Genomic DNA, 124,111 nt, shown 5'->3' with positions numbered 1-124,111 from the left:
AAATCAAATAGTATTAAATGCTTTGAACAGAAATCATGTAATCATCTGTTATCACACCCTCAATTACTTTAATTACTAGAAATAAAGTATCTCAAATGTTAGTGCTATCTCCAGCCTAAAAGCTTTGTAAGAATATACCCTCTGTTATTACCTCACTAGTTATTGCACTTAGCTTTAAGCAGGATTTGTTTTTATCTCCCAAAGGTTGCAGTAAAATAGCAGCACAATTAAGGATCTGTTGAAACTGGATCCCCATTCAGTGGCTCAGATAAGCTCTCTCTGTTGGGAGTATATACAAGTAGCCAACTTAGTGCAACTTACAAGCGCGTGGAGTTGACTGTCTCAAGGAACCAAGTGGAAGAAGGAAAGAGGTCTTTGGTTGCAATTTGCCAAAACAAAGCAGCTGACTGGCGAGTAGATTTGGTATTTCTAGTCTTTAAAGTAAAAATAAAATCTACAGTTTGTGTTTAGGCCTCTAATGCATATTTCTCGTCCATTTCTATTATGTCTCTTCTTAAAAAGAGCTTAAGTATAAAATTGACACTGCTGCAAAATAAATAATAACAACAAAGTATAAGGAGCAGGGATATTAGAATGAGGAATTTAAAAAAATTAAAAAGATGATTTGACATATCTGGTGGGGTGTGTTGCTGCTGCAATGAATGGGTGCTGCTAGACACCCAGGTGATCCAGAATGATCATGTCCGTAGCAAGTATCTGAAGTTCAAGTAACTTCAGATGCAATTTGAGGAGCTGGAGTTTGAACTGCAGACATTGCATCATATCAGGGAGAGGGAAAATTATTTTGATTATTTTCAAACAAAACTTACATCTGTTAGTTTGTTTCCTGCAATGATTCTACCAGGACACTTTACTACATGAAGAGGTCACACTCCTCAGATTAGATTATTCAAATCTGGACTGTGATCAGAGACAGGAGAAGTAGATATGGGAACCAAAGGAATGGAAGATCTTTCAAGCGGTTGGATGAGAGAAGGAACTGCAGCAAGGATGAGCAAACTGATCACAGCATCATGGCACAGGGAGGCATTCAAGCGTGGAGAGGAAATAGGAATACAGTGCTGATATGGGACTGCATGATCGAAGGGATGAATTCAGAATAGGACAGGAAAGGACAGAGTATATATTTTTTTAAAAATAGGGTCAATGCAGGAAAAACAGCAAAAAGATTACGGTATGCACAGTTATGAGATGATCAACGCTAGGAAGGATATTGAGGAATGTTTAACTGCTCAAGGAAGGAAAGGGTTACTTTTCAATTAATGTTAAATGGAAAAAGAACAAGAACAAAAAATGTTCTTGGATTGAAAGGTTTTTTTTAAACCTTTATCCATATGGATACTACAAAGGAAAGATGACAAAGAGAAGTTGACTATATCAACTCCCCTGCTCCCCACCTCCCCCACAAAATAGGTATACTGTTGGACAGAGAATAAATCAAGACCTAATGACGGCTAGCAGAAAAAAAGAACAGGACATTAATGATGGGGGCCTTTATCCTCATGCACATTGGGAAAATCACAATTGACAGAGGTAGTTATGAGGAAGAACTAAGAGTGCTTTCAAGACAATTTCCCAGAGCAGTATGTTCATGATCCAATCAGTGATCAGGCTATTTTGGATTTTGCTAATGTGTAAGGAAGCAGGCTTAATAAATGATCTGAGAGTAAGAAATCTTGTGGGAAACAGTGACCATAATATGGTAAAGTTTAGCATTTTGTTTGAGAGGGAGAAACTTGGGTCAGAAACAACTATGGTCAACTTAAATAAAGGAAAATATTTAAGAAAGTAGTTCATGGCTCATAAAAAAGACATATCCCAATGAGGAGGAAGGATTCTAGGAAGGAGATAAACCAATTATGGATAAACAAGAAAAGAAAGCATAGCATCAAACTGAATGAATAAAAAACAACAAAATGCAGCAAAAGATTTGAGGCAAACCAGAGAATTGGGATAATTTTAATAAAAATGTCTGCGTTTGGCATGTACTCATTGGCTTTTTGAGAGGACCTTGTTAAAACATACAAGATTCTTAGGAAACTTGGCAGGGTAAATGCTGAAGGGCTGTTTCCCCTGTGGGACATCCTAGGACCAAGAGCGTATAATCTCACTTGAAGGGTTGGCCATTTAAGTCACAATGGGGAGGAATTTCTGCTCTGAGACGGCAGTGAAGCTGTGGAATTCTTTACTGCAGAAGGCTGTCAATATTGTGTCATTAAGTATATTTGAAACTGAGGTATGATGTGGAGGTGCCAGTGTTGGACTGGGTTAGACAAAGTTAAAAATCATTCAATAACCGGTTATAGTCCAATAGGTTTATTTGGAAGCCTGATAAATAAGCCTGTTGGACTATAACCTGGTGCTGTGTGTGATTTTTAAGGAAGTTGACATAGACAGAATTTTAATCAGTAAGAGAATCAAATGTTATGGGGGAAACAGGTGTTAAAATAGAGTTGAGGGTCATCAGATCAGCCATGATCTCATTCAATGGCATAGCAGACTATCAGCCAATTAGCTTACTTCTGCTTCTACATCTTATGGTCTTGGGACATTCCATTGTAACAGTAATACAATTATAATACAAACAATACATTGATCTGTGTTTATGTCATAACATACAACAGTAAATTCATCTCTTTTTGATTAGCATTGAATGAGTTACCATTAACTACTCAACTGGAAAACTCAACTTATATGCGACAGAGAAGGCATCTCAAAACTGAGATACACTCTCTCTTCCCCCTGAGATAAACTGAAAACTGTGACTTCTTTCATGGTGAAAGACCTCACTGAGAGCCTAATTGCTCCCCTTATTTGGGCAGCAAGCCCACTTTCTGGCCATCAATTATCCAATTTGGGGGAAAGCCCTGCTGGGGTGACTGTTTTCACACATTATAGGTCTCTGATCAAAATTTCCACCCCAACATTGGGTTCCAATGGAAAAGACATAGCCCTGGCCCTGTTCTCAAGTCTGGAACTGTGATATTAAATAAAAGGCCTCTGGGTGGCACAGTGACCTTGCAAGACAGGTCCACTTTTCACCTTAACTCAGGAAATAAGATCTCATGTCCACTGACAACACTCTGATCAAGAACTTAGTGTGAGCAGCATATTAATACCTCAGAGAAAAAACAAAGTCCAATGGTAAAGGTAACATATCTTATCTGATTTAATAAAACTATATATATTAAATTAGTTTTCTTAACTAGTTACAATTGCTTTCTTTTGATCATGCGCATTTAATTTTCCACTAGTAATTTTTCATATTTATTTGAAAATTGTTAGAATAAAGTGGCCAATCATTGAAAAAAATACCATACCAGTGTTTGATGTTTCAAATATGTAGTTGGTTAATCTACTTTAAAAATGTGACATTGTTAAAATTTATTTCAGCTTCTCAACTTTTTTTCGAACTTTTCACATATCTATTTGCCTTAAGCAACTCTGAAGGAAATTTTATTTTCACCTTTTCCCTGTCAATTCTTTCTTTTCCCAGTTTTTCTCCTAAAAGAAATATCATATTGCTGGGGTATGGTATCATTTTTAAAGAGTTGCCCTCCAGTGGTTATACTACCACCATCCCATTCCACGCCATTTCCCACAGCCTGGATGTCTGTTTCTGACAAGCCTCTAAATACTTCCAGAATTAATGATAAGAACTTCCCTCTTTCCAATTTAGGGACTGCATCCAATGACAGAACCACATCTTATCAATAAACTCAGCAAGGAACAAATACTAGTTGGGAATTTAAAAAAAAAATTCATTCACAAGATGTGAACATCACCGGCAGGCTAATATTTATTGCCCATTTCTAACTGCCCTTGCAAATGTGGTGTTGAATTGCTTTCTTCAACTATTGTGGTCTCTGCAAAGTAGGTTTTCTCACAGTGCTGTAAAGAATGGAGTTGCAGGAATTTGACACAGTGACAAAGAAGGAACAGTGATATATTTCAAAGTTAGGATGGTCTGTGATTCGTGGGTGCTCCTGTGCCGAAAGTACTTATCTTTCTAGTTGTGGTGATGGATTTAGGTGGTGCAATTGAAGACTTATATCTTGTATATTGTACACACTGCAACCTGCATGCAATGGTGGTGGAGGAAATGAACAGTACATTGTTGGACAGAATAACCTTGTGCTGGATCTTGAGCTTTGTTGGAACTGCACACACCTAAGCAAAAGGGGAGAAATCCATCACACTTGTGACTTGAGTACTGAAAATAGAAGAGTTTTGAAGAATCTGCTGGCAAATTATTTGCTGCGGAATTTTCAGCCTTTAATATGCTCTTGCAGCTATATTTTTTGTGTAATAGCCCGGTTAAGTCTCTTCCTTTGAATGCTTCAACTCCTCAGCAGTTTACCCAACTGAATGATTGCAGAATCTGGAGAAATAATTTGAAATTAAGAGAGCCAATAAGGAAGAATAAGAGGCGCAATCATGAATGTTCTCACATATAGCAGAACATAACATTTATCACAGATGCAGAAAATTTGCTTAAGGAGATACCAACTTTAGATTCTAGTTCCCCCCCCAAAAGATCGGCTAAATGTTAAGTGATCCTATTCAGGAAAAACAGACTAATAGATTTTGAAGAAAGTCTGAGCAGCAAAAATATAGTAAACTTACAAAATCAATTTTAATAGATGACTAAAATGCAATTCATCGGGATTTACAAAACCAACTCTTTCAAATCCAATTTTGAATTTTACTTTTCACAGAGATTACAATATATGTTATTCAATATCATCTATACTTGAAAGCTTTCTTAATATTTTGCTTTATTTCTAATATCAGTTGAAAATATGAGCATAAATAAAATTCTACAATGGCATAGAAGTTTAGATAGAATTGTAATGTTTCAGTCAGTAAACAAATGACAAACATGATAGAATCAGAACAACAAAACACTGAATTCCAAATAAGGATAACTGTCAGATTTAATCTGCTGCTTTTCAGACTTACTGATATCCATCAACATCTAAATAAAGAGCTGTTTGCTCTATGTAGACTTGACAAGACACTTCAAAACATACATTGACAAATTAAAAGCACTTCAATACTCAATGAATGTTAATAAAATCATAGTTAATAGCATTTGGCAAAAAACGAAGTGTACTATGAATCAGAGAATGAGTGACAGAATATGTACTTGTTTAAATCAGTACAATATTGTGACAAAACTTTTAGCACATCTTCATGGTGCTTCTATGCTTCATTCACTTGAACTATGAAGACATCTAACAGTTTAAGTACATACTGTATGTTTTCAGATTTACATGTGGTTAGAGAAAATACTTTGAACTCGAGAGTCATTGCATGTCAGTGATGGTGATAGTAATGCAAGTAATTTGAAGTGATGAATCATGAATATCAGACAAGAAATGTGGCAAAATTTTCAACACCGTGATGTCAGTGACTTCAGTAGTACAAGTAACAGTTCACCAAATAAATCTGGTGTCAACATTGCATTAAGTTTGTATTTCAAATTAAATACCTCTAATAATATCTGATTACATTACCTTTTTTAAAAAAATGCAAATGAAACTGCATTTTAAGTGTACATACTGTTGATATTTCTGTTATATTCTAATTACAAAAACTATACTTTTTCAACAATTTCATTTTAACAAGATCTTCAAAATGTAAACTGTCCATCGATTGTGAAACAATAACCTTGTTAAAATTTCTGTTGACTTCAGTCACAATACAACCTATCTGCAAAAAAAACTAACTGAAACCAATCTCTTACCTCTTAATATAATTCTTTTCTTTATGTCTGCAACAAACAAAAATGCATTATGAAGAATTGCAGGATATGATTTCTCTTTTGATGTAAACCATGAGTCATTCTCAACTTCACTTGTGACTGAGCAGGCTACCTCAGCTCATTAAGAATTAATAGCACTGAGTTTCCATAACACATTACATGTATACACAAATGGATTGTCAAGTAAGAACTCAAATAAACCAGTGATTGGGTGGCACATTGCATTGGAAAACTGTAAGGATATGAATTTAATCCAGACCAATGGGGAATTCTCCTTGCTCTGTCATGTTACATGTCATATGCATGCAACATATTTCTGTTTGATTTTAATGTGTGGACAATCAATTCAGCAAGATATGAAATTAAGAAAAAAAGACATAAGGAAGAATTTTTTTTTAAAATTTAGGTATGGTCATTTGTCCACCATCAGCTAATGATTGTATTTTTACCTCCTTGTTTCAATCTGAAGACTCCACTAGTGCATCTAGGAATCAATTAAAAAAAGTATTGTGTGAATAAAGTTAATTCCATTCACTGAGTTTATGAAAGAAGCTCTTTTCAAACAACATTTTTGGAACTGTTTGAGGATGGAGCATAATGATTAGGGATAGATGGAGGCGTGATTTTGTTACTGGACTAGTAACCTAGCCTCAAAGCTAGTGGTCTGCGGTCACAGGTTGAAATCTCACCATGGCAACTAGTGGCATTTAAAATACTTGATAACATCTGAAACTGTAAACTAATCCCAGTAACAGTGACCATAAAATTATCATAGGTGGGGATAAAACTGCACCTGGTTCACTCATGCCCTCTCAGGAAAAAAATATGCTATCCTTACCTGCTACATGGGATTCAAAAACTGTCAAGGTGGTTGACTCTTAAATGCCTCTGAAATGGTCATTAAGGATGGGTAACAAATGCTGTCCTTCGCATCAGCAACCAGTCAGAATCATAGAATTTTACAGGACAGAAGGAAGTTATTCAATCCATTGTGTCTGTACCAGCACCTGAAAGAGCTCCCTAGCTTGTCCCATTCCCTCGTCCTAACTCAGTAGGCTCTATATTCAGCATGCCATGAGTTTTTTTTTAAATGGTGGGACTTTAAAAATATTTTAAAATGTAACTCATAAGAGACTCTTAGATAAAGAGGATACTTACAAATAAATTAGTTGAATAAAAGACAATATAAGTAGATCACCTGTAATAGTTATAATTAGGCAGACATGATCTAAGTCCTGAGGCACTTATATTAATTCTCAACCAGGTTACTGGAGATTAAGCTTCTAAATCCCCATTGATTTTGGATACAATATGGCACTCAATTAGCTCACCATTCTTTATTTTCAAGAATCAAAGCTTAAACTGACACAATTTTTTTTATTGTTATGTGAAATGAGTCTTGACTCCATTCTTCAAAAGTGGAAGCGGTGTATAAATTGCTTATGATTCAGCATCAAACTGGTGTCACATGGATGGCAGGTATGAGAAGCATTGATTTTCATATTGATGTAATTGAAGGTCATCTTCCAAATTTGATGTTGAGGCACACTACTCAGGCAGACTTGAGGAAGTATAAGGTTTTGGTGCTTTAAATAAAGCATGATTCCCCAAAATGAAACAAACTTGCATTCTCCACTGTTTATATTTAAACATGAAACTGTTAAATGCATATCTCATTTCGCTGCCACGGAAAGTTACGTTCACATATGAAAGAATATTTATATTTAATACCTTTATATTTCCCAAACTTCAGTCAGTGATTTACTATTATGTGGAACAAACATGACAACATTCTACACTCAGCAAACTCTACAGTGTGAAGAATGATTTGTCAACCTATTTTTAGTTGTACTGACAGAGATGGAACAATGCATACAATACCTGGAAAACACTTGGGCATTTACTGTATAAAATCAAAGCATCTTTAGCTTCTACTGTTTTAATCTGAAAACCAGCACTGGAGTGTCAATCTTTATTATATAGTGCAAGGCTTGAATCAAAAAGCAAATGCCTCACAGGTAGAAGTGCTACAAAGTTATACGTATCCTCTGAATGGAAGTTCACTCCATAAGTAAACTATGCATCAACTGATAATGACAAATGCATTTCAAAAATACATCACTGAATTTAACACTAGCCCTCTTAAATTTAAGCCCTAAAATCAGCTTGTTTTGTTAGTAAACTCCCAGTTGTCCTTTAAATATTTGAGATGTTGACAGTAAAATCAATGAAATCTTTATTACGTTTACAATGCCAAATTGTTACTTGAAGTTTCCTGAGAGTTGCAGTGCTGCTAATATTCAGATAAGATTTATGATTACTATATCACCAAGTAATGATACTGAGCACAATGCAGCATGAATAGTGCAATATTGCCATATTTAAGATTCACAAATCTTGGAGCTGTAATTTTCCTGCTCAAAAATAATTTTCTTGTATGCTTTTGTATGTTTTGTCTGTACTGGGAAATAACAGTCTTATCTGTAGAATATCCAATGATCAGTAGTTAATTTTGCAGTTTGCTATCTTTTATTAAAACAAAGAACAGTGAATGCTGAAAATCTGAAATAAAATTAGAAATAGAAATAGCTGGAAAAACTCAGCAGGTTTGGTAGCATGTAAGGAAAGAAAACAGAGTTAATGTTTACAAATTCTGAACAAAGGTCACTGGACATGAACCATTAACTCTGAAAATACCCAGCTTTGGCAGCATCTGGAGAGAGAAACAAAGGTAACAATTCAAGTAAATGACCTTTTATCAGAATTCTGTTTCTCTTTCTCTACAGATGCTACCTGGCATACTTATTACTTCCCACACCTTTCATTTTTAAATGAGCAAGGTCTTCAATTTGACTTAAAATTTATTAAGCAAATATACTTGTGTAAAAGTTAACATTTTTGAGATCAATTCTTTTTAATAAAGGGTAAGATGGGTAAAACACATCCACCTGCCAGAACTAATATGGCAAAAAGAATCCTTAAGCAAGTAGGGGAAATGGACTTCACATGAGCTGTTTATTATCTCTCTCAAGTGTAACCTTTTTAAATGAATAACAAGATGTTTTTTTTTTAAACTGATCATAGAGCTTGTATTTGGTTCTGAAAATCTTGGGCTTTGATTCTAAAATGTTAGTTGATTTTGACTGGTATGAGAAACCATAGTTTTTAAACAGTCGAATTTAACAAGGTCGACTTTCACATGAGCATGTTTGGTATGTTTTTAAAGCCAGTGAGTGCATTGTTTCAACGGAGAGCTATAGTGAAGCTAAAACAAACAATGGCTATAGTCAGAGTCGGAAAGTGTGGCACTAGAAAAGCACAGCAGACAGCATTCAAGGAACAGGAGAATCGGTGTTTTGGGCATAAGCTCTTCATCAGGAACGATGCCCGGAATGCTGATTCTCCTGCTCCTCGGATGCTGCCTGAGCTGCTGTGCTTTTCCAGTGCCATGCTTTTTGACTGTGATCTTCAGCATCTGCAGTCCTCACTTTCTCCCAATGGTTATAGTCAAAGTCACAGATGTTTGTACCGATTAAAGCAGGATAAGTATTAGTAAATGAAAAGGGAAAGTACCTTCTGAGGTGTGTACATTGCTGGTATTGAATGAATTATGTAGAGAAATTTGACAGTGTCTTGAAAAATATGATTTGTGCAGGGATTCTGAAACTGGGGATTGTTAGCCTTTTTTTTAAATAATATTTTTTGAAACTCTGTTCTCATCAAGATGAGATTATCAATGCTGGGAGTTTCAAGTATCAAACATCAGCACAAAGCAGTTCCAATTGTTGCAAGATTAGAATCAGGAACAGCTTCCCTGTTGTGTCCATACATTCCTAACCACCAGTCTTAGAAAAGCATCCCAAGTTATACCAGTGGAACATTTTAATTTCTGATGTCAGATAACTGTTGGTGCAAATTAGCAAGTATAGATTTGTGCTGGAGGCCAAAACCTAATTTGAACTGGATTCTGAGTGCCAGCACAGAAAACGTTACTCCACGGGTCTGGGCAAGATATCAACCAAGGCCCCAGGTGCAAAACACTTCTGTTTGATCTTCCTTTTCTGGATTTTAGTAGTCTTTTATATATCTTTTAAATAAAGCATATGTCAAACATGAAGTGTGTCTGGCTTATTACATACACACAAAAGAAAACATTGACCACCATTTTTCAATGGCCTCGAGTCACCATTTTCTGTCAAGTTATCTGTGGTTACTTGGTTAAATTTAAGAAAAGTTGGGAAAGAAACCAATTTTGAATCATCTATCCATGAAATCATAATTTTCATTTTACCCCCAACAATTTCAGTCAAGAATAAGCAATTGCTAGTAAAGAATCTAATGATTCACGTCATTGTAAAAATTCTTCTAGTGACCAAGTTGCTAAGGCTGTCAACTGACGCAGGCTGAAAAGATAAACACAAAAATATAACAGGAAAGACAACCACCTAGTGATAACGTAACTGACATCTGGTGCAATTTCAACTCAGTAAGTTTTAAATCTACATCTACGGCAACCTGACAACTATCATCACAAAAAACCCATTCGGCTCAGGAGTATCTTGTAGGGAATGAAATCCTACCTCGTCTAGCTTACGTGTGGCTCCAGTAACCCAGCATTTGATTCTTAACTGCTTTCTGAAATGATCTAACAAGACAATCATTCAGGAAACTGGGGATAGGCAACCACTGCTGGTCCTGCCAGCATCATCCACATCCCATGAAAGAATAAAGTTTGAAAAATGTTTTTTAAAAAATCCTTTAAATATACCAAAGTTACGTTCAAAATTCAAGCAGCAAGTTTCTCTCTTTCCTCTTCCGACAACCTGGCCTTGAGGCACCAGGATTTGGCTCCATAAATGGGGTTTGATTTCATCCGCTGGACTTTCACTCACTTTTTTGGCCAATATGCAAACATGACTTTAGCAAGCAACTGCATGTTACCATAGTTCATTGAGTCTACTTGATCAGATTTTAGATTAGATTAGATTACTTAGATTAGATTACTTACAGTGTGGAAACAGGCCCTTCAGCCCAACAAGTCCACATTGACCCGCTGAAGCGCAACCCACCCAGACCCATTCCCTTACATTTACCCCTTCACCTAACACTACGGGCAACTTAGCATGGCCAATTCACCTGCCCTGCACATTTTTGGACTGTGGGAGGAAACCGGAGCACCCGGAGGAAACCCACACAGACACGGGGAGAATTTACAAACTCCACACAGTCAGTCGCCTGAGGTGGGAATTGAACCTGGGTCAACAAGATCTAAAACCACATTTCCTGTGACATAATGCAAATACTGATGTGCACACAGACTTATTCATTTTTCCATGTGTTAGCAATTGATGCTTCTTTTGCTGCTGTTCCAGTGGTATAATAATTTCATTTTATCATTGTGCGTATTCATTGGAAGAGTAGAATGATATTGCTGGTAACAATACGCAAAACTGACATACTTCTCCACACCTCTGAGACTATTATTTAATTTGATGACCTAAGGATACAATTAGATCAAAATGTATTGTGCAATCTAGGTGTCAAGCCATATTATTCTGCGGTTTTATGTGGGGCTGCAATTAGATTCATCTTCTGCCAAAAGGAATAAAAAAATGTATATATTGGAATTTTAAAAAAATAATCATTACTCCTACACATGAGAATGTTTTAGAAAAGACTTTTAGTTTGCGAGGATAAAACTTCATTTCAAATCTAATAATATTGGCTTTATTTTTATTTTTTGCTCAAAGAAGTCTCTTCTAAATCTACATTATAACTTCAGAATCAATAAAAGTTATAGTAAGTGTCCAGACTTTGTCTAATAAAGGATTTTAAAAATTCTGAATGCTAAAAATATATCTAAAAATAAAATCAGATTTTCTTTAATTTCTAAATTAAAGTCAAAGCAAAAGGCAATTAGTTACATACTATCCAGCATTTTGTGTAAATGATGCAAATACAGCTACTGTTTCAAAACAGCTTATATCCACAGATTTGCTGTGAACAAAACTGTAATCTGGTAAAAAAAAGAATCTCTGTCGGGCAAAGAGTTAGAGGAAATTCACAACTCTCCTTTGATACAGAAAAACAGATTAATGAGTATAAATTGTATACATCAAGTCTCAGGAACATTTGGAACAATTCAGTGTGTGGAGAGTGCTGCATAAAAACCTCAACATCTTTGTATTCAAATCACTGACATTCTTTTATGCTTCCTAATGCACATGGGGAAAAAAGATCCCTGACAGGTGCAGGATAAGATAATCTGCTCCACTACAAAGACAATATTTATACTTGCAGCACATTAAGATATTACAAATATATTACCAGCACAAGAAACAAAGGGAAGAAAATTACTATATTGGTTCTTATAGCTGTAAAACATAAATATATTAAATTTGCACCACCATATACTTAATATGATTCTGTCCTAGGATAACCTTTTTCTTCAAGACAACTTTGAGCACAATTGAGCTGAATGTTACTTGTGCATATAACATATTACTGAGATGTATTCAAGAATGATCAGTATTTGTTTAATACAACGAAACAGCAGAATCTGTTTATCTTCACAGAACATTTTCATTGCAGCAAATTGTAATACTTTCTAATTTTAGTATGCAAAAGATCACATTTCCATAATTACAATAAACATCCAGTTGCTGCACAGTTTCAGATAGGAAGTTCATTGCCTTACGAAGGAAAACATTTAAAGACACACTCGTGTTATTTATTCCTGAGGCTTAATGAATGTCTTCTTGCATTTACCACCTCTGGTGCTAGCTTCTGTTTCTTCAGATTGAATAGCTGATCGATCTCTCTTTTTGGTAAACTTCCTTTTTATGGTTCCCACTAAGCTTTCATATCTGAAGAAGACAAGGTTTAATAATGCTTCACTGAATGCAGTTTGTCATGTTAACTGTTGCACATTATTCAATATGTAGAACTAATACTTCACAATATTACCAACTATTGATAAGAGGGTTTATGGAGGGAGATATTAAGAAAGACTAGAGCAATTATTAAAAGGAATACATGTTGAATCGAGGGAGTTTGAATAATCAACAATCAAAAGTGTCCCAGAAGATGGTCAAAGCAATGAAAGGTGAGAGGATCTCTCAGTGAAAAATGTAGGATAAGACAGAAGATGACGAGAGGAAAATCAATACTTTCAAGGAGGTTGGATCAAGGTGAAAATCTAAAGGAAACACAGTATGAGAGGCCAAAGTACAACTTGTGAATAAAGACTGCACAAATGACTGGACAGAATAGATGATTCAAACTTAGGTGGATGGTAAAGCTTCAGTAAAGGGCAAGGTGTTTCCACATCTAAACTATGTTTTCAAAGTCTAAATAACAACGTGATCATCCCCAAGAAAGTTGCAGCTTGTAGGTGGGTGGTGGGTTAGTGCCCAACAAGTGCACAAGACAAAATGATTGATAAGATTGGAGTACTGTGCTTGGCTTAAGAAACAAACAAAAGGTATTTTATATAACATTGACAGTGACAAGGAGGACCAAATCATGAGATGGTCAAGATCATGGAGGAAATAGATGTTTTCAGGAACAGTATAGGTAAAAAAGTGTAGATGGGAGAAAGAAAAGCTAATATGACTAAATTACAGTAAGGAAGAATGAGAGACAGCTAAAGAGAAAAAATAGAATGGAATCAAGTCTTAACTGGTAATCAACGTATGTAATAAATCAACAGGGAAGGTTCAAATTGCAGAGCTGTTGTGATTACAAACAGGTCAGAAAGGAAAGCTTTGACTAAGTTAAAGTTGAGAATCAGTGATGAATGGATTTTTAGATTAAGTAAAATCAATTTGAAAAGCCTTGCACTTGGGTGGCATTTTTCAGGAGCACAGGGCATTCAAAGTAATGGAGTACTTTTGAAGAGCAGTCACTGTTGTAATGTGGGGAATAGACTTAGGGCAGTGGCTTAAATGAAGACAAGGGAATCATAAGTACAACGTTAAATTTACATTTCAACCAAACTACTTACTGTAAATTGCGACATACAAGTTGACCTGATGAATATAACAGCCACATTTGTCCTCTCCAAAAATCATATTTTTGCATTTCGAAGTAAACTGCCAGGATTGGAGGATTTAAGCTATAAGGAGAGGCTGAATAGGTTGGGGTTGTATTCCCAGGAGCATCAGAGGGTGACCTTATAGAATTTATCAAATAATAAGGGAGATAGATAGGGTGAATAACCAAGGTCTTTATTCCAGGGTGAGGGTGGGGGGTTCCAAAACGAGCAGATGCGGGTTTAAGGTGACAGGGGAAAGATTTAAAAGGACCTAAGGGGCAACACTTTCATGCAGAGGGTGGTGAATGTATGAAAATGAGCTATCAGAGAAGGTGGGTACAATTACAACATTTAGAAGGCAAGTGGGTGGGTACACGAAGAGAAAGGGTTTAACAGAGATATGGGTCAAATGCTGACAACTGGGACTACATCAGTTTAGGATATCTGGTCGGCATGGATGAGTTGAACCCGAAGAGTCTGTTTCCATGCTTTATAACTCTATGCCTGTATATACTTGGTATGGAAATCAGCCCCCTTTACAATCACATTACACTTGAATTAGTTGTTAGCCTCAATTTCCCACCCTGCTTTATGCCTTATAATTGATCAAGGGATCAAGCAATATAAGCATATAAGTGAATATGCACAATTGTTAATAACACATACATTCTTCACAGGTGACATTTCAAAGTAGTGATCATCCAAAAATCATACCAGCAGTTTACTTTTATACTTTGTATAAGTCGACCCATGGTTTATCAAGGTTTCAAAGGTTAACTTGCATAATGCCATCTCCATAATTATAAACAATCACTGGACAATATTTCAAAACTTGAAACTTTTATTTATTTAGAGAAAATACAATAGAGAAGGCAGGGTAGGTGATGCATCGGAGGTGCAGCATGTGAAAACTGTACCAACCCAATTCAGGGGAGAATGGCAAAGTGCAGTCAGACACCACAGAAAGCAAGCAGAAAACTAAAATCACTTAGCAGAAAGTGCCAACTTCACAAAAAATGGAGTTTGGTCTGGGTAAAAGCAGATTTCTTTTCAACAACCAATACAGCAGCAATAGCTGAGAAGCCAGCATTATATGGTTTGCCTCAGCAAAACTGAAACAGCTGCAATATACTTGATTCATAAAATTATGAAAAAATTAGCATCATAGATAATGCAACTTTCACACTTGTGCAATAACCATTTGTTGCTGCGCATCATACTTTGTCAGACAAGCTTCTGAAACTCAGAGGAGTCTTCGAGTGAAAGGAGTGATCAAACAGCTGTCTTACAACAATAAAGATTATTGGACAGGTGGCTAATAACCTCTCAATATCTTACAGTGTTGTCGTACTCAGGGATTTCAAAAGCTCACAAGTACAACAAAAATATTCGAATGAAGGTTAAGGCATTTATTAACAACCATGTTGCATTTGTGACTCAATTATTATATGCAGTGTGATTAACATTCTAAGGTAGTTATTCTATAAATAAGTATTGTATAATGATATTTTGTGTCACTACAGAACATCTGATGATAGTGTTGCCATTGCAAGAGTTAAAACCATATAGTGCTCTATCACAATTATCTAAACTTTAAAAAACTCTTTCGTCTTTAATAGTTTTGATTGTAGCTGTTAAAGTAGTAAAGCTTTCAAGCATCATGAAGAAATGACTATACAGAAATAACCAATCTGTTCCTCATGATTTTTATTTAAAAAGAAGAAAGCATCTTAGGGATTGCTGATTCAATGTTTTGGGGCATTTGTTGGTTGGAATAGATAATGGTGGGCTGAAGGGCCTGTTCCTGAGCTATATTACTTATCTCACAGCATCCAATTATTTTCTATAGTGGTACTATTTAATATCAGAATGATTGCACCAAAAGATCTATTCATAGTAATCTTTTCTTTGAAGTTGAGATCACTTATTCTAGTTGTATTTGATGATTCACCAATCCTGTTTTGTTTAAACTCGAGCATTATTTTCATGGTTTATGATCATAGAAAAAGGCCACTTTTAAAATGATCTGTGCAACACCACAAAAGCTGCTGTGATCACAACGCTCACATTTTACCTTAAAATATGCACTGCGTTTTTAACTTCAATGTATTAAATATCTGTTATATTCTGAGTCAAACAGATAAATGCAGCTAATATGTAGAATCATACTCCTTTGAGATACAACAGCTTACCTCCTAGCCATTTCTACATCGGAAACATCTACCTCCATCTTAACATCTTCATCAGACTCTTCATTTTCATTCTGGGAATACATCTGTGCAACTAGTTTCTGGAATAAATGCAATTTTTATCTGTTAGCTCTACTAAGTTGATATTGTGTGAATGTGATGACATTAGATTGTTTGAAAAATATTTCATAAATTTGTGCTATGATTCACTTTCCAAATGTAAAACTAATAGTGAGACACTTAGCTGTTAAGATTTCTAATTTGCTGGCACATATAAGACATTAAAAATAATAGGACATTTAACGTTTGATCTTAGGAACATACAGCACTGTTAACAATTTGTAAATAATCAAAATTGCCCAAAGTGCCCTTCAGATGGCATTAACAATAATCTACAAAAACTGAAGTCACGTTGACCAGATAGGACATTCTGGAAGACAGGAGTGAACCAGCTGTGTTTTTAAAATGAACAGCAGCTGGATCTTGCATTACTAGGTTTATTGAATTCAATCTAAGCTTCAAAAGTGGCCAGGTTGGGACCTCAATACCTGACCTCTGGGTGTCCAGTTGATTATCTCTGCAGTATGGCTTCTGTTTATATTGGCTTCTACATTTTATCACAGCTACAAATCTTCCATTTTTGTCACTTAATATAAAAGTCCAGATTTATAAATAAATACAACATTAGTCAAAAAAGAGTTTGGCAAAAATTTGTATTTAAAACACTTCTTTTAATCGAAAAGATGCCGTTGGTTAATATCTCCCTTTTCCAGTATTTTATCCTCACTGCTTAAATCATAGATCCTTTTTTCAACAAGTGAGACATAGTGATTTCAACTTGCAGCAAAATCATCCGCCATAATTTCAGACTTTCACCTTAGAACATAAGAAAATAAGAAATAGGGACAGGAGTAGGCCATCTGGCCCATCGAGCCTGTTCCATCATTCAATAAGATTATGGCTGATATTTTTGTGGAGTCAGCTCCACTTACCCACCCACTCACCATAACCCTTAATTCCTTCAACTGTTCAAAAATCTGATATATATCTTTGCCTTAAAAGTATGAGGTAGTCTCAAACGACCAGGCAGGGAATTCCATTTGGATGAAAAAGTTTCTCCGCAAGTCAGTTCTAAATCTTTTCCCCCTTATTTTGAAGCTATGCCCCCTAGTTCTATATCTATTCCCTTCATAATTTTATGTTTTGATAAGAATCCCCCTCATTCTACTAAATTCCAATGAACATAGTCCCAGTCCACTCAATCTTTCTGTAGAAGCCAACCTTCTCAACTCTGGAATCAACCTAGTAAACCTCCTCCAGACCCCTCCTTTCTGAAATAAGGAGACCTTGGAGGTCAACTTCTTCAGACTGCCTTAAGCCTTGCCATTCTGCAGGACTCATCAGCTTCAAACCACTACTTACTGACAAGATTATAATACCCCTTCACAGAACATCTTCCCTTGTTAACCTACCAAATGTACCTGCTGTTACTTCTAACAAAAACATACTGCCCTTTGTTAAAAATAAAAATCTCCTTCCATTCCAAATTCTTAGCCGTACATGTGTTCACTCAAAAATGATCCAGGTCTCCTGATTAGAACAGGAGGCCATTCAGACCATCACGTGCGGCACGGTGGCTCAGTGGTTGGCACTGCTGCCTCAACGCTAGGGACCCGGGTTCGATTCCCACCTTGGGCAACTGTCTGTGTGCAGTTTGCACATTCTCCCTGTGTTTGCGTGGATTTCCTCCAGATGCTTCGGTTTCCTCCCACAATCCAAAGATGAACAGGTCAGGTGAATTGGCCATGCTAAATTGCCCATCATGTTAGGTGCATTAGTCAGGGGCAAATATACGGTAGGGGAATGAGTCTGAGTAGGTTACTCTTCAGAGGTTTGGGGTTGACTTTTTGGGCCGAAGGGCCTATTTCCATCCTGTAGGGAATCTAATCTAATATGCGTGCTGATTCTTTGAATGAGTTAATTAGTCCAAATGTCCTGTCCTCACCCAATTACCATCAAAACTTATCGTTATATGCATATCCTTGTTACTTTCAAATTATTATGGATTCAGCTTACAACATCATTGCTATTGTACATACTGCATCCTAATATTTTTGTTAAAAAAGGTCTCCTTTCATTCATTGCCGTGATCATCATATATTTATGCTCTAATGCTGTTTCATTCGCTCATGGAGAAATACTGTTTTACCAATTAACCTAATCAAATCTATCAGAATTTCAATCATCATTTTCAGATTCACAACCTATTTTGTCTCTTCACACAATTATAGCCTCTAACTTCATCTAAACGTATCTTTAGCAATACTCCCTGGTCCTGGATGGTTTTAAAAATACAATGCTCAAAACAATGTTATAACTGCATCCAAAGTTTCATACTTCATGTTCTAATTACATTCCAATCAATAATTTTTGTAGGTTTAGCAAGGCATAAACGTTAGTCTTTGGTGCCCTGCCCCCCCAAAAAATCTCGTCATCCTTGAAGTTCAATGTTCCCTGCATAACTCATCTTAGATACAGTTCGACCATTTCACGAATCATTTTCTGCATCCAACTTGTCTCTCCAATCCCAAATCATCCCAAAGTAATAGTGAATTATACAAAAATTCAACATAACACAAAATATTTGTGCATAGAGTTGCACTTGCTGATTTTAATTGCCTAATCTACTCTACACAAAGGGTATGAATGTTTCCAAATAAAATAGTTCCAACAAGATTGAGGAATCATCCTTCTCTAACAAGCCCTCCAGTTCTCTCTGAACAATTTGATGCAGCAGGACAAAATTTTAAATGTTGACTTTAAAAAATTCCAGCATATTGCATACAGTAATGTGTGTTTCATAACAATCCCCACAACTTTATAACATTAAAACATGTAATTTATAGAAGTTCATTGTGTTCAGTTGGCTGATAAAATTCCTTCACCAAAAAGCCAATGGCGAACAAGACATAAATGCAGATTTCCTATAAAGAACATACCTCTATCTCTGGATTAAAACCTTTAAAAGACATTCGGCCAAACAACATTTCTTCACAAGGCACAAAGCTCTTTTCTTCAATAATGTGACTCCTGAAACACATTAACAATTTAACAGAATTAGCTACTGATGAAAACATTTGAGAGTTTGGAAAATACTAGATTATTTAATGGACAGAAGTCAAAGGTAATTGTTCTGATTTGCACCATGGCAAGTTTGCTGAAAAATTACACTTTGGCTTTGCACAAAAAAAGTGCATAACACTTAACATTTAAATTCCAAATCTGAGGTTCTTACAGCTTGGTTGGATAACAGTGGGGTAGCAGGATGGATGAGCTAATGACAATGGCACCATATTGCAGGAAGCTATTCAATTGAGGGGATCAAAAAGTAGAATAATTATAGTAGAGGTCAATGTAGTGAGGGGATTGACACTGTAGTAAACAGCAAGAGCCTAGATGCTTGTGCTGCCAGCTCAGTATCAGGGTTCAGGACATTTGCTCAGGAATTAAAACTAATTTAGTGGGTGTCAAGGATACATCACGTGTGCTCCACATAGAGACATAGGCAAGTCAAGGAATGATGCTCTGAATAGTTTGAGTAACTAGGCACCATAATAAAAAGGACAATTTCAAAAGATAATAATCGTGGGACTATTACCAAATTGGTAAAGTGCAAATAAGACTGGTGTGGAGTGATTTGGCTCTGATTCATGGGGTATTGGCACTGGTACTGGGCTAAGTGACATCTTTACCATTGAGTCAATCGATAACTGAATCTTGCTGGTCCAGTGTTCTAGTGAACCAGATAACTAGGAAAACAGAGATGACTTAAAGCTAAAAAGTGTGATAATGATTAAATTTGTCAAGATATTGTGAATCAAAGAGTAGCCAGCATGATAAGAAGGAATAGACAGTACAATTCTAACAGTAAATCAACAGATAAGGTTACAGGTTACAAAAAGGCAATACTGATGGCTCTATATTTGAATATAGTATTTGAAACTAAACAGATGAATTGATAACAAATAAATACATACATACAATCTGATAGTCATTACAGAGAAATGCCTCAAACTGACAAGGATTATGACTTGAGTATTTAAGTGTAAAGACACATTCAGGAAGGAAGGAAAGCGAGGAAATAAAATGGGGCTGATAACTAATGATATGAGAACAATAGACAAGGAATACTCGAGGTAAGAAAGGCCATTGCCAGTTCTTGGCAATGATGCACAGTCTCCTTAACTGTTACCATACAGTAAGATGGGGAAAGTGAGGACTACAGATGCTGGAGATCAGAGCTGAAAAATGTGTTGCTGGAAAAGCACAGCAGGTCAGGCAGCATCAAAGGAGCAGGAGAATCGACGTTTCGGGCATAAGCCTGAAGAATCCTGAAGAAGGGCTTATGCCTGAAATGTCGATTCTCCTGCTCCTTTGATGCTGCCTGACCTGCTGCGCTTTTCCAGCAACACATTTTTCAGCCCATACAGTAAGATGGCATATAAAAGAAATAATAATTGAAACGCTCCAGAAAAACTATATGATAGGGGACTTTTATTCTACATATAAACTCGAAAAATCAGATTGGTACACATAACTTGAATGAGAGTTCATAGGATGATTTCAGGGTAGCTTCTTAAAACAGTGTATCTGGATTCAAACAGACAGCAGGTTACATTAGATCGGGAATTGTACAATGAGATGGGATGAATGAAAGATCACACAATGAAAGCACTTTTAGACAGCAGTGATCATAACATATTGAATTTAACACTCAGCTTGAGGGAGAAAAGAGTGGGTCCAAAACTAATATTGTAACCTTAAATAAGGACAATTATTAGGGCATGAAAGAAGAACAAGCTGAAGTAGATTAGGGTTGGTAGATATGTAGTTACAACGTAAATAGATATTCAAATAGATACATTCCTTAGACTTAAAAAAAAACCAAATTAAGTCTGTACCATCTAAATTTAAATATACCACCACTTATACTTTAAATCGCTGAGTTCCTACATTGTTAAATGAAATAACTGAAAGAAAATGAATTTTAAAATATAAAATGAAATTACATTCTATAAGACTGTTAAGAGTCACAAGGGCCCACCTAATGGCAGAAGTCAGTCGATGCAGCTAAATGTTCAGGGCTACCTACACTGACTGCCAACCGCAATTAAATAGCCCCCAGGGCCTCAGTTCATATTAATAAGAGAATCAAAAGCCCAGCAGTAGAAGTAGCAGTGTAGGGAAGACTGTTCCTACCTAGAGATTTCAGGTCAATGTCTAGAATGTGGTGGTGGTGGATAGCAAGACCCAGGTGAGAGCAAGAGAGCAGGAAGTGATGTCTGGATGTAGCCAATTGGGAGACAAGGCTGTAAAACAAGGCCAGGGTGATACAGAAAAAAAAAAGATGAGGCAAAAGTGCTTGTCCAAGCCCAGAACAAAGGGGAGAGGGTATTTGGAATGCAGGCAGTGCAATAGAGGCCTTTGATTTAGCGTATATACTGGTGTATAGGTCGAGTTTTGAAGACATTTTAGGCTGAAATTGGGGGTTGACACATGCAAGGTATATGCAAGGTATCGTTGAAGGGGATGAAATTCATGCTTGGCATAAGCCAAAAAATGGACAAACAAGAGCCAGATTTCTATATAAAATAATAAACAACAAAAGGAAAAAGAACTATAAATATTTATCTACAAAATAGCTGTCTCTATCCTGCTTGCAATGGTAAAGCGGTACTGTCATACCGTATTCCAATTACCAGTACCGTAAAGTGCATGTAAGTATACACACATGTACAAACACTAATAGGCATACTAGCAGGTGGTCAGGCCATCTATTGGGGGTATTTGTATAACACACAATTCATGAAGAAAAGCAGAGGAGTAAAAACAAAAAATGTTTCATAGTATTTTAAGAAAAGACCGCATGAAACTGTTAACAATATACAATAAACACTTCACATCAAAAACTGATATTCACAGCAAAAAACTCTTCTCACCGTCTATCACAAATATTATGGGATAGCTACTTAAAACAAAAGTTTTAAGAATACATGCAAAAGTCCGTAAGAATCCTTCAAATTCACTGCCCTCGTCAGTTGCACCACTGAATAATTTATTTCAGTCATCTGGGTAAAGTGTATCATTGCTGAAAATGTGTTGCTGGAAAAGCGCAGCAGGTCAGGCAGCATCCAGGGAACAGGAGAATCGACGTTTCGGGCATAAGCCCTCTGAAGAAGGGCTTATGCCCGAAACGTCGATTCTCCTGTTCCCTGGATGCTGCCTTACCTGCTGCGCTTTTCCAGCAACACATTTTCAGCTCTGATCTCCAGCATCTGCAGTCCTCACTTTCTCCTTAAAGTGTATCATTGTATGGATCAGCTTCATCTGCACTCTCAAATCCGTTGATTTGTCATTTCCATCTGACAATAAAAAGTCATCCTTCATACCAGCTAAAGCATTAGAAATTGCACATTTTTTTTGAAGGCTTTCACAATAATTTCAATTGTCATCTCTTTCCAGGACTCAACAATCCACTCACATACAGTTGCAAGTAATGGAACATGCATGTTGCCACCCTTTGAGAAGCCTTTTTATTTCCCCTTCTTGCATCCAAGTGTCCCATTTGTTCCGTACTAAGTCCTTAAAAGGTTTATTGATATTAAAACCGAGTGGCTACACCATGCTTGTAATGCCTCCAGGAATCATTGCAATGTTAGTATTGTTAGCACAAAGTTCACTGATAACACTTTTCACTCTGTGTGATCTGAACATATCCCAAACCAGTTCGGCTTTTTCCTTTCTAAGTCCTGCTCACAAATTCCAGACCTCCCTAATCCAAGTTTTGCTGCCAACTTCATCCATCCACCCTTTTTCATGGACGAGGATAACAGTGCCTTTTGTAAATTTCTATTTGGGCAGAGTTTTCCGCTTAAAAATCGCCATAGACTTTAACTTTGTTCCATCTGCCTTACAACCAAGTACCACAGTGTATCAACTCCTTTCATGGCCAGTAGTCTTAACCAAAACTGTTTTTGCTCCAATCTGGTTCACAGTTCTGTCCCTGGCATATCAAACTTCATGGGGGTTCCATCCATATTGTAGATGCATGTCAGACTGTACTAGTTTTTCTTCCAACTTCTGATCACAAAGCGATGGAAATCAATTAATGATTAAGTTCTGTTAGTAAATGTTGGACAATCTTGGTTTTCTGTCTAAGCATTAAATTTACCTTTTCATAAACCTACTGCACCATCCACAGCACTGGCTTTGAAATCACTGAATCATCTTTTATCGCTTCATTTGTGGCACGTATTCTAATACATTGTCAAGTCACTATGCTTCCGTTCTGACGATTCTGAATTACCCAGTCAGCAATCTTTTCTTCCAGTTGTAGCACTTGTTCAGCTTTCCTTGGTTGGCATACTTCGGTTTTGGCATAGCCTTTAATTGTGTGGCTTTTTCCCCACAGTCTCAGACAAGTTTTTTAGAAACACAGAACTCTCTTGCAGCTATGCTATTGTTGTTCTTCTCTGTGACTTCAATAACTTTTAGTTTAAACTGTACTGTATACTTGTTTCTTCATGATGCCATTTTGTCAGAAACATTTGGGGAGTTTTACAGCAAGTTCAAGGATAACTATACGCGAGACTAACTTCTAAGAAACTGACGCAACAGCAGGAAGATGGCTGGTTGTCGAGGGCTGCTATAAAAATCCGTAGATATTTGCATACACAAGTCAAATATAGTATGTAAATATTACATAATACACGGTGTGTGTGTGTATACTATCAACATTCAATTTAACAATTTGAAAATCACATGGCGCAAACATATACTGGTGCGCGTAACATGTGATGACAAAGGTATTGAAAATGTGTATTTGAATAAAAAATGTGCAAATCATGCCCTTTAAGGCTGCATACATGGTCAGGAAGAAATCCTTGGAAAACTAGGGTCAACTTATACACGAGGTATATAAAAAATACCAGATTTTTTGGCCAAAAACAAGGGATCAACTATAACACAAGGTCGACCTATACACAAATATATATGATATGTTGACAATGGTTGTCAACAAAGCATTCAAACAATGTTAAACCAAAAGATGTGAAACAAAAATGTCAGCAAATTACATTACAATGAAATAACATTAAACAATGGAATGTTAAATGAAGACAACACTTTGTTGAGACAATAATTAAACTCAATAAATAATTTCAAACACATTGAGAAGGAAGTTATGATGCTACTTTTAATAATTGAAATTCAGAATTTGGGTGTGGTGGCATTAACTTCTACATAATAATTTGACAGACATGTCAGCAGGTAATTGAAAAGAGAAAAAGTGGACCAATAATATGAAATACAGCCAATTTCACAAGATGAACTTACACAGGACATTTTACCCAACAGAGAGGTGAACTCAGGCAAAGATAAAGTTAGTTTTTTTAAAAAAAAAAAGAGGCTTTTGAACGAAATTAAACTGAAAAAGTGATCTCAACAGAGACCTTCAAACTACAAAACTAGAGTTTGGAAAGACTGGTCTTTGATTATGAAGCAGAAGATGATAAGTACAACTAGTAATGCTCAGTTGAACGTGTGAAGTTCAGTATCAGCAGGAGAGATCGGGACAGGGTTGGCATTTCCATGTATAAAACTTAATTCTCTCAAAGTGCTAATGTAGACAAATAAAATTTTCATAGAAAGGTCACCAGAAAATTGCATCCCTATTGATAAAAAAAAAGAGTACAACAGCAAAGTTCTTGTGGTACTGATAAATTTACACAAAACGTTGGTTCAACTATAGTTAGGATATTGTCCACAGCTTTGGGAGCTCTACAATAGAAAGGACATTAAATGTAGAGTCCACTTAGCATAAATTCTATATGGCAGTAGCAGCAATAAAAAAAATGAAATGGTACAATTATTCCCACAGGAGCATTGAGATTTTTAAATTATGACATTTCGAAAGTTTTGCATTCATATACGAATGTTCAGGAAAAACTAAAGCACATTAAAGACAAGGAAATAACCTTTTTGAAGTGCAGTTACTGTTGTGAGGAAGAAGATGCATTTCTAGATGCTGTTAAAGGGATAAACATTTGCCAAAATACAAAGACAGTTTCACATCTCTACTTTGAACTAGTGTTATTAGAACCTTTATTTGTACCTCAGAGACCAACCTCTGGGTATCCTAGCAGATGTCTCCTTCCCAGTTTGTATGCTTTGTATCTCCATTTTCAGAGCCATAATAGTGTACAAGATTATTCAGCTGATTGAGTCCATGGCGACTCCCGATACAGCAAACCAACTGGTCTCCTTTGTTTGTTCTATCTTTGCAGCACTGCAAGTTAATTTCTCTCAAATGCCCATACAATTTCCTTCTGAAATCATTAATCATTGCAGATTCCAGCAGTCTTGTAAACAATGAGTTCTTGTTTTTTGCTGTGTATAAAATTCCACCTCAGATCATCCCTGCATCTTTTGCCCAAAACCTTAAAGCTGTGTCCTGTCATCTTTGTATCATCAGCTAATGGAACAGATTTTTTTGTCTATCTTGTCCGATCTTGTGATGATCTGTGTAGCTCTATTAAATCCAATCTTGATCTTCTTTGCTACATCTTTTTCAAACTAATCCTTTAACTGAAACCTCTCAGTTGTGGAGCTTTTCTAGCAAATCTTCTATCCTATCAAGGACCGTCACTGCCTGCAGTGAAGTACTTTGATAAATCATGTCACAGAATGTGTTTTGGTTTTGACCAAAAATATTCCTGGCCATGTTTTGTAATTTATTAAAGTGTATTACTACTTACCAGTGCTTTAAGAACAAGATGCAAGTTTGAAATGAATAAAGGAATAGAGATGAAACATTGTGCAAAGCATACAACTGGGAAGGAGACATCTGCTAGGATGCCCAAAAAATAAAGAACATCAGTTGGAAGCAGATAACTGTGCATTTATTTTGTCTTTGCTCAACTTGCATATTGTTTTCCAATTCTGTTTTAGTTGAACTCATCACCCATCTATATGCTCATTAGTCGTGAACTTATGCACCAGTTTCAAGTCAATTATGGCCACTTTACAGATGAATAGTACATACAGAAAATATAACAGAAGATGACATTTAACCTTTGGGATTTTGCTCAAGGGAAATAATAAATCTATAATTAACTCGGTGTTATTAAATAACTTTCAAGCAGGGTTCTCCCTTCTAACGCTTCCACTTACATCCTCATTCTTATTCTTTGGTTCCAGTGCTCTGACTACATTTAAAGTCATTTAGCTTTATCCAGATAACCTTATCAAATGCAAATGTCACAGGTGAACTTGCATTCAGGCCTTTAGGCTATTGGAAGTAAAGCTCTTTCTGAGGCGCAGACAGAAAAAAATGCTACATTTATATTACAGGAAGCATGCTGCATGGCAATTTCCACGGCTGGTGGTTTTATCATCATTCTGTAATTTTGTCTTTAACCATGGCCCCAGATAGTTAAAGAAGGAGAAAGTAAAGTATATAAAAAGGAGGTTAGATGAACAATTTCTTCTTATTATTGGATATATTGGATTTTCTTGATCTATTTTAAGTTTTCTAATGTACTCCTTTTGAAAGGACAGTATATCTATGTGACTTTTAAAAGTTCTTAGAAGAATACCTTTTTCATCGCACACCATAGCTTATATCATTTAGCTTAATAAATCTGGGTAAACTTCTTACTCCTCTCCAAAGGTTCATATCGTTACACAGAATAGCCCTCAGGTCATTCGATGCATTCCACACAACATTAAGAAATGGGTGAGGACCATTGGTCACAGGCCCTCGCAACATTCTGGTTGCAATGCTGCCACACAGACCCCTCTATCCAAGCTGTTCAAGTACAGTTACAACACTGGCATCTACCCAATAATGTGGAAAATTACAGACATGTATGTTGCTCTCAGAAATGAGGACAATTTCAACCCCACTTTTTGTCTAAAGGGTGAGAATACAAAGAGTGACAAAACAAGTCCACATTTTGATTACTGAATTCATTTTGAAGCATTTAGGAAGGATATACTGGCCTTGGACGGAATATACAATGTACCTTTATCAGGATGATATCCAAATTCCAAGGGTTAATTTATGAGAAGGGATTTTAAAAACTAGGAATAAAAACAGTAAATGTTGAAAATACTCAGTAGGTCAGGTGATGTCTGCAGACAGTGCAACAAAGTTAACATGTTAGGCCAATGATCTTTTACTCCTGAGATGGAAGGATTGACATATGAGGAAAGACTAGAATGACTGGGCTTGTACTTGCTGGAATTTAGAAGAATAAGGGGTGAATCTCATAGAAACATATGAAATCCTGATGAGACTGGACAGAATAGATACAGGAAGAATACTCTCGATGTTGAAGAAGTCCAGAACTAGAGGTCACAATTTAAGAATAAGGGGTAAGCCATTCAGGACTGAGAGGAGGAAGAATTTCTTCACTCAGAGTTGTAAGTTTGTGCAATTCTCTCCTACAGAAAGCTGTTGGGGCCAATTCATTAAATATATTCAAGAGGGAGCTGAACATGGCTGTTGCAGCTAAAGGAATCAAGGGTATGGAGAGAAAGCGGGAATTGGATACTGAAATTTCATGATCAACCATGATCATTTTGAATTGTCATGCAGGCTCAAAGGTCCGAATGGCCTATTTTCTATCTTTTCACGTTAACAGAATTTATTTTTCAAATTTCCTGCACCTGTAGTTTCTTATTTCCACTCCCATTCCACCAGAAACATGCTAAAACACAAAGAAGCTAAGGTCATACTCTTTAGAATTTAAGAGGTTACTTGATCAATGTTTTCAACGGATTCAGTGGAACAGGTATTGTGGAGACAAAGGAGCTATTTTGATTGGTTATGGACGATGCCTCCTTTCCAAGCGTGCATCCAAAGCACAGTAGGAAATGTGCTGCATGTGGAACAAACAGAACATGTACAAGCATGAGCTCTTTCAGATGTGCAATCTTGAAGCAATCCCACTGTAAAAGAATGTCAGCTGTTCATTATAAACAGAAAATGCAGGGAATTTAGAATGAGCAGATACAGACAAAATTAAGAGGCATTTCTTTTAGAAGTGAGGTTAACAAACAATTCTACAAAGGATGGTCAACCTTTCGAACACTTTTCCACAAAACAACAAATAAACGGTTAATTAATTCTTAATTTTAAATCCAAGATTGCTAATCTCTTTGGAATGGAAACTAAGCAATGTAAACAAAGGTTCCTGGGTTAGATCAAAAATCAGTGATGTCTGTTAAATAAGGGTCTAAATGGCATCATGGTGTAGTTTTGGTTTGATTTGATTTATTGTTATCACATGGACCTAGGTACAATGAAAAATTTTGTTTTGCGAGCAATATAAACATCAGACCAAACAAGGTCATTCAAATCACAGGGTCCTTAAACAGAGTGGGGCATACAAGGTTACAACTGCAGAAGGGGTGCACAAAAGCAAGGTGCACAGTAGTCTAATAACAGAATGGAAGAAGCTGTTCTTGAACCTGTTAGTATGTGTGTGCAAGCTTCCATGTCTTCTGCCTGATGGAAGAGATTGGAAGACAGTATTATCGGGCTGAGAGGGGTCTTTAATGATGTCGGCAACAAGAAGCATAGTTGGAGTCCATGGAAGATTGGCTTCTGCAATGGTCTGTGCTGTGCAAACTACTTTCTGTAATTTCTTACAATCCTGGGCAGAGCAGTTGCCATAACAAGCCATTCTATGGTGCATCTGTTAAAGTCGGTGAGGGTTATTATGGACATGCCCAATTCCTTAAGCCTCCTGAGGAAGAGGCATTGTTGTGCATTTGTGGCTGTTGCATCTATGTGGGAGATTCAGGACAAATTGTTGGTTATTGCCACTCCTAGGCATTTGACACTGTTGACTCTCTCCATCTCAGCTCCATTGACGTCGATGGGAGTGTGCTCTCCTCCTTTCTTTCTGAAGTCAATTATCAGATCTTTTGTTTGGCTGACACTGAAAGAGAAACTGTTATCATTATGCTATGACACCAAGCACTCTATATCCTTCCTGTATTCTTTTTGATATCCGGCCTTCAATGGTGGTGTCATCAGCAAACGTACAGATGGGATTTGTATGAATTTCAGCTACACAGTCATGAGTATACAGGGAGTACAGTAGGGGGCTGAATACACATCCTTGCAGTGTTGAGGATTATCGTGGAGGAGGTGCTGTTGTCTAGCTTCACTGATCGCAGTTTGCAGAGAGCAGACTTGAGACTTAGGTCTTGGAGTTTGGTGATTAGTCTGGAAGGAATTATGGCACTGAAGGCAGAGCTGCAGTCCATGAGCAGGAGCCTGACATAGGGCGTCCTTGTTCCAAGGATGAGTGTAGGGCTAGGGAAATGGCATCCCCTGTAGACCTGTTTCAGGGGACCGAGGCAGGCTGGGAGGTTAGAATTGATGTGGGCCATGATTAATCTGTCAAAGCACTTCATGCTTATGGAAGTCCAAGCCATTGGACAGTAGTCATTGAGGCACATAGTGTGTGTTTTCTTTGCTACTGGGGTGATGGTGGTCTTCTTAAGCAGATGGGGACTTCAGATTGTAGCAAGGAGAGGTTAAAGATGTCAGCGAATTCTTCCGCTAGCTGGCCTGCACAGGATCTGAGTGCATGGCTGGAGGCTCTGTCTGGCCCAATCATTTTTCTCTGATTTACTCTCAAAGAGATCGATCTGACATCTGCAGCGGTGGCAGAGGGGACAGGTGCATCCTGCACCGTCAGTTCAGGCGACACTATGCATCAGGGAGGGATGTGTTTTAGTTACTAATCAACTTATGCTCTTTTAGTTTACTTCCAATCATCAATACAACAATGGTATGAATTTTAGCAAGCACATACATTCCTCCAAAAGGCTGCTTACCACCACCTTCTCAAGAACAGGCAATAAATGCTTATCAACAATGCTCACATCACATGAACAAAATAACAAAAATTTTATTATCGATGGGTTTCATCAGAACCAGTTTCAAACTTCATTACAATTTAAACATGGACACAGGAGCTAAATTCCAGACATGAAATGGATATAACTGCCCGCATCTAGGCATCATAACTACACTACTGTGACATCATAGAATAAGTAGGATCAAGAAACAAATAACTCCAACAGCTGGGAGTCATCTCGGGCAAGAAAGAAAATTCTTGTTGGTTATCCTAGATTTTCCTACTCAATAATATTGTGGCTCTACTTTTATCACAGGGACTAAAGTGCCTCTGGAAGGCACACCAGTTCAGAGTAACTGGGCAAACACAACTCATGCTAGCCTTGCCAACGATATCCCTGTCTACAATGGTAGACAGGGAAAAGCCCTGAAGAAGGGCTTATGCCCGAAACGTCGATTCTCCTGCTCCTCAGATGCTGTCTGGCCTGCTGTGTTTTTCCAGCACCACATTTTTCAACTCTGGTCTCCAGCATCTGCAGTCCTCACTTTCTCCTACAATGGTATTTACACTGGTCTCTGATTCATCAACAACAAACTGCATTTATATAGCAGCTTTAATGCAGCAAAATATTCAAGGAACCTCATAAGAATGGTGTGCAAAGCTCAACACAGTTTTGAAAACAAGGTTGAGAATTTTGAAATTGAGAAATTGCTGGACCAGGAAGCAATAAATCAACCAGCAGAGAGTTGATGGGTGAACAAATATGGGACAAGGTAGGACATAGGCAGCAGAAGTTTGGATGAAATGATTACAAAGCAATGCAAGCCAAAAAAGTGTGAGGCCAGCTAACAGCAAACTGGAAAACTCAGGTCTTGAGCTAACAAAGGCATGAATGATCATTTTAGTTGGAGATAAACCAAATCAGGTCAAGGTTCCAAGTTGAAAGTATCCCTGAAAGTAATGGACAGGTTTTTAGTGTTCATTTACCAATATTAGAAAGATCTGTATCATTTTCCATTGAAATGTGGAAGAAGGTCTGCATTCTAATAGATCCAGGACACATGCCTTATTTTAGAAATGCTGATATTTTCCAATTAATTATGACACGGGGTATCTCACATTAATCACAAATCATCAAGCAAACTTCAATCTGACACATTTTCATTAATTGTGTTAATTATTTGTAAACAGGATTACTTTAGCTGCTTTTAAATAGTAATAATTTGCACTGATATAGCTCTTTTAATTTCATCAAATCTTTCAAAGTGCTTCACAGGAGTATGACTAGACAAAAAATGTACACCAGACTAAAAATGGACATATTAGATGGCTGACAGGTATGTTTAAGGAGGGTCTAAAAATGAGAAGGAGAGAGCAAGAAAGGGAGAACAAGAGAAGAGACACAGAGCTTAATGATCAAAACTGCTGAGAGTTTAGTCAATAATGGCACACTATTGAAAATCAGGAATGTGCAAGTGGTCAGAAAATCAGAGGATTGTTGATCTGAAGAAGGTTTCAGAGATGGGCAATGCCAACTGCTTAATGACAATTATGGATGGCAGTAAATGTGGTCAAGCCAGCAATCATCACATCCAGCAAAAGAACACATGGAATACAGGGAGAACGAGCAATGTAGATACAGAATTGGGCTCCAAAGTAGGAGACAGGGGATGCTGGTAGAGGCTTGCTTCACAGACTGGAGGCCCGTGACTAGCAATGTGCCATAAAGATCAATGCTGGGTCCACTGTTTTTCATCATTTATATAAATGATTTGGATATGAAGATAGGAGGTATGGTTAGTAAGTTTGCTGAAGACATCAAAATTGATAGTGCAGTGGACAGCCAAGAACGTTACCTCAGAGTACAATAGGCAGATGGAGTTTCCTTTCAATAAATGTGGGGTGCTGCATTTTGGAAAGACAAATCAGGGCAGGACTTAATGGCAAGGTCCTGGAAAGTGTTGCTGGACAAAGAGACCTTGAACTCCAGCTTAATACTTTCTTGAAAGTAGAGTCCCAGTTACTCAGCACAGTCAAGGCAGCCTTTATTAGTAAGTGCATTGAATATCGGAGTTGGGAGGACATTGGTTAGGCCACTTTTAAAATTTACATGTAATCATGAGCATCATAGATAGGATAGGGTGAATAGCCAATGTCTTTTCCCCAGGCTAGCGGAGTCCAAAAACTAGAGGGCATAGATTTCATTGACTGAATGATTGATTTATTGTCACGTGCACCGAAGTATAATGAAAACCTCTGTTTACAAGTTTACAAGTTTACAAGCAGTACCGGCAGATCATAGTAAGCAAGGATACACAAAATAAAAGATTTAGACAGAGGCATACAGGTTACATTGCACAGGGCATACAAGAGAGATCAACGTTAGCAAGGTCAGCATTATTGGAGGTCAGAGAGCCCATTCAAAAAAGGTCATTCTCCTATAATGCGCGTTTCATCAGCCTGAATTGGTTGTTTAGCAATTGATGTATTGTGAACATTGTACTAAATAGGTATAATGATTCTGTATTAGCAATCTTCTACAGTGCAATTTTCTATAGTGCGAGGTTGCAGAGGAACACAGCTGTCATGTTATAGCAGAACGACTTGTCATCTAATAACGGCCGGGAAGAAGCTATTACTCAACCTGTTGGTATGCTCTACATATTCTGCCTGATGGAAAAGGTTGAAGAAGATCATTACCGGGTGTGAACGGTCTTTGACGATATTGGTAACTTTTCCATGGCAGTGATGGAAGGTTGACTCCCGTGATGGCCTGCGCTGTGCACACCACCTTCTGCAGTTTCTTATGATCCTGGGCAGAGCAGTAGCCATACCAGGCTGTTATGCATCCGGACAATATGCTCACAATGGTACATCTGTAGAAGTTGGTGATGGTCCTTATGGACATACAACATTTTGCTGAGCTGCCTGAGGAAGAAGAGGCGTTGTTGCGCTTTTTTGACCATCACGTCTATATGGCAAGTCCAGGACAGGTTGTCAGTTATCATCACACTGAGGAACTTGATATTGTCCATCCTCTCAACTCAGCTCCGTTGATGTTGATGGGGGTGTGTTTGCCTCCTTTCTTTGTGAAGTCAATGATCAATTCTTTAGTTTTGCCGACGTTGAGAGAAAGGTTGTTCTCACTGCACCATGTCACCAAGCCCTCTATCTCCATTCTGTATTTTGACTCGTCATTGTTAGATACCCGTCTTATTATGGTGATGTCATTGGCAAACTTGCAGATGGCATTCATTTGGAATTTTGCAACACAGTCTTGTGTGCACAGGGAGTACAGTATGGACTGAGGACGCATTCTTGGAGGGCTCCAGTGTTGAGTATTATTGTGGAGGAGGTGCAGATATTTATCTTCACTGATTGTGGTTTGTGGGTGAGAAAGCTGAGTAGCCAGTTGCAGAGGGCAGAGCCGAGATCAAGATCAAGATCACAGAGTAGACGAGTGGGGAAAGATTTAAAAGGGATTGATGGGAGTAACTTTTCATGCAGAGGGTGGTGCATGTATGAAATGAGCTGCCAGAGGAAATGATGGAGGCTGGTACAGTTACAATATTTAAAAGGCATAGAGTCATAGAGATGCACAGCATGGAAACAGACCCTTCAGTCCAACCCGTCTATGCCAACCAGATATCCCAACCCAAACTAGTCCCACCTGCCAGCACCCGGCTCATATCCCTCCAAACCCTTCCTATTCATATACCCATCCAAATGTCTCTTAAATGTTGCAATTGTACCAGCCTCCACCACATCCCCTGGCAGCTCATTCCATACACGTACTACCCTCTGCGTGAAAACGTTGCCCCTTAGGTCTCTTTTATACCTTGCCCCTCTCATCCTAAAATTATGCCCTCTAGTTCTGGACTCGCCCACTCCAGGGAAGAGACTTTGTCTATTTACCCTATCCATGCCCATCATAATTTTGTAAACCTCTGTAAGGTCACCCCTCAGCCTCCGACGCTCCAGGGAAAACAGCCCCAGCCTGTTCAGCCTCTCCCTATAGCTCAAATCCTCCAATCCTGGCAACATCCTTGTAAATCTTTTCTGAACCCTTTCAAGTTTCACAACATCTTTCCGATAGGAAGGAGACCAGAATTGCACGCAATATTCCAACAGTGGCCCAACCAATGTCGTGTACAGCCGCAACATGACCTCCCAACTCCTGTACTCAATATTCTGACCAATAAAGGAAACATACCAAACGCCTTCTTCAATATACTATCTACCTGCGACTCCACTTTCAAGGAGCTATGAACCTGCACTCCAAGGTCTCTTTGTTCAGCAACACTCTCTATGACCTTACCATTAAGAGTGTAAGTCCTGCTAAGATTTGCTTTCCCAAAATGCAGCACTTCACATTTAGCTGAATTAAACTCCATCTGCCACTTCTCAGCCCATTAGCCCATCTGGTTCAGATCGTGTTGTAATCTGAGATAACCCTCTTCGCTGTCCACTACACCTCCAATTTTGGTGTCATCTGCAAACTTACTAACTGTACCTCTTATGCGTGCATCCAAATCATTTATGTAAATGACAAAAAGTAGAGGACCCAGCACCGATCCTTGTGGCACTCCACTGGTCACAGGCCTCCAGTCTGAAAAACAACCCTCCACCACCACCCTCTGTCTTCTACCTTTGAGCCAGTTCTGTATCCAAATGGCTAGTTCTCCCTTTATTCCATGAGATCTAACCTTGCTAATTAGTCTCCCATGGGGAACCTTGTCGAACGTCTTACTGAAGTCCATATAGATCACATCTACTGCTCTGTCCTCATCAATCTTCTTTGTTACTTGCTTAAAAAGTTTGTGAGACGTGATTTTCCACGCACAAACCCATGTTGATTATCCCTAATCAGTCCTTGACTTTCCAAATACATGTACATCCTGTCCCTCAGGATTCCCTCCAACAACTTGCCAACCACCGAGGTCAGGCTCACCGGTCTATAGTTCCTTGGCTTGTCTTTACCGCCCTTCTCAAACAGTGGCACCACGTTTGCCAACCTCCAGTCTTCTGGCACCTCACCTGTGACTATCGATGATACAAATATCTCAGCAAGAGGCCCAGCAATCAATTCTCTAGCTTCCCAGAGTTCTTGGGTACACCTGATCAGGTCCTGGGGTTTCATCCAACTTTAACCGTTTCAAGACATCCAGCACTTCCTCCTCTGTAATCTGGACACTTTGCAAGATGTCACCATCTATTTCCCTACAGTCTATATCTTCCATATCCTTTTCCACAGTAAATACTGATGCAAAATATTCATTTAGTATCTCCCCCATTTTCTGTGGCTCCAAACAAAGGCCGCCTTGCTGATCGCTGAGGGGCCCTATTCTCTCCCTAGTTACCCTCTTGTCTTAATATATTTGTAAAAACCCTTTGGATTCTCCTTAATTCTATTTGCCAATGCTATCTCGTGTCTCCTTTTAGCCCTCCTGATTTCCCTCTTAAGTATAATCCTACTTCCTTTATACTCTAAGGATTCACTAGATCTATCCTGTCTATATCTAACATATGCTTCCTTCTTTTTCTTAGCCAAATCCTCAATTTCTTTAGTCAAGCAGCATTCCCTATAGCTACTAGCCTTCCCTTTCACTCTGACAGGAACATATTTTCTCTGGATTCTTGTTATCTCATTTCTGAAGGCTTCCCATTTGCCAGCTGTCCCTTTACCTGCAATCAGCTTTCGAAAGTTCTTGCCCAATACCGTCAAAATTGGCCTTTCTCCAATTTAGAACTTCAACTTTTAGATCTGGTCTATCCTTTTCCATCACTATTTTAAAACAAATAGAATTATGGTCACTGGCCCAAAAGTGCTCCCCACTGACACCTCAGTTACCTGCCCTGCCTTATTTCCCAAGAGTAGGCCAAGTTTTGCACCTTCTCTAGTAGGTACATCTACATACTGAACCAGAAAATTGTCTTGTACGCACTTAAGAAGTTCCTCTTCATCTAAACCTTTAACACTATGGCAGTCCCAGTCGATGTCTGGAAAGTTAAAATCCCCTATCATAACTATCCTATTATTCTTACAGATAGCTGAGATCTCCTTACAAGTTTGTTTCTCAATTTCCCTCTGACCATTGGGGTCTATAATACAATCCCAATAAGGTGATCATCCTTTTCTTATTTCTCAGTTCCACCCAAATAACTTCCCTGGATGTATTTCCGGGAATATCCTCCCTCAGCACAGCTATATTGCTATCCCTTATCAAAAATGCCATCCCCCCTCCTCTCTTGCCTCTCTTTCTATCCTTCCTGTAGCATTTGTATCCTGGAACATTAAGCTGCCAGTCTTGCCCATCCCTGAGCCATGTTTCTGTAATTGCTATGATATCCCAGTCCCATGTTCCTAACCATGCCCTGAGTTCATCTGCCTTCCCTGTTAGGCCCCTTGCATTCAAATAAATGCAGTTTAATTTATTAGTACTATCTTGTCCCTGCCTGCCCTGACTGTTTGACTCACTTCTGTTCTCAACTGTACCAGTCTCAGATTGATCTCTTTCCTCACCATCTCCCTGGATCCCACCCCCACACCTTACTAGTTTAAATCCTCCTCAAAAGGGTTTAGAGAGATGGTGGCAAATGGGACTAGATTAACTTAGAATATCTAGTTGGCATGGACGAGTTGGTGTGTATCCATGCTGTACAGCTCTATGAGAATGACTGGCGGCCTGAATTGTATTTATTTCAGTGCAAGGAGTCTAATAGGTAAGACAGATGAGTTTAGAGCTTGGATTAGTACCTGGAACTGCGATTTTTGTAGCCATTACAGAAACTTGGTTTAGAGAAGGGAAAGACTGGCAGCTCAATATTCCAGGGTTTAGACATTTAAAGCATGACAAAGAGGGAGTAGGAAAGTAGCACTACCAATTAAGGAGAATGTCACAGCTGCACTATGAAGGGACATCTTGGAGGGCTCATCCAGCAAGGCCATATGGAATAAGAAAGGTGCAAATCACTATGATAGGGTTATGCTGCATTCTTCCCAATAACTAGCAGGAGACAGAGGAACAGATACATAAGCAGATCGTGGTAAAACAACAGCATTGTTGTCATGGGTTAATTTAACTTCCTAAATATTGACTGGAACATCTTTAGCTCCAGAAGCTTTCTGTGGCAAAATTTGTTATGTACACCCAAGAGGGTTTCTTGAAACAATATATAGATAGTCCAACTAGGGAAGGGTACACTCTGGACATGGATCGAGGGAATAAGCCTAGCTAGGTGATCAAGGTTTCAGCAGGGAAGCCTTTTGGGAACAGTGATCATAATTCCATAAGGTTTAAGATAGTTATGGGTAAGGATAAGACTGGTCTTCAGGTGAAAGCACTAAATTAGAGGAAGGTCAATTATAATACCATTGGACAGGAACTGAAAAAATTAAAGATTGGGGATGGCTAGTTGGCTACATCTGTATGTGGGAGTCTTTTAGAGGCCAGTTGATCAGAGTTCAGGACCAGCATGTTCCTGTGAGAATAAAAGATAACTGACAAGATCCAGGAACCCGGGATGATGAGAAAGTTAGAAAGATTAGTCAAAAATAACAAGGAAGCATATGTAAGGTTTAGGGAACTGTCATCAGACAAAAACCTTGAGGAAGCAGGAAAGAACTTAAAGAAGGAATTAGGAGAGCAAAAGGGGACCGTGAAATGTCTCTGAATCCAAAGGTATATTAGGAGCAAGACGGTTAGTCCTCTCAAAGATAAAGGAAAAAAATTATGCATGGAGCCAGAAGGGTGCTTTGCATTCTTCATGAAGGAGAGGAACATGGATGTGGTCAGGTTTGGGAGAGGTACTTTGATATTCTAGGGCATGTCAATATTAAGGCGCTGGTGGTATTGGGTGTCTTGAAAAACATCAAGGTAGATAAGTTCCCAAGGGCCTGATGAGGTCTATCCCAAGATACTGAAGGAGGCAAGGGAAAAGATTGCTGGGGCCTTGGAAGAGATCTGTGTCCTCTTTAGTCACAGGCGAGGTTGTAGAAGACTGGAGAATACCCAATGTTGTTCACTTTTTTAAGAAGGGCAACAGGAATAATCCAAGAAATTACAGGCTGATAAACCTTACATCAGCGGTTGAGAAATTACTGGAGAAGATTCTTAGGGACAGAATCTACTTGCACTTGGAAAATAATGGACTTATGGATAGTCAGATGGCTATATGCAGGGGAGGCGCTGTCTCACAAATTTTAGTTTTTTGAGGAAATGTTAAAAACGATTGATGAGGAAAGGGCAGTGGATGTTGTCTATATGGATTTTACGAAAGCATTTGACAAGGTGACTGATGGGAGGCTTTTTCAGAAATCTCAGTCATATGGGATCTATGGTTAATTGCTAATTTGGATATAAAATTGGCTTGGTTATAGAAAACACAGGGTATTTGTGGAAGGGTGTTTTTCTGACTGCAGGTCTGTGACAAGCTGTGTTCCGCAAGGATCAGTGCTAGGACCTATGTTGCTTCTAATTTATATAAATAATTTGGATGAAAATGTAGCTGGTTTCATTAAATTTCCAGACAACACAAAAATTGGTGGAGTTGTGAGTAGTGAGGAAGTTGTCAAAGTATACAGCAAAATATTGACGACTTGGAAAGACTGGCAGAGAAATGGCAAATGCAGTTTAATCAAGTGAGAAGCATTTTAGAAGGTCAAATGCACAGGTAAAGTGTACAGTAAATGACAGTTAACTTAGCAACAATTATATACAGAGGGATATTGGGGTGCAAGTCCATAGCTCCTGAAACTGGCAACACAAGTGGATAAGGTGGTAGAGAAGGCATATATCACACTTGCCTTCATTGGTCAAGGCTTTGAGTTCGCAAGTCATGTTGCGGCAATATAACTCTTTAGTTAAGCCACATTTGGAGGATTGTATGAAGTTCTGGCAGCCACACTATAGGAAAGAGAGGGAGGCTTTGGAGAGGGTACAAAAGATGTTTACTAGAATCTTCGCTGGACTAGAATGTATTCCATGTCAGGAGAGGTTGGACTAATTTAAACTCTTTTCACAACAGCGTCAGAGACTGATGGGCAACCTAATAGAAGTATATAAAATTCTGAGAGGTATGGATAGGATAGATAGTCAGTATCTTTTTCCCAGAATGGAACTATCAAATACTGGTGGGCATAGGTTTAAAGTGAAAGGGGGAAAGTTTAAAGGAGATGTGCGAGATAGGTATCTTACAAAGAGGATAGTAGGTGTCTGGAACACTGTACCAGAGTACAAGTATGATAATAACATTGATGAGGCATTTAGACTCATGAACAAGCAGGGAATATACAGATGTGGATGACGTGCAGGCAAATGGGATTAGGGAAAAATGGCATTGCGGTTGACACAGAAACAGTGGGCTGTGCTCTTCTATGTTCATTATGACCAAGATAACAATGTGATGATCAGTGACAAAGGTATGGATATAACCACCTCCTTCCAATTGTGTCCAGTTTTGATCGTCTCTGCTTATTCTGCCAGACATACTCATGGCTCAGAGCAACTAATTTTATACCAACAGCTTGAAGCCAGAATGAAGTATTGCAGTTCCTGCTACTCCAGTTCGTATAGACCTTTGAAACGTCTAACAACTATAGAAAGCATAAAAAAAAGGTGGAACAGCAAAATAATAAATGAACCAGAAAGTAACTTGTAAGTTGATGTTGCACTTAAGTGGTGCAACTGGGCAGCAGTCTTTTATGCTGTTTAGTGCAGTGTTTAGAAATTGACACAGTGTTCATTCAAAGTAACAATGTTGGTCTTGAATCAGCAAAGCTTTTTAAACCATTATTCCAGAGCTCTTCTACCAGAAACAGGCATGACTGACACTAACTTCACATGCTGTCCCTGCCAGTTCACCATGCCTTTGGATGATGTTGTCAAGTAAGTTCAAGAATAGATCTTTGGAGGGCTAAAACAGAGATTACAAGAGATTCTCTGTATTTAGTTAGGAAAGAGTGGGACCAGTTTGATGCAGTGCCATTTGGTTGGACAATGGACTACATCATGGGCTGCAGAGAAGAAAGGTGAGGAAAGGCAGGTCTTTACATGACAGAGGATATAATTTCTCACTTTGATGAGGTCTATTTTGAGCTTTTACTAAGATCAGAAATATGTTTAAGAGAGGTTCAAATATGGAACTGCAGAGATAGCTTGCTTTAAGAGGATGAGCGAGTTATACAGAAGCAGCACTATAAGATCAAGATCAAAGATGGGTTGTCAAGTAAGTGGACAATATCTGAGGAAAGTGAATAATTTACATTATCAATCACCATGTAGATCAGAAAGGGAAATTATGTGGTCTGCAGTTAAGCTCAGAAAGGAAATGAAGAGAAAGAAGACAAATTAGTGAAAGATGCTGATTATAAAATAGATTTCTGACTGGTATAATAAAACATCTACCTGTCTGCTTCTGACTGAAAATAAATGAGAAAGAAAAAACTATTTTATCACAAGATTGACTAATAATGTTTCTTAACTGGCCTATTTATGTTGTACTTCCCTCTGTGATCAGTGATAACTGTTTTCTTTGGGAATGTTCCTGTACATGCTTAAAAACAACTCTCACCTTGTAAACAATTAGATCAACATGAAGGAAGAAACAAACTGGTTATCAGTATTTCTATACAGCAACTGATACAGTTGAATTCCAAGAAACTGTCAGCTCCTGCATCACAAGAAATTGCATCTATAAATCTGTCACTAGGGTAAGGGAGTCAGGTTTATCAATGCATACGCTAAGAACTAGCTTACAAATGATGCTTTCCTGATCGCTGTAACACTAGTGTATCTTCTAAGTGGTTTTACATTTTGTATTTTGTTTTCACTTTGTAATCACTTTCAAGCTTTTCTTTTGGTTTTGGATACCCAATTCAACTGACACAACTAAAGGCCAAGGTTAGTTTGAGGTAATATTTGATGGTGATTTTAAGGTATTACAACATGAATAAATTTGATAAAGCCTGGAAGAACTTAACTTGTTTTAATATATATAAATTACCCTAAAACAACAATCAATCATTTCTATAAATATTGAAGATGTCTCTCCTTTAGCTCGGAATATTACTCTTTGGGGTCCAAACTTCAGAAAACAGTGCTTACACCTTTATTTAAGATATGTAGATTGTGCTAAGAACTAAATGATCTTTAAAGAACCTTTTGCCATCAAAATTACTTACATAATATGTTCAGTATTGTAACTGTAAACTTAATTAGACTGGGTCGATATACAGCATGATTGTTTGAATTTTCAAACAAATTGCAAACTATTAGAATGTAAGCCATGGTAACATAATACAGTATTATTTTCATGCTAATCCTAATAAAATTGCATTCAAAGCTGTCACTGAAAGTGATAATTTTATACTAACTATTTCACAATGAATCAATGTAGGAAGTCAACTATTTTATGTGCAAAATGATCATCACAAATAAAAAACACAAAAATATTTTTAAATCTCAACTTCTTAGCACTTATTCAAATCTTAATTGGGCAAGCTCAAATTAACTATTCACTTGACAAAAATGGTTTGAAATAATCTTGAAAAACAAGTCTGTAATTATTTTGTAAAGCTATACAATGATCCAAAGGAAAATTGCAAACATTCTTAAAGGTGAATCCACAAGAAAGTAGAGAATACACCAACGAAGAGGCAATAAAATTGTTAGGAAATCTTGATGTTTCAATAATTATTGCTTGTGAACATTTCTTCTGCCTGAGAGTATTCGAGTATAGGAGTAGGGGTAGCTTGTGGGCTACTACGATGCTTAGGAGCCGCAGTAGTCTGGTCGTCACAAACCTACCACAACAGTGAAATAGGTCCTGGTGAATTTAACAGACCCCGTACCAACATCCAGCAAAATGAACATCATATACAAAATACCCTGCAAAGACTGCAATAGACATTACATTGGACAGACAGGCAGGAAACTAGTCAATAGGATACATGAGCACCAACTATCCACCAAAAGACATGACCAACTACCATTAGTATCCATATACACAGACAAAGAGGGACACCAGTCTGACTGGGACAATACATCCATCCTGGGACAGGCTAACAAACAGATGCACAGGAATTCCTAGAGGCCTGGCATTCAAACGGGAACTCCATTAACACATCGATTTGGACCCCATTTACCAACTTCTGAGAAAAAGAACTGGAAGTGAAATCACCAAATACAACAGACTAAGACACACAAACAGCAAGCTGGACCAAACGCCAGCACTTTATCGGAGGCTCACTGTTGATGTTACCTAGCATGGTGATGAAACATCTAAGAACAAATCTACTACCTTAGTGAGCGAACTTACAACCTGATTCACAACCCGAGCTACAAATCTTCTCCAAACAAAGTACTGTACTGAATGAACAGCTATGTTTAAATTGAACAGCATATTAAGCTTGAAGGATCAAATGATTTGGCCCTGTACTTACATTCCATATATCTGTGTCTCTGAATCAATCTAACTCAGCATGCTTGATCTTACATCCATGTTGATCTTACATCTTGGTTGATCTTACATCCATGTTGAGAACAATGCTTTTTGAATTCTAAAGGCTAGAATTGTTGGGCAAGAATGATGCAAATGTTTTCAAGTGGAGTCATTAACAAATCTTTGTAAAGAGTAGTTTACTTACTCTTTTTCTTTCAATTCTGGTAAATCCAAATACCAGTGCTCATCACTAATTATCTTCTTTTCTTCTTCTTCCAATTGCTTCTTAGTTTCTGTATCCAAACTCCTCTGCATAAACTAAATTTTTAAAAAAGGCATCAATTCCACTGAAAAATTAACAGTAAAATGTTTAACTGTTGGACAGATGGACAACCCTTTATCCGAAATCTGAAAAGCTCCAAAAGTTTCTTTGTGAAGTTTTTTTTTATCATTAACAAAGTTATTGGGCATGCAAACAGTTAACCCAAGTCGACACCCACTCAATGCATGTCACTCAGTTACAACGTGGTGGGCACGGGCGTGGCCCAGCACTGGCAGGCCTCAATTCTGTCTTAACGCCCGCTTTACTCAGTGAGTCTGCTCCTCCAGTAAGATTGTTAAAAATTTCACCATCAAACTGTCACATATTCTGAAATTTGAAAATTCTGAATTCCGAAAACCAGCTGGTCCCGAACATTTCAGATAAAGGATTGTGCAACTGTACTTCAAAGTACAGTGGACTTATTGCTTTCCAATAAATTTGTCTGAAAGTAAAAGATCCTTACGTATCAATTTTAATACAAAATACAGCTCATGTGTGAGTATAATACAAAAGTGTTGTCAAAATTATGCATTTCAAACTCTTTCTTTTGTACCCAAATTTAAAAAAATGGAAAATGTTTTATGAGTGGTATAGAATAAGATCACTTCTGAAAAATAATCACATACCTGAAACAAAGTCAAAAAAATATACTACAGTAACATTACATCACACTGATTTTTTTTTTCAATTGTATGCAAAATGTCTCACTTAAGACTCAAAGGGGAGGTTGTCTATCCATCTTCTGAATAAATTTTTATTGTTCAACCAAAATCATTAAAAACAGCTAGACTAACTGGACTTCATCTCATTCCCATTTGCGGAGAAGTATTGCTGCCTTTGCCTACAAGACAACAGTGACAATTCCAAAAATAATAACTTCGCCATCAATTGTCTTGGATGCTCATGTTTTCCTTCATGTTTCTAAACCATCACACTACAACAATGATTACTAAATTGTTTGATTTTTTAATTGATTTAACCAATCGATCAAATCTTGAAAAATAAATTATGTTCGCATGTACGGGAAGGAAAATTGAGATCATCTCATGTCTTATGAAGATGTGTGATGGTCAAGTAGATTTTGCATTCATCATCATTTGTGAACCCTGAAAAGTTTGTGGAGTAATATCCAACTAATAATGTGCAAATCACTGTGCATCAAAAATTTCAATTTGTAGTGCACTTGGACTTCTTAAAGTGCTTCATAAGGGCTTTGTAAAACAAAATATGATACTGAGCTATAAAAGAAAATACCAGTGCAGATGACCAATTAGAGAGACAGGTTTTAAGAAGAGTCTTACACAAGAGAATTGAGGTAGAAAGGTTAAAGAAGCAATTCCAGAGCTTGGGCCTCAGCAGCAGAAAACTTTGCTGCCAATGGTCAAGCAAATAAAATTGGAAATGTACAAGAAACCAGAATTAGAGGAACGCATAGATTCAAGATTGTAGTGTCCAGGTACGATGATACTGCAGCTTTAAGAGGTGTATTTTATCCTGGAATTTCTTTTATGAAGAAAGGTTGAGACAGAGGTGCCAAGTTGTCTGCTCAAAGCCAATAAAGTAAACCTTGAGGGTCCTCCCCTCAAGTTGCAACAATAGAGGCAGCCCGAATGGGCGGGGTCAAGCTCCCACAGAACCAGGATTTTTAATTTTAGCTTTCTGCAGTTGCCAAGGTCTTGAAGTTGAATGTGGAAGCTCTCATTCCTCTCTGTTACTGCAACAAGCTGGTGGTCTCCTCCTGCTGCTAGAATTGCATATGAGACAATGTGTTTTACTGAATTTGCCTTTGTCAAGGGATGTGTTTATGGAATGTTACTCTATTGGAACAGTTAATTAGTAGCAGTTAATATATATTATTTTGTTATGTACTTTGATAGTTACAGTTAAGCTGATTCTTTTAATTTTATTTTGCTTGTATTTTAACTGTACTGTAAAAACAAAGTGGGATTTGCTTAAAGTCGAGTAGTTTGACCAATCAAATTGTATCTGGAACGCAACACCTCACAGTTATCTTTGAGAATGTGTATAGGGTATAAGCAGGCAGGGAAAGAGTTAAGTTCTGAGTTTTGTGAAACAAAAGGCTCAGCTAAGCATGACTTAGATCAGATAAGAACTTACAGTTAACAATGGGATGCGAGAGGCAAGGGTAAAGGGTTAACAAGGTGGAAAAGCATTCATCATGTAGAGCCATTTAGCAATATTGGAAGCATTCATATGCAAGGTCAGCTAACAAGGAGAAAAATTTCCACTGTATGAATCCAGTTAACAAGGTTAAGAACATTCATTGTACAACAGTAAAGGGCTTGGTCTCTGCCATTGATACTCGTTGATTGTAACGGTCACCCAATTAATATGTATGCTGCTTTATCTGGAAACTTCTCATTTGTAAAATGACTATACAATTCATTAAGAAATTGCTCTTTCCAGAGAAGACCAAAAACGCATGTCTCTATGCACGTGGGTGATTGTTCTCCCTCCACGGTCCAGAATAAAAATGAAGGAGGTAAAACTATGCAGTGTCTCTGAGTGTTTTGATTCGACCTGGGGGTGAGGGTGAGGGAAGAGACGGAAATGGGATGACACCTTTAGAATAAGAAAAATGTACGTTCTAGGTTACTTTTTTTGTATGTTTTGAGGGGATTGTTCTGGTCCAGAACATGAGCTTAACCAAGAGCCAGCATAAGCAAGTGAGGAGGGACACTGAGTAAACAGGAATTGACGAATGTTAGAACACAGTTACAGTTTTTGATTATCTCAACTTTAGGTAGAATGTGGAAGGTCAGTAAAGCATATATTAAAAGAGCCAAGTCTAGAGATGACATAGACATGGATTATACAGATGAAATTGGTATATTCTTAAATTTGTAGCTAGGAAGGAAATCAGAAAGCACTCTTCTTTTATACAAAGTGTGGTGAAAATTTGCCGCCTGTCCCCAAGATTGGTCAATTGAAATTTTCAAGATGAGCACAATAAACGTTTTGTTAGGTACAATTTCCAAGGATGTAGAGCAAACATGATAATTAAATGTAATTAAAGCATGAATGAGCTTTTCTGCAACAAAAGAGCTGAAGAGGGACACAACTGAGTATCTCTGGGAGATAATAGAGATAAACGTGAAAGGGAAGAGAAGCAATTGTTTGTGATTCTCTAGCTATGTTTAGATAGTAAAAATGAGACCAGGCAAGTGCAATTTCCCCCATTATATATTAGTTGAATAGTGCTGGAACAGATTGGTGTGATTGACCATCTGAAAGGCTGCATGCATATCAAAAATAATACAAAAAAAAAGGGGCAGCTCATCTTTATCACAATCAGAATGCTATTTGCAATTTTATTAACAGCCATTTATGTATACCAGCAGGAGCAGAAACCTGACTAGAGGAATTAAAACTGCCTTTTGGGAAAGGACGATACAACTTTGGGAGTGAACAACAAACACAAAGACTTAGGAGAGGGAATGCAAGTTGAAGATGGAGTAATATGGGCAGCACGGTGGTTAGCACTGCTGCCTCACAGCGCCAGAAACCTGGGTTCAATTCCCGCCTCAGACAACTCGCTGTGTGGAGTTTGCACATTCTCCCCATGTCTGCGTGGGTTTCCTCTGACTGCTCCTGTTTCCTCCCACAATCCAAAAATGTGCAGGTTAGGTGAATTGGCCATGTTAAATTGCCCGTAGTGTTAGGTAAATGTAGAGGAATGGGTCTGGGTGGGTTGCGCTTCAGCGGGTTGGTGTGGACTTGTTGGGCCGAAGGGCCTGTTTCCACACTAAGTAATCTAATAGTTTGCAAGATCAGCAGGATCAAGGGTAGACTTTTAATGATGAAGGGGTTGTAATGATCAAACCAAACATTCTCAGGCTAACTGGTGAACGATGAATTTGTATAATTTGCTTAGCTATTTCATGCCTTCAAGAGTTTCAACTTATAAAAGAAAACGCGAGCGAAGATTTAGTTTTAGATAATCGTAAAACTACTGCTACAGCTACTCAAGTAAAGGGGACAATGACATAAGATATGTGTATCATTTTTAGCTAAAGATAAAGATTAAAGAGGCAAGTATAAAGATGATTATAGGCTGTTAGTAGCTGTACAATTCCCTTTCCAAAGGAAAAGAGTTGGACAACCTAAAGTCAGATTTGGAAACTCCAATGGCTTCTCTAGGTTATAAATTACTTTAATGGGGGATTCAATAGGTACAGCAGCTTCAGGTCATGAATAAAGGTCAAAACCTGAATGGTTGCTATCCCACACTTCCACTGGAGGTCAGACGTCTCTGTCTAGGATATTTCTGCAGGAGTTCCTCAGTGCAGTATCCTAGGCCTAATCATCTTCAACTGCTTCATTAATGGGGATGTTCACAAATGATTGCACAATTTATGAGTACTCAGATACTGACTAGCAATGCAACAAGATCTGGACAATATCTAGGCTTGGGCTGGCAAGTGACAAATTACGCTCACACTGCATAAATGCCAGGCTATGACTATCTCCAATCAGAGACAAACTAACCACTTATCGGTAACGTAAGTTGTTCAATGTTAACATGACTGAATTCCCCACCATTGATATCCTGGGGGTTACCATTGTGCAGAAACTCAACTGGGATCATCACGCAGACAGTGGCAACAAGAACTAGTCAGGGGCTAGGAATACTGCAGCAAAGAACGAATCTCCTGACTCCCCAAAGCTTGTCTTCCATCGACAAAGCACAAGTCATTTGATTGGATGAGTGCAACTCCAACACCATTCCAAAAAACTTGACACTATCCAGGACAAAGTAACCCTCTTGATTGGCATCACATACACAAGCAGCCATTCCCTCCAACACCAACATTCATAGCAGCATATTCAGGATTAGCTCTAGGAAACATAGGCTAGACAGGCAAGAGAGTGGCAAGATAAGCCCGCCAGCCTACAGGTTGCATGCAAAGGTTAGAGTCATAGAGGTGTACAGCAGCACCTCACCTGTGACTATCGATGATACAAATATCTCAGCAAGAGGCCCGGCAATTACTTCTCCAGCTTCCCACAGAGTTCTTGGGTACACCTGATCAGGCCCTGGGGATTTATCCACCTTTAACCATTTCAGGACATCCAGCACTTCCTCCTCTGTAACCTGGACATTTTGCAAGATGTCACCATCTATTTCCCTACATTCTATATCTTCCATATCCTTTTCCACAGTAAATAGATATGCAAAATATTCATTTAGTATCTCCCCCATTTTCTGTGGCTCCACACAAAGGTTGCCTTGCTGATCTTTGAGGGGCCCTATTCTCTCCCTAGTTACCCTTTTGTCCTTAATATATTTGTAAAAACCCTTTGGATTCTCCTTAATTCTATTTGCCAAAGCTATCTCATGTCCCCTTTTTGTCCTCCTGATTTCCCTCTTAAATACACTCCTACATCCTTTATACTCTTCTAAGGACTCAATTGATCTATCCTGTCTATACAAGAGTAGTTTGAGCTGGCTAAGATTGATGTTCACGATGGACAGTGACAAGCATGTGGATGGGATTTTTGAAAAAAAAATCAAGTGAGAACAGAGGAAAGCATCAGTTTTGTTAAAATGGATAGGGAGGGAAGCAGAGAAATGAAAGGAGGCGTTAATAATTGTAGAGAAGAGTTTCAAATAGGTAAAGAAGAAAAGAAATATAATCCGGTAGATTAAAGTAAAATGTAAATTGAAGAGATTTAGAGTGTTTCGACCTTAAGTGGCTTCTAAAACATGCCCATAATGGACAAATTTACATAGCTATGACGAGTTTCAATAACTTGTGTGCAAATATCCTTGTAAATGTAAAGTTGCCATAGTGCAATAAGACCATAGAGTTGCAGAATCTACTGTGCCTGCCTCTATTACCTCTGCTGGCAACGCGTTCCAGACACCTTCCGCCCCTGTGTAAAGTACTTGCTTTGTGTATGCCCCTTAAACATTTCACCTCTCACCTTGAATGCATGACCTCTCGTTGTTGAATCCTTAACCCTGGGAAAAAGGTTACCTCTATGTACCCTGTCTATACCCTTCATGATTTTGTAGACCTCCAATCAGGTCCCCCTCCTCAATCTCCTTTTTTCCTAATCAAAACAAACTTAACCTACTCAACCTCTCTTCATAGCTAGCACCTTTAATACCAGGCAACATCCTCATAAACCTTCTCTGCACCCTCTCCAAAGCGTCCACATCCTTTTGGTAATGTGGTGACCAGAATTGTACACAGTACTCTAAATGTGGCCAAACCAACGCCGTGTACAATTTTACAATGACTTGCCAGCTCTTATCCTCAATACCCTGTCCGATGAAAGCAAGCATACCATATGCCTTCTTGGCCACTCTATCCACCTGTGCAGCAACCTTCAGGGTACAATAGACCTGAACTCCCAGGTCTCTCTGCTCATCAACTTTTCTCAAGACTCTTCCGTTTACTGTATAATTTGCTCTAGAATTAGACTTCCCAAAATGTATCACCTCACATTTGCCTGGATTGAACTCCATCTGCCACTTCTCCGCCCAACTCTCCAGTCCATCTATATCCTCCTGTATTCTCTGACAGTCCCTTACGCTTTCTGCTATTCCACCAATCTTTGTGTCATCTGCAAACTTGCTGATCATACCAACAGTGCCCTCTTCCAGATCACTTATGTATATCGCAAACAACAGTGGCCTCAGCACTGATCACCCTTCTCCATTTATAGAAACTCCCTTCAACTACTAGTTTCTGTCTCCTATTGCTCAACCAGTTCTTTATCCACCTAGCTAAAACTCCCTGCACATAATGTGACTTCACTTTCTCCATTAGTTTACCATGGGGAACCCTATCAAATGCCTCACTAAAGTCCACGTATATGACATCAACAGCCCTTCCTTCATCTATCAACTTAGTCACTTGCTCAAAGCTGGTAAGGCACAATCTCCCCCGCACAAAACCATATGGCCTATCACAGATAAGTCCATTCTTTTCTAAATATGGATAGTTTTATCCCTCACTACCTTCTCCAGCAACTTTCCCACCACTGACATCAGGCTCACTGGTCAGTAATTAACCGCGATATCCCCACTACTCTTCTTGTACATGGGAAAACATGAGCAACCCTCCAGTCCTCCGGCACCTCACCTGTGTTTAAGGATGCTACAAGGTTGGGGAGATTTGGAAAGAAAGGGCCAAATGTGGCAACAATTGGCCAAGGACAGTAAGTATACATTCAAGAGCCCCTTAAACAGCTAACTGCATAACAGCTACTGTGGTGGGAAATAAAGTTAATGCAAAGTAACAGATGTCATCTACAGGACAGTAGGGGAATTCTCGTCTGGGGAAGTTGGCAGAGGGTGGAGAAGGGAAGAGTCAGAATATTTTTCCAGTGAATAAGGGAAAGAAGAAAAACTTACGAGTTGCATTTGGAAGAGAATCTGACTTTTTTCATCTTGCAAAGATTTGCAATCATACTTGCACAAAATAAATATCTAAGAACAGACAAGAGTGTAACATTGCAAATGCTAGAAAACTGAAACAACATTAAAAAAAGTCCTAGAGATAATTAGTTGGACATGCAGCTCTATGCAGAGAAACAGATATTTCACATCTGTGTCTTTGATAGAATGTCACAGACCTCAAATATTAACATCTGTTTCTCTCTGCAGATGCTGCCTGGTCTGCTGAATACTACTCACAACTTCTGTAAGAATTTAGATTACTTTCACAGTACAGTAGCTCTAAACCTATTCTTTTGTATACAGCAGGTCAAATAAAATTCTCGGGTCATCCTATGTTAATGTCTTAATTTTAAAAATCTTAATCTGTTTTTCCAGATTACATTTGCTTCCATTCTCTCATAAGTTAAACATTTTTTTTCCCAGAAGATTGATTTGAAAATTTATAGTAAATAATACTGCAAAAGTGCATAATCTGCAATTTATTTTCCTACAGAATACTGAAAATGAAAACTGAAAACGATATCAACATTTTAAAAAATAACTACTTACATTTCGTTAAACAGCCTCCACATGCAGCCAAACTCACGTAGATTAGGAAAAAAAGTGTGCAAAACTATAACTTATGCAGCTTTAATAAGGAAGATTACAGAACCTGTGAGATTAAGGTTTTTATCTTCAAGTTACAGGCTACACCTGCTATCCTTATGGGTAATAGGACAGCAGGTCTGAAAGTAGAACTGCAAGTGGCAGATACTATATCAGTGAAAGATTTTAACAAACTGCTTGAGTAATTGGTCTTTCACAAGAAAGCCTCTGAAGCATACATATGGCAGTTTTATAGCCAGGTTAAGTGATGTGTGAGCAGAAGTTTATATTCATGTACACTGTACTTGAAGGTAAAAATAACTATCCAAAAATGCAAAGGTTACAGTGATGTCATTATAAAAATATTACTGACACTCTCAGTATCATAGTATTAAGTAACTTCATTGCATAAAAATCCTACAAATATTCAAGTTCCTTAAAATTTGCAATTCAGCAATCAAACATGCCCCACCGATAGTAGCACTCATCTTGGTTTTTGGTAAATGGCATAGCTTTCTGATGCATTCCAAAGGCTGATGATACGGAAATGTTGAAATGCTGATGGCTGTACAATTTCTGTCAAGCAATGTTAGCTTTGAAAATGCCTCATACGTTGAGGACATAAACTTTAATAGAAGGCAATCACTGAGTGTTCCAGCATACATGTAAGATTTATTAGCCAAGTGCCACTTTTCAAAAATTTAGCTTGGTTAGCAGGCTAAAGAATAAATGAATTGTTTGAAATGGTCAAACAACAACTGGATCCTTCCGAATTTAAATGATCCAAGAATGGCATGTAGGACAAGTAATTTTTTTTTCAAACATGACACCCCACTTCCCAAAACTACATCATTCACAATGGCCTTCTGGCTTTCAACCTATTTAAGTTAACACTTGTAAATTGTATTATGAAACTGTTAAATCTGCTGTTTCTGTTGACAATATCATATAATCATAGAATAGTCCAGCACAGAAGAAGGTCTGCAGGACGTGGAGCAGGTCAGAACATCTTACATTCAGGACACGATAATCATCTGGTTACAGATGCCAGAAGGTATACCATGTACTCATGAAGACATCATAAAATTACTTAAAGATACACAGGTTGAATTAGAAGAAAAGTTAAAAGATTTGGATATGTTATCATTTTGTATGATCTCTGACATGGTTATGTTACGTACAGACCCCTGTCATGGAATCAATTATATGATTGAATGAAGCATACCTGAAGTGCAAAGAATCAGACCAAAGCCATTTGGCCCATCAAGTTTACAGACAAAAAACCTGCAGATGCTGGAATCCAAAGTAAACAAGCGAGAGGCTGGAAGAACACAGCAAGCCAGGCAGCATCAGGAGGTGGAAAAGTATACCAGAAACATCGACTTCTCTACCTCCTGATGCTGCCTTGCTTGCTGTGTTCTTCCAGCCTCCTGCTTGTCTACCATCAATTTTACAGTCAAAGAGTAATCCAGCTAAGAGAAGTTTACCTGCATTCAACCTATTCATCGAGAATGGTCAACTTCACATCAGTCACCTCAATTTCTTTATCCCCTCACCCATTCAAACCTATTTCCCGCTGAACTGACTGCATTCCATGCTCTCAGATACAACCCTGTTTTTGTAATCAAGCCTGCCAATAACTGGGGCTGGTGTTGTTTGGCATACTGACTTCTGCATGGAGGAGGCTGAGCAGCACGTTTCAGACACCTTCATTTGTCTCCCTTTGGACTATGATCCCACCAGTGAACACCAAGCATTTGTATTCTCGATGGTTACGAATATTTTTTGATCTGATGATTCCCCCACCACTCCAAGGGTACAGTGCTCCAAACCAGTACAGCCTGCTTCCACTTCCTCCAAGTCCACAAACAGGACTCCCCAGGCAGATCTATTGTTTCTACCTGCTCCTGCCTCACAGAACTCATTTCTGCCTATCTCAATTTGATTTTTTTCTCCACTTGTCCAATCCCTTCCCACTTACATGTGTGATTCTTCTAATGCTTTACATCAATTTCAGAATTTCCAGTTTGCAGGCTCCAGCCATTTCCTTTTCACCATGGATGAGGAACCATTACACATCCATCCTCCATCTGGGCTTCTCCGCTTCAGCCACGTCCAACCCATCTCCTGCACTTCTGCCTTCACACCCTTTCTTCCCTCCCACAACAATGGGGATTCCCTGATCCTCACTTACCACCCCACCATCATCCACATCCAAAAGTTCATAAGCTATCATTTCTGTTGCCTTCAGTGGGATGCCACCACCAGATACGTATTCACCTCCCCTCCCCTGTCAGTCTTCTACAGAGACTGTTCCCTCTGGGACACATTAGTCCACTCCTTCTCCACTCCAAAACCTCCCACACTTTCAAGATACTTTGATTTAACTGCAGAAGGTGTAACGCCTGCCCATTTACTTCCTCCCTCCTCACCACCCAAGGCTACAGATACACCTTCCAGATAAAATAGTGATTTACCTGCAATTCATGTAATATAGTTTACTGTATTTGTTGCTCATAATGTGGTCTCCTCTATATTTGCAGAACACCTGCATTCTGTACATAAAAATTACCCCGAGTTTCCAGTTGCCAAGTACTTCAACACACAACCATGTTCCCTCGCCAACATCTCTGTCTTGGGTTTGCTGCAGTGCTCCAGCAAAGCTCAGTGTAAACTGGAAGAATAAAACCTAATTTTCTGCTTGGGGACCCTGCAGCATTTAGAAGGGTGGTGGTGGAGGGTTGTTTTTCAGAATGGAGGCCTGTGACCAGTGGAGTGCCACAAGGATCGCTGCTGGGTCCTCTACATCTTGTCATTTAAATAAATGATTCAGATGCAAGCATAAGAGATATAATTAGTAAGTTTGCAGATGACACCAAAATTGGAGGTGCAGTGGACAGCGAAGAAGGTTTCCTCAGATTACAACAGGATCTTGATCAGAAAGGCCAATGGGCTGAGAAGTGGCAGATGGAGTTTAATTCAGATAAATGCGAGGTGCTGTATTTTGGGAAAGCAAATCTTAGAAGGACTTATACACTTAATGGTAAGGTCCTAGGGAGTGTTGCTGAACAAAGAGACCTTGGAGTGCAGGTTCATAGCTCCTTGAAAGTGGAGTCGCAGGTAGACAGGATAGTGAAGGCGGCATTTGGTATGCTTTCCTTTATTGGTCAGAATATTGAGTACAGGAGTTGGGAGGTCATGTTGCAGCTGTACAGGACATTGGTTAGGCCACTATTGGAATACTGCGTGCAGTTCTGGTCTCCTTCCTATAGAAAAGATGTTGTGAAACTTGAAAGGGTTCAGAAAAGATTTGCAAGGATGTTGCCAGGGTTGGAGGATTTGAGGTATAGGGAGGGGCTGAACAGGCTGGGGCTGTTTTCCCTGGAGCGTTGGAGGCTGAGGGGTGACCTTATAGGGGTTTACAAAATTATGTGGGGCATGGATAGGATAAATAGACAAAGTCTTTGCTCTGGGGTGAAGGAGTCCAGAACTAGAGGGCATAGGTTTAGGGTGAGAGGGGAAAGATATGACTGACCTACGGGGTACCATTTTCACATAGAGGGTGGTACGTGTAAGGAATGAGCTGCCAGAGGAAGTGATGGAGGCTCGTACAATTGCAACATTTAAAAGGCATTTGGATGGGTACATGAATAGAAAGGGCTTGAAGGGATATGGGCCTGGTGCTGGCAGGTGGGACTAGATTGGGTTGGGATATCTGGTCGGCATGGATGGCTTGGACCGAAGGGTCTGTTTCCATGCTGTACATCTCTATGACTCTAGAGATGAGTAGAAGGCAGCAGACAACAACACGAATGGCAAATGATGAGGAGAAATCTCAAAATAAAAATACACAGTACCACCACAGGCCAAGATTAGAGTGGAAAGCATCAGCTACAGCAAAGACAGGCCAGCAGTCTTCTCACGAAGACATGCAGGAGGAAGGCTACAAACAGAAGCAGCTAAGTACCAAAGTGGGGAGGGAGATGAGAGCACCCAGCTAGAAAATGCTGGATTTAAGGAAGGGCCAAATGAAATCCTCCTCCATGACGTCAGGTGCCGTGATGCACACATTGCATCCTTACCGATCTGTTCCAAGCCCTGCAATCTTTCCACAAATAATCATGACAGGAGAAGCCTCCAAATGCATCCACAGACTGAATGACGATGGGGCTCAAAATGTCAGAATAAAAGAACAAAGCAGAAGTGCATGCAATAATTTCAGGCAGAAATATCAAGTGGATGCTCCATCTTAACCTCTTGCTGTGTTCTTCACCACAGTTGAAGGAGGGCAAAGAAGATTTACCAGACTGATTACTGGGGACTGACATATGCCCTAATATGCATTGGTTGCAGAAGGGATCATGCATGTTAAAGTAGTCTTGCTCCCTCTCAAGGGATACTCAGGCATGGATGTAACCTTAAAAGATAGACAGACTAAACAATCCTCTTTACTGCCTGTTGCCTGGACTGGTTGCAAAACTGTTCCCAGTCCTCCTGATGCAGTCTGAATAAGGCTTTGAACAGCTAAAGCAGAAACTCTATCCCATTATAATTAAGTCCTCTAAGTATAAAAAGGCCAGCACGCCATTATGTATTTTTTAAAAAACTGTTTGCTGTATCTGTCCATGACACTTTGATGATCCACGTACCTGGAACTGCAGGTCTCCTTTGACCATCACTTTTTTTTGGTTTTCACAATTTAGAAATGACATATTCTTGGATAATACCTCAGCAATCTACATTGAAATCTACTTACTACAGTTTTCCTATTGGCGTAACCTAACAAAATGTCCACGTAATTTTATGCTTCTGGCATAATACCACGCTACTTATCTTTGTAATCAGTAAATTTAGATATACAGGTTTCTATTCTATCGTCTGAGATGTTATTTTAATTGCAGTAATTGAGGCCCCAATATGAATCCAAACAGGACACCAGTAGTCACATCTGCTAATTAGAGTACCTGCTTGTATTCACTACTCTTCATCTCCTTCCACTCAGCCAGTTTCCTAACCAGGTGAATAATTTGTCTTCAATTTCATGGGACTGCAACAGTCTCTTCGAAGAGACTTTTGACAAATGTCTTCTGGAAGTTTATATAAATAATACATATGCCCAATTCAAGCAATTTTGTCAAGTATAAACTATCTTTACAATTTCATGCTGACTCTTTCAGGTTCAGTTAATTATTTAAGTTTGTTTATTGACAACAGATGGTAGGCTAATAGTCTATTTTCTTGTAAGTCTTCCCACTCATTCTTCTTAAATATCAAAGTGACAATTTTCCAATGTAAAGAAACAGTTCTAAATCAAAATATCTGGAAAATTTATAGTTAGGGCACATGCAATGTTCTCACCAACACCTTTTATGTTTTGGGGATTGGTGCCTTTTTTTTCCCATTATCATTAATTTACTTCCAATAATGTACCATTTCAAACACTTTGCATAACCAACTAGCTACACTATTATCAAGTCCAAAAGAGATCACACAGCAATGTTTCAGTCAGCATCTTCGTGACTCACTATGTACACCTGGTTACTCAAGCCTGTTCTGCCATTCCATAAGATTATGGCCAATCTGATTACACTGCATTCTCACCCACCATAGATAACCTTTCACCTCAACCACCAACCCTCCCCATCCTTGCTTACCAAGTCCCTGCCCTACAACTATCTATGGACCTTATCCAATGCTTTTGGGGCAGAGAACACCAAAGAGTAGGGATCGAGCAGAGTCTGCCAAATTCAGGCCATCAGCCATTAGTCCCCAGGCTGCTTATCAGGATCAAAAACCAAGTATTTACATTTACAGAAGTCTACAGAGCGTAAAAAAGCCCTTCAAATCTCTGCCAGTCAAAAAGAACCTAACTATTCTAATTTCATTTTTCAGCACTTCACCTATAACCTTGTACACTGTGACACTGCAAGTGCACATATACTTAAATCCTATGAGGATTCCTAACTCTATCCCCTTACAGGTAGTGAATTCCAGATTCTCACTGCTTTCTGGATAAAAAGCTTTTTACTCACATCCCCTCTAAACCTCAAGCCCTTTGGTAATTGATCCTGCCATCAAGGAGAAAAGCTTCTTCCTGTTTACCCAGTCTAAGTCCTTCATAACTGTAGTCATCTCAATCACGTCCACCCCATCCCCACCTCAGTCTCATCTGCTCGAAAGGAAAATTACTCCAACCTCTTCTTCATAACTAAAACCCTCCAGTCAGTAAATCCAATCTGTACCCTCTACAGTGCAATTACATCCCTCCTATAACATGGATTCCAGAACATTTACACAAAACTTCTTGGCTTGAAGAATTGGCCATCCTAAATTGCCTATTGTGTTCAAGGAATTGTAGGCTAGGTGTGTTAGCCATGGGAAATGCAGGGTTACAGAGAAAAGGATAGGGGGATATGTCTGGCGAGGGTGCTCTTCAGAGGGTTGGTTTAGTCTTGTTGGAGAAATGGCCTGTTTGCACTCGGTGGGGATTCTATGATATCCTGAAATGATGTGGAGGAGCTAATGTTGGACTGGGGTGTACAACGTTAAAAATCACACAACAAGTGCACACCCACCCTCCGAAGAGAAACCCACCCCTCTATAGTTACCCCTGACTAATCCACCTAACACTCTGGGCTATTTAGCATAGCCAATTCACCTAACCTGCACATCTTTGGACTGTGGGAGGAAACCCACACAGACTGAGGCTGGATTCGAACCTGGTGCTGTGAGGCAGCAGTGCTCACCACTGAGCCACCGTGCCTCTCCACAACCCCCTGATGAAGGAGCGGCGCTCCGAAAGCTAGTGCTTCCAAATAAACCTGTTGGACTATAACCTGGTGTTGTGTGATTTTTTTTTAAAAAAAACATATGTTTATTCGGAAACGATAGGAGGGCATCGAGCAAGAAGTGCAGCGTGAGAGAAAAATACAATTTACTTTTTGAGAAAGTGACCTTTTCGGTCAAGCAGTTGCCGATGGCGAACCTTCCTGCCATGTGTGAGAGTGTAGAGGATGAGGACATTAATCTACTTCCACTCCTCCCGGGGCCTACAGTCTAACACCAAGTCGAGGAACCTACGCGAGTAGGCCTCGGCAGTTCAAACTTACCTTCATTTTCAGCAGGTTTTTCGATAATTTCATTGCGTTTTCTCTCGCCATTTTTTTTGTTGCCGTTTATCGTTCTTGTGATTGTTTGAAGGTGGGGGGAATCACACGCACAAAGTTTATGACACACTCCCGACTCGCCAGTGCTTCCTCCGGCCCCCGGCAACACGTTGGCAACGGACGCGACCAATCGATCGGACGAGCCATCCGCCGCAGGCTGGCGAATCAACCGCCGCAAACATGATACGGAGCTGTCCAACTGCTGCAATACTCTGCTCAGGGTGGGCTCACCATCCAGCTCAGGGAGAGAGAGAGAGAGAGGAGAGCACAGTGCAAAATAAAAGCTGACTATTTGTCAGCTTTTCCTTATTCACAAACACAAGGCATGCCCCTTAGAATCTGAAATAAAATAAAGAACTGCGGGTGTTGGAAATATGAAACAAGGGCAGAAATTGCTGAAGGGTCACTGGACTGGGAACATTCATTCTGTTTCTCTGCCATACGTGCTGCCACACCTGCTGAGTTTCTCCAATAATTTCTGTTTTTATCCCTTAGAGCAATTTCTGTTTTTACCCCTTTGTACCTAGTGCAAACTGGACACCTTTTAAATGTGTCCAATTAAATATCTGTTCACCTCCACCACCCTCCCAGGCAGCAGATTTGATATATCTATCCCCCACAGTGTGAAAAATATTCCTCAGATCTCCTCTAACCACCTGTTCCTCAGCTTAAACTGATGCCCTCTGGTCTTAGACATGTCTACATGGGCAAGAGATTCTCAGAATCTACTCTGTCTATGCCCCTCAGAATTTTGTATCCCTCAATCAGATCCTTCCTCAGTCTTCTCCACTCCAAGGAAAACAAACCCAGCCTATTCAGTCTCTTCACATAACTGAGACTTTTCATACCAGTCGACATCCTGCTGAATTTCCTCTGCACCCTGCCCAGTACAATCACATCCTTCCAATATAGTGACTAGAACAGCACATAGTATTCCATCTATGGCCTAACCAATGTTTTATAAAGTTGTAACAAGACTTCCTTGCTCATACTTTTATGACCCAACAAATGAGGGCAAGCATTCAGTATAACTTTTTCAGCATCCTGTCTGCCCATGCTCACATCTTCATGGATCTATGAACTTATACACCAAGGTCCCTTTGTTTCTCAGTATGCTGAAGGGACTTGCCATTCATTGTGTATATTCTTCCATTATTTGACCTCCCAAAATGCATCAACTTGCACTTATTGATAATAAATTCCATTTTTCCAGTGTCCCACCCAATTTGTCAGCTGATCAATATCAGACGAAAGCACAAGACCATCCTCCTCACTATCAACAACATCATCAAATTTTATGTCAACTGCAAACTCACTAATTATACCTACTATATTTGCATCCAAGTTAAGGTACATAACAAACAGCACCGATTCTTGTGGTATACTGCTGATCACAGGTTTCCAATTACAAAATAGCCTCCACAATCAGCCTTTGCCTTCTATTTGTCAGCCAGTTTGCCAACTTGCCTTGGATCCCATGAACTCTTAAATTTTAGACCACCCTCCTTGTGGGACCTTGTCAAAACCCTTACTGAAGTCCAGGGAAATCATGTCAATTGCACTACCTTCATCAATGTATTTAGCCACCTTTTCAAAAAGCTCAAATAATTTGTCAGGTAAGACTTCCATCGAATAAATCTGCACTGACTATCCCAGAACAATCCCTACCTTTCCAAATATTGAATAATCCTGTCCTTCAGAATTTGTTCCAATAATGTCCCCCCTACCAGTGATGTCAGATTAACTGATCTGTTATTACCTGGCCTATCTCTGTTGCCCTTCTTGAATAAAGGAACTGTATTAGCTATCTTCCAGTCATCTGGCAGCATCTGTGGCCAACAAAATAGTAAATATCTCTGCCAGGACTCAAACAATCTCCTCCAACTGCCTCCTGTATAATCCCGCATTTCAGCTCCTCAGGTTCTGGGGACTTATGCACCTTTATTCTCATAAAAGTAAAACCTCCTTCTTTATTAATGTTAATGTGTTCTAGAACCTCACTATCCAAACTGAAATCTCCAGCCACAGTATCTTTCTCCTTTGTGGATACAGATGAAAAGTATTCAGTCCAGATCTCACCTATGTCCACTGGTTCCATGCACAATTTGCCCCTTTGTCTCTAATAGTTCCCACTCTTTCCTTGGCCAACCTCTTAATATGCTTATAATAACCTTTGGTGTTTTCATTGATCTCACCTACCAAATATTTTTCATGGTCTCTATCTGCCATCCTAACTTCCCTTTTTAAGCAACCTACACACTCTATACTTTCAAAGATCCTCCCCTTGTTTAATGTGCTGTGCTTAACGTATAGTTCCTTCATTTCCTTTATCAAACTCTCAATATTCCTTGATATCCAGGATTCCTTGGACTTTCTGCTCTTGCCCTTCACTCTTTGAGGAACATGGTGGTCCTGAATTCTCATTATACTACTTTTGAAAGACTCCTACTTTCCAAATGTAAACTTAACTGCAAGTAACTGTTCCCAGTCTATATTCGCCAGATTCTGATTAATGATATTGCAATTGGCCTTCCCCTAATTTAGACACTTAACTTCTGCATTATCCTTATCCCTTTCTATAATTACTTTGAAACTGACTGAGTTATGATCATTATCCTCAAAATGGTCACCCACTGAAACTTCATCCACTCGACTGACTTCATTCCCTCGAATTAGCTTCAGTCCTGCCCGATTTCCAGTAGGACTATCTGCATATTGGCACAAAAAAGCTCTCCTGGACGCACTTTAAAAAATTTGACTCTGCCTAATCCTTTCACTCTAAGACAATCTCAGTTAATGTTAGCAAAGTGGAAATCCCTGACAACTATACCCTGTTTCTCTCACAACTTTCTGAGCTTTGCCTACATGTCTGTTCTTCAATCTCCCTCTGACTGCTGGGAGAACTGTAGTAAAGTTCCAGTAAGTTAATCACCCCATTTTATTTCTAAGCTCTACCCAGATGTTGAAGACCCTTCTAAGATGCCTTCCCTTCTTAATACAGTGATGGTTTCCTTTGTCAATATTCCGTTTGGACTGCTGAGATTCAAATGCGCACTGGGATCATCCGTCAAAAACTCTGGGGTCAAGAGGCTCCAATGTCAAGCAGGCCTCTCCGCCCCACCTACAGAACTAGGGTCTACACTAAGATGTAGTCAGAGAGAGAGAAAGATGAAATCTATTTTAAGGGCAATTTGGTTACATAGGTGACAATATTCTGTGCATTATTTGCACAAGTCTGTTTCCTGTGCTGTGCATGGATTTGTTTGAAATGTTGTTTCCCTTTAAATGTCTTCACATCAGTGGGTCCTGCAAAACCTCCCTAAAGGGTCAAGTCATTTACCCCACTCACTATGAGTATTTCATTTTCCATCTTACACCTTTGATTTCCAACATAATGGAAGGTGACAGTGTGTACTCTTTGTCCAGTAGATGGCAGCCTTGACCTCTATGTGTAGGTGGAACTACCAACACCTCCCTCATAGCCAACTCTAAGAACCCCATATGATTCACACCTCTCCAGATCCCCACCCAACATGAGCCTGAATCTGCTCATCTTTCCCCTCCAGTGCTGGTATTTGAGGTGAGCATGCCAACTGAGCTTATACACTGCCCTTGCCATTGAAGCCAGGGTGTTCCTGACCATGAATTAACTGTTCTCCCACATGACCTCCTTCTCATTCATGCTTTAACATATCATCCCTTGCAGGGTATGTCTCTTCGCAATTGTCATCCCCCTTCCCTCCAGCCTGCAGTCACCAATAGGTTCCTGAGTCTTCCCCCTATACTGCTACATCTCCCAGCCTCACTTGCTCTTAGGTTATGTCAATGGACCTGATAGGCAATCCCTGGTCCATCCCCTTGATTGACTTAACTAGTTAACTCAGGACGAGAAGTGTTCAGACTCCTATCTGACATTTATACATCTCCAACCATGGCAGGCCCACCCTCACCACCACCCTCAACCACACCCCCAACCGACTGACTGTTATTGAGCCATATGATTGTCCATGACCTACTCCATAGACTGCAGGGCTGTGGAAATCCTAACTGAGAACATCTTGACTGGACACATGATTGTAACCAATTCTCTGGCCTGGTATGATGTGATGGGACAAGAAAGTTGACAGGAGCCTCCTTGGACTTCAGTGAGGAAAACTTTGGCATATGGCTGCTTGCTTGCTGCTCATATAGTATCTTTTCTGCATAAATTTGCTGGCACATGGTGCAAGGGTGAGATTGAAGTACCACACTGCCTTACAGCAAGATGTACACCCCTTGACTGAGCACTGTTAACCAGCAAGACAAGCTCCCTATTAGTGTGATTGCACTAATTGTTATGGTAAGACAAGTCAGAGCAAGGCAAGCTATAGGTGCTGCAAACATGTAGGTACACACTAAATGAGTGACTACTACAAGCAAAAGAGCAGCCCTGAGATACAATCTAGTCCATTCCATGAGCTGCCTGTGCACACAAAATGTTCTTGCAGCAATGTTTCAATGGTAGTTGCCAGTGCACCCTGTAGAATGTCTCTGCTTCCTAAGCAGCTGACAAGCAGATTGGACAGATGCCATGATGAACATAAAGATTTGGCAAATGTCCAATGCCAATTTCTATGGATATAAGGGATGCATGTGACTGCAACCCATGTACCGTGCTCTGGGATGCTATTTTGTACTGAGCAACATGGAGACTGGTGACACCCAGGAGTAAGCTGAAAACACCATATAACTGTTCTGACTTCCATGTTAAGATTTCTCAAGGCCTAGCTTGTTCATCACATTTGCTAAGCTAGGAAACTTATTGAGGTGATTTGGGTCATTGACAAGAGAGTTAAAAAGCAAGAATCCCCCTTTTTGGCAAGTTGCCATTGTCCAGTGTGAGACTCACCTTGTTGCTCAGTAAAAGCATTAAAGAAATAGCAAGCTGCTCCTGATGTTGAGATAGGCCCCTGAGTCACCATAGCCATGTCACTCAGACCACTTTAATATTTCACTCTATATTTTCCTTTCCCATTACTAAACACACAACTCCTCTGTAATATCACTCATCTAATTCAACTCGGCAAAATTATCTGTTGCTCAAACCCTGACCTATGCCTTTACTAACTTTAAACTTGACTATTCCAATATTCTCCTGAATTACCTCAATTTTAATATTTATTCAATTGAATAAAATAGCCATAAATTGGAGCTCATTCAAAATTGAGCTGATGATCTCTTTAGCTGTGCTGTCAGACTGTAACTCTTCCCCCACCCACGACCAGGGGAAAAAGCTCAGGAGGAAGTCAGGATTCAGGTGAGTGGCAGACTTTCTTCAAGTGGAAACTGGTTAATGCAGGGAGAGGGCCAAAGGATTGTCCCCAAATCTGGCCTCAATGTGAGAACACGGTTATTGTCTTAAACAGTGACTCAGATCAGAAGAGAGATCAATGACACCCCATGATTTTTACGGTGAAATAAAACATTTTTATACATTTTGTGTTATAATAATCACACACAGCATGGTCACAATATCCTTTCCCCTTTTTCCATGCTCCCTATCCTGTGAAATATCTAATCGATGAAGGGCATTCCTTTGGACAACCCCAGGTTCTCAGGCTCTCATGGTGTTAAACAGACAGTATAATCTCCAGGCCTCAGAATCTTTCTATGCATCCTATTAATTCACATTCCAAAATTACTGGTTATACTCCTTTGGGTCTGTCCCAGACTTCCTTATCTCTAAGGACTGCTTGAATTCTGTTTTTCATTGTATTCCATATGCTATCTCTATTAAATTCTATTATTCTCTTATATTTTTCACTGTCCCAATTGTGTATATAAAATATTCAGTTGATTTTAACTCACTGCAATAAGATTCATAATATTTTCTGTTATAAAGTTAGTTATATAGTGTAAAGTTATACAAGTACTTCTACTGTTAGCACTTTATGATTAATAAGTTGTGACCAATCTATTTCATTCAGGTTTACCAGGCATCTTTTTAGAGATAGGAGAAAGTGTTTCCTGAGACTAATTAACTTCTCCATGTTTAATTTTTTTTAACCCGTAATGCTTCTATTATACTTTAGTTATATGTGTATCTATACTTAGTTACAATTTATCTCTATGATTATCTGAAGAATCCTTAACTAGAACCTATTTCTTAATATTGTGAATAACTTCAAAGAAACAACCAATTACTACAAAGTAACTTTAGTGTTCACCGCTGCTTAATGAGTCAGGTTGGCCTGTTCATGGGCTGAGGTTTACACCCCTTGTTCTAATTGGTGCTGTTCACTTAATGGGACAACATCCTTTCATTAATGAGGCTGGAATCAATCACTTGTCTATCCCTAGACATCATCTTATTAAACTGTCTCGGATGGTTGATTGCAAGGCCCCTCATTGACCTTGGAATAGCCCTGTTCAAAGATAATATGATGCTTCACTTCAATGTTAGAGCAGGTTGTCTCATTCTATTTAATCCTTTTCTGTCATTTTGTGTCTTTCAAACATGGGCTGCCCTTACATGCGCTAAATCCTATTACCTCTGTGCTCTCTGCCCTACATTGACTCAAGTCCAATAATGACTTAGTTTTAATTTTTCCACTCATATTTCCAAATCCCACATACCCTTGCACATTCATATCTCTTAACCTCTATCTTCAGGCCACTTTTGCATTTCTTATTTCCTTCATTCCACCACTGTCCACCATTCCTTCTGCTGTCTCAGCTCTGAGTTCAAAGTGCACACAGCCGAAACATCTTCACAATTCTACTCTTCTTTTTCCTCCTTTAAGATGTTTCTATTACTTTGATCACTGTCTGAATAACTTCTAATGTGTCTTGATGTCAAAATCTTGTTGAAACATCATGGAATACTCTGAGAAGTTTATGACATGATATAAACACAAACTATGATTATATTGCTATGATTTCCTTGCTTATGATGTTTTGCAGTTAGATTCCTATCCATTTTATTGTTACTTGGTGAATGAAGAACATCTTTATCTTTCTTTTCCAGATAGACGTATGCCCATTACAATACATTAACATTTCCTATGTAATTGATTTAAACTATTTGTTTAAATTCTTTTATCTTCTACTATAGGTAATAATTTTCTTGAACATATTTTTATCTGTCTGGCTGCTAATTTTACACCCAGAGCTTTACCATAGTTTGGCTTGTCTTTTCAATCAGTTATGTTTCTGCTTTCTTCCGAGTCAGCATTTTATATGTAAACCACATTTTCCTCTTAAACTATAATTTCCAGTCTCCTTTTTAGCTTTCTATTTTGTTGATAGTGGTTTCATCTTCTATACATCACATTTTATAGATTAAGTGTATCAGTTGTTGATCTAAATGCAATATTATATTCGAACCCAAGGGCAAAAGTGTTGAATGACCATTTCACTGCTTTTATTTCATAATGCACAGTGGAACCAGAGAACATTGTATTCTGTGATGTGCATTATTTGTTATGTCATTTCAGTAAATACTTGGTGAAGGTCAGTGAATAGCTAACCCTGAGCAAACAATATTAGGCTCCAGGGATCCTAAGGTCTCTCCAGATTATGCAATTGCTTATAAATCCAGAAAAAAAATCAATCCCTGTAGGCTGATGTCTAATACACATGGTCAGCTATTCCTACAGATATTTGGACTGCAGTTTTGATCTTTTTTGCATCCTAATTCTATAATGATTTTAAAGAGGGGGCAGCTATGTAAAAATGTGCTTGATTAAAACTATTATCTTTGTTCACAAATCCAGAATCAGAAATACACCATATTATCCATATATAGTATCATTGTCATAGAGCATAGAACATTACAGCGCAGTACAGGCCCTTCGGCCCTCGATGTTGCGCCGACCTGTCATACCAATCTGAAGGCCATCCCACCTACACTATTCCATGTACGTCCATATGCTTGTCCAATGACGACTTAAATGTTGTAAATATATTCCTTACTTTAAAAACAGAAGGCTGGCTGTGACTCTGGATGGATTCAGCACTCAAAACCCTGTGGTGACTCTGTAACCCAAGCAGAGGGCGTGGTCACGTGGCGTCCCCGTCTCGCACCCGCAAGAGCGCGGGGCGGTCACGTGATGTCCCGTTTCGCGCCCCGGAAGAGGGCGGGCGATCATGTGATGTTCCGTTTCGCACCTCGAAAGTGGGTCGAAGAGGTCACGTGATGCTCCATTTCGCGGGCAAAAGAAGGTCACATGGGGTCGGACAGCTAGGAATGCGAGGAGGCGGGGAATGGAGTCAGACTAACACCCAATCAGAAAATAATTCTACCTCAGTGTTTATATGACGTTTTTTATTGTATAAAAGACTGGGGCAGGGACAAAACGAGGTCTTACTTTTTGAACTGATACACTTTGTAGTTTGTCAGGGACAAAGAGGTTTAGACCCAGAGCTCTGAATGCTTTGTTCACTTACTGTGTAAAATAAATTAAGAGTGTGAGACCGAATATCTTCTCCTATTGCTTCATTTAAAAGAACACGCAGGACTTGGCTCACACATAGAAGAAAGTAAATTTAAATTGGTAGATTGAGCCAAAGTCCAACAATTTGGTGACCCCGACGTGATGAAGACGGAGATGTGACGGAAAGAGAGAAAAATAGAAACAACGGACAACTGACGTTTGATGACAACAACAAGCGGCGCCGCATAAAAAAAGGTGAGCAGATGCCTGTTTACATCAAAGTTCTGCAATTGGAGATACTAAATTGATTGTTGTCATTATACTGCAAGTGTCCTAGTAATAGTAAGTGGACAAAGCATTGATAAGGTACGTACGGGTTTAAAGTCCCTTGGGGTTAGAGTCCCCATAAAAGCAACAAGGTTTGGTATGTACGGGTTTAAAGTCCCTTGGGGTTAGAGTCCCCATAAAAGCAGCAAGGTACGTACGGGTTTAAAGTCCCTTGGGGTTAGAGTCCCCATAAAAGCAGCAAGGTACGTACGGGTTTAAAGTCCCTTGGGGTAAGAGTCCCCATAAAAGCAGCAAGGTAAGTACGGGTTTAAAGTCACTTGGGGTTAGAGTCCCCATAAAAGCAACAAAGTTTGGTACGTACGGGTTTAAAGTCCCTTGGGGTTAGAGTCCCCATAAAAGCAACAAGGTACGTAAATGTGAGGAGGTTTAAAGTCCATTGAGCAGGATCTCATAAATTCAACGCTTACAAATTTTGATGTATGATTGATGTTTTAGAAATTATATTGGGGAATGTACGGAGGGTGGAAGAAAAGCCAGTAGCGTTTTGAAGACCAAGACGGTGGTGTTTCAGTGAGAGAGAGTTGGTAGTGGAAACCTAACGGTGACAACGAAACTGCTGATAAATCTTGCTGAAAGGGTCAGTTGCTTGGGTGTATTTCATCCAAACTGACCAGCCACCGGCTTTGTCTTTGATTGGGTTGGTTGTTTGGTTATATTTATATCTAAACTAACTGACTACTAGACGGGAGGATTAAAATAAAAATACATAAAATGGAAGGGGAGTTTGATAAAGAGTGTGAAGAATATGGAGGATGTTCTTCCGATTTAATGTTGCCCATAAAACAGCAGTGGGGTAAAGCCAGAAGTCAGTTAGTCAGTGGGCTTGCAAAGAATAAACAAAAAGCAATGATGGAGAAATATGATAAGATTTGGGAGGAATTACAGAAACAAGGCAAAGTCCCTAAAGATGAGGAGAAGAAGAAATTGTCACTGTTTTTAGGAAAAGCAGAAGAGCAAGCTAAATTAGAAGTAGAAGAGCACATGAAGGGAAAGAAAGGGTCAATATTAGTTCGAAGAAAGTGGACAAAAGAAGGTGGGGAGAATGAAGAGAGGAGGATTCATCTCCACAACATGACGTTAGCCTGTATGGCGGTAGAAACATTACAAAAGGGAGTAGGTGGTACCTTTACAACAGATTTGACAAAGGAGAAAGAAAAGGCAGGACCATCTGCGCCATTATATCCTAAATTGCCTGTGGTACAATCACCGCCTCCATATCCTGTAATACAAATGCCACTTATGTATGTTCAAGAAGGGGTGTTAGACATGCGAGAAGTAGGAACAAGAGAGTACAATGTAGTAAAACAGAGACTGGCGGAGGCTGTAGAAGAAAGCATTAGAAAAGTAGAAAAATTAACATTAGAAGTTGATCAGAGGGTTAAGGAAGCGGAGGAAGCAAATAGGGTGACAATGATGCACAGTAGGAATAAAGAACAGCTAAAACAGGGGAGATGTTTTCCAGTGCAGGAGCCAGATGCTCATTCAACACCATATAATGCTGACAATGAAAAGAGGGGAAGATTACATGATTCAGGTCAGTTATTGGATGATGGGTTCTCAGACAGAAGGAGGAGAGATTTGAGGGAAGAACAGGATAGAGAGAAATTGGATGAGGAGGAGTCTAAAAGTAGTATAGATATTGAGGACGAAGAATCCCTGACAGACAATGATCCAAACACCTACCCGGTCACCTTGAAAGGCTCACTCACAATGCATACTGAACATGGCCCTCCACTGAAGCCCCTCCCTGAACTAAGTTACGACTTGCGTCAAAGAGACACATTACGACAACCTATAAAGTATCAGCACCACCAAATGCCATTAATTTACCGAGGCTCTTATCTGGGGAATGTCTATCAGCCTTTTACATTTACTGACATGAACTGTATTCTGGATAAAATGCCCCCACCCATGGAGGGTGGTGGGCCCTGGATGGTAAAGTTTTCTCAATATACACTAGGGTACAAGTTAGCCATGGGCGATTGGAGAGCATTGCTGGGTAAGCAATTGAATATGTGGGAAATACAGCAGATTGAAGCGTCTGCGGGGACCACCTTATTACCTGATTCGGAACCGTTTGTGCAGCATGCCACCTGTGTGGGAACGGCAATGAGGGATAGGTTTCCGATTCCACCGGGAGCGATGCACTCACTCACCTTCACAATGAAGGAGGGTGAGGATATGTCTGTCTTTTTGACTAGGTGTAAGGACACGTGGGCAGATACTGCGGGGAGCCAACAAGGGTCAGGTCAGCTACAGACCACGTTATTTAGGAATGCCGTCATGACAGAGATGCCAAAGGAAGTAAAAGAGGCAATGGAGAGTAATCCTGACATCCCAGGTTGCACTACAGAACAGTGGGAAAAACATTTGACGCATCACATGAAACGTTACAGGACAAAACAGGATGAGGATAAACAGAGTAATGAGTCAGCTCAAGTGCAGTTGCTGAAGTTACAGCTCGATGAGGCTAGGAGGAAGGCTAATGATACGAAGAAGGCCTCCCAAAAGACGACTAATCAGATGGTTCAGCGGCCGTTGCCACAAAACAATTCGCCAAGTTTAGATCCAACACCTGATTGGATGCCACCCTATCCCCAATATGGGGGCAGACCAATAGGTGTACCGGGAGGAATGCGTGGTAGAGGAAGGGGCCGCGGAGGATTTAGAGGTCAGCCACCCAACACCTGTTTTGAATGTGGCCAACCCGGGCATTAGAGAAGGGATTGTCCCATGTTCTGGGGAACCCAGGGAGACCAGGGATTGATCCGAGGACGGTATCTCCGTGCAAGTCAGCCTCCTTTTTAACAGGCTGTTCAGCCTTATCAAGTCCCAAATGCAGCTGCAGCCCCGGTGCAAGGACAGTACCCCCAAACTATGCTGGAAGGGCAGGGGTATGAATATTGACGGGGCCCGAGAACCCAGGGGCATGTGGGGTTGGCAGACCCCTATATGCAAATGAGGGTAATGGACAAGAATCTGTCTTTTTTGGTTGACACAGGTGCAAGATTTTCTACCATCACTTGTGATATACCTCGGTCAAGCATGTCATCCTCTAGCGTCCAGTTAGTAGGGTTCTCGGGTAAACCAGAAAATCTGCCTTTGACATCGCCACTGATCACATCAGTGGCCAGACAGACCTTTCGTCACCAGTATATTTCATCACCTGCATGCCCCGTGAATTTGATGGGACGTGACTTGCTGGTGAGATGCAGGGTTTCGGTTTTGTGCGGACCAGACGGACTGGTGGTGACATTTCCAAATGGCCATTCCGTCAACTGTTCTATGACAATGATTCACTCTGGATCCCAAATGATGTTATCACCAGACACATCACCAATGGCAGAAGGGCAGTGGGCAGATATATACTGGGGACTTCTCGAACCCGAAAACAGGCAAAACAACGGCATACAGTCTTTATACAGTCAATGGCGACCCTAGGTTCAGATGTTGCATCCCTATGCTCCTCCTGCAGATCCCCTTCTTGTTACTTTATATTATGATAGAGATGATAATGAAATTTATCAGCATGCATTCTATCAGCACTTAGAAGGGACTCAATGGGATATTTCTTCCAGTTGCATTCTGCTTGGAAACGAAGGTGTGGCGGGTGTTGTTGAATTAACTGCAGAACAGTTGGAATGGTATGAGATGTCTGAAGAAGCTATACCTCATGTCACATTGGCCGTGCATGCTGAATATCAGGCCAAGGATCTGGGACCTATGTCCAAACGCTTGATGGTGCTAACGGACTGGGTGTGGACTCAGTTACCCGGTTTACAATATTCACCATCGGAGGAAGCCTATAGAATTATGTGCAGGACAACTGACAAGGTACTGTTGGAACATAGGCAGATTGAACGGTTTCATGGTAGGGAGAAAACAGACCATCCACAGGCTGCGGCGATGCTTGACTCTCTACCAGATACCTTGTGGTCAGCAAGTTCAACGGACGTTGGGTACTGCAAACACGTCACACCAATCACATTTGATTTAATAGACCACACTCCGATTTGGCAGAGACAATATTCACACACACCAGAGGCTGAAGCCGGCATTGCCGACACAATCAAAGGATTGTTAGCAGCAGGGGTGCTAGAACCCTCCCAGTCAGCTTGGAACACCCCTATCTTACCTGTAGAGAAGCAGAATACAGGCAGATATAGGATGGCGCATGATCTTCGACGGATTAATAGTGTCGTTTCTACTCCAACAGTTCCAGTTCCAAACCCCTACACTGCGATGTCTGTGCTGACCCCTGACCATAAATGGTTCTCATGCATTGATCTCGCCAACGCGTTCTTTTGTTTGCCCTTAGCTGATCATTTGAGGGACATTTTTGCGTTTACCTGTAAAGGCCAACAATTACGTTATACAAGGGTCCCTCAAGGGTTTATTTTGTCACCTGGGGTGTTTAATCAGGTACTGAAACAGCAGCTGAAGGATCTGACGCTCCCAAAGGGGTGGTATTGATCCAGTATGTGGATGACATTCTTTTGGCAGCACCCGATCATGTTTCTTGTTTGGAAGCCACAAAGTCGTTGCTGTTTCACCTGTATAGTGTCGGTTTCAAAGTTTCACGGGTTAAATTGCAATGCTGCAGACAAATGGTGTTTTTTCTGGGTAGAATTATTTCTGCTAAGGGAACAGGTGTGTCTCCGTCCCATAGATCCTCCATTCTGCATCATACCAAACCAGTCACTGTAAAAGACATGCTCTCATTTCTTGCGTTGGCAGGATACAGTAGACAATTTATTGCATCATATGGGGAGCTCACTTTCCCTTTAAGTGCCATGGTAAATGAGCAAGGTATGAGAAATTTGTCAGCCCATTTGCAGTGGACTACGGAGGCAGACAAACGTTTCATATCTCTTAAACAGGCTTTAACGCGGGCTGCTGATTTAGCGGTCCCAGATTACAACGAGCCATTTTTCCTCGATATTTCTGAAAAATTACACACAATAAATGGTGTTCTTTTTCAGAAAAAAGGGGGAGGCAGGCAGGTGTTGATGTACGTAAGTGTTACTCTTGACCCAGCGGAGGACAGACACCCGCCATGTACAAGACATGCAGCAGGGGTAGCAAAAATTCTCCAAAAGTCATGGGCCATTCATTAACAGTACTGACGACACATAGTATAGTGACCTATGTGAACTCAACAGCTTTTACAATGACGTCATTGTGGCAAACTAGGTTAGAGAAAATCTTGAATGCACCACATGTAATTTTTACACATGAAGGAATTAACATGGCTGATAATATGGGAGAAGGAGAGCCACACATCTGTGAGGAAAGGGTACAGAGAGATACCAAAGTAAGGGCAGATTTACAGGCAATTCTATTAGTAGACCCAGAAGAAGTGCTGTTCACAGATGGTTGCTGTTACAGACATCCAACTGAAGGACTTAAAGCAGCCTATGCAGTGGTTTGACAGACAAGTGAGGGATTTGAGGAAGTGTTGACAGGAAAGTGACAGGTAAAGAATCAGCTCAGTTGGCTGAACTACAGGCAATGATAGCTGCGTTAGAATGGTCAGAGGGAAAAAGAGTAAATATCTATACCGACTCTGCATATGTGGCAGGGGCTATACAGGTAGAACTTAGTCAATGGATCAGGGCAGGATTTTTAACAGCAGCAAAAACCCCAATTAAACATGAAAAAGATATGAAAAGATTAGCGGAGGCCCTGATGAAACCTGCAGAAGTGGCAGTGGTCAAGTGTAGAGCACATGATAAAGCAGATACAGTAGTAGCGAAGGGTAATCAGGAAGCAGACTCAGCAGCAAAGAAAGCAGCAGGGTATACAGCACAGTATATAATGATGCAAACAGAGAGAACAATGTATGACCTGCTGCCCGCTTGCGATGCGAATGTGTTAATAAAAGAGCAGCAGAAAGCCTCTCCTCATGAACTGACAGTATGGAGAGAGAGAGGGGCCACAGAGTCAGAAGGGATTTGGAGGTCACCGGTTTGATAGGTTTGAGGTCACCCCCAGGTTTGATAGCTTCTATGCTTCAGGAGGCACATGGGCTCACACATTGTGGAAAAACACAGATGCAGGGGTATCTGACACATTGGTGGCACCCGTTCTTGCCAGCGATGATTGAAAATTATATCAGGGAATGTAGAATGTGTACAGAATACAACGTGAGAGCAACAGTGAAACCACACGAGGGAAAATTCCCTCTTCCAAGAATGCCAGGTCAGGAAATAGTGATTGACTACACTGATATGATAGAGAGAGTAAACGGATATCGGTACCTTCTGGTAGCAGTGGATGCATACACTGGTTGGCCAGAAGCAATACCTGCGAAAAAGGAAGATGCAAAGACAGTGATCAAATTCTTGATAAACCAATATATTCTAACGCCTGGGTTTCCAAAGAAAGTCAGGTCAGATAATGGCACACATTTTAAGAATAAAGACCTGCAAGAAGTTGAAGCAGCTTTAGGACTGAAACATGCGTTTGGAACAGTGTACCATCCTCAGTCACAGGGAAAAGTGGAAAGAATGAATCAGTCCATAAAAGGAAAAATAGGAAAAGTGTGTGCACAAACAAAGTTAAGCTGGGTGGATGCCCTACCCTTAGCTTTAATGTCCATTAGAAGCTCAGTAAACTCTATCACAGGGTTCACCCCGTATGAGCTGACAACAGGGCAGCAGTTCCCGGGACCAGGAGCTGGAATACAGATGTTAGAGGGAGGAGGAGTCTCTCTAAGGTACAAATCTTACTATGACCAACTAACAGCTTTGGTGTCAGCTTTCTCCAAACAGGTTGGACCGGAAAAGGGGGAACTACAGAGCCAGGCGCCATCTCCTACAGACTGGGTCCTGCTGAAGGTGATCAAACGGAAGTGGTCGGAGCCGAGGTGGACAGGACCTTATAAGGTGGTGGAAAGGACATCTCATGTGGTTAGACTACAGGGGAAAGGAGAAAGCTGGTACCATTGGAGCCAGTGTGCAGCCACGGAACCGCCAATCAGAACTTTAGAACAAATAATAACAGTAGAAGGGTCCTAAATGTTTAATGTTTGTACGAAGAAGGTTTTGGAAAAAGGGGGAGATGTTCTCAAGATTTCTAAGCAAAGCTGTGTAAAGGATATAATGTTTATCTCTGTAAGCAGCCCACATTACCTTAGGCTGTGGAGATTGAGAGTCTTTGCTATTGTCTTATGTATAAGTATTATGCTGCTGTTAATAGGAGTATTAACCACGAGGGACAAACACACAGGCGAGGGAGGAAGTTCAGGAACAAAAGAGTAGTAGGACAAGAGGCGGATAAATGTTTAAGGGAGACGAGGAGCCAGGTACACATCAGACACGATAGAAATCATGGTACAACATATCAGTTTGATTTATGCGAAGTAATTGATTGTGACAAAGATATAGGGAGCTGGAGGGAGTATGATGTATACCTTTGTTTTTATGCCATTTACTATGACCCATGCCCGTCGTGGGATAATGTATTAACATGGACTGGGGTACAATGGACCCCCAAGAGGTCGTCACCCTTGGATAATAGATGGAACATTCGAGACCATGTGAGCCTGACAAAGGGGCAACTTGATCATTCTTCAGAGTTAAAAAATCCACTTTTGTTAACTCTGACAAAATTTGATATTAATCCTAGTCCAAAGGAGGTACAGAGTTACTGTGAGAGTGATGACAGAAGCTTTTATCTTGTATGGGTGTAGATCAATCTGGAATGGATAATATGGGATTATTAAAGGTAACCTTAGTGGACCCTCCTATGAGCCAGCCACAAACTGAAGGCACAAGTATGGAGGTAGAACCAAGTTCAGGAGTTGTGGTAATAGACCACAACAACCTTATGAGAAGGGACATTATTAAATTAGCTACCGGGTATGGGGACAAGAACTTATGGCTGGACTGGATGACAGCGACTGCAACCTCAATGAATATGAGTAATTGCGTCGCGTGTTCTTCGGTAAGGTCACGTGGGGTCGGACAGCTAGGAATGCGAGGAGGCGGGGAATGGAGTCAGACTAACACCCAATCAGAAATAATTCTACCTCAGTGTTTATATGACGTTTTTTATTGTATAAAAGACTGGGGCAGGGACAAAACGGGTCTTACTTTTTGAACTGATACACTTTGTAGTTTGTCAGGGACAAAGAGGTTTAGACCCAGAGCTCTGAATGCTTTGTTCACTTTCTGTGTAAAATAAATTAAGAATGTGAGACCGAATATCTTCTCCTATTGCTTCATTTAAAAGAACACGCAGGACTTGGCTCACACATAGAAGAAAGTAAATTTAAATTGGTAGATTGAGCCGAAGTCCAACAATGTACTTAAAGTTGGTGAATCTACTAACGTTGCAGGCAAAGCATTCCATACCCTTAGTACACTCTGAGTAAAGAAACCATCTCTGACATCTGTTCTATATCTATTACCCCTCAATTTAAAGCTATGCCTCGCTGTCACCATACTTGGAAAAAGGTTCTCCCTGTCCACCCTATCTAAACCTTTGATTATCTTATATGTCTCTATTAAGTCACCTCTCAACCATCTTCTCTCTAATGAAAACAGCCTCAAGTCCCTCAGCCTTTCCTCGTAAGACCTTCCCTCCATACCAGGCAACATCTGAGTAAATCTCCTCTGCACCCTTTCCAAAGCTTCCACATCCTTCTTATAATGCGGTGACCAGAACTGTACACAATACTCCAAGTGCGGTCGCACCAGAGTTTTGTACAGCTGTAGCATAACCTCATGGTTCCAGAACTCAATCCCTCTATTAATAAAAGCTAAAACACTGTATGCCTTCTTAACAATCCTGTCAACCTGGGTTGCAACTTTGAAGGATCTGTGTAGCTAGACACCGAGATCTCTCTGCTCATCTACACTACCAAGACTCTTACCATTAGCCCAGTACTTTGCATTCCGGTTACTCCGACCAAAGTGAATCACCTCACATTTGTCCGCATTAAACTCCATTTGCCGCCTCTGCAGCCTATCTATGCCTCTCTGTAACCTACAACATCCTTCGTCACTATCCACAACTCCACCGACCTTACTGCTGTCTGCAAATTTACTAACCCACCCTTCTACGCCCTCATCCAGGTCATTTATAAACATGACGAACAGCAGTGGACCCAACACTGATCCTTGCGGTACACCACTGGTAACTGGACTCCAGGATGAACATTTCCCATCAACCACCACCCTCTGTCTTCTTTCAGCAAGCTAATTACTGATCCAAACTGCTATATCTCCCACAATCCCATTCCTCCGCATTTTGTACAATAGCCTACTGTGGGGAAACTTATCGAACGCCTTGCTGAAATCCATATTCACCACATTAACTGGTTTACTCTCATCCACCTCTTTTGGTCACCATTTCAAAGAACATAATAAGGTTTGTGAGGCATGACCTACCCTTCACAAAACCATGCTGACTGTCCCTAATCAAATTATTCTTTTCTAGATGATTATAAATCCTATCTTTATAACTTTCCAACACTTTACCAACAACTGAAGTAAGGCTCACTGATCTATAATTACCAGGGTTGTCTCTACTCCCCTTCTTGAACAGAGGAACCACATTTGCTATCTTCCAGTCTTCTGGCACTATTCCTGTAGACAATGACGATTTAAAGATCAATGCCAAAGGCTCAGCAATCTCCTCCCTGGCTTCCCAGAGTATCCTAGGATAAATCCCATCCGGTCCAGGGGACTTATCTATTTTCAAACTCTGCAGGATTTCTAATACCTCCTCCTTGTGAACCTCAATCACATCTAGTCACCAACAACTTCTCATATCTCCTCCTGGCTCTTCTGAGCTCTCTCTTTAGGTCTTTCCTGGCTACCTTGTAAGCCTCAAGCGCCCTAACTGAGCCTTCACATCCCATCCTAACATAAGCCTTCTTCTTCCTCTTGACCAGAGATTCCACTTTCTTCGTAAACCACGGCTCCCGCGCTCTACAGCTTCCTCCCTGCCTGACAGGTACATACTTATCTAGGACACACAGTAGCTTTTCCTTGAATAAGCTCCACATTTCTAATGTGCCTATCCCCTCTAGTTTCCATCCCCATCCTATGCTTCCAAATCTTGCCTAATCACATCGTAATTGCCTTTCCCCCAGCTGTAACTCTTGCCCAGTGGTATACACCTATCCCTTTCTATCACTAAAGTAAACACAACAGAATTGTGATCGCTATCACCAAAGTGCTCACCTACTTCCAAGTCTAACACCTGGGTGGGCTCATTACCCAGTACCAAATCTAATGTGGCTTCGCCCCTTGTTGACCTGTCCACATACTGTGTCAGGAAGCCCTCCTGCACACACTGGACAAAAACTCACCCATCTATAGAACTCTTAATATAGGGTATGCAGTCAATATTTGAAAAGTTGAAGTTCCCCATTACAACTACCCTGTCTCTCTCACTCATATCTAGAATTATCTTTGCTATCCTTTCCTCTACATCTCTGGGACTATTCAGAGACCTATAGAAAACTCCCAACAGGGTGACCTCTCTTTTCCTGTTTCTATCTTCAGCCCATACTACCTCAGATGACGAGTCCCCAAACATCCTTTCTGCAACTGTAATACTGTGCTTGACCAATAATGCCACACCTCCCCTTCTTTTACCATCTTCTCTGTTCTTACTGAAACATCTAAATCCTGGAATCTGCAACAACCATTTCTCTCCCTGCTCTAACCATGTCTCTGAAATTGCCACAACATTGAAGTCCCAGGTACCAACCCATGCTGCAAGTTCACCCATCTTATTCCGGATGCTCCCGGTGTTGAAGTAGACACACTTCAATCCAACTACTTGCTTGCCGGTGCCATCTTGCATCCCTGAAACCTGATTTTGGACCTCCCTACTCTCAATCTTTTCTATACTCGAACTACAATTTTGGTTTCCATCCCCCTGCTGGATTCATTTAAACCCACCCGAATAGCCTTAGCGAACTTCTCCCCCAGGATATTGGTACCCCTGTGGTTCAGATGAAGACCATCCTGTTTGTAGAGGTCCCATCTACCCCAGAAAGAGCCCCAATTATCCAAGAATCCAAAACTCTCCCTCCTGCACCATCCCTGTAGCCCCATGTTCAACTCCTCTTTCTCCCTTGCCTCACTAGCACATGGCACTGGCAACAAACCAGAAACAACAACTCTGTTCGTCCTAGCTCTAAGCTTCCATCCTAGCTCCCTGAATTTCTGCCTTAAATCCCCATTTCTCTTCCTACCTATGTCATTGGTGCCTATGTGGACCACGACTTGGGGCTGCTCCTCCTCCCCCTTAAGGATCCCAAAAACACGATCAGAGACTTCACGAACCCTGGCACCTGGGAGGCAGCACACCAACTGTGAGTTTCTCTCATCCCCACAGAACCTCCTATCTGTCGTCCAACTATGGAGTCCTCAATGACTACTACTCTGCTCCTCTTCCCCCTTCCCTTCTGAGCAACAAGGACAGACTCTGTGCCAGAGCCCTGTGCCCCATTGCTTACCCCTGGTAAGTTGTCCCCCCCAACAGTATCCAAAACGGTATACCTATTGTTGAGGGGAATGGCCACAGGGCCTGCCTGCCTGCCGGTTCCCTTTCCGTCCCCTGACTGTAACCCATTTGCCTTTTTCTTGTACCTTAGGAGTTACTACCTCCCTGTAACTCCTCTCAATAACCCCCTCTGCCTCCCAAATGATCTAAAGTTGCTCCAGCTCCAGTTCCCTAACACGGTTTTCGAGGAGCTGGAGTTGGGTGCACTTCATGCAGATGTAGTCAGCAGGGACACCAGTGGTGACCCTTACCTCCCACATTCTGCAGGCGGAACATTCAACTGCCCTAACCTCCATTCCCACTATTCTAAATACCCAAAGAGACTGTTGAAAAATAAGGAATAAAAAAAAAACTCGTTACCTTACCAATCTGGCGCACAGGTCCTTTTTGTTTGGTTAGAGGAGGAGGACGGGTGGGGGACACTACCCGAGTAGTGTTTCAGGTAATGCAACCACACAAATATATGACTTCCCAGAAGTCCTTCGCTCCTCCCTCGCACTTCTCAGCAAATAGAGTTCCCGACCCCCAAGGTAAGTCCCTTTTAATGCGGGAAAACTCACCCTTCCCGGCAGCTCTCACTTCACCACTCCTTCTCTCTTCGCCGCTCTGGCAAAATAGCTCATTCAAACAGATGAAAAATCAGTTGCCAAACATCTTTTCATGAACTCAAGATTTCTTCAAGCATTTATCTTTCATTTGATCAAAAGAAATGGAAAAGATTAGGTTATGTTTTTAAAATAGCAGAACTACCCCTTAGTTTTTCTCGGATCATCCATTATGAAGCTCTGCAAGTCTTTGTATTCAAGAACAATTTTACAAACGTGCGAATATTGGTGACATTGGTGAATTCTCTTTTTTATTCTTGTTTCTTCTATTATTGTGATTAACATAAAACCATGACAAAGAGTGAGATTTGGAGGTGGCTATGTTCTAACCATATCTTGACCCAATTCCAGCCAAGAGCTGTGGAATACAGTAATTCATTCCTGTTTAGAACTGAAGAGTCTTCAATTTGCAGCTCTATGTCCAAAGTTGAATTATTACAAATGTGTAGTCTATTTTTCGCTTGGTAGTATTAAATTTGAATATTGCTGAGTAGAGGGACATGTTCCCAAGCTATTGTCTAGCACCTGTCAGCACAATTACAAGAATGCCACATGATATAAGGGTACTGATTCATTGGCAAGTCAAGTTTGATTGTTTGCAGCATTGTCATAGAAAAGGTAATGTAGAAATACAGTTCTCCCATCCAGTAACCTCATAAGTAATTCAAGGAAAGGTGTAAGGCTTGAACCTATTCTCTCTGTTTGCAGATGATAGATTCCTTTGTGTAAATACACGATGCTCCCAGCAAGTGAAAAAATGCATGTTACAAGTTTCACTGATTGTTTTAAATTATTTGTTAGTGTAGCCAATAGTGTAAATAGGATTGTTCAGAAACTGCTGCAAAATTGTGAAGTCACGTCAGACTTATACATTTAATGGTAAGGTCCTAGGAAATGTTGCTGAACAAAGAGACCTTGGAGTGCAGGTTCATAGCTCCTCGAATGTGGAGAGGCAGGTAGATAGGATAGTGAAGAAGGTGTTTAGTATGCTTTCCTTTATTGGTCAGAGTATTGAGTACAGGATTTGGGAGGTCATGTTGCAGCGGTACATTGATTAGACCACTTTTGGAAGATTTGCATGAAGTTCTAGTCTCCTACCTATCGGAAAAATGATGTGAAACTTGAAAGTTTCAGAAAAGATTTACAAGGATGTTGCCAGGATTGGAGGATTTGAGCTACAGGGAGAGGTTGAATAGACCAGGGCTGTTTTCCTTGGAGGGTCAGAGGCTGAGGCGTGAACTTATAGAGATTTATAAAATCACGAGGGTCATGGTTAGGATAAATAGACAAAGTCTTTTCTCTGGGATGGGAGAGTCCAGAGCTAGAGGGCATAGGTTTAGGGTGAGAGGGGAAAGATATAAAATAGACCTAAGGGGCGACTTTTTCACACAGAGGGTGATACGTATATGGAATGAGTTGCCAGAGGAAGTGGTGGAGGCTGGTACAATTGCAACATTTAAGAGGCATTTGGATGGGTCTATGAATAGGAAGGGTTTGGAAGGATATGGGCCGGGTGCTGGCAGGTGGGACTAGATTGGGTTGGGATATCTGGTCGGCATGCACGAGTTGGACTGAAGGGTTTGTTTGGATTTCAATGACTCTATGTATGTAGCCTGTACATCCCAGTGGTTGGTCGATTGATCTGAACAGCAAGTCCCTTTGATTGTTCATTATAGACAGAGGACAGATTGTACTAAACCAGTCTACCCTTGCAAAACCCACAACAAAATTTCTCCTGTTAAATGGGATTCTACAATTGGACAAATGACAAATTATCCTGAGTGCGCCTTTTCTAGCATAGATAGCCATCATTATTTCTTGGATGCATTGATTAGATAACATACTGAAAAATGTTGGTCATGCTTTTTGTCCTATTGGAATGAACCAGCACCTAGAAGTTCAATGCCACTTTGACTACTGCCATTTGCAGCACCACCCTTACACTGGTCCAAGGCTGTAGGCCATGTTGAAGAAAGTACTGTTGTCCTGTGGCCATGCTTTTGTTGAACCTGTGTTGCTACAGACACAATTCTTGGGAGAGCTCCTGATTTAGGTTATAGAATGTTGTCAAGAAACTCGTGTCTAATATGCTCTTCTGTGAAGAGCCACCCTCCCTCTCTTTCTTTGCAGAGTTTTCTCTGTCTGTAGCCACTGTTCCATTGTAAGTCATGCTTTCAGACCCAAGGCACTGTTCAATGATGGTCATGTTGTATTTTACAGTGTTGAATCACCAAATCCCCGAGGCCCTTGAGTGTTTGCAAGAGAATTTGCAAAAAAAAAGCTATATTTGTAAGAAAGAAGAAGCATTTTATCTGCAGGTTGGAATGTTGTCCTTTGAACTACCATTGACTCTGCTGCTAAATACCTTGTCAGCAGAGAGTGATTAGCACAGATATCATTTGTACACAATGCAGACTAATGTTCACTGATGTCCTTTAGGGAAGGAAACTGCCATCCTTACCTGGTCTGGCCTGCATGTGACTCGAAAACTACAGTAATGTGATTGACCCTTAACTGTCCTCTGGGCAATTAGGGATGGACAGTAAATGCTGGTGTAGCCAGAGAAGCCCTCATCCTGTGAAAGAATAAAATAAAGACCTAGTTTATGACATATGCATCAAATCAGCTAGAGCATTTAATTGACATAAGAACTACTCTCACTCACACTACTGACACATATAGCAGTACGGTGCTCATGCAAGCACATTGTCTATTGTGGCAAACTAGAATGCACCAGAAGTGATTATTCAGAAGTAATTCATACCATTTTATGGCTTCAGGTCTTCCAAAGCACCAGCACCAGTGCCACTACAGAACCAACAATATGAGCATGGTGTGCGGAATCTTGCACTTACCATACCTTTGGCATCCTATGAAGTGTTAAGTCAAATTGTTCAATCTCACATTTCTTCACAATAATGAGACTTCCCATACAAGATGGAAATCACTGTTTTTTCATCAGAGGTTTTGACATGAGATTGGATTTTCATTTCAAAACAGGAGTTAGAAAATTTCCCAGCTTGGTGTGCCCATCTTAGCAAAAACCGTTAGCAAACACTGGATGTTTGTTTAAAAGGAGAAGATATGCCCACCTCCCCTGGAATCTACAGGCATGTGCTGCTTAAAAGGCCTGTTTTTGGCACTTTGTCCCAGTTGGAATGAATTACAGTAAAACAATGGCCAGCCCTCCATTCCTTACCTTTTATCCCTTACTCTCCATACCTGACCTATACCAACTTATGCCATCTCTGCCAAGCAATAGCCTAGTCAGCTACAATATGTTCTTTATAAAATCATTGAACCCAATAGGAACAGTAGAATAGATCAACAGTTTTGAAGAGTTGTTAGTAATTCATTAGTTCCTATTTTCAAAAAAAAATTCCATTCATTACAGGCCAGCAAGATTGTCAAACACCCAGACCTTTTAATATGCTAATAGTAGAAACTGCAAGCACTTAAATCCTCTTTACCTTTTGTGTATCAGCATTGTGCAATTGACAAAATAGATCACAGGTCAAGAGCTATCAATAAAACAATGTAATTTCTTGGGTGCATCTTTTCTAACAGACTGATTGGGCATGCCCGAAACATCGATTCCCCTGCTCCTCGGATTCTGCCTGACCTGCTGTGCTTTTCCAGCGCACACTCTTGACTCTGATCCCCAGCATCTGCAGTCCTCAATCCCTCCTGACTGGGCACTCAGCCAAGTTTCATTATGGATTGTTGATTGACAGCCCAGTCATCCATTAGGTGAATGAAGTGACATAGCTTCACATTGAGGGCATGTAGAGCCCAGAATACTGATACATTGTAGCCATATGGTTTTCATACCACATAGGGTCTGCTGTCTTTGGGTTGGGGTTAAGGCAATTCTGCTTGGATCAGAAGCGGCGAACAGGTTTGGTGACAGGGCCAAAGACCAGTACAGTGGCAGCACCGATATCCATAATTTCTGTTGCTGGCTCTGGGGAAGGGTAGGGGCAGTGCTTAGCATGGAGGAAGGAGATGCCAAGAGGGCTGGATGGAAGGTCTTGGAACATAGGCCCTTCAGCCTCTTGAGCCTATTCCATCACTTAATGAGATCATGGCTGAACTTTGGCCTAACTCCAAATAGCTGCCTTTGGCCCAAATCCCTCAATACCTTTGCTTAACAAAAATATATCTATCTCAGATTTACAATTAACAACTGACCTAGCATTTGTAGAAGAGAATTCCAAACATCTACCACCCTTTATATGTCGAAGTACTTCCTAACATCTCTCCTGAACAATCTAATCCTAATTTTTAAGGCTGCGCCCCATTGTTCTAGAATCCCCAAACAGTAGCAATTGTTTATCTTCATCTGCTCTGACTTCTCCTGTTAATATCTTGAAGATTTTGATCAGCTTAACCTTCTAAACCTTTTATAAATATTTTATAAAATATTTAGAGAAAATAAGCCCAATTTGCATGATCTCTCCTCACAACCTAACTCCTGAAATCCAGGTATTGTTCTTGTGAATCCTTATTGCACTCTGTCCAAGACCAGTATATCCTTCCTAAAGAACCACCCAAATCTCTCCATAGTACTGGCATTGACAGCATAACTAAGTCCTTTTGATCTTAAACAGTTAAAATGTTCCCTCACCAAGACTGTGGTTTATGGCATCTCTGAGACGCTATGAATCACAAATCCCTTAAATTCTGGCACAACTCCAAAAAATTGCAGAAATGAAATATTGCTAAAAGGTACAAAATTAAAACTTTTTGTTTGCACTTACCAGGACTACAGCAAAAGAATTACAGGAATGGCACAACTTGCATAATAAAAGGGGGATAGAACCTGAAACAGGCATAATCCTTTGACGCATTATGTAGTAGATTCTTTTCAAACTGGAACTGATCGCTTTGTTGGTCTTTTCATGGGTACCAAGACTACTGAGCCGATAGTGACGTTATTAATGTCAAATAAAACCTTTGGCATACCTCACTAGAAATCAAATCCTGTAAGACTCAAAGTCATCACAGATTCACTACAATGCAGATGGAGGCAATTCAACACATCAAGTCTGCACCAACCCTCTGAGCATACCATAACAGCATATTGCTGTTACTCCACATTTACCATAGTTAACCCACATAGCCTGCACGCTACAGGACAATTTAGCATAGCGAATACACCTAATCTGAACATGTTTGGACTGTGGGAGAAAACCAGAGCACCTGGCAGAAACCCTGGAGAACATGCAAACTCCACACAGACAGTTACCGAAGGCTGGAATTGAACCCACGTCCCTGGCACTGTGAGGCAGCAGGTCTAAGCACTGCGCCACCCTAAGAAATTAAAGACTTTTGAAACTTATTTTGCCAATTTACCTGTCTCTTTAGAGAGAATGACAAAGCATGGACCAAGTTTTTGAACTTAACAAAAATGACAGTTCAGTGCAAATAGATAGATTTTAGCGACAGGTAAACAATTATGAATTGTTAGCATATAACTATACCAGTTAAACTCTAACCCCATTATAAAAAAGAAAAACTTGGAAGACGGGTTCAATGTTTCCTATCCACAGGTTTTGCTGAGATTATTCTTTGGCTTGCTAGGACTTGCCGCTCCTCAATTCCTCTTCTCCAGATATTTCACTACCTTCCTGAAAGCATAGAGTGACTAGTTCATAGCTTACAAAGGCTCTAATTTATTAGATAAAAGCAATATATTACAGCAACTGGCAAGGAAAATAATTTGGCTTTCTTCATGCTTCAGATATTTGTTTCTGCAGAGAAAATGACAGCACTTCTCTTCCAGGAAATCTGAAGGCTTCTGACCCTATCATTCACATACAGAAATTATCCAGCAACTTGGGAGCCAATCACACAATTGTCAGCAGGCAGAAAGCTGTAGTCATTAACAACTGGTTACCATTCCACAAACTAATTGGCTAGTGGGATGCTGGTCGATTCTTTCTTTATACTTAGACTCTGGTTTCAGTTCATCCTCTGGAACCTGCCCCCATGCCCTCCCTCCATCCAATCCACCCCCAGTTGTGTAAACGATCTACAGTGCAAACAGCATTCACAATGTGTGGTAGGCTTTTAAAAAGTGCAGCAATCTCTTCCACAATTCTTGGTTTTTAAAACAGTTCTTTTTCCATTATCAGCACAGAACAAAAAGAAACAGAAAAACAAAAGACAAAACACTCTTTGCAATATGCCAAAGAGTAATGTCTACACATGCTAACACTGGATTTACAGGCATAGCTACTGGAGTGTTTGGAACCAGGTTGACATTGTTAACTATGAGGTCGTTGATTGGGGTCATTAATCCTGTGCCAATCAGGAAAGCCCTGGCTGACCAATATAACCAGGAGAGCTCTCTTGTGGAGGATCCAGAGTCACCAGTCTAACGTACCATACATCTAGCAGTGCTATCATATAACCCAAGCTGGAAGTTTAACAGTTTTTGAACCCTGGCTGTCTGGCATAATTCAAGTTCAATGAAAAACATTTTAAGAACTTTTATTATTATACTTTGTAAACCGTGATGCAAACCTACCTGCATCCAGCACTTGGGAGAGGTTGATTAAAAGGTTGAAATCAACATAAGCTTTATAAAAAGCAGCAGGATTGGTGGTTTTGAAAACTGCAGCCATTTTATAAGTGTTAGCTGTGTCTGAATAAAAGCACATGTAAATGCAAAAAAAACCAGGAGATTAGAATCTCCTCAGTTGCAAATTGACTCCGAGCTGGCTGACTACAGCCTGCGTACTGTGCACGAGTCAATAAAGGGCGACTTGGTGATGGTACACCGGCTGCTGTGCAGTTATTTCACAAACACAGTCCCACATATGGTTGCAAAAAAAAACAGGAGAGGGAAGGTTGTGATATGGTGATAATGTCATTGGCCTCGTAGTCCAAAACCCGAGATTAGTGTTCTGGGAACATGGGTTCAATTCCCAGCTCTGCAGGTGGTGAAATTTCAAAACAAAATCTCACCAGGAGATGAGAATCTCTTCAGTCCAGGCAACTGACTCCGAGCTGGCAGGCCACAGCCAGTGTGCTGTGCACAAGTATGTAAAGAGTGGTTTGGTGTGAAGAATATTCACTTGCAACAGTCAGCTTGGAGTTAAGTATTTCTGGCATCATGTTGTGGAATATAGGTAAAGTAGTTTTACTTCTGCAATTATAATTACTTATGCAGGGTAAATGAACTCACACCAGTGTGTAACTGTTTCAACTAAGAGCTGAGTCAACAAGAATGCAAACTATGTGGAGGAAATACATAATTGTTTTTGTATTAGCTAAAATTGTATGCAAGAATGAAATGTGACTGCAAAACAATGGTAGATGTTACAGAAAAATAGATAAGGTGCTGTGAGGATGTAGGTTAAGCCAGATATGCTTGCACAAGCAGGAGTTATAAGCATCTGTTTCCCACTTTTACAAAAACACAGGAACAAACCCCAATTAGAAGGTCATAAGGATCAGTATGGTTGGGGAAAGCACAGATGGAGGGAGTAGATAGTACCTAACAATGGGCCACAGCAGGATGTGGTCAAACGGCCTTGTGAGGCCAGAAATAAGCATTTTGTCACAGACAAGGCCGGATAAGGCAAGAGATAAACAAGAGTAATGGGCGACAGTCTTAGAGAGGTGGAAGATGTAAACGGGGAGGAGCAATGAGATAAAAAAAAGGAACCAAATTACATAAATATCGTGTATTCGTTGAATTCAGTGTGTGTGTGTGTCCCTGCCTTGTAGACAGTGGACATCGCACCCTCTTACAAGGGTAAAATAAGTGACACTACTGATTCAGATCTTGTCTCGGACTGAAATTATTGAAGTGAGTGAGCTTTGTTTCTCACAATGTCTTTATTTGGGAAGCTTGACTTATTTGATACTGCTGTCTGAAATAGGGCCCAATATTTGGAAAGAATGTGATTTTTTTTCTAAGCAAATGGCATTGGGGCAGATGAAAAACAATGAGTACTCCTTCTGAATACTTGCAAACCTGCAGCATTCTTGTTTACAAGGGGCTTAACTTTCCCAGAGGCACCAGATGCCTGCAATTCTGAGATGGTTTTGGTTTTCGGTATCAGGATTTTTGATGAGCTTGAGAGAATTTGGGGGGCACCATGTGATTTGGGTTAACACAATGAGCTGATGAGATATTGTTTGGTATGTGGAATTAATGACATAACTGTGCAGGAGTACCTACTAGCTGAAGCTCAACCCGATTTTGAACAGTCACTACAGCTGGCTCTGTCAATAGAAAATGTGGTAAGTGGAGCATGGGCGCTACAGGGCATCCCAATGGAAGTGCACTTCCTCATCTATCTGACTGAGCTTGAGGAATACTATTTGAATGGAAGCAATCAGAGCCTCATGCAGGGCATATCCTGAGAGAGGGACCCTGGACCAGCCCACAGCAGAACTACAACAAAGCTCAGCCTCGGCCAAGTGGCTAAAATGTTCTTCAGGATCTGGGCTGTCAAGCCATTGTAGTTGCTGCTGGTATGTGGATTCAGTACAGCAAAGGAGTCCTACAAGGTCTGACCTGAGTAAGAAAACTCTTAGGTTGGTGCCCAGGAGAGTGCACACCCTGGAAAGTTTCCAACATGTGGGTTGCAACAATTAAATTCTTTAGCGACATACAAATCAGAACCAATTAACTTAATGTTTGGATAAATGGTCACAGCGTTCCTAAGATGTTTGTTACCAGTGGAGCTGTATCTGTGGTTGCAGAATCTGTCTTTAACAATATTTGCTCGGACTCCACCTGAGGTGTTAAGTTTGCATAACACCTCAGCCACTGCGGAGCTGTTGCAGATTCTACTTCGGTTCCAGTCTCCTATGAGAAGCAGTTGGTGCAGTTATCACTGGTGGTATTAAAGGATTGGGCTCAAGCCTATTGGAGAGAAATTGGTTGAGAAACATTCACCTGGATTGGCTCAACATTTTTCAATTAAAAAATAGCTGCCTCAGTGAAGGAGGCAGGAATATTTCAGGAAGGGCTTGGGAACTGTCAAAGGGGCCAAAGCCATTTTACATGTTGACCAGAATCTTGTAAGGCCCACCTGGTGCCATTTTACCTTGTAGGCCAAAGTGGAGGTGGAAATCAGGAGGCTGGAGAGTGAAGGAATCATTAAACCAGTACAGTTTGTGGAATGGGCAGCACTGTGAAGCCTGATGGCTTAGTTTGCCTTTGTGGAGATTTTAAGCAAACGGTGAACCACTTCTTACAGCTGGATAAATACCCAATCCCTCACATCGAGGACTTGTACACAAAGGAGGTGGGTGGGGCTGTCCTTTACAAAGCTGGACAGAGCCACGTTTGTTTGCAATTGCGACTGGAGGAGGAGTCCCAGAAGTAAGCCACAATTAACAACCATAAGGGTTTATATCAATATACAAAACTGCCATTTGGGGTATCAGCTGTGCCCTTTTCCTGCGGACCATGGAGAACATTTCACAAGGGCTACCCCAGGTTCCCATTTATCTGGATGTCATGCTAATAACAGGGAAGACCAATAAAGAGCACTTGGAGAATTTGGACATAGTGTTTAATGTTTCTCCCAGGTGGGCGTATGCCTGAGAAGAGAAACATGTGTGTTCCAGGTGACCTACTTGGGTCACAGAATTAACAAAATTGGGTTACACCCATTGCAAGAGAAAATGATGGTGATCAAAGGAGCCCCAGCTCCCATGACTGTATCGGAGCTAAGTTTTTACCTTGGGTTGTTGAATTATTACAGAAAATTCATACATAACCTGACCTCCATCTTGGCACCCTTACAACTGCTAATGAAAAAGGGTCAGCCTTGGAAATGGTCATGCAGCCAAGAAATAGCCTTTAGGTAAGTTGAAAAGCAGCTATCATCATCTAAGGTGTTGGCCCACTACCGAAATCTGAAGCAAGAGGTAGTGCTGACATGCGATGCCTCGCCATACAGTATCAGGGTAATACTGCCTTACTGGTGGCCCAATGGAGAGGAATGCCCAATAGGGTATGATTTCTGGACTTTGGTTGATGCCAAACGCAAATATGCCCAGATAGGGAAGGAAGGTTTGGCCGTCATCTCTGGTCCGAGGAAGTTCCACCGGTATCTTTATGGATGGGAATTTATCATAGTAACAGATCACAACCCCCGCTAGTGCTACTTAAGGAAGACAAGATAGTGCTGCCCATAGCCTCCAGTAGAATTCAGATTGGGCCCTTGTACATGCTGAGAATAAGTTAGAACACCATCCAGGAAGTTGAGTGGCTAATGTGAATACCTTGAGCTGCCTCCCACAGGATACTCTAACAATAGTGCCTCCCCTGGAAGAGTCCATTCTGGACACGTTTCCACTCACTGCTGATAATATCCAACTATAGATACAAAAAGTCCATTCTGAGCAAAACTAAAATGGCTGGTGGAAATGGGGGAAGCAGAAGGGCCATTGCAACCCGAATTGAAACCTTTTTGGACCTGGCAAGACCAGATCAGCATAGAGGATGGCATATTACGAAGAGGAGCAAGGGTGATTGTCCCAAGTAAAGGTCACTGCAAGATACTGGCTGAACTCCACCAGGGTCGTCCAACGGCTTCCAAGATAAAGATGCCAGCAAGAAGCTATGTCTGATGGCCAGGGTTGGATGCTGACATAGCTGCATTGGTGGAGGAGTGCCCAGAGTGCTAACAAGGACAGAAATTGTCACCAGCAGTGTCCCCACATACATAGGAATGACTGGGAAAACCCTGGACTCAGTTGCATGTCAACTATGCTCGTCCTTTCATGGGCTCAATGTTCTTGTCATTATGAATGCCCATTCAAAGTGGCTGAATGTGTATACAGTTTGTTCAGCAAATTCTGGGATGACGGTTGAGAAGCTATGCGCATCATTCATGATACACAGACTCCCAAAAATATTGGTCATGGACAATGGGACATCATTTACCAGCAGGGAATTCCAATAATTCCTAATGCCCAAGGTATTCAGCACATAAGGACAGCTCCATGCCATTCATCCAGTAGTCCAGCAGAAAGAGCTGCCCAAACATTGAAGGTAGGCTTAAATAAGCAGGCTACAGCATCAATTGATTCCTTATTGTCCTGGTTTCTGTTCAATTTATAGGACCACCCCACATGCAACAAAAGGGATAGCTCCAGCAGAGTTAATGATGGGGAGAACTCTCTGCACCAGGTAAAACCTGATATTTTCAGAGCTGGGGGTGTGGTGATGGTGAAATGGCAGCTGGAATGCCAATGCCACAGGCTGCCTCGAAGCAAGAGAGTCAATTTAATTCAGGGGATGAAGTCTGTGCTGGAATCACGGAAATGGATCTGTATGGGGGCAAAGCGAGGTTGATGCAAGGTCAGGTCCTGTGACTTACAATGTTTGGGTGGGTGATACAGTCCTGAACAAACGCATGGGTCACCGGAAAGCTGTTACCTCGCAAACGGGACAGGAGCAAAATATCCTGGCAGCTGGAAGGCCTGTTGAAACTGTAGGCTCTCGCATTCCATCTACTGGCGAGCAAACCTCAGAGTCCCTGATGGATGCAGCCTCGATACCATTGCCACCAGAAGTAGAGGAGGAAATTTTCTCAAAATGCTCATGACACAAGCGGCAGGTACTGTCTGTACTGCCTGTCTCAGAGTTCGAATCAGAGGACTTGGGGCAAAAACGTTGCAGTGAAAGCTATAAGCCAAAGACTAGGCTGACATTCCCAGACTTGGGAGCGGAAGGATTGGAACCAGGTTGACTTCGTTGACTATGAGGTCGTTGAATGGGGTTGTTAACCTGTGCCAATCAGGAAAGCCCTGACTGCCCAGTCTAACCAGGAGATGGACAGTCCCAATGCGATGGAGGGGTGGGGGGGGGGGGGGGGGGGGGGGTGGTTCAGGAGAGAGGACATGATAACTACAGAACAAGCTGAAAGGGAAGAAATGGTTTACAATTTGAAGGTGTTGAACTCCAACATTAAATCCAGAAGGCTGGAAAGTGCCCAGTCTGAGGAAAAGACATTGTTCTTCCAGATTATGCAGTGATTGGAGCACTGCAGCATGTGGAGTACTGACATGCGAGCAGGATGCTGATAAAATGGCCAGCTACGGGAAGGTCGGGTTCCTGTTTGTGCACAGATAGGAGGTATTCCACAAAGTGGTCACCCAGTCTGTGTGTGATTTCTCCAATGTTGAGTAGGCCACATTGGGTGCAGCGGATACAGGAATAAGACTATAACCAGGAGATGATTTTTCTTCCTGGTGGTGGAATACGAATAAAGTTTTCTGCACTTGATGTTTCTTCACTGTGTCTTACACCTACATGCACACGACATGGGTTCTGGGGAAAAATAAGCACTACTGCTTTATTGCTGTAGTGTGGGAGTTTACAAAAAGAAAACATTAGAATCTCCTCCGTTGAGGAAAAAAAAACAAAAATATAACTAGGAGATGATATTCCTTTCTGTTGGTGGAATATAAATAAAGTTTTCTGCACTTGATGTTTCTTCACCGTGTCCTACACCTACATGCACACAACATGGGTGCTGGGGAAAAATAAGCACTACTGCTGTTTGGCAGAAGTGTGGGAAAGATAAAAAAAGTAAGCAGGAGATTCAGAATCTCCTCCCTTCAAAAAAATATAACCAGGAAATCCCCCTCCTAATCTATTTTGATTTGACCCCCTACCCTCCCCTTCATATTTCTTTCACGTAAGCATTGTTCGTTTCGAGCTTGTTTGTTACAGGTTCACTGGTCAAATGGGTGCTTTCCCCGGTGGTGGAGATATTGAATAAAATTATTTTGCACATGGTGACAAAAATATATTACCAGGAGATTAGAATCTCCTCAGTCCATGTGACTGACTCCAAGCTGGCTGGCCACGGTTAGTCGAAAGTGAGGAATACAGATGCTGGAGATCAGAGTCTAAATTAGAGTGGTGCTGGAAAAGCACAGCAAGTCAGGTGGCACCCAAGGAGTAGGAAAATTGATGTTTCAGGCAAAAGCCCCTCATTCCTGATGAAGCGCTTTTGCTCAAAATGTCGATTTTCCTGGTCCTTGGATGCCGCCTGACCTGCTGTGCTTTTCCAGTACCACTCTAATCTGGCCACAGTTAGTGCACGTGCACCAGTAAATAAAGGTTGACTTGGTGATGGGATACTGGCCTCTGTGCAGTTATTTCAGCTACCAAGCTACAATCTGTTCAAAAACACCTCATTATGCCACACTAGGCCGAGTATATAAAATCCTCATGAAACAGTAAGAGAAAATGAATAACCCTTTAACTGAGTTATTTTTACATAGCAGAGTAATATTAAAGATCTAGAGGTGACAAATGTTGCTGAAGATTGCAAAAGAAACAGCAAGGCACGAACTTTATAAATTATATGATAGCATGAAAGGTATCACTTTAAAATGTAAGTTTTGGAACCGCATAGAGATCAACTCCAGAATTCAACAGCTGCCTCCACAAAAGGAAAAATCCATTAAAATTTAAAATTTACGTAACATGGAAGAGTAAAAGATGAAAGTGTGTTATTTTAAGACTACAATGAATGACATTGAGCTACAAGTTGGAACAGCTATATTGTATTGATCAATCCAGAGGTCAATTCTGGAGTATGGCATGGAGCTTTGATCATTCTACTTGAAATATATATGACGTAGATTCCCTACAGTGTCGAAGAATGGCATTTGGTCTTTTGAGTCCACACCAGCCTTCCAAAGAGCAGCCCACCCGCACTTACACCCCTGCAATTCCGCCTAGCTTGCAGCTCCCTGGACACTATGGGAAATTTAGCATGTCCAATCCATTTAACTTACATATCTTTGGACTGTGAGAGGAAACCAGAGCACCCAAAGGAAACCCATACAGACGTGGGAAGAATGTGCAAATACCACACAGTCACCCAAGGATGGAATCGAATTCAGGTCCCTGGTATTGTGAGGAAGCACTGCTGACCACTGAGCCACTGCACCACACATATTAAAAGGATTTCAGGAAAAAGTGATTTTTATGATTTCTAGCATCACAGGAAGAAATCATAACTTGGGATACAATAACAGTCACTGTGGCAACATAAATTACAGGAAAATGACACTCTCAGGAGAAGGAACATTACACGGTTGAACAGCCACCAACAACATAGTCACAGATTGGCATGATTGAAAAGTTGTATGTGCAACACACGTGTAGAGACTGAGAAAAAAAAGTGCAATGCTAATGCATGAAAACAATGTTGCATAGTCGGTAACTTGGGTAACTCAGTGTAAAAGATAATGGTGCATTAGCCATAAATAATTAATAAATGCCTTAGAAAAGAAATGTGAGGCAGAAAGGCTTCGAGTGGAAATTCCAGGGCTTTGGGCAAAGGCAATTTAAGCTTTGACATCAATATGCGGTGATTATAATCAGAATGCTCAACAGACCAGAATTAGGGAAGCTTGAGAGATCTGGAAGGCTTATGGGACGAGGAGAAAAAGGAACAGGTTATCAAGTAATGTGAAAACAAGGTTGAGAACAGATTTACTGTCGGGTTTGACGGTAAATTGAATGTTTTGCAGATGGCTGCTTATATACTTTCACTTCCTTAAAACTCTATCGTCTTTATGAATGACATGGGTCATTTTAGCTCCTTTGAAGTTAGACATGGAAAAGAGGGAGCATCAGCAAACACTGCTTTTTGCTGGTTAGGCCATCTTTAAAGGGATTATGCAGTGGCTTCAAACAACAATTAGTTTATTACTTATGAAGGAACTATATTCAACTCTGCATGACCATGCTTTATGGTCGAGCTGGAAGGAAACCTACACTTTGTCTACAAGACAGCCCAATAAAGTTGTAACTCACATGAATTGATTTTTATTACTTCTGGATTTAACGGAACTTGTAATTTATAACCTGTCCCCTCTCTTGCCTCGCTTAATTTCCTGAGGACTTGTGTTTATGGCTGAAGTAGTGAAATAAATTTCCTCATCCCTCAATTTCTAATGTCTTATTCATAAACATTAACTTTGATTTCATCTTAGACGCTCTTGCTGTAGGTTATTTCAAAAATTTGAATTTAAATATCAGGATTTCAGGAACACCCTTTGGCCTACCTTACTAAGGAATGGGAGTAAAAGGAGGAAAGAACAAAGCAAACAATACCAGGCTGTCTTGTGCATGACAGAGGAAATGTAATTATCGTTTAAATTCACACACTTTCCTCCTTTGTCTGTGAACAAGAATTCAAGGGGATGGATTTAGAATCTAGTTTTAAATTGGCAATATGTTTTTTGACATACAAATCTGCATTCAGAATGCATGACTACAGTCATTGGTCTCACCCCCAAGGAAAAGTCTTTGTTAATTTTCTGGAGGAGTTTCTTCCAATTCATGTATAACCCTCTGTGTGAAGACATTTGCCTCACAAGCTTGGAAGGAAGAAGTTTTACTTGGGTACAATGGCCAATTATCCTATGGAGAAAGCATCTTGCTTTTTTGGTAGGACACACTTTGTGCCTGTGGGACTATTTGGCACCACACCACTGGAACAATTTGATGAAATTTTGAACTTTCCCTCCCAAAATTTTCTGGTGTTTCTTTCATCCTTTGCTTCTTTGCTGAGGGAACTGTATGGTCACTGCAGGTTTCCTAAACCACGGTTTTCTTCACCTTTCAAAATTTACCCTGTTCTGTTTTTTGGACTTCTAATTATCTCACCACCAGCTATATGTTTTTATTCTTTTTTTCCTTTTTTTTGGCGGCAGTTGGAGGGGGAGGACTGACAGTGAGGACCAGACGCCCAATGGGAAAGTAAATTTTAAAAGATATAAAAGCTTACTTCAGGAGTTCAGCATTCTCCATTTTTTTTTCAGCAGCAGTTGGAGTGGGAGGACCAACAGCAAGGGTCAGAGGCCTGACAAGAAGGTAAATTTTAAAAGATATAAAAATTTACCTCATGTATAGGCAAGAGCACACTGAGCAGGAGCAGACACAGGACTGCTGGGTCAGTGAGGCCTTATATTTGGGTAGTTGCTTCACCTGAAACGCAACTCAGGTAGTGTCTCCCATCTGTCCTCCTCCTCCTCTAATCAAAAATAAAGGTTCTGTGCACCGATTGGTATGGTGACTGGTTTCTTTGCTTTTTTTGAGTTTTTCAGTAGTCTCGTTGGGAATTTAGAATAGTGGGAATGGAGGTTAGGACAGTTGAATGTTCCTCCTGCAGAAGGGTCGCCACTAGTGTCCCTGCTGTCTGCATCTGTGGGAAGTCCACCCAACTCCAGCTCCTTGAAAACCATATTAGCGAACTGGAGCTGGAGCTGGATGAACTTTGGATCATTCGGGAGGCAGAGGGGTTATTGAGAGGAATTACAGGAAGGTAGTCACACCTCAGGTAAAAAAGAAGGTAGATGGGTTACTTTCAGGAAACGGAAAGAGAACCGGCAGGCAATTCAGGGATCCCCTGCGGCCGTTCCCCTCAATAACAATTATATCGTTTTGGATACTGTTAGGGGGGGGACAACTTACCAGGGGTAAGCAATGGGGCACATGTCTCTGGCACAGAGTCTGTCCTTGTTGCTCAGAAGGGAAGGGGGAAGAGGAGCAGAGCAGTAATCATTGGGGACTCCATAGTAAGGGGGACAGATAGGAGGTTCTGTGGGAACGAGGGAAACTCACAGTTGGTGTGTTGACTCCCAGGTGCCAGAGTTCGTGATGTCTTTGATCGTGTTTTCAGGATCCGTGAGGGAGAGGGAGAGCAGCCCCAAGTCGTGGTCCACATAGCTACCCACGACATAGGTAGGAAGAGAGATGGGGATTTAAAGCAGACATTCAGGAAGCTAGTGTGAAAGTTTAAAGCTAGAACATAGAGACTTGTTATCTCTGGTTTATTGCCCATGCCACATGCTAGTGAGACAAGGAATAGGGAGAGAGAGGAGTTGAACACGTGGCTACAGCGATGGTGCAAGAGGGAGTGTTTTGGATTTCTGGATAATTGGGGCTCTTTCTGGGAAAGGTGGGACCTTTACAAACAGGATGGTTTTCACCTGAACCAGAGGGGTCCCAATATCCTTGGGGGGAAATTTGCTAATACTCTTCAGGTGGGTTTAAACTAATTCAGCAGGGAGATGGGAACCAAAATTGTAGTTCAAGTATACAGGAGGATGAGAATAGTGAAGTCAGAACTAAGATTTCAAGATCGCAAGAAGGCACCAGCAGGCAAGAAGTTGGTTTGAAGTGTGTCTACTTCAATGCCAGGAGCATACGGAATAAGGTGGGTGAACTTGCAGCATGTGTTGGTACCTGGGATTTCGATCTTGTGGCCATTTCAGAGACATGGTTACAGCACGGACCAGAATGGTCATTGCAGGTTCTGGGATTTAGATGTTTCAGTAAGAACAGAGAAAATGGTAAAAGAGGGGGTGTGTGGCACTGTTAGTCAAGGAAAGTGTTATAGTTGCAGAATGGACATTTGAGGACCTGTCTCCTGAGGTAGTATGGGCTGATATTAGAAACAGGTAGGGAGAGGTTACCCTGTGGGGAGTTTTCTACAGGCCACCAGATAGTTCCAGAGATGTAGAGGATAGGATTGCAAAGATGATCCTCAATAGGAGCTAGAATGACAGAGTAGTTGTTACGGGTGACTTTAACTTTCCAAATATTGACTGGAAATACTATAGTTCAAGTATATTAGATGGGTCAGTTATTGTCCAATGCGTGCAAGAGGGTTTGAAAGAAGACAGAGGGTGGTGGTTGATGGGAAATATTCATCCTGGAGTTCAGTTACTAGTGGGGTAACGCAAGGATCTGATTTGGGTTCACAGCTGTTCATCATTTATATAAATAACCTGGATGAGGGTGGGTTAGTAAATTTGCAGATGACACTAGGGTTGTAAATAGTGAAGAAGGATGTTGTAGATAAGCTGCAGAGCTGGGCTGAGTGGTGGCAAATGTAAGGTGATTCACTTTGGAAGGAGTAACAGGAATGCAGAGTATGGGGCTAATGGTACGATTCTTGGTAGTGTAGATGAACAGAGAGTCCTTGGTGTCCAGGTACATAGATCCTTGAAAGTTGCCACCCAGGTTGACAAGGTTATTAAGAAGGCATACGGTATGTTAGCTATCATTAGTAGAGGGATTGAATTTTGGAACAATGCGATCATGCTACAGCTGTACAAAACTTTGGTGCATACAGTTCTGCTCACCGCATTATAGGAAGGATGTGGATGCTTTGGAAAGGGTACAGAGGAGATTTACTAGGATGTCGCCTGGTATGGAGGGAAGATCTTTTGAGCTTGAGAGGTGACTTAATTGAGACATATAAGATCATCAGAAGGTTAGATAGGTTGGACAGCGTGATCCTTTTTCCTCGGATGGCAATGGCTAGCATGAGGAGACATAGCTTTAAATTGAGGAGTGATAAATATAGGACAGACCTCAGAGGTAATTTCTTTACTCAGAGAGTAGTAGGGGCTTGAAACGCATTATCTGCAATAGTAGTAGACTTGCCAATTTTAAGGGCATTTAAATGGTCATTGGATAGGCATATGGATGAGAATGCAATAATGTAGGTTAGATGGGCTTCAGATTGGTTCCACAGGTCAGCACAACATTGAGGGCTGAAGGGTCTGTACTGCACTGTATTGTTCTATGTTTCTATGCATTGCTTTTTTGGATAAATAAGCCTGATAGGGATTAATTGACAATATTAATCTACAATGCCATCTTGTCATCAATTCTGTTTGCTTAATTCTCCATAATTGGTTTTTGGATTCTTTTGTTGAATTTGCCCTTTTCCAGAGTTGTTTTGCTCCACAGATTGAAAGAATTCTAAAAGATTTAAAAATTTCCTAAATTTTATCTAAATTTGCATTAATACATTATCTGTTACTGTTCCTATGGAATAATATGTTGACTTGTTTAGCATTAGACTTGTACAATCTTGAAACAATTTTGAACCTCATGAAGCGTTTTTCTCCAAAGTGTCCAATTTTGAATTTGTTTTGGTCCTTCTCTGTCCTTACAGGTAGTGGAAATTTTTTTCTCATGTTTATTCAAAACTTCAAAGTATTTTTCCAGTGTTGGAAGATTTTCAATACTGCTCAGCTGTACACTGACTCTTCTCACAATCTTTGTCTTTCCTTGAAGACATTGGGATAGATAATAAAAATAAACTTGTCAAAGACACAGCTTGAAAGGAGTATATGAAAGAAGGAGAGGGGGTGGAGACGTTTAAGGAGGGAATTCTAGATCTTAAGCTTTAGGCCATTGAAGATGCCCATGCTACAGCTATTAAAATTGAGATAAGCAAGGGTTAGAATTATATGAGCACAGAATTTAGGACAGAGATTGTACCTTTGCAGCAGTGGCTGGCTTCTCTCATGAATAAAGTGTGATTGACTGTATATATATTACCATCAGGTTACAAAGCAGTTAACAGTCAAGTGATAGAAGAAGTTGTCATTACATCAGTATACAGTCAGTATACAGGAATAACATCATGTAGGTTTGTGCAAAGTGTCTATGGAGCTGCCACATTACTCCAAATGCTGTTCTACTTTGTGAGAAATGCAGTAGAGTGCTTGCAGGCATAACAAGTACTAACATCTGCAGAAATAGCTGATGATGTCCCAGTGCAGCTTCATTTCCATCCACACATATACAAGTGAAAGAAAACCCAACCTGGATCCTTATAAAACATAGTGGAAAGAGAAAGAGATCAATTGGGTGCTTGATGAAGTGATTTGATCTTGGCATGGAGGGATGTTCTGAGGCACGTGGTCCCAGAGAGAACAGGGTCAAGACTGAAGGATCAGGTGGAGTGGGGGGCGCTGATGGTGCAGTTGGTGATTATGGGAAGAATGCTCATTGGGGATTGAAGGGCGAGGGAAAGGGTTTTGGAGACTTGGTCTGATAATTTTCATACATTAAATGCCAACCTGCCTCCCTGATATTCTGTGTGGCAGACCCACCTTTTTGCCTCAGTTAAGAGTCAGGATGGAGAGGTGGGTGGGTAGGGGGAGGATGGCTGGTTGTGTTGGAGGAAGATTGGTATTAGGATTCCCTTAGATTTTTATACCCCACCCCTGATGGGATTGAAAGCAACCTGTTATTTATGATCCAAACTGCTTCCAAAGAATACAATACATTACTGTGGATTGCGGCATATTGTGTAACCACATTATAGAGAGAACTGTAATTGGTGTAAAGCTGATGGAAACCTGTTGTTTACCATAGGGGGATCCTCAATGTGCTATTAGCTGGTGGCATCTGACTGCTGGAACCTGCATGGCTCCATCCTCACACTGTTGCTGTCAGGATGATCTGAACCAACTGCCTGCTACAATTTATGGTAAAGTGTTTCTTTCCTGTTCCTCACTTCCTCAACTAGGACCTCCATGGATATAGCAAGAAAATGGGTTGGATGCAGATGGAGGAAACTGTTCCAGGAAATATTTTTAAGTTCACTCTACAATTTATAGGTTTTCATAAGTTATTCACTGGAAATGCGGCTGGAGATGCATGCAACCTCACTATGAGAGATGCATCTCCAGACAAACCAGGTATCAAATCAGGATTTACATGATCATGAAGGCAGTTAGCTCAATGACTATTAAAAGAGATTTGAGTCTTAGGTTGTCTGACCCTTATATCACCAATGCCATGGGGGCTTGGCACATCCCCATCCCAATCTCTAATTAAAATCAAGGCTTACGAGTTGGCAGAATGATTCACAATAAATGACAAATATCAAAAACAAGGGGAACATGGTAAACTTTGTGCAAATCATTAAGTGATTTGATATAGCTAGTACAATACAAAAAGAATAATTCTAGAATATTCATCATTGCTTATGTAGTTCATTGAGTGTCTGGGTTGGGATGACATGTTGTGGTTGTACAGGACATTGGTGAGGCTAATTTTGCAATATTGTGTGCAGTTCTGGTCTTCCTGCTACAGGAAAGATGTTGTGAAACTTGAAAGGGTTCAGAAAAGATCTACAAGGATGTTGCCACGGTTGGAGGATTTGAGCTATAAGGAGAGGCAGAAGAGGCTGGAGGCTGAGGAGTGAACTTATAGAGGTTTATCAAATCATGAGGGGCTTGGATAGGATAGGTTTTCCCTGGAGTGGGTGAATAAAAACTAGAGGGCATAGGTTTAGGGTGAGAGGGGAAAGATTTAAAAGGGACCTAAGGGGAAACATTTTCATGCAGTGGGTGATGCGTATAAAAAATGAGCTGCCAGAGAAAGTGATGGAAGCTGGTACAATTACAATATTTAAAAAGCATCTGGATGGGTGTATGAATAGGAAGGGTTTAGATGGATATGTGCCAAATGCTGAAAGTGGGACTAGATATATTTAGGATATCTGGTTGGCACGGATGAGTTGGACCGAAGGGTCTGTTTCTGTGCTGTACATCTCTATGACTCTACTAAATATGTCAGTACTACTGAATGACTGCCCATTTATTGTGCATGAGAGGAATGAAATACAGGAGAATTCTTTTTCGCTAAAGAAGCAATGAAACATATGGCAAGAATAAAACAAAGTCCTAGAAATTGAGGTATGTAACTCTAAGGCAACGCAGTCTTGACTGTGTTACTCTAGTAGATACTGTCAGATACCACAAATATATCACTGTATGGCTAGAAACTACTCATTAAAAGCCGCTACATTTACTCATGAAATACTACAACTAAATCATTGTGGAAATGGACAAATCAATGCTTTGCTGGAAAAGTGAAGCAGGTCAGGTAGCATCAAAGGAGCAGGAGAATCGACATTTCGGGCATAAGTCCTTCTTCAGGAATGAAGAGGGTGTGCCAAGCAGGCTAAGATAAAAGGTAGGGAGGAGGGACTTGGGGGAGGGGTGTTGGGAATGCGATAGGTGAAAGGAGGTTAACGTGAGGGTGATAGGCCGGAGAGGGGGTGGGGGCGGGGAGGTCGGGAAGAAGATTGCAGGTCAAGAAGGCGGTGCTGAGACCGAGGGTTGGGACTGAGATAAGGAAAGACCACTCCTTCCGTGACTCCCTCATCAGGTCCACACCCCCCACCAACCCAACCTCCACTCCCGGCACCTTCCCCTGCAACTACAAGAAATACAAAACTTGCGCCCACACCTCCCCCCTCACTTCCCTCCAAGGCCCCAAGGCCATATCCATCACAAATTCACCTGCACCTCCACACACATGATTTACTGCATCCGCTGCACCCGATGTGGCCTCCTCTACATTGGGGAGTCAGGCCGCCTACTTGCGGAACGTTTCAGAGAACACCTCTGGGACACCCGCACCAACCAACCCAACCACCCCATGGCTGAACACTTTAACTCCCCCTCCCACTCCGCCAAGGACATGCAGGTCCTTGGCCTCCTCCATTGCCAGACCATGGCAACACTACGCCTGGAGGAAGAGCGCCTCATCTTCCACCTAAGAACCCTACAACCACAAGGGATGATTGCAGATTTCTCCAGCTTCCTCATTTCCTCTTCCCCCCACCTTATCTCAGTCCCAACCCTCGGACTCAGCACCGCCTTCTTGACCTGTAATCTTCTTCCCGACTCTCCACCCCTACCCCCTCTCCGGCCTATCACCTTAACCTCCTTCCACCTATCGCATTCCCAACGCCCCGCCCCCAAGTCCCTCCTCCCTATCTTTTATCTTAGCCTGCTTGGCACACCCTCCTCATTCCTGAAGATGGGCTTATGCCCGAAACGTCGATTCTCCTGCTCCTTGGATGCTGCCTAACCTGCTGCGCTTTTCCAGCAACTCATTTTTCAGCTCTGATCTCCAGCATCTGCAGTCCTCACTTTCTCCAAATCAATGCTTTGGTATTATATATGTGATGCATTGTAGTAGAATTATTTTTGCAACAGATTTTTCAACTTACAGCTTCATGAAAAGGATGTTTATTTTGGAATTAATTTATACATAAGAAAATACTGCATAAGGTTGGTGTTCTATGAGTGAAAACAACAATAATTAATGAGAGCTTGAGGTAAAGCATATTCTATACAGTATCTTCTTTGTTGCATGAGTGTATCACAGTGGTATGCAAACCCAACAGAGCAGGCTAGCTCTGCGGAGTGAATAAGTGTTGGCCTGAATTTTCTGATGACCAGATTGTCAGTTCTGTAATGCAGGTGCTGGATTGCCAGCATTTGTGCAGCATTTTTGTTTGGTGTTTGTGGTTTGCTTAAGTAACACCTACACTACAATTGGAAATGTTTCTGATAATAGTCATTTGAACAGAAGATATTTTTGAATTATAGGTAGCACTGTGTTTTGCACAAGATGACTAGGTCATTATAGGAAATAATTTCCTTGATTTGTACAGAATGTTGGGTTGGCTGGGTAGAACTGCGGAGAGCAATTGCTTGAAACTAATCTGTTAAATCTTCTTTGAAAGCCTTACCTTCTGCCTTTCTATTTCATGATATTCACTGTACTCAGTTGATCCAGTGTGCCAGGGCACAGATCAGTAATCTCTCCCTTTCTGTGAATCGTTGGATTTACTACTTTTGGTTTAGATATGTTCAGAGCTCGTGCAGATTAAGAATGAATAAAACTGCTTCCTGATCATTAACAATGTCAGGTGCAGGTCTATATCTGATCCTCTCCAATTATCCAGAAAATAATACAACCATTACCTTAGTCATGGACTTTATCTTAGTGACAACAAAAGGCTCTTCGGCCCATTGCATCTGCACTGGTCAAAAACAAAAACTGAACTATTCTAATCCCATTTTTCAGGACTTGGCCCATAGCCTTGAATGCCTTGGCATCGAAAGTGTACATCTAAATACTTTTTAAGTATGACAACAGTTTCTGTAATACCACCTTCAACAACACTATCCCTATCACCCTTACAGGCAGTGAATTCCAGAATTCTATCATCCTCTGGGTGGATATGTATTTCCTCACATCCCCTCTAAACCTTTTGCCCCTTACCTTAAGTCTTCGGCTCCTGGTCATTGATCCCTCCACCAAGTGGAAATATTTCCTCATGTTTACCCTATCTACACCCTCACAATTTTATACATTTCAATCATGCCCCCTCTCAATCTCCAAACTTATATCATTTCATGTTATTTGTGAACATAATGTACGAATACGGTAATTGAGATAGCTGTTGAACAGATGTTGTTTTCCATTAAGTTTCCTCTCCAGAAAGTGGTAGCTTCATTGAAGCACAGTTCGTAGTGGTTGAAGTCAACAGATCAAGTCTTTGTAAGAAATGCTCATTCAACTACTGACAACCAGAATATGCTACATGTTGAACAAACTATCATTATCATCTTGTACTTTAGGAGATTCAGCAGTGTAAGAACATTGGGCACTTGTTAGGTTATTTTGTGGGGAAAAAATAGAAGTGGAAGCATATTGATTGAATATGTTGGTTTTCTCTGTGAGCTGATGGTAAAGTGCCTTTAATGAGCCAAAAGCATAATCTCTGAGTGTAGTGTGTCTGTGCTGTTATGACGTGCCATTGGGTGAAGTTCTCCACTTAATTACTGTTTCAGACGGCATACCTCAAACCATTAACATCCTGGACAAGGAGGAATGAACTTGCTCACCTAGTTTATTCACCTGTCTCCTTGTTTGGTCACAATAAGATTAATTTAGAAAGCATCCCTTCCTTTGTGGATACCTTTCTCCAGGTTCTAAATTAATTAGTTTTAAAGGAATCAATGTAAGCAGGTTGTCTTGAATTTACAAAGGGTATGAGATTATTAACTGCTAAATGCAAGAGGAAATAGCAGTGCAATACACAAATATACAGATTAAAGTAAGAGGTGCGTCTTAAAAAGTAACAGCTTAAAAAAGATATGCAGATCAGACTCTGAATTCTTTGTGAAGAGTGGATACTCAAACATTACAGCGTTATATTGAATATTCCTGAAAATGTTGATGTTGCCAATTGATAATTTGATTTCAAGATTTCAAGCTTTGTAAGTTGATTAAAACTCCCTGGTCCTGACTCCTTTCTGCAGTGACTGACTGGCAGAACTCAGAGTTAGAGATAGCCTTTTCCCTTGCGTTATCAGCATGCAGGAGTGACTTTGCCATGAGGCATTCATTGCAGACAGCCATCTCATAACCAGGTGAAAGATAGATTATTGTCTGGTGAGGTCATAACATGATAAGGGAAGAGAAGGCTCTTGGCACACTGGTCTTCATCAGTCAGAACATTCAGTATAGAAATTGGGAAGTTATGTTGCAGTTATGTTGGTGAGGCAGTATTTGGAGTATTGTGTTCAGTTTTGGTGACGTTGTCATAGGAATGACATTATTAAACTGGAAAGAGTGCAGAAGAAATTTTCAAGGAGGTTGCCTGTATTCAATGATCTGAGTTATCGTGAGTGGTTAGACAAGCTCAGACTTTTTTCTTTAGAGCGTAGGAGACTGAGGGGAAATCTTCTAGAGGTATATAATATCATGACAGGTATGAATAGGTGAATGCGCTCAGTCTTTTTCCCAGGGTTGGGAAGTTGAGGACTAGAGGGCTTCAGTTTAATATTAGAGGGGAAAGAATAAAAGAGAACCTGAAGGGCATTTTAACACAGAGGGTGGTACACGTATGGAATGAGCTACCTGTGGCAGTGGTTGAGGCAAGTACATTAACAACATTTAAAAGGCATTTGGACAAATACATGGATAGGAAAAGATTAGAAGGATATGGGCCAAGGGCAGGGAAATGGGGTCAGCGTGGATGAACATTTTGGTCGGCATGGACCAGTTGGGCCAAAGGGCCTTTCTCTGTGCTATAGGACTCTATGACTATAATCTGACTATCAAAGTTACAAACATTTACAGAAGTTCTCAGCTTGGTAATCAATGGTGATAGCATATCCATGAGAGAACAGATGTGTTTGTCCATACTGTGGAAAAGCAACTCAGATCTGTACACTAATTTGGTAAGCAGCTCAGATTTGATAACTACTTTGAAAAGCAGCTTAGATCTTTTTTAGCACAATGATGTGGTGAAAAGAACCAAGTTTCAACAGCAGGGCCAACAGAAAGATCAAAGGTGAGAGACAAATTATAAATATTGCAGCGGTCATCACATAAAACAAAAGGAAACATGCCCAGTGTGAGGAGATCTGTGTTTTAATTGCAAGAAATTGAGCCACATTGCATACAAGTGTTTGGCTAGGAAGACAAACAAGCCTATAAACATTATAAAGATGATTGCTACAGTGATGACAGACAAGGATTCTGAAAAGTAAACAACAGATGATGGACAAAGGTTCAGATGATTCAATCTACACCTCAGAGCAGGTTAGCAACATCAAGTCTAAATGAGAAAACTGCTTTGGAAATATTGCAATGAAGACAACAGAACAAGACCATCAAATGAATATGCAGTCCTAGATAGACACTGATGTTTCCCACAATATCATAAACTTTGTGGACTGTGCAAAGTTGCACTGAATGGCAAATCCAACTCTGGAAGTTGAGGCTACATGATGAAATGACCCTCACCTCAAGAGCCCAGATTAATCTGAGATCCCAATGCTGTGACAACACTGAGAATTTGGAATTGGACACAAAGCTAAGGTCACTCATCTCAGCAGAAGCAAGTCGAAAGCTCAAATTTGTAACCGTAAACATGCCAAAAGAGTTTTGCAGTATTTCACAGGCCATGTTAATTGACAAATCGACAAACAAACAGCACAAGACAGAAAGCATCCAACTGCAGGACTACAAAGGAAACCTGATGTAGAAGTAAAATAAAATTAAAAAGTTTCCTTGCTGGACACAGTTTATGTAAATATTGGAAAGTGAGCAGAATCAACCAAAGAGATTTTGAACAGAACCAGAGAGCACATCATTCCAACCAGCAGATGTTGGAGGGAAAGCTGACAACTTGCACATGTGTCATGCATGTAAAAAAAACTGCTCAGAAGGATCAATTGTGAAGAAAAAACAGTTTTGTAATGCAGGAAAACAGTTGTTTGCATAGTGCGTAGCTTGGGTGGCTCAGTGTAAATGATAGTGTATGCAAATGTTTTTTTCAATGAAAGGAAAGACGTTTGGAAGGAAACATTACCAATCTGCTTTCTTGCTTGCTGTAATCTCGTAACGTCTGCCATGAGGTACATACTACAGGCAGCCATCCATACCCAGTTCAATAAAGAGAGACAGTACAAGAGAGACTGTTGCCCTGTGAGCTCAGAGGACAGGGTGTCATCTTTCCACTTAAATTATATCAGAACACCTTCCATGAAAATTTGAAGGTAAATGGGTACTGCAGGAAAGAAGCTCGTAAGCTGTGCAACACCATGCTAACAGCTAAATCAGAGGACTAATGATGAAAAAATTATAACTAATTCTTCAGTACCACTGAAACATACAGTACTGATATCCTGGAGTTGAGTTCTTGTTTAGAGCTGCAGATTATCTTGGTAAGCCATGAGGTAGCAAGCAATACACCTAATTACAAAGGTATCCTTCTATCAGAAGCAGGAAGATTTAATTAAATATATCCAGAATGTGTTGATGAAACTGTTCGATGCTGTGTATCAGACCCAGTAAAAAAAATTGACGAATCTGAAGCTAGGTAAGGTACTAACAGAACTCAGAGGGAAGTTTGAAAGAGAGCTGTATGAGATCAACATAGAGAAGTGGTTGTCAGAATCACAATGCCTTTGGTTTGGGTTATTTGATGAGACAGAGTTTGGCCTGGATTCCAATTATGTTAATCAAGCAATAATCCATCACTGGAGGAGATCCCACCAGCATTGGGAATGGCAAATGTTTTCAGAAGTTTGATACCAGAAATAGCTATGAGAATGCAAAGGAATCTGCACTCTTGGCTACATACAATACACTTTTTACTGGTATAAACTCCTGTTTTGGCCTTAAAATGAACCAGGATACATTCCAACAGAAAGCTGACATATCATACGGAGGATGTAAAGGAGCAGTTGACATAGGAGAGGAGATAATACCTAGATCAATGATGTATGATGAAAACAATCATGGAACTGAGGGCATTCTGGCTAAGTTTGCAAGTGATGCAAAGATAGGTGGAGGGATACGTGGTATTGAGGAGGCAGGGAGGCTGCAGAAAGACTTAGACAGGTTAGGAGAGTGGGCAAAGAAGTGGCAGATGAAATACAATGTGGGGAAGTATGAGGCCATGTACTTTGGTCAGAACAATAGATGCATGGACTATTTGCTAAATGGGGAGAAAATTCAGAAATCTGGGGCATAATGGGACTTGGGAGTCCTAGTCCAGGATTCACTTAGGTAAACTTGCAGGTTGAATTAGGAATGCAAATACAATGTTGTCATTCATCTTGAGAGGACTAGAACATAAAAGCAGAGATGTCTTTCTCAGGCTTTAAAAGGCTCTTGTCAGACCTCATTTAGAGTCTTGTGAGCAATTTTGGGTCCCATACCTCAGGAAGGATGTAATAGCCTTGAGTGAGGGACAAGAGGAAGTTGACGAGAATGACCCCAAGAATGAAAGGCTTAGCATATGAGGAACGTTTGAGGGCTCTGGATTATACATGATGGAGTTTAGAAGGGTGAGGAGAGATCTGATTGAAACTTACAGAATACTGAGTGGTCTGGACAGAGCAGATGTTGGGAAGATGTTTCGATTGGCTGGAGAGACTAGGACCCGAAGGCACAGCCTTAGAATAAAGGGAAGACTTTTTAAAACAGAGATAAGGAAAAACATCTTCAGCCAGAGAGTGGTAAATCTATGGATTTAATTGCCACAGAAGGCTGTGGAGGCCAGGTCATTGAGTATATTTAAGACAGAGATAGATAGGTTCTTGAGTACCAATGGGATCAAGGGTTACAGGGAAAAAGTGGGAGAATGGGGTTGAGAAACTTATCAGCCATGATTGAATGGCAGAGCAAACTTGATTTCCTGAATAGCCTAAGTTCTGCTCCTATGTCTTACGGTCTTATGGTCTAATGTAGAGGTTGGCAGGTATGGGTGTCAAATAGTGTTGCAATGGATGTTGGGAAGATGTTTCCATTGGTATGAGAGACTAGGACCCAAGAGCATAGCCTTACAGTAAAGGGATGACCTTTTAGAACAGAGATAAGGACAAACTTCTTTAGCCAAAGAGTGGTGAATCTATGGAATTCATTTCCACAAAAGGTTGTGGGGGGCTAGTTCACTGAGCATATTTAAGACTAAGATAGACTAGTTCTTGATTACCAAAGGAATCAAAGGCTATGGAGAAAATGGAGGAAAATAGGGTTGAAAAACCTATCAACCATGGTCGAATGGCAGAGCAGACTCAATGGGCTGAATTGCCTCATTTCTGCTCCTATGGTCTTATGGTCTTATGTGAACCATCTCCATAATGCTATGGAAAGAACGTTAGGAGCTGGGATCAAACCACATACAAACAATGCATTGTAAAGTTGACAATGCTAGTTTTTCAAAATAGTATACTGAGCTAACAAAATTAAACAGTTTTTTTAAAAAAATCATTGAATGCTGGCATTGCTAGCTAGGCCAGCAATTATCACACATTCCTAATTGCCCAGAGGACAGTTAAGAGTCAACAAGTCACATTCAGGTCAGGCCAGAGACTTTAGTGAGTCATATGGGTTTTTATACTAATTGATAATGGTTACACAAACCCCATTCAACTCGTTTTTTTATTCTGATTTATACTGAATTCAAATTTCACCATCTGCTACTGCGGGATTCGAAGGCATGTCCCCAGGACATTAATTTAGGGTTTTGGACTACTAGATCAGTGACATTGCCATGACATCACTGCGCCCCCTGAAACTGTCCTCTGGGCAATTAGGGATATGCGACAATTGCTGGCCTAGCTAGCAATTCAATGAATTTTTAAAAAATAATCTGTTTAATTTTGTTAGCTCTGTATACTATTTTGAAGAACTAGCATTGTCAACTTTACAATGCATTGTTTGTATGTGGTTTGATCCCAGCTCCTATTGATAGAAGCTCCAAATGACACAAAAGAGTTGAAATGTTTCCCTGGCTTGATCGAGTGTATATTTTTTATTCATAACTTACTTATAAGAACAAATAACAAAATGACAAGAGTTGATGAAAGAAGAGTTACCAGTGGTCCAAGTTACAAGAGTGGAATTTTGACAAACTCAAAGAAATGACATGCATTGATACAACCTTTCCTTACAATGCCAGAAAGGAAGTTGTCATTCTGCGAGTAGATGCTTCTACAAAAACTCTAGGGGCAGCCTTGGTACAAGCAGGAAAACTTGTAGCATTTGCATTGGAAGCTCTGACATCAGCTGAGCATAAATATGTCAACATATTGTAATTCTTCTCCTTCTTCTTCTCCGTTCACTCCTGAGGCTAGCATAGCAGAGGTGGAATTTGTGATGATTTCTTCAAATCAATGGCTATTTGACCAGCTACAATACTGACAACTACCTAGTCGAAAGTTACCTGAGACAAAAGAAAAACAGGCAACTAAAGACCGGTTAGACTAACATCTGCCTTCTGGAAAATGTTAAGAGTATTTTAGAGGATGTAATAGCAGAGCATTTAGAAAGGCATTTTATAGTCAAATAAAGTAAGCATGGTTTCATGAAGGGGAAATCATGCTTGACAAAATAATTATAATTCTTTGAGGAAGAAACAAATAAGTCAGACATAGGAGAACCAGTGGATATAATATATTTGTATTTCCAAAAGACAGACAATGAAAGACCACATGTAGGTGTAATAATTAAAGTCAGAACACATGGCGCTAAGTTAGTAAATAAGCATGGAAAACGCATTGTCTAATTAATAGAAAACAGACAGTCAGAATAATCAAGGCATTTTCTGGCTGGCAACATTTCAACTAGTGGAGGGCCACAGTGATTAGTACTGTTCTGCAGTTATTCACAACATTTATTAATGACTTGGAATGGGGGAGGGAATATTGCAGAAGACACAAAAGTGGCAACAAAGACAGTTAGTGAGGATAACATAGTGTCTACAATAAATGGCAATACTGGGTGACAACTAAACTATTATTCAGAGTTAAATTATATCCCCTTTATCCAAAATGCACAAACTCACATGACAGACAAAGCAATAGAACTCTGCAGAGATGTTAGGTCTTAGAAAAAACAAATGGAATAAAACGTAGCAAGGGACTGAACTCAAAAGATACTAAGAGAAATACTTCTCATGGTCCAGATGATTTCATGTCATTAAATTGTAATGTTGACAGCAACAGAATGAATGAGAGATCTTTAGATCAGTCTTCAATTGCGATCAGAGTCACACAAGACATACATCTTTGAACAGAAGGAGTAGTTTAACTTTCAGAGGTTAAAAGAAAGTTAAAGATACTGATTTTTGGAACTTTCCTAGGTTCCAAAATCTGTGTAGCTGGTCCTGCTGTCAGACTGTTTTTATCTTTGAAAACAAAGATCTTTCTGTGCCTTCTGTTCCTTCAACTGACACAAGTAGCTATGTACTGAGACAGCAACTTTAGTTCAGAGGCTGTTGCTAGGTACCTTTCAGCACATAAAACCTACCCCTTCAAAGCCAGGTTTGTGAAGCAATTGTAGATCATAAAACACATATTTTATCTCTCTTAAAAGCATTGCATGTCTGTTTACCATAACGTTAGCTGATGTTTTGTAATCAGTAGGTGAACATTATGCTCTTTTAAAATTTTGCCTTTTTCAGCAATTGCAGATTAACTCAACTCCTCAGAATTATATGTCTATTCAAAACCCTTTCTATTCAGAAGGTTCAAAGACCTTCATATTCAAATTCCTCACGGTTTTAAGCAAATATTTATATTCTGAATATCATGGATTGCAATTATTCAAGATGCCACGTCATTGATACCTTTTCAAATTAAGGATGAACAATAAATCCTGGTCGAGCCAATGATGCTTACATCCCATGAAATGGTAAGAAAATATGTAAAGCTATGGAAAAGTAAACCAACCACATTGCCTGAATGAATCATTGTGGAAAATGTAGGGGGTGATGGATTCTCATGGGAACATTGCACGAACAGCCAAGTTTCTGGTATTGAGACTGGCTCTAATGCAATGAGGGGTACATCAGCTTCCAAGAGATCAATTGTGTTAGGGGATTCTGTAGTCAGAGGTACAGACAGATGTTACTGTGGCCAGCAGAGAAAAAGCAGAATGGTGCGTTGCTTCCCTGGTGCCAGGATCAAGGATGTCTCCGAGAGGGTGCAGAATGTTCTCACGGGGGAGAGGGGCCAGCAGGAGGTCATTGTCCACATTGGAACCAACGACTTTGGAAGGGAAAAGGTTGAGACTCTGAAGGGCGATTACAGAGAGTTAGGCAGAAATTTAAAAAGGAGGTCCTCAAGCATAGTAATATCTGGATTACTCCCAGTGCTACGAGCAAGTGAGGCCAGGAATAGGAGGATAGAGCAGATGAATGCATGGCTGAAGAGCTGGTGTATGGGAGAAGGATTCACATTTTTGGATCATTGGAATCTCTTTTGGGGTAGAAGTGACCTGTACAAGAAGGATGGATTGCACCTAAATTGGAAGGGGACTAATATACTGGCAGGGGAATTTGCTCGAACTGCTTGGGAGGATTTAAACTAGGAAGGTGGGGTGGGGGGGGGGGGGGCGGGTGTGTGTGGGACCCAGCAAGATAGTGAGGAAGGAGATCGATCTGAGACGGGTACAGCTGAGAGCAGAAGTGAGTCAAACAGGGAAGGCAGATGAACTCAGGGCATGGTTAGAAACATGGGACTGGGATATCATAGCAATTACAGACACATGGCTCAGGGATGGGCAGGACAGGCAGCTTAATGTTCCCGGATGAAAATGCTACAGGAAGGATAGAAAGGGGGGCAAGAGAGGAGGGGGAGTGGCATTTTTGATAAGGGATAGCATTACAGCTGTGCTGAGGGAGGATATTCCCGGAAATACATCCAGGGAAGTTATTTGGGTGGAACTGAGAAATAAGAAAGGGATGATCACCTTATTGGGATTGTATTATAGACCCCCCAATAGCCAGAGGGAAATTGAGAAACAATCTTGTAAGGAGATCTCAGCTATCTGTAAGAATAATAGGGTAGTTATGGTAGGGGATTTTAACTTTCCAAACATCGACTGGGACTGCCATAATGGTAAAGGTTTAGATGGAGAGGAATTTCTTAAGTGTGTACAAGACAATTTTCTGATTCAGTATCTGGATGTACCTACTAGAGAAGGTGCAAAACTTGACCTACTCTTGGGAAATAAGGCAGGGCAGTTGACTGAGGTGTCAGTGGTGGAGCACTTTGGGGCCAGTGACCATAATTCTATTCGTTTTAAAATAGTGATGGAAAAGGATAGACCAGATCTAAAAGTTGAAGTCCTAAATTGGAGAAAGGCCAATTTTGATGGTATTTTTTAAGAACGTTTGAAAGCTGGTTGGAGGCAGATGTTCGCAGGTAAAGGGACGGCTGGAAAATGGGAAGCCTTCAGAAATGAGATAACAAGAATCCAGAGAAAGTATATTCCTGTCAGGGTGAAAAGGAAGGCTGGTAGGTATAGGGAATGCTGGATGATGAAAGAAATTGAGGGTTTGGTTCAGAAAAAGAAGGAAGCATATGTCAGGTATAGACTGGATAGATCGAGTGAATCCTTAGAAAAGTATAAAGAAAGTAGGAGTATACTTATGAGGGAAATCAGGAGGGCAAAACGGGGACAGGAGATAGCTTTGGCAAATAGAATTAAGGAGAATCCAAAGGGTTTTTACAAATATATTAAGGACAAAAGGGTAACTAGGGAGAGAATAGGGCGCCTCAAAGATCAGCAAGGTGGCCTTTGTGTGGAGCCACGGAAAATGGGGGAGATACTAAATGAATATTTTGCATCAGTATTTACTGTGGAAAAGCATATGGAAGATATAGACTGTAGGGAAATAGATGGTGGCATCTCGCAAAATGTCCAGATTACAGAGGAGGAAGTGCTGGATGACTTGAAATGGTTAAAAGTGGATAAATCCCCAGGACCTGATCAGGTGTACCTGAGAACTCTGTGGGAAGCTAGAGAAGTGATTGCTGGGCCTCTTGCTGAGATATTTGTATCATCGATAGTCACAGGCGAGGTGCCAAAAGACTGGAGGTTGGCAAACGTGGTGCCACTGTTTAAGAAGTGGGGTAAAGACAAGCCATGGAACTATGGTGAACCTGACCTCGGTAGTGGGCAAGTTGTTGGAGGGAATCCTGAGGGACTGGATGTACATGTATTTGGAAAGGCAAGGACTGATTCGGGACAGTCAACATGGCTTTGTGCGTGGGAAATCATGTCTCACAAACTTGATTGAGTTTTTTGAAGAAGTAACAAAGAAGATTGATGAGGGCAGAGCGGTAGATGTGATCTATATGGACTTCAGTCAGGCCTTCGACAAGGTTCCCCATGGGAGACTGATTAGCAAGGTTAGATCTCATGGAATACAGGGAGAACGAGCCATTTGGAAACAGAACTGGCCCAAAGGTAGAAGACAGAGGGTGGTGTTGGAGGGTTGTTTTTCAGACTGGAGGCCTTGTGGAGTGCCACAAGGATCGGTGCTGGGCCTTCAACTTTTTGTCATTTACATAAATAATTTGGATGCGAGCATAAGAGGTACAGTTAGTAAGTTTGCAGATGACACCAAAATTGGAGGTGTCGTGGACAGCAAAGAGGGTTACCTCAGATTACAACAGGATCTGAACCAGATGGGCCAATGGGCTGAGAAGTGGCAGACGGAGTTTAATTCTGATAAATGCAAGGTGCTGCATTTTGGGAAAGTAAATCTAAGTAGGACTTATACATTTAATGGTAAGGTCCTATGGAGTGTTGCTGAACAAAGGGACCTTGAGTGCAGGTTCATAGCTCCTTGAAAGTGGAGTTGCAGCTAGATAGGATAGTGAAGAAGGCGTTTGGTATGTTTTCTTTTATTGGTCAGAGTATTGAGTACAGAAGTTAGTAGGTCATGTTGCAGCTATACAGGACACTGTTGGAATATTGCGTGCAATTCTGGTCTCCTTCCTATCGGAAAGATGTTGTGAAACTTGAAAGGGTTCAGAAAAGATTTACAAGGATGATGCCAGGGTTGGAGGATTTGAGCTATAGGGAGAGGTTGAACAGGCTGGGGCTGTTTTCCCTGGAGTGTCGGAGGCTGAGGGGTGACCTTATAGAGGTTTACAAAATTATGAGGGGCATGGATAGGATAAATAGACAAAGTCTTTTCCCTGGAGTCCAGAAATAGAGGGCATAGGTTTAGGGTGAGAGGTGAAAGATATAAAAGAGACCTAAGGGGCAACTTTTTCATGCAGAGGGTGGTATGTGTATGGAAGTAGGCCAGTGCACATGGTGGAGCAACACTGCTGGAATATAGGAATATATTAGCTCTGTGCGAGCAGCAGCGAAGGTAAGACCGTTTGGTTTTAAAAGTACTTACCGGTAGCGGGCAGAGGTGTTTTTTTTTCTCTTTCACTCTCTCTTCACAGAAAGAGCGGGAGCACCGGGGGAAGTGACGACGACCAGAGGGGCAGCCGGGAAGGAAAGCGGTGAGTATTTATACTCACCCTTCGAAGCCGTCGGTCATTTCCAGTGCGAGCAGCAGCGAAGGTAAGACCATTTGGTTTTAAAAGTACTTACCGGTAGCGGGCAGAGGTGTTTTTTTTTCTCTTTCACTCTCTCTTCACAGAAAGAGCGGGAGCACCAGGGGGAAGTGACGACGACCAGAGGGGCAGCCGAGACCCGGAAACAGTTAGTGTAAGCTTACCTGGGTAGGTTTTTTTCCCCCTTTAAAAGCGCGAAGGAGAGGTGAGGGATGCCATCGACGTCCCTGCCGATTACACTTGCAGGAAGTGCACCCATCTCCAGCTCCTCCAAGACCGTGTTAGGGAACTGGAGCTGGAGTTGGATGAACTTCGGATCATTCGGGAGGCAGAGGGGGTCATAGATCAGAGTTATAGGGAAGTAGTAACTCCAAAGATGGCAGATAGATGGGTGACAGTGAGGGGGACTGGGAGGAAGCAGCCAGTGCAGGGACCCCCTGCGGCCGTTCCCCTCAAGAACAAGTATACCGTTTTGTATACTTGTGGGGGGGATGACTTACCAGGGGTAAGTAACGGGGCTCAGGTCTCTGGCACGAAGCCTGTCCCCGTTACTCAGAAGGGAAGGGTGAAGAAGAGCAGAGCAGTAGTAATTGGGGACTCGATAGTTCGGGGCAAGATAGGCGGTTTTGTGGGAACGAGAGAGACTCACGTTTGGTATGTTGCCTCCCAGGTGCAAGGGTACGTGATGTCTCTGATCGTGTTTTCCGGGTCCTGGAGGGGGAGGGGGAGCAGCCCGAAGTCGTGGTCCATATTGGCACCAACGACATAGGTAGGAGGAGTGCCGAGGATGTTAGACAGGCTTTCAGGGAGCTAGGTTGGAAGCTCAGAGTTAGAACGAACAGAGTTGTTGTCTCTGGTTTGTTACCCGTGCCACGTGATAGAGATTCGAGGAATAGGGAAAGAGAACACTTAAATGTGTGGCTACAGGGATGGTGCAGGAGGGAGGGATTCCGGTTTTTGGATAACTGGGGTTCTTTCTGGGGACGGTGGGACCTCTATAAACAGGATGGTCTACACCTGAACCTGAGGGGCACCAGTATCCTTGGGGGGAGGTTTGCTAGTGCTCTTGGGGGGGGTTTAAACTAACTCTGCAGGGGCATGGGAACCCAGATTGTAGCTTCAGGGTGCAGGGCCTGGAGTGTAGGGAGGTTAGGAACATGGCATCAATTTCAAAGGAGGGTGCCTGTAAACAGGAAAGTGGCTTGAAGTGTGTATACTTCAATGCAAGAAGTATACGAAATAAGGTAGGTGAACTTGCAGCGTGGGTTGGTACCTGGGACTTCGATGTTGTGGCTATTACGGAGACATGGCTAGAACAGGGACAGGATTGGCTGTTGCAGGTTCCGGGATTTAAATGTTTTAGTAGGGTCAGAGGTGGGGGTAAAAGAGGGGGAGGTGTGGCATTGCTTGTCAAAGATAGTATTACAGTGGTGGAAAGGACGATGGATGAGGACTTGCCATCTGAGGTAGTTTGGGCTGAGGTTAGGAATAGGAAAGGTGAGGTCACCCTGTTAGGAGTCTTTTACAGGCCTCCTAATAGTCCTAGAATCATTGAAGAAAGGATAGGGAAGGTGATTCAGGAGATGAGTGACAGTAATAGGGTGGTTGTTATGGGGGACTTTAACTTTCCTGATATTGATTGGGAAAGCTATAGCTCAAGTTCGTTAGATGGGTCAGTGTTTGTTCAATGTGTGCAGGAGAGTTTCCTGACACAATATGTAGACAGGCCAACAAGAGGTGAGGCCATACTGGATTTGGTTCTGGGTAACGAACCAGGCCAGGTGTTAGAATTAGAGGTAGGTGAGCACTTTGGGGATAGTGACCATAATTCGGTGATTTTTACTCTCGTGATGGAGAGGGATAAGTGTGTACTACAGGGCAAGAGTTATAGCTGGGGTCAGGGAAATTATAATGCGGTGAGGCATGACTTAGGATGTGTGGCTTGGAAAAGTAGACTCCAAGGCAAGAGTGTAAATGATATGTGGAGCTTGTTCAAGGAGCAACTATTGAGTGTCCTTGATAATTATGTACCTGTCAGGCAGGGAGGAAAGGGTCGTGCGAGGGAGCCGTGGTTTAATAAGGAATTGGAATCCCTTGTTAAATGGAAGAGGGCGGCCTATCTCAAGATGAGACGTGAAGGTTCAATTGGGGCGATTGAGAGTTATAGGGTAGCCAGGAAGGACCTGAAGAGAGAGCTAAGAGCAGCAAGGAGGGGACATGAAAGGTCCTTAGTCGGTAGGATTAGGGAAAACCCTAAGGCTTTCTATAGGTATGTTAGGAATAAAAGAATGACTAGGGTAGGAATAGGTCCAGTCAAGGATAGTAGTGGGAAGTTGCGTGTGGAGGCGAAAGAGATTGGGGTGACACTGAATGAATACTTTTCTTCAGTATTTACTCAGGAACAGGGCATTGTCGTCGATGTGAATACTGAGTCACAAATAAGTAGAATGGATGGCTTTGAGGTATGTAGAGAAGAGGTGTTGGAAATCCTGGAAAAGGTGAAAATAGATAAGTCCCCTGGGCCTGATGGCATTTATCCTAGGATTCTCTGGGAAGCAAGGGAGGAGATTGCAGAGCCATTGGCCTTGATTTTTATGTCCTCTTTGTCTACAGGAGTAGTGCCAGAAGACTGGAGGATAGCAAATGTGGTTCCCTTGTTCAAAAAGGGGAGTAGGGATAACCCTAGTAACTATAGGCCGGTGAGTTTCACTTCTGTTGTGGGCAAAGTCTTAGAGAGAATTGTAAGGGATAGGATTTATGCACATCTGGATAGGAATAATGTGATCAAGGATAGTCAGCATGGTTTTGTGAAGGGCAGGTCGTGCCTCACAAACCTTATTGAATTCTTTGAAAAGGTGACGAAGGAGGTTGATGAGGGGAAAGCGGTAGATGTGGTATATATGGATTTTAGTAAGGCGTTTGATAAGGTTCCCCATGGTAGGCTACTTCAAAAAATACGGAGGTATGGCATTGAGGGTGAGTTGGAGGTTTGGATTAGGAATTGGCTGGATGGAAGAAGACAGAGGGTAGTAGTTGATGGTAAAGGTTCATCTTGGAGTGCAGTTACTAGCGGTGTTCCGCAAGGATCTGTTTTGGGACCATTGCTGTTTGTCATTTTTATAAATGACCTGGAAGAGGGGTTAGAAGGTTAGGTGAGCAAGTTTGCGGATGATACGAAAGTCAGAGGAGTTGTTGACAGTGAGGAAGGATGTGGCAGGTTACAGCAGGATATAGAGAAGCTGCAGAGCTGGGCAGAAAGGTGGCAAATGGAATTCAATGTAGCTAAGTGTGAGGTGATTCACTTTGGGAAGAATAACAAAAAGATGGGGTACTGGGCTAATGGTCGGATACTTGGTAGTGTGGATGAGCAGAGGGATCTTGGTGTCCATGTACACAGATCTCTGAAAGTTGCCACCCAGGTAAATAGTGCGGTGAGGAAGGCATATGGCGTACTGGCTTTTATTGGTAGAGGAATTGAGTTCCGGAGTCCTGAGGTCATGATGCAGTTGTATAAGACTCTGGTGCGGCCGCATCTGGAATATTGTGTGCAGTTTTGGTCGCCATACTATAGGAAGGATGTGGAGGCACTGGAACGGGTGCAGAGGAGGTTTACCAGGATGTTGCCTGGTATGGAAGGAAGATCGTATGAGGAAAGACTGAGACACTTGGGGCTGTTTTCATTCGAGAAAAGAAGGTTTAGGGGTGACTTGATTGAGGTGTACAAGATGATTAGGGGGTTAGATAGGTTTGACAGTGTGAACCTTTTCCCGCGTATGGAGTCGGGTATTACAAGGGGGCATAGCTTTAAATTAAGGGGGGGTAGATATAGGACTGAAGTTAGGGGTAGGTTCTTCACTCAGCGAGTCGTAAGTTCATGGAATGCCCTGCCAGTAGCAGTGGTGGACTCTCCCTCTTTATGGGCATTTAAGCGGGCATTGGATAGGTATATGGAGGATAGTGGGTTAGTATAGGTTAGGTGGGCTTGGATCGGCGCAACATCGAGGGCCAAAGGGCCTGTACTGCGCTGTATTCTTCTATGTTCTATCTTACAAAGGTGTTATTTATTTTTATTTCTCCTGTGAATCTATAATGCTGATAACTTTAAGCACTTTAGTTGCACAAGATAACACCATGGTGAACTTTCATCTCAAAGTCTAATTCAGTCTTTTCCTTCATAAAAAGATACACTTGTGTGCTTCATTTAGCCTTTGAACAAATAAATACTGCTCCTGTGATGTAATAATTAACTGGCCGTGATTGAAAAAGTGAACACATTGTTGTCCAGTTCAGGCACCATTATGTAAAATGCTGCAAGGTTTTGAAAAATAGTACAATTTATGTAATTAGTATTTTTCCAGTGAAACATACTGACTGTCTCTACTGCTATTAATGGGTATGCTTGAGTCAAGTACTTCTTTTAAAAATATTATGAGAAAGGTAGAAGTAATCCTTTATGGAAATTAAAAGGAATTCATCCTTTGCTAAAAATGCTTATTTAGCCGAAACAATCATTGCCTTGGCTTTGGCACCAGTCCAGCCTAATATCAAGCCAGGTGTAAGTACTGTGGTAGTACATTTTTCAATGTTCTGAGAAAGCATTGTTCTTGCTTTCAGTTTTAAGATATTTCATTTTACAGGTAAGTGATGCCTTGTGAGTACACATTGGCCATTAAGATGAGGAGTGACAGACAGTGCAATTAGATTATAACTCACATTAGTGTTGGCTGGAAAGTAATTATTTTACTGACTGTTATGGACCAGACCAGATTCCATCAAAATATATTAAGAAGATAGTCCACATCCTAACTTTTTCTTATTTTAAAGTTAAATGTAAGGTGTTGCGTTCCAAATTCAAAGCACTTGGTCAAACTACTTGATGTTAAAGAACAAAGAACAAAGAAAATTTACAGCCCAGAAGCAGGCCCTTCGGCCCTCCAAACCTGAGCCAATCCAAATCTACTGTCTAAATCTGTCGCCCATTTCCTAAGCATCTGTATCCCTCTGCTCCCCACCTACTCATGCATCTGTTCAGATGCATCTTAAGTGAATCTACCATGCCTGCCTCTCTCACTTCTTCTGGCAATGCATTCCACACACCCACCACCCTCTGTGTGAAGTACTTGCTGCATGTATCCCCCTTAAACTTTCCACCTCTCACCTTGAAAGTTTGACCTCTTGTTATTGAACCCTTCACCCTGGAAAAGAGCTTGTCTCTATCCACCCTGTCTATAACCTTCATGATTTTGTAAACCTCAATCAGGTCCCCCCTCAATCTTCTTTTTTCTAATGAAAACAAACCTAACCTACTCAACTTCTCTTCATAGCTAGCACCTCCCATACCAGGCAATATCTTCATAAACCTTCTCTGCACCCTCTCCAAAAGGTTCACATCCTTTTGGTAATGTGGTGACCAGAATTGTACACAGTATTCTAAATGCCACCGAACCAATATCTTGTACAATTTTAACTTGACTTGCCAGCTGTTATACTCTGTACCCTGTCTGGTGAAGGCAAACATACCATATGCCTTCTTGACCACTCCATCCACCTGTGCAGCAACCTTCAGGGTACAATGGACCTGCACTCCCCAGATCTCTCTGCCCATCAACTTTTCCCAAGGGTCTTCCATTTACAGCATAATTCGCTCCAGAATTCGACTTCCCAAAATGCATCACCTCACATTTGCCTGGATTGAACTCCATCTGCCACTTCTCCGCCCAATTCTCCAGTCTATCTATATTCTCCTGTATTTTTTGACAGTCTCTTATGCTTTCTGCTACTCCACAATCTTCGTGTCATCTGCAAACTTGCTGAACATACCAACAGTGCCCTCTTCCAGATCATTTATGTATATCACAAACAACAGTGGCCCCAAAACTGACTCCTGTGGAACACCACTGGTCATTCTTCTCCATTTCGAGAAACTCCCTTCAACTACTACTCTCTGTCTCCTGTTGCTCAACCAGTTCTTTATCCACCTAGCTAGCACACCTTGCACACCATGTGACTTCACTTTCTCCATTAGTCTACCATGGGGAACCTTATCAAACACCTTACTGAAGTCCTTCCTTCATCGATCAACTTGGTCACTTCCTCAAAGAATTCTATTAAATTGGTAAGGCATAATCTCCCCTGCACAAAACCATGTTGCCTATCACTGATAAGCCCATTCTTTTCTAAATATAAATAGATCCTATCCCTCAGTACCCTCTCCAGCAACATTCCCATCACTGACATCAGGCTCACTTGTCTGTAGTTACCTGGAATATCCCTACTATCCTTCTTGTACAGGGGTACAACATGAGCAACCTTCCAGTCTTCTGGCACCTCACCTGTATTTAAGGATGCCACAAAGATATCTGTCAGGACCCCAGCTATTTCCTCTCACGCCTCCCTCAGCAATCTGAGATAGATCCCATTGGTCCTGGGGATTTGTCCACCTTAATAACCTCTAGTCTACCCAACACATCTTCCCTACTTATGTCAACATGATCCAGACTAATCAAAATTCTATCTTTAATCTCAACATTCATCATGTTCCTCTCCTCAGTGAACACTGATGCAAAGTAATCATTCAGAATCTCACCCATTCTCTCAGGTTTGACATACAGCCTTCCTTCATTTTCCTTTAGTGGACCAATCCTTTCTCTAGTTACGCGGTTGCTTCTTATATAAGAATAAAATGCTTTGCGATTCTACTCACTAAAGCTATTTCACGACCCCTTTTAACCCACTTGATTCCTCATTTAAGACTTGTCCTACGTGTCCTACTCTTCCGATATTTGTCCAGGGCCCATTCTGTTCTTAGCTGCCCAGATCTTATGTACGCTTCCCTTTTCCTCTTGGCTAGCCGTACAATTTCTCCTGTCATTCACGGTTCATGAATCTTGCCCTTCCTATTCTTTGCCTTCAACGGGAAATGCCTATCCTGCACTATCTTTAACCTATCTTTGAAAGCCTCCCACATATCAAATGTGGACTTCCCTTCAAATAGCTGTGTCCAATTCACATTTCCCAGCTCCTGCCTAATTTTGATATAATTGGCCTTGGCCCAGTCCTCTTCCCTGAAGACCACTCTCATCTTTATCTACGAGTATTCTAAAACTTATAGAATTGTAGTCACTGTTACCAAAAAAATCCCCCCAACGCAACTTCTACTCCCTGTCCTTGTTCGTTCCCCAGTACCAGGTCCAATATGGCCCCTTCCCTCCTCGGACTGTTGACATACTGCTGTAGAAAACTCTCCTGGACGCTTCTTACAAATTCTACCCCATCCAGATCTCTGACGCTAAGTATATCCCAGTCAAAGTTGGGAAAATTAAAATCTCCCATCATCACTACCCTATTGCCTCTACATCTTTCCATGATCTGTTTACCTATTTGTTCTTCTACCTCAAGCTCACTGTTGGGAGGCCTGTAATACAGCCCAACAATGTAACTGCACCCTTTTTATTTCTCAGCTCCACCCATAATGCCTCACTACCCACGACCTCCATAGTGTCTTCCTTTAGCACAGTCGTGATATCATCCCTGACCAGCAATGCAACTCCGCCTTCCCTTTTACTTCCCTCCCTGTCATGTTGGAAGCGTCTACATTCTGGAACATTTAGTTGCCAATCATGCCCTTCCTTCAACCAAGTCTCTGTGATTGCAATAACGTCATACTCCCAGGCACCAATCTAAGCCTCAGTTCATTTGCCTTACACACTATACTCCTTGCATTAAAGTAGATGCATTTCAGGCCATCAGTTCTTTTGCATTCATCTGCTCTCTGCTACTCTTCCCTTTACTAATGCTATTAAGCAAAGCACTACTTATTCATCCAACAAAAGAAAAAAACTAAAGTAAAATAACTGGCTTAGGTTTAACTCTATTGGAAAGCTTAACAGAATAATAGATCAGTGAACAACTAAACAGTAACTGTTCCAGTTTGGTAATACACTCTTGGCAAAAGGCAAATTCAGAAAACAGATTGTGACATACGCAACACTAACAGCCCAGAAGGAAGAAAAAACATCAAGACAACTCTGCGTGTAGCAGGGAGAGCTGTACTGTAGCAACATACACAACTGCTACTGAAAAATTAAAACTCCTGATTCAGTGGGAGCTTGACCCACATTCAATTCAGGCTGCTTCCACTGTTCCAACTTTAAAAAATATTCCCCAAGACCTCACAAGCTGTTTACTTTATGTGTTTTCAACAGACATCTCATCACTTCTGTCTTGAAACCTTGCTTTAAAAAAAAGGACAAAAATTACCTCTTAAAGCCATAGTACTGTCACACCGACCAACCTTTGACTGGCCTCAGACTGGAAACACAGTATGAATGAAGGTAGAATATTTATCTTTCAAAAGAATATGCACACGAACATGCAGTTTAGAAAGAGTAGGCCATTTGGTGCCTCAAGCCCACTTTGCCATCCAAATTGATCATTGTCTAACTGTATCTTCAAATCCTCATTACTGTCCATCCCTCAATGCTTCACCCACGTGCTTATCAAGAATCTATCTATGTCTGCCTAAAAAGGTAAGCAAGAACTTTGACAGAAATGAAGGCAGAAATTGCAGGGGGCACTTTCAGACTGGAGAATTGCAAACATATTGTTTGAGAAAGATTATAAGGGTAATCCCAACAATTACAGACCCATTTGTTTAACCCCAGTTGTAGGATAGCTTCTAGAAATAATTATTGAAGTAAGAACTAGTAGTCATGTGGAAAATGTTGGATTATTTACGAAGGGTAAGCATGGATTTCTAAAGGAGAAATGTATTTTAACTAACTTGCTGGAGTTTTTTGAACAGCTAGCAGAAAGACTTGATGGAGGTAATACTGTCGTTGCGGCATTCACCGATTTCCAGAAGATGTTTGATACAGTGTCATACAACGGACTTGTAAGCAAGGTTACGGGTCATGATATGAAAGGGACAGTAGCAATATAGATACAACATTGGCTGAGTGATAAAAAAAAAAGTGTCAATGGATATTTTTGGGTTCGATGCAGGTGTTTAGTGAGCTCATCCATTGGGTCGGTATTGGGACCCTTGGTTTTCCTCATTCATATTAATGATCTAGATCTTGGCGTGTAGGGAACAATGTCAATGTTTGCAGATGCCACAAAACTTGAAGAATTGCAATCTGTGAGGAGAAGAGAGTGGAACTTCAAAAGATCAATGACAAGTTTGGGGAGTGGAAGATAGAGTCATGCAGCCCTGCAGCCAATGAGTCTGCTCTGACCTACCTACTCTAATCCTACTTCCCAGCATTAGGCCCATAGCCTTGAAAGCTGTGACATTTCAAGTGATCATCCATGTGCTTTTTAATGATTATGAGGTTTCCTGTCTCTACTGCCCTCCCCGATAGTGTTTCAAATTCCCATCACCTTCTGGGTGAAAGCATTTTTCCTCAAATTCCCTATAAACATCCTGCCCTTCACCCTGAAATTATACCACTCCAGTATTGATTCAACAACTAAGGGGAACAGCTACTTCCTCTCCACCTGTAAATGCCCCTCATAATTTATTATACAACAATCAGATCCCTCCTCAGCCTTTTCTGCTCTAAAAAAATAACTCAAGTTCATCCAGCCTCTGTTCAAAGCTAAAATGCTCCATTCCAGGCAAAATCCTGGTGAATCTCCTCTGTACTCCTCTTAATGCAATCATATCCTTCCGATAGTGAGTTGACCAGAACTGCATACTGTACTCCAGCTGTGACCTAACCAAAGTTCTGTACAGCTCTTACATGATTTCCAGCTCTTATAATCTAAGTATTGATTGAAAAAGGCAAATATCCCACGTGCTTTCTTAACTACCCCAT

At 40.7% G+C, this 124,111-nt stretch overlaps 1 protein-coding gene across 1 annotated transcript; it reads right to left on the bottom strand.

Moving 5' to 3' along the window:
• Nucleotides 1–4,638: 4,638 nt before the first annotated feature.
• Nucleotides 4,639–57,998, bottom strand: mphosph6 (M-phase phosphoprotein 6). Its single transcript, XM_043706655.2, has 5 exons — nucleotides 57,839–57,998; nucleotides 42,596–42,708; nucleotides 19,012–19,102; nucleotides 16,016–16,113; nucleotides 4,639–12,654 (listed from the first exon to the last, which is right to left on the bottom strand). The coding sequence occupies exons 1-5, from the start codon at nucleotides 57,887–57,889 to the stop codon at nucleotides 12,519–12,521; spliced, it is 489 nt and encodes a 162-aa protein (XP_043562590.1). The 5' UTR covers nucleotides 57,890–57,998; the 3' UTR covers nucleotides 4,639–12,518.
• Between the last annotated feature and the right edge of the window lie 66,113 nt (nucleotides 57,999–124,111).

The sequence above is a fragment of the Chiloscyllium plagiosum genome, unplaced genomic scaffold (assembly GCF_037043375.1).
Source record: "Chiloscyllium plagiosum isolate Xiang-an unplaced genomic scaffold, Cpla_swu_hap1 HiC_scaffold_17, whole genome shotgun sequence".
Taxonomy (NCBI): Eukaryota; Metazoa; Chordata; class Chondrichthyes; order Orectolobiformes; family Hemiscylliidae; genus Chiloscyllium; species Chiloscyllium plagiosum.
Note: the sequence above shows the minus strand (reverse complement) of the source record. Positions and strands in the feature narration are given on the sequence as shown.

Excerpts from the sequence above, each read along its gene's own strand:
- mphosph6 (XM_043706655.2), bottom strand. The coding sequence starts at position 57,889 with ATGGCGAGAGAAAACGCAATGAAATTATCGAAAAACCTGCTGAAAATG. Across the intron at positions 19,103-42,595 it reads CCAGAATTGAAAGAAAAAGA|GAGTCACATTATTGAAGAAA; the intron begins GTAAGTAAACTA and ends AATGTGTTTCAG. Across the intron at positions 12,655-16,015 it reads GATGTAGAAATGGCTAGGAG|ATATGAAAGCTTAGTGGGAA; the intron begins GTAAGCTGTTGT and ends TGTCTTCTTCAG.